Raw genomic sequence first — 130,989 nt, 5'->3', positions numbered from 1 at the left:
TGGTGAGAGTGAACCTCCTGTGGAGAAGGACCAAGTGGAAGAATGGTGGGGGAGAAATGAATGTGACAAGCTGTAGAAATCACAATGTAAGTGGTTAGAGATCCTTGTGGATAATGAGAGGTAAGAAAACTGCAGAAATGTGCTTCTCCTGTAGAGAATGACAACATATGCTGTTGGGGGTTGTTTTCTTGTGCAGGCTGGCAGGAGTTCATGCCAGCTGATGCATTCTCATCTGAGGATTTGACAGACCAGCGTGGCCCTCTGAAATGAGCCATCTTTCTGCTTGACTGCAGTCCTTTGGGGTCTGACTTCCTGAGGGCAAACCACTGGCCTACGCAGAAACTTGCATCACCTGTGGCCTCTTTGATAGCTTCCTTGATAGGAGCTGCATATCTGGGATCCTTGTGGGACTTCATCAAAGCATGACCCACATCCTGGACTTCCAGATGAAGAGAGTTCAGAGAAACTCTTGTGTTCCACATGAAATGTAATAGCCAGGATCAGAGGAAGAGAGAAAAGGGGATCTGTTTTGCTTTTACTTCTTAAATAAACTTAGCTAGCACCTCTAGGGAAGGGGACATTTATTGGTGCAACTGGTTGTACATCTTGGAGGTTTGTAGAAAGTTATATTGGTGATCTCACTTCTGAAAAGAAGCAGATGAGGGATTATGGAACTGATTCTTACTGGTCTGCATCTCATGTAGGTACTCACTTATTGACTATGCCTACCAAGTATCCTCATTTCTTGGCAACAGGGTGGTGATATTCCTCCTCTTGTTTCCCTACCAGAAACTGAATTTTTGCTTTCTAAACAGTCTCTGAATCTATCCTCAGTTTTGACCACTGAAGGCATAAGCCTCTGCTTTCATCCTTGACAGGGCCTACACAGCTCTGGATTTAAGCCAGGAAATTCTGCATGTCCATACTCAAAACCATACAGTATTGCTTGGTACTTTAATTATCTGCTGCTGTAGATTGTGCCTGCAGACCTCTGGAGTTCAGATTCAATCATCTGCAGAAGATGGCTTAAAGGGTATCTTAGAGAAGCAGGTGCCCTGTGGTGCTTCTGTGTAAAGTAGAAAGACATCACAGATGGCTTTGGGAGGGAGGAACCAGATCAGTTTAACTTGAAAACTCTTTAGTGAGTGAAAACTTCATCTCAATGCAAGGAAAATATGCTGAAAGCTGAGGAGTTTAGAAGGTAAATGGATTTTAGCAGTTGTGCTGAAAACGCTTGTGTCTCAGGGCTGGGGAGTGGGCAAGGTCTGCTGGTGTTAACTTCCCAAGGCAGAAAAACTGAAGTCCTACCCCTGCTGGGCTCTGCAGAGATTTTGGGGAGAGAGGAGCAAGAGCAGGAGGGCCCTGTGTACCAACCAGCAGTGAAAGAGGGAGAGGAACTTCTGTTTAACAGTGTGCTGGAGCAAATGGCTCAGGTTTTCCCAGAGCAGCACTAAACTGTTACCAGTGCTTGGTTAGCAGCATCTGGGAATGACAAGTTATTCAGCCTTGCAATCTTGTACCACAATGGGTGTCCTGTGAACAAAATATCTCACTGCACTGCATAGCAAGAGAGACCTCTCCAACACCAGCTCTTGGAGGGCGGGATGGTTGTTATGCCACACCCACACTTTACATGATAATGCTTCTATAAGCTTCTGCAGACTCTCATTTTTAACAAGCAAAACTCCTAGTAGCTAGCTCCTCTGAGTGTTTTGGAAGTTGAATGGGGGTCATGTCTTGTGTTGGGAGCAGATGCAGATTACCCTTATTTTGTTCTCAAAGGGTATATTTGTTTCATGTGACACTGCACAGTCATCTCCTCCACGCACACTTGGCAATTGCTGACTATTCTCTGCATTTCATGTGGGGCAGTTTGGTGCAGCATGACCATTCCCCTGGGCTCCAGAAGCAGCAGAGCTGTCAGGAAGGCTGTAGGCAGCACACTGGCTGCCCTGGGCACTGCCCTGTGTGGATGTTGCTTCTGTTGCAAAGCTCACCTGACTCTGTGCACCTTCACTGTCTCAGTACTGGAGGCACCAGTAGAGCTGGCACAGAGGTAGCTCCTGTGACTTTGCCACAGAGCAGCTGCGTCTGTAGCACCTTTAGCAATGGTAGCACTGGACAGGGATTTAGACTCTGTCTAAAAAGTCATAGGCTTTTTCAATTAAACTATTGCTCACTCCTCTACACTGACATCTTGGTGAGTTGTCAGCAAAGCCTGCAGGTCTCCCATAGTCAATAAGTGCACTTGCAAGTCTGAAAAGGAGATGAATCTTTCCTGGGACAGTCTACAAAACAGTGCAACATGTTCCCCTGCAAGCTAGAGATTGTGGTAGCTTTCAAAAAAACAAATCCCAAGAACAAGTTACATATCATCCAAACTATAGCAGCAACATAGTAGGATGTATGTTCTTGGGGGGAAAAAAGCTACTAAAGCAAAGCACTCTGCTGCATGTGCTTGGGGGAAAGGGGATGGGGGTGGGGAGGAGGAGGAGCAGAGATTGGAACAAACAGCATGTGACAGACCTTAGCTGTGTTTTCTAACGCCAGGCTGGAAGATGCTCAGAAGATAAACTGAGTGTAGGAACCTAGACAGAGCAGTGCTGAAGAGATTTCCATGGATCACTGTGCTTTGGTTACTAGGGCATTGAGCAGATTGCTTCAATGCTTTTAAGAATTTAATCAAGTGTATAACAGTTGATCCAACACTGAAAGTTAAATGAAATTTCTCAAGAGTGTCTTTGTCATCTTGGATGGACATGGAGAGGATCTGGGTCAAGGGCATCAGGTGTACAAAGCATGCCTCCAAGCACTATCTCAGGATCAGCAATGTGGTTTGCTCTCTGGCAATGTTTCCCAAAACGAAGCACTCACCTATGCTCTATTTAAATGAGGTTTAAGTGTGGTAAAAAAGGAAAAAGTGGAGAGGAGAAAACTTACTTGGGAAGACTATGGTGAGCAGATGTCTAAAATGAAAGGGGAGGGAAGAAGAGAGGAGGCACAATAGCTATAAGATATAAGGTGGCTACTCATGATGCAAAAGTGTTTTTTTAGGTTTCTCTCAATGTGCTTCTAAGACCTATTGATTCATCATCATAAGGATGGGTGATTTAAAGCAGTGAACTACTGGCTATGAAACTATTTACCCTAGAGTCTTCATCAAAAATTTAGCTTGTCCATATTTCTTTAGTCAGAAAAACTCAACTTGTTCTTTCTGGTTTTTTTTATCTCATGATATTACAGGGGTTTTGATAATCTGACATAGACTAGATGTGGTAGGAGAAATGGGAATGACATAGAGGTACTCTCTGTGGATGATAGAGATACAGTAAGAAAGTGCTGAACTTGTGCAAACTATCCCATGAAGAATTAGTGGGGAAATAGAACTTAGAAGGTACCTCTTAAAATTTATTTTAAGGAAACTATAAGCAGCTTTTTGGGTTAAAACTTTCCATGCTGATATCTTTGGGACAAATCCTCCTGGGAATTTTTCTCATTTTCAAGAGACAGGCTTGAGAGTTCAGAGGATACAAGTATTTGCAATGTGGAAAACATTCTGGCAACCTATTCTAGGAGAAAATGTTTTTAAATTATTTGTCTTGCATCAGAGTCATTCCATAATGAAGCAAATCTGTGCTTTTATACTTGCCATACAATGAACATGGCAAAAAGAGATGTTTAGATATATGCTGGAAAATACAAGTGTGATGCACAACTGCTTAGTGCTCTGAGCTCTCACACTGTCACAGTGCCATCCCTCCTGTGGCACTGCTTCAGTCTGGATGTCTACAGTCTTCTTGTGGCTGACTGAGACACAGTAATGACCAGCTTAATCTTACATATATCCCATGATTCCAGATTGTTTTCTCAGCTTAATAGTCAATATCCATGTGGAAAAATATCAGTACTTTTGCTCCAGCTCATGCTTTTGCAGAAGGCTGTACCAATGTGGCAGCCTGACTCCTTCAATTCAGTGGAGTTTAATTGTTGCTGAGATACAGCAACCAATACCAGGCTTCAAGTGGGCATCACTGTGTGGATTATGGAGTCCCCTCTTTGACTCCAACAATAATTACTGGTGATTTTGTAATAAAGCTCCCTTGGTACTATTATGTGAATGAGCTGTGGTATTAAAATTGCAGCACTCATCAGAATGATGATAAAAACTTCCATATGCTTGTCCCAATTTGTTAGCACCTGAGTAAGATGGAATAAAATTTCTTCTTGTCAACTGCTGAGTCCCTGCAAGACCAATCCCTGTATTTGCTGTTGTAGTAAAAAGCAGTCCTGTTTGTTTTCAGGTCAAGCTAAAAGTAATTCTTTTGGTAATGACATGAAGCTATCAAAATAACCCAATTCAAGGTAGTCAGAAGCTTGGGAACCACCTTTAGACTAAAGCAGACTGAGAAATCATATAAGGGTTAAGATAACCACAGAATATGATCTACAAGGTGTTCTAATCAGGTTTTCATGACCTTTTTCTTTAAGACAACTTTATCATTAATGTAAACATAAAAGTGTTACTCCTTGGCTTTTCCTTCTTGCTTTTCTTGTTTATTTCTTAAATATAATAGACAAGGTGTTGCAATTTCTCTCCTATTTCAAATAATTTCTCACTTTCTTCTGCTCTAGTTTTAAAATCCTGAGGATAAGCCTTCCCTGAAGACTCTGGTTTTCCAATTTTCAATAATTCCAAGTTCACCCAGAGTAAGCTTATTCCCCTCCTTATGCCTTTATTGCTCTTCCTTTGGGTTCTGCTACTGCACATGTGGCTGTTTCGCTTTGATTGCTTTCCATTTTCTCCTCTGCCTACAGGAAATTTCATATAGCAGCCACCCAGCTATTCATCCCTCTTTGACCCTTGCTCTGCTACAGTTTGGAGTCTCAATGTCTTCTCTCCACCACTGTCTCTCTGAAACCTAAATCCAAATCACAGCATATCAAGTAACCTGTAAATAAAGAACTGTGTACTCTTTTTCTCTTGCAGTCCCTCAGATCTTAAATATCCACTAGGATGGATTCTTATTGATCCTCTTGATTTTGTGCTGTTTTGCTGTTGAGATCTTTCTGAGAAGTTTCCTTTGGCTTGCTCCTGTCACCATTTCTAAGCTGGACCCCAACACCTCCTTGGCCAACCTCACACAGGGGCTTTTTGCAAAGTGGGGTCCTCCACCTCCAGGGATGGCACTTCCAGCCTCAGGCTGCTGCCGGGTGCCTTGGGAAGCAAAGCCTCCCTCGCTCAGTGGCTCCAAAGTCCCTTGGTGTCTCTGGGAATAGGACTAATAAGGATATTTTTCTATATTTCCAAATCAAAAACATCGATTCACTAAAAAAGACCCATCTTTTAATGGAAATTTGCTTTTCCTCGAATTCTTGTCACTACCAGAATACAAAAACAGGGCAGCAAATAGCTACTGATTAGGTTTTCCCTGGAGAAAGAGAAACAGGTTCAAAGCTCTTGTCAGCATAGGATGTGGTAAGGTTGTGAATCCAGGTATATGGTGTCTCAGGTAAGTTCCTGAGTCACTGAATTATTACAAAATAGAAATTTTATGCGTTTACCAAGCATTTTCCTCTTTTCTTCATTCTTTGGGGATTTATATAATAAAATAGTGGAATCATTTTTCCATAAAACTCTATTAACCTTATGCTTAGTTTCTGTTTTTGAACTGTACATTTGATTTGTCATGTGGAGGTTTGCTTAGGGAGGTCTTGGCTGGCACTTGTTAAATCTGTTTGCAGATTACTAAATCCTATTGCATAAGAGGACATTTGTGTAGCCAGGGGCCATGCAAATACCTAGATAAGTGCTCATGTGGGTAAATTTCTTCTAATAGCTTTTTCTTTATGTGAAAATAATAGTTGTTTTCCTGCCAGAGAAAAGTATTGCAATAAACCTAAAATACAAAAACATGAATAATTGGAAGTACTTCTATCAATTAAAAATACTTCTAAAGAGAAATGGAAAGCACTTAATAATATTTACATGTGATGTTTGGCATTCATTCTTTAGGTGTTGATACAAGATTCCAGCAAGAACAGATAACTATGAGGAAGGCAGTTTATTCTACTGATGCATGCCTGGCTATCTGCTGAGCTTTCTTAGGAAAGTGAGATGTTCGGAGCTGGGGGTATTCCTTCCATAAACTAAAACTGAAAAAGTTTTTTCCTGTTTTTAACCCTGAATAAGTGAGCAGAAAAATAATGAGTGATAAGCAGATGTTCCTCTTAGGATACTATACAAACTTGCAGAGCTGAGCAGGCAAGAATGAAAACCATCACAGTGGAAAACAAAAAGAAAATGGACAGCTAAAAATTAAGTGTGATATAGTCTTGAAAATGAAATATTTTTCTACATTTTCTCTTGCTATGACTGCACCATACGTCTACCTCATTCCTTATTATATGTGTTAGGAAGAAAAGGGAGCATAAACTAAAACAACCTAAAATGCATGCTTTGCCAAAGTAATTAAATTGCATTTCACTGCTGTGATGCCTCCCTAGACTCTGCCTTTTGCTTCCTGTAAACGCTTGGTTTTTTCCCTATGTGATCTCACAATCCTCCACTGCACCAATCCATTACTGCTTCTGCAGCCACATATAGTCCCAGACTTTTGAATTTACTCTCACTTGAACCTGATGCACATAATAATCATGCCTCTCTCACTGAGGTGTAACACACAGCTGACAGCTGGGTAAGCCCCTCAAAGAAGGCCTTGGGCACTGCAACATGAATTCTTGGCTGAAGCTTTCAGGTACAAAAGTATTGCAAATAAATAACTACATGTTATCGTGGTGATCTGTGTTTGTTTTAGAAGTCAGCCTTTTCAATAAGTGAAGCATAAAATTACAGATGTAAACTTGTTCTCATGGATTTGTGCTGATGATCTCTGTTGCTTATTGTTCTCATGTAGTTGTTTGGCCATGTGCAAAAGGATGAGAGGAAAGGATTTGTCCTTCAGTAAGGGGAGCAATTGCCTTCCAGTGCACAAAGGACAGTCATTGCAACAATCTCAAAATCATAATAATGCAGGCAAGCAAGCAAGCAACAGGGCTGTGTTTTCATGATACCCCCTGAACTCTAGTTACTCAGGGTTTACTCTGCCTTCTACCTGTGATGGTTTATTGGTGCTCACTGGTGCATCTATTTACTGCTGGCAACAAAAACATGGAAGAGGATTTGGGTCAGAAGATGCAGCAGTTGCAATAAAATTACCAACAGATTATTCAACAGGTGTCTCATCTCTGTAGGATTATTGAGTTGTGGTCAAACCCCTGCTAGTTCTACAGGTTGGAGAGAGAATAGGGTCTGAATCAGCTGCTAAAAGCATCTTCTTTGTTTTCCAAAGTCAGGATAATTACCACTCATCGCAATTTAATTTGCAGTAAAAAAGCCCTAGTACTGCATAACAGCACCAACACCATTTCTTTTCAGGTGACTGATAAATTCTCTTGGACTCCAAACTTCTTTTTTAATTTTAGGCAGCTTTTGATTTTCCAAAAGTCTTCTTATAGCCTTACATTTGAACAAATTGATACAAATAGACTTCATTAAAGTAGCAGGGTAAATTTCAGACAAACCAATAAATTTTGGAATGTAGTTAAATCAGCATCTTGATTCTGAAAGGACAGCTTTCAAGGATAAGGGATTTTATACAATCCTTGATAAATAATGTTTCTACCAATAAAACTTGGGTTGTGAAAACAATTCTTTACTTCCATTTTCTCCAGTTATTAAAAAATAACCTTTTGTGTGGGAAAGGTGTCAATGATATTTGAATAACTCTTCTACTGTTGGTTATCCAAATATTTAATCCTCATTTAACTCCACACATGTCATTGGCAGTGGAGGAATACCCACTGTCCTGAAGATCCATGAGGCTGAAATAGGTTCTACAACTAAGACCACTTAAAGGATAACTCAAATTTACATTCATAAATTGCACATGGATGTGTGTTTTTTCTCTAACTGATGCAGTTTTGCGTATAATTGAGCCTATGAAGCATCAACAAAAACCTCCTCAAAGCTGTGCTTCTAGAAAAAGGATCAGGGAGTGGCTTGCAATTAGAGCTGCCTAAATTAGCAGGTGCTTTTTGATTAGTGGCTAAGCTGGAATGTTTAAGAAAAATGTTGGGTTGAGACTAAGTGAAATTCTCTTGGATTTGTTTTCCCAAGAATATAAGGAAAAGATCTTATCTGGGACTGTTTCACTTGGCTCAAAAGCAGAAAGCTTGCTTTGTTTTAGCATCTGCTTGGCAAATTTCAAAACAAATGTCAGCTAAATGTCAAAGTATTTTGATTTTCCCAGTTTTTTCCTCTTTGGTCACCATTACATTCTAAATCTGAACTGAATTAATGAGTGCTTTCTCTACCTATTTCCTCTTCCCAAGGAATTTTTCAACAAAATATTTACTGAAGTGTACTTTTAACTTCAACTTCAGTTGCAGAACTTCAGCCAGAAGTAGGTCTTGTGGCCCCTGAAAACGTTGGGCATTGAAGTCTTTGTCCAAAGAATGATGGGCTCCTTTTCTGCCTGTTAAGAGCCTGGTCCATGTGAGATTCCAATTTCCATAGATGGGGCTGGCATTTCTGTTCCCAGAGCTGGTGTTGCTGTCTGGGGTCCTGTTGCACCAGGCATTGCCCTGGTCCAATGGATAGAGTTGGTCCCTGCTGCAGAGAAGTGGAATTACCTCTCCAAGCATGCAGATGGTGATGTCGAGGGAGATGAGCAGCCAGGGCCCCGGGATGGGGGGCAGCAACCACTGCATGGGGGGCAATGGCAGTGACATCCAGGTGCCAAACTGCTGGCAGCTCTGTGTTGCTGCCAGAGACTTGAAGGCAGGATTCAAAAGGGAAGGAGAAGTTCCCTGTAAACATTGGCAAAACCTTCTCTTCTCAAGCCTGAAGGGCAGAATGGCAGGGATAGAAATGCCTGCTGGAAACTAGAGGGCAGCAAAGGCTGAAAGTGCTGTTCTGCTAAGGGCCACACAGCACATCTCCCTGCCCTCTCTACACTCTGTGCCCATTGCTATAGCAGATCAAGCCATTCTGTTGTGTAGGAAAACTGAACAAGAGCTGCAGGTTAAATAAAGAAAAATAAATATAAAAATAGTTGTGTGCAATGTTAGTGCTGACTGTGGTACAGAACCACCTTTACAGTGTCTGTGGGGGCCTGGAAGATGGGAGATGCCAAAAATTCAAACCATCTCCTTCCTACCAGTATGTTAGGATGACTGCCCAAAGAGATGCCAGACAACTAAACCAGATTCTTTTGTGCTTTGAATATGCCTCCATTCTGGATCTGAGGGGCAGCAGGATGAAGCACATTGAGCCCTATTCTAGGTTTTATGCACTGATTCTGGCTGGAGATAAGGTCCAGGTACCCAGTTCAGGTCAAATGTTGGTTTCTTGAAATTTTTCATGCACAGGAATCCAAGTTGTAGTTTCTTCCAGTGTTTCTACTGTGGCACAGTAGTGTCTGGTATTCCATGTAACTGTGTGCCTTAGTCCCCAGATTGCACATCTGTGCAACCCTTGAAGTAGTCCCTGCTCGCTTGCTTTGTGCTTCCTAAAGCACCCTTCTTGCAGTGCTTTGGGATGACAGAGATGTATGTGTGTGTAAGAGTTCATGCATATGTAGTTCTTAGTGATGAAAAGGGTTTTTGCTTTAATTAGTGCTAACGTTTAACAATAAGGCTTTATGCATTTATTGGTGTGGCTGCCAAATTTGTAAACTGAATGATTCAATAATTCTTCTTTTATTTTGATAATTACTGTGAAACAAGATGATGTGAGAAAACTACAGACTTTTTCAATGTTGAATTGTAGATGTGGAATATTTGACTTAATAGATTCATTCAAATACTTCACTTTTAGCCTTGCCCATTCAGGAGGAAGGTTAAAATCACAACTTGGGTTGGCACAGAATTTTAGTCAAGAACAACATGAATTATATTATCACATCAGAATATTTTAGCACTTATTAAAAAAATGGGTAAGGCAGAAAGAAGAAGGTTTTGAACAGATTTTCTATTCTATGAAGCCCAAAATGAAAAGCCTTCCATGTGGGTTTCTTGTATGTTTAGATTTATCCTATAAAATTCTAAATGCACTCAATATTATATGAAAGGACCCTCAGCAGTGGATCACCACTGATGTTAAAGGGAGGGTGAACACTGAGCTGCCATATGGAACTGTTGCAAAGCAACATGGAGAGAGTCAAAGAAAATCACTTCACTGTCCTGGGTAAGTTAAACCGACTGCACCATCTGATGTGTCCTTAGGTTACCTGCTACCTGCTCACAGCATTTCCAGTCGCATGCTGAGCTGGGATCTGGTCTGCCTCTGAGTCTGTCCTGCTCCCACAGTCTTCCTGATCCACCAAACCCAAAACATAGCTTCTTCCTTCAGTTTTGACCCCCCTCACCTTTGCTTAATTAGATTGAAAGCACCTGAAATGCAAGTTTGTCCAAGCACTCGGGATGGTGCCAAACTGCATAATTTCTTTTAAAACTGAGGACTCTGAGCAAGCAGCTTTGAAACTCATTGCCTACAGTTCCAAACCCCTAGTAAAAAATTTCATCTCTTGCTAGACCAGCCCTTAACTTCACAGCTCCTTAATTTTATGAAATAGTTCCTGGCTCCTCTTATTCAAGAATTGAGTTATGATTACCAACCAATCTATTTTCCTTTCCTTTCTACTTAGCAATAGGAAACAAAATTGAAGTTTCTTTGCCCCTGGTGTGACACAAGGGAGTTCCAAGGCTGAGGATAACACAGGATGCATTCTCTGCTGTAGGTAGCAGGAAAAAAAAGATGTCTTTTTAGATTATTAGTGAGTTTTATGACCTGAAAGAAAAATAAGAGATGCCCTGAAATTGTTGACTATAAGGACAAGGGGAGGGTGTTTTTTTCTTCTGCTGTGTAGTTAGGAGAAGGAAACATGGCAACTCACGACTATCATGAATACTTATTTCAGAAAAGGATGCAAGAACTATAGTCCAATTTCAGTAGATGTTATCAGCTTCTCTTTGTGACCACAGTAGTGTCTGGTGGTATACATCCTTCTTCCCACGCAGGAAAGACAGATGACTAGTATCATGAAGGTCAGCCTGATTATTCACCACTGTTTTTCCTCTAGAGAGCTACAGAAGAAAGGTTCTTTGGAGACCAGTTTGTAACAACATCCCATAACGAGGTCTCCTAGACACTTGCTGCCCTGCTTAATAGAAAGGCACTTTGTTTCATGGCTCTGGCTGTGAAAGAGGAGACAAAAATTGTGAAGGAACACGCAAAACATGTTCCCCAAACTTAACCATTAACATGCTTATGTAAAATGGAAATACCATGTTATCATTACCAACCAAATGCATCAAGTTTTACTTAATTTGTGGCCTGACCTTGTAACACCACAATAATTAAAATGTACTATCATCATTAGAAGAAAGGAAAGGTTTGTTGTACAAAAGACTAATTAGATTACTTATACCCACACTGTTAAGAGCTTTTGAAATCAAACCAATAACTATGTATAATTCATGAGACTTAGTTTTCTTCCATGTGTAATTACTAATCCAGAAACCCACCACAAAATGAATTGTGATTTACCTTTGAGGACTCTGTAGCTTCTCAGCTATGGATTAAAGGAATAAATTACACCTTAAGAGTTTAAAAAAACAAAACCCAACTATCTGAGACAGAAAGGATCACAGTCAATCTAGACCATTCGTCCTCCACAAAGTGGGAGAGACTACATTCTTAAGCCCTAGTGATGATATATTTACTACTGCTTACACTCTCCCTCTGTTTTGCTTTCCTCTTGGAAACCCCTGGTGATGGATATCCTATGGGGTGTCTACAAAACCTGCTGCAGAAATTTACTAAAAGGATGATTTCTGCCCCCTTGGGCTGTAAGCCGCCTGTTCATCTGGAGTGTTTTGAGATACATAAATCCTTTTCCATCTAGTATGCTCCCAGCATATTGATCAGACATAGCCTTGATGATGTTACCAGCACTCTGTAAAACAGCCCACACAGTATGGGTCTATTTAGCTGGGAAAAAAAATAATCAAACCCAAATAGCAGAACCATGTAATTGAGGTACATCTTAACAAAAACACCAAAGCCATTACCTTAGACTGTTTCCTGTTGAGACTGTGGAAGGTTTCTCTCATGATTTTAATTGCATAATTATAAAATTTGACTCAGCTATTAAGTTTTATGGCAGCTTAATCTGACAAAGCTAACAAAAAGACAGGGCTCATACATTGAGTTTTCAGTGATCTCAGAGAAGTAAATCACATGGAGGATGCTTATTCAGTCGTGTAACTCCGTATCAGTTTTTGCCTCCTGGGAATGAAATGAAGGAATCCTAGGGATGCCAAAAGTAACTAATAATACATTTTCTGATGACCAAAAGAAGACCAAAGAAGCTCTGGGACAGATCTAATGCAGCTACAGTGCTTTAAGGCAATTGATTTATGTCAGTCTATGTTAGTGGGGGATTTAATCCTCCATGTTCAGATGACATCACTTTGGAAAAGCACTTGTAAGAAAGTGTTAATTTTCTCCCTTTCCTCCTAATTAATATTAATTTAATATTAATTATTAATTAATATTAATAATATTATTATTATTAATAATAATACTGTTATTATTTAAACAGTAATAATGAAATGGCAATGTTAGCTGGCTTACCCCACAACACACCCCCCCACCTCAGAATTCAAAGTGCATAAGGTCTGCCTCTAAACTAATGCTGTGGTAGATACATAGCTCTGGTACTTGCCTATTCCATAGCCTGGCTACAGAATATGTTCCTATAGAAATGCTCCTGCCCTCCTGGCCACTGTTGTAACAAGTGCTAATTGGGATTGGCCTGATACAGAGCACTGCAGCAGGGAGCTCAGAGCTTGGGGAGTCTTTATGTTGTAGAGGAAAATAAGACAATGAAATTATTATCTTTTCAGATTAATGCAATATGCTGTACAGCTTCACAAATCTGACTGTGTCTTTGAACACTAAGGCAGGCTCTGGGTCTACTGCACAGGGAAACCCACACTATACATCCTAGAGGGTAATTACTAGTCTACTCAGGACCACGGAAAGAAAAGGGTAGGATACTGAGATACATTACTGTCTTTGCCACTGCAGTGGAAGAAAGATGTGTCGGAGAGTTTTTAAAGATGCAATTACTCTGTGGTTAAGTGCAAAGTGGTTCTATTGTTGCCCAGAACTCTTAAGGAGGAAAAGAACTCACTGCTGTTGATTTCCTCAGTGTATGTCCTACTTACGGAGGCTGTGTGCTAGGGGGTCGGGATTTGAGCCAGTGTTTGGCAACTCCAGAAATCAAAGACTTAGCACTCAACTCATTTGCAAGTACCGTATAATGAGCTTTGAGAATTCCTCTTTAGTCTGAGTTTGCTCTCAGAAGGAGTTCTGTAGCCTATGTATATTAGGGCAGCATAAATGACAGATGAGTCAAAGCCTCTTTTAGTCTCTTCTCTTTTGAACCTGTAGAAGAATTATCTGACTTGACTGCCTGTGCTCTCCTGAAATTAATTAGAGCTTTACTTCCACTACTTTTAGTCTCAGTGAAAGTTTTGTTTCCTACTCATCATGACAACAGTGAAAAACTTCTGAAACAATATTTATCAGCAAACTCAGCACTTTCAGGTTCCCCCAAAAAAATTCAAAGGTGAGAGTTTAGATGTTTTTCCCCACTGTTTTCAGATTCTAGCAAGGTAACTAAAATCTTGAAGCTGGCAGAAAATTCTGTCAAGAACTTGGATTCAGCATCATTGCATGAAAAGGGGACATGTCATCTAAGCTAAAGACTACAAAACCAAGCCAGATCACAACTGAAGTAGGCTTCAAGGCTCTCTGTGAATCTTCTAACTGCATGGAATAAGAGACACTGTTTTGTTCTCATTTGCCTTATTTTGAAAAATTTATTTTTAATTTTGAGATGCATTTCCCACTTTAGTTCTGAAAAATATCTGATGTTGCCCTAGCTACTCTTGAAGTCAGCTGAAGCTTCAAGTCACGAAATGACCATAAACCAAGCTCACCAGAGTGATCAGTTGTGATGGAAAAGAAAGGAGAATGGTCCTACTAGGGAATAAAGTGACTCTCTGGGACTTAGAAAAAATGGTTTGGTAGCAGACTTCTAGTGTGATCTGAACACCTCACTTCTCCAGTGCTTCAGTTACCCTTCCTCTACAGAGAGGCTATTTCCTTACACAGCAGGAAATTATCTAAGATACCTGGCACATAAATGACTTTATGAATGCTGACTCTTGCAACTGACTCAGGCCACCCTTCTCTCCAGTGTAACTGGCACTGCAGGTCTCTGGAGTCGTAACGTTTTCTGGCGTTACTTTGGAATCATGACCACAACTGCCAGACTTGAAATTTTAGTAAGGAGCAACAGTGTGACTGTGTCTATGAGCTTACAGAGAGGTTCTGGCACTGCAGCTGAGTCACATTTTGATAGTGCTGCAGATGGCAGTGGGACATGTTCTGGATATGGGACATCTCCAGAAGTTATGCTGTTCTCCTGAAAAGCAGTGAAGTTACAGCTCTTGCTGTGGTAAGAAATACTTTCTTGCAGTTCCACTTTAGGACTTGCAGTGGATTGTATGACTGACACCAGCCAAAAAAAGTCCCTTCCTGAAATCTCCTCCAAAAGGAAAAGCAGGAACTCTGCTATGGGCAAGGGCTGTCTGAAAGGTGAGGAGGAAAACCAAACCTGAACTAGATGACTGGGACAGTAAAATCCAGTCTGCTTCTTGCTGTGTTGTTATTTAGGGTTATAGTGGGGGAAATCACACAAACAAGAGCCTCTCATGTCCAATTTCTTTAACAATTGACAAAGCAAAGACAAATGCAGGCTGTCTAAAGATGTGCTGTTCGAAATGCTAAATATCAGCTGTTCTCTTGCAGTATTTTTGATAAAGACAGCTAAATAAGAGTAGGGAGAAGTGCAAGGCTGTTTTAACTATCTTTTTATATGTATATGTTTGTATATATGTATTTATTTCAGTTTTTATGTATATAATTGTGTATGTACAACTTTTGAGACTACCTTTGGACTTTAAATTGGACATGCCTTTTTTAGATTTGAATTTGTTCACTGGGTAGATCTTTGCAAAGTGAGCAAACTGCACTGTAATTAAAGAATACATTGGTCCTGCCTGAAAATCTCAGCTTTTGGTGAAAGCAGCAGGAATTAATATTGTTGTCTTACCTGCTCTGACTCTGGTTTAAAATACAATAAATAGCTGACTGAAACATTGATTTATTACAATTAGAAGCTGGGTTCTGCTGTCCCAAAATACAGGTGCATACCGGACCAGTTTTGATGATAAACCCCTGCTAGTAATCACATTAGCATGAACTAGAGTATCCACTGCTAAAATGCTTATTATAAGATCTACAGAAATCTTGCTTTGCATGGCTATTATCTCTCTTGCCCAACATCCTCTTAGCTCCATTACTGTAAGCAATATAAACTATACCTTCTTCCGCATGTTTCTCAAAATGTATCTTGTTGTGAAGGCAGAATCAAGAGGAGCACTTGATGCAGATCATACTGTGAGTTCTGCTGCTGTATAATGAAGAAGGAAAAATTGGTAAAGGAAGGATTTGAATTCTGCCTTCTTATGGCTAAATGAAAAGAGGAAATTGGGGGGGGGGGGAAATTTTCCAGAGTGGGATCTTGAGATAGAAATAAGCCCTTTGTACTAGGAAGTGTTCAAAATATAAATTATAAATAAAGAAGCCTTTTTCTATTTTTAAAAGGTGTATGGATTTGTATCCTGCCATCACGAAGGGGACCCAACTGCCAAATCTGAATGTTTCATTGTAGGATAATGGTAGACAACTATTTGTACGTGAACTTGAGATAAAGCCACAAGGGAGGTGATGAGGAGGTGATAAAGGTAGCATTTCTCTCTCAAGCATATTTTCTTCTAGTAAGAAAATAATATGAGTTCTGAGCAGATATATTTAATATCTAATCTTAGGGAAAAGAAGGGCGATTTCTAATTAGTGCTCATCTGATTCCCCAGAGCTGCCAATGACAAAGAACTTTGCTTCATTTAGATCCCAACAAAATCTTTCCACTTCTCACCAGCAAAGATGTGATTCTTATCATCAACCTCTAGTAAATTCTGGGTTTGTACTACCACATTTTTCATTTTACAAACTGGTACTTGCTGTAAAAATAGAAATAATAACTGAAATAATAATGCTGATGCTTGTACTGGATCTAGCATACAAAAAGTAGCAGTTCAGGAGATGGAGACAATTGGCAGACTGCCATTTAGACATGAGAAAACAATTCAAAAGTGATAAGAAATTTACAAATGCTCTGTATATGAGAGCAGTAAAGTTCTTGCCTGCATTAATGCCTTGTTATTTCCAGGTTACTCAATGTCCTGCGTGTGTGTGTGTATGTGTGCGTAGTTTGAAAAATGCATATGTTCAGCTGAATGAAAAAGCTTGGATTTTAAACCATAGCATAATTGCCAGAGGTGGATGGAGCTTCTTGGTGACAGGGAGGGACTGAAACAATTTCAGCTGCTCAGGTTTCAGAATTGTCTGGTTATTTCTGGGCTGCTGTGTAACTGATGCAAAACACAGATAATGAGCTGGGGCAAAGATAGTAAAGGCTATTAGTAGATCAGTCCTGAATGTGCATTTATTTCTGCTCTCAGCAACTGTAGCAGTTGCTGCTGCTTGCTGGGGATTTTGATTCCCTGGGAGAGGAGGCTATCAGAAAAACAACCTTGCAACAACTAGTACAGCTTGTCTCCTAAAAAGACAAAGCATGATTGTTGTGAGAAAGGCTACCTCTGTAATGAGCACTTACATTACCCTGGAACTTGGCACTTCTCTAACAGTTCTCTGTACACAAACTTCCCAACCAACTCTTTATGTGTATGTGGACAGTTAATAAGAAAAATTGTGCTGTTACCCCACATCAGGAAAATACAAGACTCCAAGTATATTCGTTAGAGGAGGTCTGTATTGCTTGTGCAAGAGTGCTCCATTAAACACAAGAAATACTAAAATCTTGACTTGATTTAACCACCATATATTGCAAGCAGCAAACTTTAAGAGAATTATGCATCTGCACCTGCTGCCAGGAAGTGTGCATGGTCTCTGCCAGCCTCTGCATTGGCATTTCCCTCCACAGCGGGAGCCAAGAAGGAGATGAAGAAATAGGGGGGGAAACTGAGCAAGAACTACAACTGGGAAGAAAGACAAAAGAAAGGATGGGAGGTGTGTGTAAATCTGGGAGAGGACTAGAAGTGTTGCTGTCAGGCCATCATTACAGATCTTAATTTAGGGCAAATGGGCTTTCCTGATGCCATACAACCCAGTCCCCTATCACCTGTGTAAATGTTTCTATAACAACATAAAGTTGTCTTGTGGAAGAGATGCCTGTTTAGACTATTCATCAGAAATATATTTCTTTTAAAATATGGTCAAATTGTTGGTTCATCAATATAGCCAGGGTGCTACAATTTCTGTGTCATTCATAGGATAAAGCTACTAGGAGAGAACCTCATCCATGACTTGTTTCTGCTTCATTGCAGAACATCCTCCAGGTTTGGTAACTTGTTATGACTAACAACTTTTTGAAAACACTGAAAATAGCTCACGGGGGGAGGGAAAAGGAAGGGAATCAAAGGAGACAATTTTCCAGAGCAGAGCTTCTGCAGAACCAAGGAGGTGTTTTCTGAAAGTTTTCTTTGATCCTGTTTTTAGTGAAAAATACTGTGAAAAGAAAACTGTATAGCTTACAGGACACACAAAAAAAAAATCTTTAAAGGGATTAGATCCTCGTTCTCCTACTTATCTGAGCAGAGACTGGTACCTGACTTGTCTGTGAAAAAAAACTTAGAAAACAAGATGGACGTGTATTGATGTCTTTTTGCTTCTACAATGAGAAATGCCATTCACTAGATAAAATTTCTTTAGTGCACTATATTGCTTTATTGATATTAGGATGATGAAGCGTGTCCTTTGGCAGTAGTTTAGTGAAGCTCAGTTGTATTTACTGTAAGAAAAAGGGAACCTATTGAGGTAAATGAAAGCCATTAAAATGTTTTTAATCTGTTAACAATATTAGCCTCAGTTTCCTTTTATGTGTGTAGATTTGCTGTGGATACAAGTAGGAAGTGCTTTTTAGGTATTGTCAACATATTGTTTAAATTGTTCTTTTTCTTCTTTGTAACTTTCTTTTTGTGGGGCTAGGAATTCTTCGCCTGGTTTTCTAAGGAAACAAGGCTTATGCAGTCATGTGATTTGGATGTGGTCTTGCATCTGTGTGTCATGCTGTGGCAGCTTTTTAACTCATTAGTAAACTTTAACCAAATTAGAGTGCAGCAGAAGTCTCCAAGCAATTTATATTCTTATATATTAATGAAAGTCAAAAGTCCATTACAAAGGGGAGAGAGAGAGAAGCTTTAAGAGTGGGAACTCTTTTACAAGGGAAAGTACCTCTACTAAGGACAAGAAACAAAAGATTCCACATGGAGAACTATGTTATGAGTATCCTAAATCCAGATAAAACTTCCTTTAAAATTTACACCCAGTTTGCTACCAATGGACTCAGTTCCCACACAAAATCCATAGCAAACCAGGTTCAGTAAATTCCTCTCCTCACAGAATCGTTCGTTTTGTGCATGTGACCTTGGCCAAGGGTAAGTTAGGTCCAAATGCTGCCTGTACCTTACTAACCTCGTTTATTTAGGCAGATCTGGACCAGACATGAAGAAATAATTATAAAAATGCTGCATTTTGTGATTCATTAAGCTTTCAGTTGGCACTTCATGACACAATAAATAGAAATGCACAAAAAGCATTTCTAGGGCCCTTTATTAATTGCTCTGTTTCTGGGAAATCTGTTTGGAAAGTGGCCTGTTAGCACTGCCTCCTCCCCTCTCCTGCAACAGCACGCAGCTTTTTCACCTCTAATGAAGTTTAATCAACACAAAAAAAAAAAAAAGTGGTAGGCATTCCAGGTCACAGGCATTGTGGTGACTCAAACACTGAGTGCTTCTGACAGAACAGAATGCACTTTGCAAATCTTCCATTGTTCTTGGATGAACAAAGGTAGAAATATGGACTCCTTGCTGCATTCACTGCAGCAGTTTTGTCTTGTTGGGGGTTATTTGTGTCTTCATTTTTGCATAAGTGAAACTGTGAATGAAATCATCCTTTTGGCACGTTACTGTTGTTTGAATTCTCATTCTGTTGTTCAGCACTTCAGTACTTCTGAAGAAAATTAACCATAGTGATCCATCAGTTATTTTGTGTTGGGCTACTAGGTTTTGTTTTCCTGAGATGTTAAATGTATTTTTGTTACATAAATCAAGTCAAAGAAAAGATGTTGTTTCTTATAAAGCATTATTTAATGTCTTACAGTGTTACAAAGCTGATAATTGTGAAGTTTTCCTATTATTTTCTATACACAAAAATTAAGAGTTTCTACTATTACTTCCTTGCTGAGGAAGAATCTTAGAAGGGAAAACTGAGAACACGTTCAATTTCATAGTTACAATGTTTTATACCTGAAACAAAGCTACTGTTCTCACCTACTGCTGTAAGAAAGCTCACACACAGAAAATGTTTTCCTTTCATGTTGCTCACTTCCCAGGTTCAGTACTGATGGGAGGTAAGAATATTCAGCTAAGAGTCACTTGGGTTTTTCTGATTTTCTTTAGCAGGTGATGACTCTCTAAAGATCTGTCACCTTTCCTTGCTTCACTAAAATCTCTGGGCAGGGATGATAGCTGAGCTGAGACTGCTTTTTGTTCTGTGTACAGTTACCTTGTGTTCACAAAGGACTGGCGATGTCGCAACTTGCATCCCTTCAACAGTATTTCTGGTGTGCTAAAAGTAAATAAGGTAAACCCCTGAAGCAAGGTGCTTTTCAGAGGTGCACTATTAGCTTTGCTACCAGCTGCAGACAACAACCAGGATTCAATGGCAAGTAACAATCTGAAAGCTTCTTGACTATGTTGCAATAGGATTACTTCATCAGTGTTGTATTATTTCCACCCCCTTCCATGAGGACAGCTTTCTATTTTTTGCTGTTAGGGAAACCACACTGCCTGGAAAGATATCTATATTAAGATGACATATTATATGCAGTTGGGAAATAGATTTGCATTTGATTGGCTTATTCTTAGAAGATTAGTCTTAGAGACTAACCATATACAAAAGTATTTCTTCAAATGTCATTTCTTATGTTTAATGTACAACTTGAAAAGGAAGGCTCCGCTAAGAGCTGTCTTCAAAGATGCTTAAAAACTTTCACAGGGATTGAATACAGGCCTGGCCACCAAATGCTCTTATAAAACTAAGTACTGTGTGTAAAAGGATGCTCTTGTCTTCTGTATCTCTTTACCTTCTATTCTGCTTACAACAATGTCTCCTGCCTGGGCTCAGAAAAGCTGGCTGTCCATGGGAATATTAGTGCAACAGAAAGGAGAACAACTGGAAAAAAACAGTAAGTTCTCCTGCAATCTCTGTGTTGAACAGAGAAATATATCATTATTGATTCAATCTGCTGTGATTTTTTTTTTTCTTTTTGTATCTTAAAAAATTTCTTACTAACTTCTTGGAGAACATGGAACATGAAGTACTCTGTTGAGGTTAGTGGGATATTTGCATTATTAACCCCTCCTCTCACAATATCTGGAACACATGTCATAGTAGTTTACAAAGGATTCTACTGGAAATCCAAAAGTGTTTTAAAAATACAATAATACTGCTCTACATAAAGTCACAGATCTCTGAAAATCTGGCTGCAGAATGAACCATCACATTGCTATAAAGCTGAATAGCTTTAAATACAAAATGCTGAATTCCCAAAAGCTGCTAGCAGTAGCCTTTCTGTTTTATGCACTATTAAACTGGTGTGCAACAGGCTGTCACTGAACATTTGTTCCACATTTTGCTGAATGAAGAATGAATGCAAGGCATCTAACGTACCTCCCCTGTGGAGAGCAAAGATGAACAAATCGGGAGCTGCTGCAGGGATGGAAAAGCAGAGGTGTGGAATACCAGCAGTGTGTGTCAGTGATGCTTATTTGGAGATTGTGAGAGAAGGAAGCAAGATGCTGGAGCTTAGTGAAATTGTTGGAGCTATTATATAACCCATTAAAAAAACCCCAAAACACCCAACCAACCAAAAACAACAAAACCCAAAAAAACCCCAACTCTAAGGTGTTAGCTATATGGCCTATTAATGCTAATAGGCAAAGAAGAGTCCTCACTTGGTGTTTCTCTTACAACTGGAAACAGTTTGGTGGTGGATGGATGTTCCCAGAAGATAAATCATCTGTAACAAATATTAGGAGTTACTTTTGGCTTCAAGAGTCTGGCTAAGCATAAAGAACATATGAACAGCATTACCTAATCCCACTAACTGTGAAGTTAATTAATTTAACCTTTATAATTTAACCTTCAGTCTAGGACTTGCATCAAATCTGTTGCATGAAGGAATGTGGCCTCTTGCTAACAATTCATCAGCCTTCATACCCCTAGCTCTACTTACCTAGGAATGCAGTGGTAAAGCTGTTGAGGGAAGGTGGTTGAAATTTTCTGAAAAGAAAGATGGCATTAAAGTAAGCATTCTGTCAGGAGGGATTAAACTTGGGCTGATTAAATGTGCCTAAAATCTGCACTGGAGACAGAACTCTTCTATCCACCAGGCAGACTTAGCATAGCTAATGCCAGTGCAAGTGTATCCTGTCACACCACGTGCTTCTTTCTTCACCTCACCGAGCTAGACAGCTGTGATAGTGCAACAAGGACACACCTAGCTCCAGTTGTCATTCTTTGGTGGCTTTGCAGTCCAAACAACCTCCTGAATCAAAGTGATAATAAACAGAAGATCAGCACTTGTTTTTACAAGACAAAAGGTGTATTTTTCATTCAAAGTCTCCTGGTTTCTCCTAGCTCCTGGTGCAGCAGGGACTACACTGAAGGTACCTGTACATCACTGAGGGGCTCATCCATGCAGAGAGAAGAAGAGGGGCTCCATCTAATGGTTTAAGAACTCCTGTTCTAGATGAAATAAATAAGTGGGGCCTCAGGCCAGCCTTACTCAGGTTTCTGAGGCTTTAGAGATATTGAAACATCAAGTGATAAGCAGTCGGATTTCACTAGAGACTTCCACTGGTCAGGGTGTTCTCTTATTTAGACAGATATTCTATTTCATTATTTATTTCACCAAATACTGTGACTCATTTTTAAGCCTGGTACTTGACAACTGAAAGAATTAATTTCGAATGGCAACTAACATTTGCTTGCATCGTGGAGGATTTTCATTTTGAATGAAGGCACAGCTAGTTATGTCTGAGCTTTTGAGACCCAAAGTTCTAACTGCTGCAGCAAAATAAAACTTACTCAACTCTATCTGTGAAAGCAAATCTTAAAATATTAGTAAAACTATTTGAAACTGAAAATAGCAACACTCAAATATCCATGTGCTTTGATATTTGGTAAAAAAAAAAAGTCATTTTATTGTTTGTATTTCTGCATATATGTAGATACAGTTGATGAAGCTTCACCTGTGTGTCAGCTACTAATCCAGGTCTGACCAGCTTGTTTGGTGTGGTGGGAACAGGATTATGAAAATTATTTAGTTCTATGTAGGAAATAAAATTGGTCAGATGTTTCCTATCTTAACTCTAATATATGAGGGCTTTTTAATTAAGTTTTCAAGGTATTTGCTAACTTCTATTTTAGGAAATACATAGATATAACATAGTGTTTTAAAGAAAGAAAGCCTTCTGTGAAACATGATTTATACTTGACTGGTGCCACTGGTACCCTCTCTTCTTGCCTTTCCTAGATGAGATGCCTTCTTGAATCACAGCACTGCAATAGAGAAATAAGATTGTAAATAAGGACATCATCCTAGCCAGACAGAACCTACCCATGTCTCACTTGGGTGGTTCACCAGCTGGTTTGTGCATCCGTGTTTTTATTTACTCTTCCACAATGTCTATATCTAAGCAATTATGAAGGCTTCTCTTTCCCTCTGGTTGGCCTACATAAGTCTCTCTAGTGCATTTAATTGGTATATTTAAAATTAGTGACTTCTATCAGTAACTAAGGATATGTGGGGCTGGATGGATTGTAGCAGAGAAAATCTAAACACTGAGGGAGGAAGAATCAAATTGCAGTAGTTATGATCATCCAGCCTGGCAAGCCATTTAATGTCATTGGCATATTTCATCCACATGACCTTGTGGGCAACAGATGGAAAAAAAGTGGCATTGATTTTCTTGACTTGCCCCTCTGAAGTTTGTGAATGAAATCTCCTAAGAGTGTGCAAAAGCCTGGTGCTGCCACAGTACCTGCAGCTAACCCTCTGACGGGCTGAGGAGCTGCCAGTGCAGCTGAGAAATTATACAGGCAGCTGACATGCAACCTCTTTCTATGGCTTTTCTTTTTCCAGTCTTTGTTTCGTTGCGCTCTGCTGTTCTTTCTCATTTCATCTCCCTGGCTATGAATCAGCCTTTATTGAACATGCTATATACCAGAGAAAAAGTAACACCTTAAATTCAAAATTCAAATTAACTCTGTAGCAGTGCATATGGATCCTGAATTTGGCAGGAATTTAGATGAGATCTTGAAAGTTTCATTACATAAATTTGGGGGTGTAGAGTTTTTCAGTTTCGGCAATTCATCTTGTAGATTTTTCCTATTTATAGCTTTGGTTGTGTGAAAATAGATTCAGTGTTAAGCTTAGATGTCCACCTGCTTCCACTTGTCTCTAAGGATGCCTGTAAATTTGGTTGCCTAAAATTCTTCCTCAAAACTTTGAATTTTGGTTAAAAACACTAATATGCTTATCATCAGGTTACAGAAAACCTAGTTTGAACTTTTAACCAGCATTATAGGAAATTGTTTGGTTAATACTAAATTTCTGAAGGCTAGATCTAGCTGGAATTCAACTGGGTGTTTGAAGGAAATAAGATCTATAGAGCCACAGTTTGTCCATCTGCTGGATTCCCATTCCTAAAGATGTTTCAGTTTACAGACAAGGTCCAGCTATATCTGACAGATAGAGACTTGGAAAACATGAAGCTCCTGAAAGAGTTCTATGTAATTTACAGTGAGGGGATTAAACCCGTCTGCTGTATCTGTTGGTACTGGGGTATTTAGGCCCTCTAAATATACATCTCTGTACACACACACAGTTCAAGGCCATATGCCACATACTTCCCTTTATGTCCTAAAAGGTGAGTTGTTTGTTTTGGTTGTTGTTTGCTACCAGCCCTGCTGGGCTGTAAGAAAATGGATTTACCCCTTCTTTGTATTCAGCACAGGGTTTTGTCCCACTAAAGTTCTACTGCCTGCAACAACTGGAACATCATGCAACATCATTGCATTATCATCTGCTATTCTCCCTGTCTTTGATTGTGACTGCACATACCCGAAGTACCATTCACCGTCAATGTTTCTTTCTGGGTTTACATCACCACGAAAATTGAGCAGACAGGGGATCTTCAGCAGCTTGTTCATTCAAAAGTAGCCAATCAGAGGAGAGGAGTGGGCAGAGAGAGTGAATAAAAAGGTCTCACCCTGCATTTGATAAACAAAAATATCCTGGTAACTGTTCTGATTAGAAGTATAAAGAGAAGTCTGTCAAATTCTCCTTCCTTATCTCTTGGCTCCAAATCTTTTCTGTTTGCCAAGAAAATATGCTAGTACACTAACACCTGATAAGTAAATCATTCACTGACTCACTTTCAAAATATATATATGTTGCCTGATAATAATTTATGTTCTCAATAATAACTGTTCAGACTGCTCACGTGTGCTTTTACAGTAGTTTTACAAATCATTCAGGATTAAGAACTTCTGGATCACTGCTGTCTGAGGAGAAGTTTATAAAGAATGTTACTGTGTTTCAAGTGATGATGCCATCCAGTACTTGCAGAGGGAATAAAAAAATGTATAAAATATGTTAATGCTATGGGGCAGAAAAAATGCAGCACAGCACCTACAGGATGGACAAGGGATCAGACCCAGCCAGCACGGGTTTAGGAGGGGCAGGTCCTGTCTGACCAACTTGATCTCCTTTTATGATCAGGTGACTTGCCTGGTGGATGAGGGGAAGTCTGTGGATGTGTCTACCTGGACTTTAGCAAAGCCTTTGACACCGTGTCCCATGGCATACCCCTGGAAAAGCTGCAGCCCGCGGCTTGGACAGGGGCACTCTGTGCTGGGTTAGGAAATGGCTGGAGGGCTGGGCCCAGAGAGTGGTGGTGAATGGTGCTGAATCCAGTTGGCAGCCGGTCACTAGTGGTGTCCCCCAGGGATCAGTGTTGGGCCCAGTTCTGTTTAATGTCTTTATCGATGATTTAGAGGAGGGGATTGAGTCCATCATCAGCAAATTTGAAGATGACACTAAGCTGGGGGGGAGTGTCGATCTGCTGGAAGGCATGAGGGCTCTGCAGAGAGACCTGGACAGGCTGGAGAGTTGGGCTGATTCCAGTGGGATGAGGTTCAACAGGGCCAAGTGCCGGGTCCTCCACTTTGGCCACAACAACCCCCTGCAGTGCTACAGGCTGGGGACAGAGTGGCTGGAGAGCAGCCAGGCAGAAAGGGACCTGGGAGTTTGGATTGACAGGAAGCTGAACACGAGCCAGTAGTGTGCCCAGGTGGCCAAGAAGGCCAATGGCCTACTGGCCTGGATCAGGAACAGTGTGGCCAACAGGACCAGGGAAGTGATTCTTCCCCTGTACTCAGCGCTGGTGAGGCCACACCTGGAGTGCTGTGTCCAGTTCTGGGCCCCTCAGTTCGGGAGGGATATCGAGGTACTGGAGCAGGTCCAGGGAAGAGCAACAAGGCTGGCGAAGGGACTTGAGCACAAGTCCTATGAGGAGAGGCTGAGGGAGCTGGGGCTATTCAGCCTGGAGAAGAGGAGGCTCACTGTCTACAACTCCCTGAAAGGAGGTTGTAGCCAGGTGGGGCTTGGTCTCTTCTTCCAGGCAACTATCAGAAAGACAAGAGGGCATGCTCTTAAGCTGTGCTAGGGGAGGTTTAGGTTAGATATTAGGAAGAAATTCTTTACAGAGAGGGTAATCAGGCATTGGAATGGGCTGCCCAGGGAAGTGGTGGATTCTCCGTCCCTGGAGGTTTTTCAAGATGAGACTGGATGTGGCACTTAGTGCCATGGTCTAGTAACCACAGCAGTAGTGGATCAAGAGTTGAACTTGATGATCTCTGAGGTCCCTTCCAACCCAGCTGATTCTATGATTTTAAGGTTTATACTCTGCATTTTAGAAAAATAGATTTTTTTTTAAAATACAATACAGTGTGTGCTGTGTCCTTAGTATTTGGTAGTGAACAGGTTGATCCTTAAAGATTAGAAAAGCTCCCTCTCATATAGGAACTTTTCAATCTATTTGTGCTCTATCCTGTGGGAAGAGCACAGATAGATGCTTTTTAAAGAAATTCAAGGAAGATCTCTGATCTGTGGGATGGATTTGTCACACAAATCTTTCTTTTTCCTCTTATCCTCGTACTGTTGCATCTTATTGTAAAGGAAAACTCCAGTATCCACAGCTCTAGTTATCTACATCAAGACCTCAACTACTCTGCCCTAAATACATAAATGCCTTAAAAATTGTGCGTTCAACAAGGTCCACAGACTAGACTGAAAATAAATACTGTATAAGCAGAAATTTTTTTTCCTCTCTACCTTTTAAAAATATTTATTCCTACATTCTAGTTGATATACAAATGAAAACTTAAAAATATATTTGCCCTTTAAGTACTAATATGTTCAGATGCCCCAGTGAGGATTGTGACAAAACATACCAGATGAAACCCTTGTGACTTTAAGGATTCTGAATTCTAATTTAGAAATTGGTGTAATACAAGAACCTGACTGGTTGGAATTTATCTTACTGTTCAAATTGCCAGCAAGACCCATTGCATGTATTTTAGTAGCAACTCTAGAAATTTAAAAAACCTGATTTCTAGGGATCTTAGGAAAGAAAAAAGTGTCATTCTACTTTTACTTCAACTATGGACCTATGGCTTAAATCAACACTATCAAAAGAAAACAAAGACACAATGCAGGAAATATTTTTCTTTAGGATAATCTGTAAATGCTTATATAGCAGGGAATAATACACATGATCTGAATTTAGGTATCTAGATTCACCTCCTCCTTTTGAGCAGTTACTTCTCTCCATTGCCTTGTGAGTTGTTTTGTACACCATGGGCTACAAAAGGGAAGTGAAGGAGACCAGTTATGTCCCCGTCTGTAAATGAAGAGGAAAAGTGTTCCTGGAGACCTTGCTCTTCCATCCTCCTTTCCTTCATTCATTCATTCCATTTGGCAGTGTAAAGGTGATTGTCTAATGTGGTCTCTGGGCTGTGAAAAGATTGACTCCTTTCAGTAATTATGCTCTGAGTGTCTTGATAAGGGAATGTCTCCTCACTGAAAGGAGGGAGACTTTCTCAGAAAGAGTTGCTGTGATTACTGAGCACAGGTATCGGTCTTGTCCTGCCATCCCACTCAAATAAAGCATCAATAGTTAGTCTGTTAAAATCTACTCTCATGATTCTCTATGAGAAGAACTCCCCAATGTGAAATAATAAGGTCATTACCAGGAGACCACCTCTATATGCCCTTCTCCATTTTTTGGGAAGATTGCCCACAATCATAGACAGGTATTTTATCCTGCCTGTAAAATGACACCTTGTAATAGTCTCTTATATGATGTAATTATACCTTAGTTCAAATTCCATAAAATGATGAAATTCAAACTACTGCTGGGAAACACCTTTCTCTGACATTATAACTGAAATGCTTTATAATAATACTAAGCTATAGATCACAGTCAAGTTAAAAAAGAAGTAGTGAAATGGAAGCAAGTAAAGAAAGTTTCTGGAATGGTGCAACTGGAGATATCAATTGCCTTAAAGCTCTAGAGAAGGTCTGTGGAGACTCCTGCTGCCTTTGCAGAATGTCCTGTTGAGGGTCTAGCCCTGATGTTGCTGCAGCTGTGCTTATGATCTGCTCCAGAACTGGAGATATTTGTCTATAATGAACCAATAAATGATATTAAATGAGCCATTTACCCAGGGATCTCAACAGCTGTGTCCTGAGGAGAAAGTAAACTCAGATTTTCTTGAGGTAGGCTCTCTATCAACTTTATAACTAGGCAGATATTCCAGCTGATGGAAGATAGAGAGATCGTCTGGTAACTACTCCTCCTGCTGGAGCTGAAGCCAGGCTGAGCACGTGTTTTACAGCTCTTCCCCTCTGCAACTGAAAGAAAACTCTCTCAGTCTAGTCCAAAGGCAAGAGAGCACTTGTTTTCTGCTGTGTAATTCATATGTCAGGGTGTTTCAGTATTTATAGAATAAGAATAAAGGAGTGCTCAAGTTGAAAATATCCACCAAAAAAGCAGAAATCACAGTTTAATCTCACTGATGGTATAAGATCCTCTGGAATTATAGTAACACTAATCTGTGCTCAGTAAAACCCAAAGGTGCCTTTAGCTGACCAGTAAACAATTGATAACCTTGCTTAGAGAGCAAATTAGTTACACAAATGAAACTGATATGCTTGAAATGCAAAATCATAGTGTAAAATAGTATTTTAAATAGCATCATGATTCTAAATAGGGAGTTAGGATTGGTGATACTCTCTTATGAAATGCAAGTAGTCATGGAGTGCTCTAGTACTCTGCTAAACAAGACAGCTTAGTAGTCAAATTCTGGATGAAAAGGAGAGAGGGATTCATCACTCTCTGGCAAGAAGTCCTAGCTCATAAGAAAGCTGCATAATTAATGCTAGATATTTTAGAGCCATGATTTGCAATTTCTATGTAATCTTTGGAAAAGAGAAAATGTACCCTGGCAATATTCCTGAGGAAGCAGGGAGGGCACCCACTGAGACTTATGTATATTAAGTCAGAAATTAGAGCCAGGGATCTGAAAGATCCTTGATATACTGAAAGGTTATGGCTTGTCCTTCATTGGAAATTATGTGAGCTTATTTGAGAATAAGCAGAAACACACAGAATCTGCTAAGGAATTGAAGGTTAACTTACAACCCTAAATGTAGCAATTGCTGAGAACCAAATTAAACACTTTGATTTTGCTTATTTTTGAGTTTAAAAAAGTTTCCCAACCATATATTTTACAGTTGAGAGTGACATTCATGCCAGTTCTTCAAAGATGCATTATCAGAAGAGGAGCTCCAGATGTGGCTGTTACTCTAATCACAGTTAACTGACATCTTATAAAAGCCATCATCTTAAGGAAACACCTACATGTTACAAAGCTTGGGATCAAGAAGAGAGCCCCAGGAAGTAGCTCAAGGCTTCTCACTCTACTAGAAATAAAATCAGCAGAGGAAGTGAAAGAAATATAATTAGAGAACCGAGCCTTGAACCAGACAAACCCTTTTGTCCTGTATGCAAAGTCTACTGGGAAAGTGCAAAGTTGTTTACACTAAAAATTCAGCACCATCTAAGATATAAAATAAAACTGGAATCTGTAGTTCAGGTTTTCACAGGCACTTAATGGACTTAGACCTTTGTGTCTTACATTTCAACAAATAAAATGAGTACTGCCAGCTCTTGTGCTTTGATTATTAGTCTCCCACTATTTGGTGTCTCCTGGGAGACAAGAAAACATGTGAGAAGATAAACTTTCATCTAAATTTATGGTTACATATATATGTACTTACGTACATATGTGACCCTCTTGGCTGTGAAGAAAACCTTGAAAAGGGAAATCTGAATCCATAATTAGGTAGACAGAGAACATTTGGTGAAAGAACTGTCAGTACTGAGTCATTTTTCACATTGTTTTTATTGTGTGCCTTCCTTGTTGTCTTAGTAAACAAAATTAATCTGCTCTGAGCTCTGTCCTGCCAACGTTTAGACGTTAGTGGTAGCTACATTTCCTACTTGTAACAATAACTTGAACATCTTTACTTCTGGTATGGTTTCTTCTGTGACTTCAATGTAGGCACCAGTTGTTCCTCACTGGCAGGTGTCTCTCTAGTGGTTACAATTTGATACTATTTTGCCTCCCAGAAACGGAGGATGCTCTCAGAAGCTTTAATGCAGGGCTCATCTTCCAGTAAAATCACTGAGTGCTCAAGTACTTTCATGTACAAGAAAAAATTTTTTTTCTCTTTCTGACTTTTTTTTCAGATAAACAAACACCTCAGTGAGAACTACTGTCTCTCTCTGGAATTGTTTTTTTCATGACTCAGACCTTCTCTACTTTCTGCAAATGAAAATTTATAGTCAGAAGTTTTCCTTACCAAATCCCCCAAAAAACAAATAAAATCAAATAAAACCAAACAAAACACCCCAAGACTTTTAATGATAGAACCCAGGTAAAAGAATTCAGATGTGTCTCAGCTTTCAATGAGCTTGATGTAATAGCTTGAAGTATGGACAGTCTGGTTTATTTTCAGTGAAGATTCTTTTAATCTCTAAAAATATTCTGTGCATTGTGTGACCCCCATTGAGTATAAACTCAAAGGAGTTAAATGCATTGCTCTGATGTAACAAATCTGGCTGAGTATCACAAACACAGTTATAACTAACAGCTGACCTGACTGTCAAGATCAACACTAGTCTGACCAGCAAAACCTCAGAATATCTACTTACTGACAGGGCCCACCGATGTCTAAATAAATGTGATGCTGTGACCTGATTGAGATGATGCTAAAGCATCTTAAATTCAAATATCCTGGTAACTCCTCCCAGGAAGTGACTAAAAGGGAAAAAGTTCTAAGTAAGCAGGAACAAGAGAACTCTTCCCTAGATGTTTTTTTTTAATGCAATGCTAGTTGGATCATGGATAGATTAAAATGAGTCCTTCAAAACCACTCTACTGCTTTCCATCTAAGAATGAAAGTTGACGTCATGAAAGGTGCTTACTTGCACGTGAATATTCAGCTCAAAGTCAGCATCACCAGTGCTGACTGCTGGTCAACTGCTCTACTGGCTTGCAGGAGAATGGTTCTGGCCAGGGGCCTTATCCCAAACTTCGTGCAAAAGGCAACATGAAACAGTTTCTAGGGACTATTGGTTCTGTTACTGGTAGTGAGTTGAGTGATTTACTATTAAATGCCAGGAAAACTTGATTGAGAAGCTTACTCATCTGAAAATGAGTCAGGGAAATTCCTATGGTGCGTACTGAGAGTGTAAACTGGGGATTCCTACTGGAAAGAGCTCTCATGGCATGTATTTTGATATTACATTTATTGCCATTGCCGACCGTGGGATGAGAGTAAGAGGAACATTAAGGGTGCTTAATTAGATTTAATGAATACATGACTAATGTCACGCAACCGTGTTCTCATTAATTCCTTGGTTAAAACTGTTTCTTTAGCTGGAAATTACCAAGGATGAGTCACAATCAGCCCAGCAGAAATAAACGAAGGAGCAAAGACCCATCGCTGCGATGCCCTTTTGCTTACAGGAGTAGGGGTAGTGAGATGCTTCTGTGTAGCCGCTGTCCACGGACACCAACCCTCTCTGCCGGGGGGTGCCCGCGTACTGCCTAAACTTTGAAGTTTTCTGGATGCGAAGAGCATAGAGCAGAGAGCATGTGAAGGAGAAGGGTCTGACCGGCGATGTCGTGTGTGTCGTGTGCTCCCGTCACCAGCTTCCTCCGCTGGTGGGGCCGCACCTGCCCGGGGAGGGGCGGGGACGGGCTGCGGCCGCTCCCGTTACCCGGCGAGGGCCGGAGGGAGCACATCGCCCTCCCCGGGAGGGAAGGGCAGAGACCCCGCGGGGCAGCTCCTCCTCCGCGGGCGCTACCCCTGGCAGGGGCGGCGGCGAGGGGCTGCCAGAGACCCCCCGCGGTTACGGAACGAGCGCCTCCGGGGGCAGCTCCGCCGGTGCCCGCCAGTCCCGCCCCCGCCCGGCCGGAGGGCGGCGGACAGAGCGGAGCGCCCGCGGGCACGAACCGGGCACCGGCTCTGCCGCCTCAGCGGGCACGCGCAGGGCGCATGCGCCTCCCGGGCCCGCCGGCGCGCCGGGCATGCGCGGGGGTGGCGGCCGGGCAGCGTCTGGGGGCGGGCGGGCGCGGGCGCTGGTGGAGCCCGCGGGGCACCGGCCCCGAGCCCCGCGGGGGCTCCGCCGGCGGCCGAGCGGCTGCCGGGGCCGCCGGGGCGGCAGCGCCCGAGCCGGGCTGTGCCCCAGTTTGTGTCCAATCAGAGAGTGCAGCGCCTGACACCGGGCGGGCGGCAACGCGTAAACAAGCCCCGGGAACTCCTCCGCCCCCCGCGCTCCCCTCCGCGCCGCTCCCCGCGCCGCCCCGCAGCCGCCCCCGCCCGCCGACAAGTCCGGCGAGGCGCGTTCCCGCCGCTCCGCCGCCCTCCCCTCCCCCGCCCGCCCGCCCAGCCGGCGCCGCCCGCGCTGCCACACGCACCCACTCCCGCACACGCCCGCGGGTGCCCGCGGCCTCTGCAGGGGAAGGTAAGGGGCCGCCGGGGGCCGCCGGGCGGGCGGCGGCGAGGTGCGGGTGCGTGCGGGGGGATCATGTGTCATAACAAGTTGTTGAACGTGACATTGCTCTTGAACCGCGGCGGCGGCGGGCGCGGGGCCGCCGCCGAGTAACTTTCTCCCGCGATTCGGCGCTGAGCAGGGAGCCGGCCGGGCAGGGCTGAGCCGGCGGGGCCGGGACCGCGCTCGGGAGGGGCCGGTGCCGTTCGTGGTGCTCGTGGCTGCCCGGGGGGGACGGCGGGGTGACGGGCGAGGGCTCTGCTGCGGGAGCCGCTGCCGCCCCGGCGAGGATTTTTCTAGCAAGGCGGCTGGGTGGGCAGTGAGCGAAGAGCGGGTGCCGGTCCGGAGCATCTCCTCCCGCGGGTGATTATCCCCGCGGATGCTCCGTGGCGGTTTTGGCTCGCTTCCGGCGTGATTAGCTCGGCTTATTATGTAAGATGTCACCGAAGGAGGAGAGGCACAAGCCCTCGGTGTGGCGGAGCGGGGGACGCGCCGGTCCCGCCGCGCCTTCCCCGCTCCAGGTACCGGAGCAGAAGGAGCAGCCCCGGCCCGGAGCGGGCGGGAGGGAGGGATGGGGAGCTCCCCTCCCTTCGCAGCCCGCCGCTGGAATACGGCTGCTCGTTTTACACGTGGGTTGGGTGTGTTCCCCAAACCTTGCCTTTGAGTAGGAACGTAACCTGCTCTGGTTCCTCTCCCATGTTTGACTGCTTCTTTTCTCTTCCAAAATGAAAAATAAACATTCGAGCATAAAAAAAAGTTAAAGAACTTGATTTTTTGCTTTCTTTATGTGCGTGTTTAGTATGTTAACATGATCTGGAGACGATTGAATGAATCATCAGTTCCATGGAATAAAAGCAAGTGAATCATCTCGCATACACACGCACAAAACTGAGAGGGAGCGTAGTTGTTACCGTAGACAGTGAAAGGTTAGTGTCGGTTTCTGATGTGCAATGGGATGGCAGGAATATAGACAGTACTCAGAAACCCAGCAGGTTTCCTGGGGCTAGTTTGTGAACTGTGAAAGTTTTACAACATTCAGTTGCAGTTCTTCTGGCTCAGTAGTTGGATGGTAACCTCTTTCAGTTATCAACTTGCCACCCATTATTTTACCCAAATTCTCAGAAGGGGAGTGTAAGTGGTAAGAGTTTAGTAGCTGTGTTGTTCGAAGTGTATTAGTTTAAAGTAAAATTTAAATGAAAATACAAAAAAAAAATGGTATCACGCTATGTCCATACCCCGAAGCCAGAGACAGATCCCAGATGCTTTTAATCTGTGTTTTATTTTACTTAGTTTTATTAAGCACAAATAGTCTCAAAGTAAAAATATATGAATAGGTATTTTTAAAAACTAAAGCCAATTTATTTAATAAACACATTGGAGTTGTACCTAGATAGACTTCTGTTCCTGATCTTCTTGCCTGTTGCTCTTTTAAATGGGATTGAGGCAGAATCCTATATATAGTTGTTCTTTCAACTCTAACTTGCTTCCAAAGTGGAATTTCCATCCTCCACGTTTTCTTGACACATCTATGTCTCCTAGAGGTATAGAAGGCGTAATATGAATTTTACAAGATTAGGTCCTCTTTTTTTCTCAGCATACCTGCCACTGGCAAGAAATGAAGTCACTGTTTATAGTGGGGAGGTAGAGCTTTACGCATACAACCACTTGGTTTTACAGTATAGAAGTATGTGAAGATCTTTATATGTCTTGCTGGTGAACCACTCTGTTTCCTGTGGCATCAGGTGTCCTTTATCTTGCTGCCTATGTTTTGTACCTCCAGTCATTCTCCAAACGAGAATGGAAGACTAAATCAGTCCTGGGAAGGGTCGGTTTGGGTATTTGTCGCTGTTGGGGAGAAAGGACATGTTAACATTTTTGATGTCTAGATCTGTGCACCAGCACTTCATAGTTTAACTACAGGATTGGAGAAGCTAAGTTTGGGAAAACTCTGTTACTTCAGGGTTCATTGTGTGGTTTTAACACATCAGTATCAGAAGCTTCTGAAGTTAACCAAGACTGCACAAGAAAGTGAATGCACTGTAATAGAGAATCTCTTAGGTACGTTGGGTGGTCAGGTTAACAAGCAGGAAAAATACTGTTTTATTTGTGCATTTAATTCGACAGCCAAATAGCATTCATCCTTTTTTATTGAATTTCCTTACAAAAAAGATAAAACATACAGTGTGTGTGGTGTTCTATGTCCCAGACCTCAGCTGAAAGTAGTAAAGGAAATATGAAAGTGGACTCACCACTCTGCGCCAGCTGTTTTTTCCTGCTGTATGTACACTCTAGGATTCAAAGAAGAAGTGAAAAATTCTAGGTTTCACTTTTAAGCCTGCAGAATGTGCAAAATAAAGTGTATTGACATAGACTAAGGCTAAGATAATAGTTGGTCCTGTGCAGCTCCATTTTTAGGATTGATAAGTGTGTTACTCTAGGATGCACAGCAGAACTTTGCGAACTGTGGAGGGGAATGCTGATAAAAGTGAATTGTCTGAACTTTATATCTTGATTTTTGCTGTGTTGGGGATACATAGGCTTTGTTCTTAGTGTGATCAATTTATGTGTATTAAATTTTACACTGCCTTTTTTAAGAAAATATATTAAGTTATAATCTTTTGTGCTTTGAAAGACTGGTCTCAACAGCATCTTCATATGCTCTTCCAGCTATCTCAACTAGAAATGAATGGTTAACATCCCAATAGGAAAACAAAACAACATAGTTCCTTTTTGCAATTTGGTTTAAAGACCCTTTCTAGACAAATGCAGCAGTCCCAAGCAAGGTTTCAAACTACTCCTGTAGAAAGACATACTGCTGGTGTTGAAAGAGGGAATCCTTTCTTCAGCTATTGAAAACTTTGCACCAAGTGCACAGTGGCTTGGGGTTGTTTGTTCCCCAAATCCTCAGTTAAAAACATTTGTTGTGGTTGTCTGGGAAGAAGTTTAATTTCTATTACTAGTCTTGATATCTAAAATACCAAGAAATAGTTGGAAAAAGTTGATACTATATCACTCAGAGTTGTAGCTAATCTGTTTTTGAATGATGCTGAGCAGGGCCTTAGATATTTCTTACAGTGAAGCTTATTTTCCTGATTATTGTGTTTTTATCTTTAATTTTTTCCAGTAGATGTAGTGCCATGAAAAGTAACAGCTTGACAGACTTTGAGACTGAAGCCCATAATAAGCAGAGCAGGTGTAGCACTGGCAGCAGCTCCCCTGGGCTGTGACAGGACTGTGTATATGTAGCTGTGCCCCTGTGGGAAATATCAGTGTTACTGTCTCTATCTTGATTATTGCTTATAAAATAAAAATTGTTCACAAGTATAGGATGCTTCTGGAATGAAAGATACATAGTATTACTTGAGCGCTGTGGTCTTGACAGCTGTCACAAGTAGTTCTTACATGTGAAACAAATAATTTTGACTGGTTACCTAAAGCTGAAACCATTTATCCGATTAGTAATAGTTAAATTCATGCACATCTCAGCAGCTTTCTTAACAGCAGACCAAACTGTTCATTTGCTACTGTGCTTTGGTCATCTCTTTCCTGTTAGGGAATAATTTTCTTCCTTTGTTTGCCATCAGTTTGTATATGTTTTGAGATCTGGCTGGAATTAAAAAACTAGCCTGCTAATTTACCTTAATAATCCTACCCTAATAAAAGACCTGACTAGGAAAAGACAAGAAGAGATACTTTCTCAGAAGAGGTTTAAGGTGAGAGTAAGTTATTGGGAGGATCTTCACTTCCTTGAGATACTGTTGTGTTCCTGACTGCTGCGTCGCAGAGAGCTTCAAGTTGTTGCAATCTGTAATGGTTCAGGAACTGCCTTCCCACTAATCTTCAGTGGCAGTTGAGTTTGCACTCATTGTTTTAAAGAGTGCAGCACAGGAACATGGAGCAATGACTGCTAAAGAACCAGGTATCTGCACTGCAGACAGGGTGCCTTTGATGGCCTTTGTGCACAGCTTCAGTATCGGTTCTTCCACAAGCAGGAAGACCACTTTGTAGTCATACCATTTCCACTCCAAGGAAATTCTTATCAAAAAGAACCCTTCCCACACAAAAAATCACCAGTGGAGATGTACCAAGAAATAGTGGTCAGACCTAAAAGCTGTGATTTTTTCCCTGATTCTTTGGTAGGATTCTCATTCCATGCATATTATTGGTGGCAGTGTTACAGAATTACTTTCTGACAGCTGAATCAGTAAATACAATCTGATACCAGCAGGGAAGGCCCTAGTTTGTAATTCACATAAAATTGCTTGCATGCAGTTTGTTATTTCCATCTTCCGAACTCCACCCTACACGCTTGTTTCGCTCACCTGTTGTTACAGCTTAGTTTTTGTAATATGAGCTCTTGAGGAAACACTTTGCCATTAATTCTGTATTTGTAAAATCGCAGCACTTCAGTATTCTGGCTGATTTGGCTTCCAGTCTCTATGGAAATAAGTAATAAGTAATAGCTTTCATTTTAGATCTTTTTGCCTGAATCTTTACTGTGTTTCTATCCCAGTGCAAGGAAAAAACCAAAACAGTTCTTCTGAAGTTTTAATAGAATATTTATTCAAAGACCAACACTGAAAGTAACATATTACTCCAAGTAGACAACAGTACAAATGAAAGAGAATAGCCAATCTAAATTCACATTTTTGTGACTCATGTGAAGGTCCAAAGACAGAGACTATGAAAAGTAAGAGATCAGTTTTGTTTTAATATAGTTCAAATGGAAAAATCTCACAGGAATTCTCAAATGTGATGAACTTCTGTAAGGGACAGATTGGTTGTAATTTTCATAGTATCTCCTGATTTTTCTTTAAAAAAGATTATTTGTGATTTTCTTGTGTAGCCAAGGCACCCTATAGTAGTTTTGAGTAGAAGTTTATTCAGTCATGGACTTGGAATTACACAATTCTTTTTGTACCTGAGCTATCCTGGTTCTCTTCGGAGAGATGTGGAGTTAGAGACTGCTAACAGTGATTATTGTGCCTTTTGCAATCGGATATGTCTGTTATTGTGCCTTTTGCAATCGGATATGTCTGTCACGTATTGGCCTCATAAGCCACCAGCGTGCCTGCAGCAAATGTGGATAGAGCCTTCCCAAATCTTCGTTCGCGAAGCCTCGCCATGATGATGACAGTGATTATAGACAGATGAAACAGCTACCATTGACTTCTTCCACGAGGAGCCAAATGCTGTGATTATAACTTGATGCAGAGAGGCAATTTATCTTCACTTGTAATTACAGAGGTGATTTCACATTGGCACTGTATCACCGTATAGGAAATACATTGATTTTCCATGTGGCGTTACATAATTTCACGTTAATTTCTCTTTGCAGTGGTCTTTGAAACTATTAATGTTCATGGACTGCTTTTTCAGGTCTCGTATACTTGTTCTGTAGCAGTTTCAGACAATACTAATGAATTCCATTTTATCAAACAAAACAAGAAAGTACCTAACTTAGTTTGTAACAGCTGTGAACTACTAGTTGTATGATCATATTATGATTTTATGACTTTTTATGAGACAGTAACTTATATTTCGCAGTGGCTACAGCTGACAAACTAATTTGCGGAAGTAGAATAGCCAAGATTTCTCTTTAGAACTACAAAATAAAACATGTTAATATGCATTAACACTTACATTTTTAAAAATCATAGAATCATATAATGAAGTATTTTAATACGCATTCATACAGATAGTGTGGGTGTATGAGAACACATTTGGATTGATTCTTATGTTGTCATCTCCTGTAGACATCTCATTTTTGTTTTCAGTAATTTTAAAATGGGGGTAATCTATGTAAATAAGAGCTTTTTTAAAAAAAAACCCAAATAATAGAAGACAAGAACGTAGGGTTTAACAGGTGTATTCTGCCCCAGTTGTTTAGTAGCTTTTACTGAGTACCCTGACCCCTGAAAAAGTTCCTGTTAGGGAACGGTTTCAATTTCCAGTCTTGGCATTCTCCTAATCCCTACATTTTTCCTAGTCTGTGAATTTGTGATGCAGATTGAAATTACTGGTATGGTCATAATTGCAATTTTAGCTTTGTCTGTCCAGGGATAGTGCTGCTGGCCTTGATCAATAGCAGGACTTGATTCATAAAAGCAGCTCTCCAAGGCTTAACAATGAGCCTCCCTGGTAGTTGCTGACATAATAATACAAGGTAAAACTGATGACGTGACGTGTAACAAGATAACTAACTTCCCGAATCTGAAATTACATAGAAGACAGAAAATTCCTTTTAATAGCAGAAGATTTTGCATTGTGCTTCCTAGTTCTGGTTCTTTCTTTTAACAATGCTGGTAGAATATTATTGGTTTGCTAATTGGAAGGTCTGTTTATTAGATTATTCCAACATGTGGTCCAAGTCCCCAAAAGAGAAATTACCACTTTTCTTTTAGATGCAAAATACACCAGGATTATCTATTTACTTAACTTCCTTAGATATAATTTTTCAGATTACTTTTTGCGTTATATTATGTCTATTAAAATCTTTGTGTACAAACAAAGCACAGTAAAGTGAGGGAATCCAAAATTTAAATATTCTGAAGATAAATTTCAGTGCTAGTTACTACTGATCAGATCTGACAGACGCAGAAATTCTCTCTGCCACAAAAAAAAGCAGTTGATCTTGAGATAAAAGTCTTGAGTGATTCTTAGAGAAGTGTCACCACTGATTAAAGCAACTGTAATTACATTTATTTCCTTCCTCAAGAAGAATGGAATATGTAAGAAACCAGGCTCTTGATTAATTTCATAATGAAAACACAGTTCTTTTTTCAGATGAAAGATCATTTCTTAAATAGCCAATGTGTGGATTGAATGAAGTTAAAGATGTTTCTTTCTTTCATGGTTTTATAAAATTGTTGTTTACTTTTTTGAAGAATCATCAGTACTAGCTGCAGAGACAAAAGATCCTTTATATGATATAAATGATATTTTGAGTAAGTATTCTTGGTGGATTCTGGCTGTAGAATTTCCCTGCATACAAAGTGATTTTGAAGAGCTGCTTAATCAGACCAATATTTTTCAGCTTTCCATCTTAACTCTTTTGATATATCATAGATAAAGTAAATTTTCATCCCAAATACATATTTACCAAACGTACAAGTGTTTGGTTTTTTTCTGGTGTAGATGGTGATCACAGAATGCAAATGAATTTATTTGAAATAATGTAATAAGTGACAGTTGGTGCCTCACACAGGCCAGTGTTTAAAATCTACTATGGATGTGTAACTTTTGTGTATTAATTGCTAAAAACTTTGAACATAAATTTACATGGGATTGGCCTATAATTCAAAATTACCATTAATTGCAGAGGAGCTTTTCCAGTTAATTTATTGTAAAGCTGGATGAAACCAGGGACAGACTTGTAGCATAGGAGCTTTTCTACAACATCTGGCTTCTCAAGGTATAATAGCTCTTATTGCATCTAATACAGTAGGGAAAACCACACAAACTATTGAGCATACGAGCCCTGCCTCAGGTTTTGAACAATAGCAGCAAACTGTGAACTAGGGGTGCAGTTTCAGAAGACATCTACAGCCACTGCTATGGAATGAGGGAAGTGCTGCTACTATGTCTTATGCTGTGTGAGCCCTGGCAGTCATTAAACCCCCAAATAAATTAGGTTTAACTAAACCAGCAGGAAACTACTAAAAAATAAGTTTTCTGCTGGTCTAGTGTATTACATGGACTTACAGATGAATCCGCAAGCTCCAGAGCTTCCCTTTTTTTTTGGTACAACTGGTCCATTAGATCAGCTCTGCTGTTCAGCTAGTGGTAGATTTAGGACAAATTTGGAATAGTTGCTGTGAGTTTAATTTAATTATGGCAATTAAGTAGCTAATCTGAGGAAAAGTGTGATTATCACCTGTAAAACAAAGGGGATATTAGTATGGCCAGAAATTGTGAGATAGTGCTTCATCATGGGCAGATGGAAAATGGATCGTTACCACCAGAACACTGAAGACTTTAGCTGGAGTGTCACCATGCAGTAGAGACAGTATCTCCAGTTAAGTCTGTTCTTTTTAATATCTAGAAGAACTGTGAATACTCATTTCCATGTTTGACTTGATGATCGGAAGTATGAAGTGAGAGATTCATTCTGGCACTAGAAGTCTTGCTAATATGTGTGTAATTGTCAGAACAGCATAAATAGAACAGTTTACATTAAGAAAAGAGTTCTTAAATACTTATTTAAGGTAATCTCTGATCTTACTTTCTTGGATACTTACTAGACTGCTACACTAACAGTGAGTTTGGGTCACTTGCTGGAGCAAGTTTGATGTTCTCTGGTTCTGGACTATTTGGTATGAGCTCTGTGTCTGACTTCTTCCTTGGCAGTGGAGAACCCTCCCTGCTCCCCTCCTCAAGCTGTCCTATAACTAGATTTCTCAAGCACCTCTGATATATAAACATTTTCTAAGATCTGCTGAACATTGGACTTTTGGATTTACAATTTCCATCTTTTGGTGTGTATAGGGAGGGTAATATGTGATAACACTGACAAGCAATGTGCTGACTGAAATTTCCTGTATTTCCTACAAGTGACGACAGCTACTTACCATGTCATTTTTACTGTATGTTTTCAAAGGCAGTGTCTTGGGTCCCATGAATCCAAGGTAGTATTCATAAAAATGCATATAATTTAGAACTTCAGCTTTTTCTGATGAAAACTACTGTAACTTAAGTTTCAGTTTATCCATTTGACTTCATGCCAGTGTTGACCATGAAACAGAGGAAAGCCTAACCAAAAGTACTTCTTGTACTTACCATAGTTAAGTTACCACAGACTGTTCTAATATAGCTAAAGATATGTAGCTAAAGATGTTTAGGCTGTATTCCTGCTCTAGAGTAAAGACAGTGGAGCAGATCTTTGCAGCATGCCAGTTTGAAGTGCCTTAGTTAGGAGATCTGTGCAGGAGTGAACTGCATTGCAATTACCTGCATCAGACATTACTGGGCTTAATGACTAAGAGTGTTCTTCAAAGTTGTTTTCCTATAAGCAAATAGATGCTAAATATTTTCATTGGGGGGGGCTGGAGTTGCTGTCTATGTCAACATATGTTGCAGTCTTTTGGTTTTTGGGTCTTCTGCTTTTCTCTGCAAAACTTCTGAGTTAGCAAGGTTTCATATTCAGGGGGTTATTTTTTCACTATCTCTTTTTTTTTTTTTTCCCATGTTCTTGCTTATCTCACAAACACAAGGAACTGATCGAAACTCCAGGTAGAAGATAAATTTTGGAATAAGAAGAAACTTGTGTACACTGAAAAGAAATCACAGAAGGATTGTTGAGAAGAGTCTAGAATACAAGTTCCGGTATGAAATTCTAAATATTTTCCTTGGAATTCAGGTCACTGTCTGCTCTGGAAGACAAGCCTCACTTAGCATAGAGTATAGCATGTAAAATAGTCACACTGTGTCTGTGCTGACCAGGCAATGATTACTTCTAACTGGAAAAACTAAGTTTAAATGGGTTCAAACTAACATAGCTCCTACTCTGTTGTACGTGGTATGCACTAAAATATATTTCATGCTTTAACCAAATATGTGTCTTATATGTAAGATAACTTTTTATTGTATGAAAACTAGCCATAAAGTAAGGTCAGCTTTCTAATGCCTGATTTTTTGCCACTGTTAAAAATGTTTTGAGTATGTTTTTTTTTTCTTTCTTAAGATGCAGAAAGAAAAACCATTTGTAAATACTATTGAGATGCATTCTTCAATCTCCACAATATAAAATCACAAGGCAATTCATTTTCTTAACACTGAAGAGGTTGAAATATTACACACATTTCAATAACATTGTATCAGTATTCACCTAGAGAGTACCTTGCTCTACTTCTGACTTTGTATTTCCACTGAAAGCACTTGCAAACATTCCTGCTAATTTAAGGGCCCACAGTTTGAATCCTGTGCAGGTATTCTAAACTTAACCCTGTGAATTTGCACAAAGCCAGAGAAAAGGTCTTTCATTGAAAATCAGATGGGTAAAGCAGAAAACATTAAATGCTTTTTTTCACTCCTGTAGCACTAAAATTGTGAGGGTTTGTTTTGTTTTGTTTTGTTTTTTTACTATTAAGTATTTCCAGAATTATGTTATGTAGAAACTTGTCAGGCCAAAAACAGGTATAGTTGCATTACAAGTTGACTGACTGGAATCAGTCACCTAATCCTAGGGAAATGGCTTGATTATTTTTAATCTTATGTGGATGGACTAACTGGTACAATTTTAAAAGCTTTCTCTTCGTAAGGACAAGACAGAAGATGGGAAGGTCTCCATGCATGTTTTCTAGGCCCTCATCCTATGTGCTGTTATATAAAACCATCTGAAATTCAAGCTATGATCTGACTGCTAAGTGCCAACTTCAGTTTGTGTAAAGTGCTGCTGCTAGAAGTTAGTTCTATGTTCAGGGTGACCATAAGAAAGGAGAGAGAACAGGGAGAGGAGAAACTCATTATAAAATTAGTTTAGCAAGATGACACAAAACCTTGAATAAGGACCAGTGCATCAGTAGAAATTAAATGGAGATATAATGGGGCAGTTTTCTTAAAGTAATATAATCATGATTTTCCTACAATAGACACTTGATTCAAATGTTAGGCTAGAGTCAGCTTAATTGTGAATCAAAAAAGCATCACAAAGGAGATGGAAGCCAAAGAATGCATGGGGGGGCTAGACATTCATATCCTATGAACTCTTCTCTCACTTAAAACTGCAGAAATAAGTCTGCAGTGTTTAATTGTTTCTCAGGGAAACAGCAGAAAAAAAACCAGAGAACAAATGGGAGCAATTCTAAAATTGATATATTTCATATAAATGTAATTAAGCTCCTTGATATTAGATGAATTCAAATAGAAATCTCATACACTTCTATGGGCATATTCTAGATCTAAGATCTGCGATAATAAAATAGAAGAATAGGATAAATAGCAAAAGAGAAATCACTATGTAGAAACTATTTGTAGGTTCTATTTACAGAGTGCCTTATTCTTCCATCACAAAGCACAGACTTCTAAAGGAGTTTTGAAGGGTCATGGTATAATCAGTTGCCAGTGTCAAGAGGAGACAAAAGAATGAAGGTAGTCTTAGATGAATGGGCAAGGGGAATATCAAGCAGTTGTTGAATTACATTTATTCAGTGATTGTTAATGCTGTGATCACCACTCATACTGAACTTGATTCTGGCAATTGCACTTCAAGAAGGATGCAGAAAACTTGAAAAGGGTATATAGAAGCCCTAAAAGAATGATATAGTGCTTGGGACACATGCTTTATCATGAAAGACTGGGGGCACAGCTTAGTAAAAGTAAAGCTAAGGTGGCACTTCCAGACAGTAGTCAAGCCATCTCTTAATATTTGCTCTGGTAAACTACATGGAAACATTTGAGATAAAGTAAGTGATATTCAAAACCAGATTATTCAGTCTTGCTGATTAAAAGAAAACCAAATTACTGTAGCTTAGCAAATGAGGTAATAAAAAACAGACTAATTCAGATTACTATTAAGGATTTATATTTTTTTTAATAGTTGGAACTACTGATAGTTGTAGATTACTCAGCACTAGAAAATTAAGAAGGATGATTTAGTCAAAATATTCTGTTGAACTTCATGATAAAATTAATATATGTATATATAAATTGTAAATTATTTTTTTATCTTCCCTTGTTGTGGGTAGTATTGAAAAAGTATGTGGAAAATAAAGCAATAGTTATCCCTGTAGCTCTGTAGAAGCCCTTGGATATAAGAGAGAGCTATGTACTGTATTTTCATAACATGCTGGTCTCAAAGTAGGTTAGACATCTGCTTGGCCATTTAGTTTTCTGTAAAAATACTGTTCCCTATTTGTTCTGTATTAAACCCTTCTCCATTTATATTTTTATGTTATTTAAAAATAAATTTAGAAAAGATGTGTTGTTTTAACAATTAATAAAAACAAACTAGCTAAGGTGCAGAATGGTCTAAGATCAGCATTTCAGAAGAGTTCTTTCAGAAAGAAGAAAGTCAGATTTGAGTGAATGTCTCATATTGATTTTTCAAATAATAATGTTAGAGAAAATAAATACTGTGTGGAACTGTATGCTCAGCTTCCCCAAAGTAACACAAGGGTGTTTGTTGTTTAAATAGAACTAACAGATGCTTAGGAATCTTAAGAAGCCAGGATTCCTATCTTTCAGGCTTCTCTTCATTGTGGCAGATTTTTTTCATACCACTGATAGAAAATAAATATTTTGTTATGATTGATAAACATACTTGTTAATAACTACATGCTTTAAGCCATTTTTGTACTGTATTTCAGTGGTATGCAAGACAGAGCTTTGCTTTAGTTGTACAGTAATCTTTAAGTCCCTTTAGGAGATTCTCAGTTTGCTCTAAGAAGTAGATTATACTAGTTCTGCAGTTCTTCAGTATTCATAGTATTTTTTATATGTGACATGAGGCAGTGTTTATTTTAAGAGTCCAAAGCCACAGGTTCAAATCCCCTTAAAGTCAATAGGGAAAATTGCTTGCAATGACTTCTGACTTATATAGCCTGAACGTTTTGATTTCTATTTTACCCATAAAATTTATATATGAAAATCTACTGCTAGGTGAGGTTTTTATTTTTTGTGTAATACGGCATTTTAGTACTCAGTGAGAGGACATTAAGAATATTCAGTAATACAAATGGTGCCTTACTATGAATGCAGTAAAAGTAACAAGTATCAGTGAAATGACACCCAAAATTACTAGCATTTGAATCTAGTATATTCCCAGTCTAAAAAAATATTCAATAACTTGATATAAATAACTGTTTGTTATGAGATCATGCCGTTAATCTCTGTGGCTCCTTACGATGTATTTATTGCCATATAAATGAAACATCTTCCAGCAGTGCAGTAAACAATGTGCCTAATATCTGTAACTTGCTTTTCATATGCATACTCTCCCCAGGGAAAGAAGCATGTGCAGTACATAGTCATGTTTTGGTAGAATTTTTGGGTTTATTTTGGGGCAAGTGTGTTGAAAGCATTTGTGTTGACAAAATATAATCAATATATAGTTTTCCACAAAATTATTCTGTTTATGCTGATTGACCCATAGGCAAACTAGAGACTGAGTTGGATATTGCCTGGGTAAATACTTCATTTGACACCCAGCCCACTCCTGCATTCTTTCCATCACTCAGAGATGTTGGTCATGTCATACAATGTGCATCTGCATCTGGCCGTGGAGAAATGGGACAGCATACACCTGGTTGTAAAACAAGTACAGGCTTAGTCATGTCACAAGTGTGCATAAACCCTCAATACCTACTCATACATTTCTGGACAGCACAACAGAAAGGTGGGAAATTACTAATTTTGTTGGTTATGTTATTTCTGTGAGTTAAGCCCAATAGGTAGTTAAGCACCACGAGCTGCTCACTCACTCACCCCTAATCCCCTATGGAATGAGGGAAGAGTAAAAGTAAGAAAACTTGGGGGTTGAGATTAAAAAAAAGTTCAAAAGTTTATAAAGCAAAGGATAAATGAAAGATGAGAGAAAGAAAAAGAAACAAAACAAGTGAGGCAAAGGCAATCACTTTCCACCTCCCAAAGGCAGACTGATGCACAGCCAGTTGCCAAGCAAAAGGTAGCTAACTTCCCTAAACCCCCCTTTCTCCCTTATTATGGCTGACTGGTGTTCTATGGCATGGAGTCTCTCTTTGATTAGTTCAGATTAGTTCTCTTTGGTTGTGTCCTCTCCCAGCCTATTGCACACCCCCCAATCTTCATTGTGGTAGGTAGTAAGAATGAGAGAAGGCCTTGATGCTGTGCAAACACTGCTCAGCAGTATCTAGAACATCAGTGTGCTATCAGCATTGTTTGGGTCAGATACCTACAAGACAGCACATTGTGAGCTGCTGTGAAGAAAGCTAACTCTGTCCTAGCCAGGCCCAATACAGTTATTTAGCAGGATGAGCTTGAAAGCATTTGAGACTTAAGCTATAAAAAGCTATAGAGAGAATCTGAATAACAAAGTATTTTTCAGGAAGAAAGAATACAGTATTTATTTTGTAAATAACCTTGGTGCTTTTGAACACATTTCATAGGTCTCATGGTGGGGGAGATGATAAGTATTTCTAAGACTGGGAAGGAAATCCACACACAAATGATATTCAAGGTACATATTTGTGTGTCCCACTGAAGTTACTCAAGACTTGAAAGAATTGAAAAATAAGAATTTATGTTTTTCTTGGACACAAATTTGTACTTAGGTCTATTTCATTCCTTTTACTGCAGAAAACAGACTACTTATACAGTTGTGTGCATTACATAATGCTCAACTTTCTCAAACTAGAGTATCAGTTTTCTTCTGCAGGAGCTTTTTGGATGTTTTGCCTAAATGTCTTATGTTTCTGCCTACTCCTGTTTAACATAATGCATTCCTTTTTTAGAGAAATGAGATCTGAAGGATCATACTTGGCATTAGTCTCTAGTGAAACTGAAATTTTTACTGGAATCTACTCAGAGTTTTGCAGGTTTACTTGCAGTGCTGTTTTGGGAATAGAGAGAAAAGAAGTTGCTGTTATTTTCATTGACATAGAGTCTGTCGAGATGTAAGCAGTTCAGCATTCCTGAAGTAGTTTTCTTTCCGTAACAATGTTTGAATATTGTGTGAAAACTTAAGTCTTTCCTCATGTCTGCTCGCATGTCATTAGTGAAGTGAGCCACTGTCTCCACTGTGAAGTGTTTGCTTGAGGGCTTATGAAGTATGGAAGTACTTTAGAGAGAGTAGAAGGTACTTAAAGTATCTAACCGTCCTGGGCTTGGGATATGTGAAATTTGGAGATGTCATATGAGCAGTTTCTGCCTGTGCAGTGGTTATCACAACATAATGTAACAAAAAACCCTTGGAATTATCATGCAGTCTTTGTGGCTTCAGGACTGAGATGTGTAACAGGCCAGTAGACCAGAGGACTGCTTCAGTTCTTAGTATTGTCCACAGGCTTCCAGCACATTTTGTGTTTTTGTTTCAGTGACTGTTAATATTAACTGCTACTTTGTAAATGAGCATAACTGGGCATTTTTATTTCCTTTTTAATAAGTAATGTATAGCTGTAAAACACTATATCAGTACTAGATGTGTATTAACCAACAATCTCTTCATCACAGCAGAGGTAAAAGGACATTTAATTACATCATAGAGACATAAAAATGACTTGTTTCAGAAAGTCATGGCAGTATTGTGTTGGATTAGGCTCTGTAAACAGCAGTATTCAAATTCATGAGATGTTTGTTAATATGAAAAAGAAAGATGAGTTGATGGGTCTGATTCTTTGTCATCTTAAGCAGTCATTTGCTGTTGCTTAAAAGCAAATGCAAAAATGCAATTAAAACAAAATATTCTGTTTCAGTCGCAAGTGTATAAAATTATATATCTATAAATACACAGACACATACTATATAAGGTATGAAATTCGGAAGAATTCAGCTTTTTATCTTCAAATATTTTAGCTTGCAAAATGTTATACTTACCTCCATATGCTGAAAATTTGAGACTTGACTTTTAATTTGTTACCAGTCCTGTTCTAAAACTAACTGCAGATATCTTGATTATTTTCTGTAGCTGGTATCAATAGCACCATGAGGCAAAATGTAGCTTAAGTGTTTACTATGGCTATTTTTTTTAAATAAAATCTCTCACCTCAGAGATTAGGTGTCTGGCTTAAATGCATGTCAAATGATCTTTCAAATGAAGAGGAATGTTGTGATTAACACATTGTATTGGAATTCAAGAGTCGGAGGTTTAATTCTTAGGCACTCATGTCTTCCTGCGTGGCTGACATCAGAAGTCTATTAGGAAACAGCTAGAAATATTTTACTCTTTATGTAAAACAGGCTCAGTAATGCATGCATTTCTTCACACAGACTTTTTAGACCAGATGGACTCTCAAAGGGTATGTTTCCACTGCAGCTGAAGGTGTATTAGCTGAATTGATATATTTGCAGTAAGTGTAATCTAACCAGCTTTGTTAAATACCAATAAAACCAGTGTTGGGTGTTTCAGTAAATGGGACCCAGCTTGCCCTGGACCCTTGTGTGATGAGGTTTGCTGATATATGTGTTCACTTCCATTATTAATGGGGTTAGCTAGATTAAAGAGTAGATCTCCTTTACCCTTTCAAAAAAATTGTTTTATTTTGATCAGCTTTTGTCTTCTTTACTAAATCTCACACTCAGCCTTCAGATTTTCTTCCAATTTGTTGTCCTGTAGAGACAAGCATTTTCCATCCTCTGTCGTCCCTTGGCCCTCCCTGCCCCAAAATACACAGATTCTCTCTTTACGCACAGAAGGCCAGAAAGCAGCACGCCTCTGTGGCTGCTCAACAAAGCTCTTTTACTGGGGAATACTAGTTGACAGTTGCCTCAGAATTCCCAAGTTTTATGATTTCCATGGTACTTTCAGAAAAGCAAAAGTTAGACATAATTAAAGCTTGAATCAGTACAGTTTTGCCCAGATTTCCCTCGGGCTGGATGGTGATAATACATAGCCCAGACCCTAAATCTGGCTACCTCTCATCCTGAATGACCTCTAACAGAGAGCCTGTTTCCTGCATGAGTTACCCACTCCTGAAATGACATTCTCCTCTATGACAATTGGACTATAGTGTTCAAAAGCCAAGTGGTAAACAGAATATGAAACTTATTTGATTGAGTAGAGTGTTATACCTTGGAAGGACATTTTCTGCAGTTTGAGATTGTTGAGATTTCCTCTTCATGAAGGATTTATCTGTTACATAAATAACATGGAATAACACCTCCACCCCAAAACTGTACTATTCTGAAAACAAAATTATTTTTCTTGAAGCTAACAGGTAAATTTGTTCATCAGGTTTTGAGTTAAAATCTGATGCCTCTAAGAAATGTAACACACCAAAGAAGCAGGGGAATGCAGAAAGGAAACAAGAAATAGAAAAACTTGAATGAAGGGAAAGAAGAAGGAAGTTGGGACATGCAAAGCAGCTATTAACCTAGTTTAACAGGACTGTCTATTTTGCTGTTATGCACTATTCCAGGAAGTTATAATGGTAAGTCTGTCCTTAAATTATTTAACAATAGCTTCTTCATGATTTAAATTTTTTAGACATCATGAAACAAATGGGAATGGACACAAAGCTGCAGTGTAATATGATATCTATCTGTAATGATTTTTAGGAAAACCCAGTAGCTTTTGTTTAGTTTACATTATGGTGCTCACCACAGTGGATCCCATAGGATAATGTAGACAAGGATGTCACAGAGCTAGTGCATGCTTGGGGGTATCCCTAGTAACCATGCTGCACACTCAGGAGGGGCCAGTGTCATGGCTGTGAGACAAGACCCCAGAACTCACCATTGCATACACCTGATACGGTTCAGACTCAACAGGAATGACTAACACTTGCTGTTCATAGGTAGCCTAGAACAGCAGGTAGTGACCATATTCCAGACCTATTCAGTAATTCTGGGTAGCATGTCACAGAATCCCAGCATCATCTGCTTTTGAGCCTGTCAGTCCTCAACATGAACTTGGGCAGAGTGTTGCATCATCTGAAAAATTGCTGAGTGTGCACTCTGTGCCATCACCAGGTCATTAATGATGATGTTACACAGTACTGGCCCCATTCTCAACTCAGGAGGTACTCCAGTAGTGACTTACCTCCAGCTGGACTGTGTGTTGCTGATCATAACCTTTCTGGCACTTGAGTCAGTTTTCAGTCCACCTCGTTGCCTGTTTGTCTATTCCAGCCCCTCTGTTCAAAGCAGGGTCAACTAGACCAGTTGTGAAGGATGGAGACTCTGCAGCCTCACTAAGCAAATAATTCTAGCATTTTTTCACGCTCACAGTAGATTTTTTTTTTCCTTATGTTTAAATGGGATTTCCCATGTTTCAGTTTGTGTACACTGCTTCTTGTCCTGTTACTGGACAGTATTGAGCAGTCTCTTGCTCTGTCTTATTTGCTTCCACTGTCAGGTATTTATACACATTGCTAAGAACCCCACTGAGCAAGGCCCTAAGAAACCTCAATTCTTTCAGCCTCTTCTCATATGATGGATGCTCCGATCCCTTAATCATCTTAATGACTGTTCAAGCCCTTGGTATGATAAAATCGTAAACAGAGGGGAAAATATTATGTGGTACAGTAGTAGGTACCTTCCACTTTTTATGGCCAATATTTGCATCTTGTCTGACTAAAGTTACTGTGTTCTGTGGCTTTGAAAAAGAGACACCAAAGAAGTAGGAATCTTCAGCATTTTTGTCTATGCTAAATAAATTACTTACAGTATTCTTGTAAGTAGTTACAAGTTCATTGTTCTTTGGGCACTAAGTGCCATTTACATTGGCTCCTGTTTACATCAGTGACAGTAGTTTGGACAATAATATCATTGAAAGGTCATGTACATAGTGAAGATATTTGCTCTAAAATTAGTAATATTGACTTAGTACTTACTAAGTAAAAACTGCATTTCTAAAGATTAAGACAGGTCTTCCTAGACCCTAGACAAACTATGGAGCTACTTTTTCTTTCATCATTCATTACTGGATGTAATCTATCTACAGCAAAACAGCATACTTTCTGTTTCTCTTCTTTATAACAGCCTTTGTTATGTGGTTTTGTTAGCACCATGTTAATTGTACCAAAAATTTTACTTCTCAGGAATATTATTGAGTCTCTCTACTGAAATTAATTAGTTTGTCCTTATTGATTGAAGTATAGTAACATAAAATAGATTATTAGGAAGCTGTTTCAGTACCTCAACTTAAGACTTTTCATCTGTTCTTGTTCACCAATATATAAAGAAAAAGGAGGGGAGAGGGTATTGCTTCACTGGTACAAATGTGGAGACCAACAGGTGCAGTGAAGAAAATTGTACAATACATGTTAAATATATCAGATAAAACTGTAAGTTGGCAGTATATGTTTGAAGATATTTTTTTTTTATGTATTTTGTTACAATGGTTTCTCTCATGATTTTGTTAAGTTGCTGCTTAATGGAAGACATAGCCCCCAAATACATATTTTAGCTCCTGACTGATGGAGGGTTTGGATGGCACCAGTGTTTCTGACAAGTTTAAAAGACATGGGATAAAACACTAGACAGCATTCCAGGCTTCTCAGCAGGAAACATTTAAATCTCCTTAATTTTATTCCTACTGATCTGTGGCAACTGAGGTCTTGTATTTAAATGTGAATTGTTAAATAGACAGCATGGTGATGATAGGAGCAGACTGTGTGTTACATGTATCAACAAGTTCTCGTAAGCCAAATACCATGTCAAAATTTCATATTTCCATCTATGCATTTGTGATAAAGAGAAATAATTTTAAGAGTATTATGCCTTTTATTCTTTAAAGTCTACCAGGGGTATTAGATTAGGGAATTGAGTGAGATTTGCCATGTAAATTGATAGGTGAAACCTTCTAGCTTTAATCCTCTAGAACCTATACTTAATACAGTACCGAAGAAAATAGTCCCATCTAAAAAAACTCAGTAAAATGCATACAGATTATTGCAATTTTGAAAGTCAGAAATGGTGTACCTTTAGCATAGTTTATAATTTACTTTAGGAAAACATTCTTGAAATGTTTTTAACAGGGAGCTCGGTTCATTACAAAACGTGAAAAATTTTGAAAGTAAAAGGGCTTAGTGTTGGTTTGGGGGTTTTTTTTAAGTGTGTTGATACAGTGAAAAGAAAAGGCAGCTGGCTAACTGAAGCTGAGGTGTTATATCTGATAAATCTCATGGAGTCTCTTAGTGTTTGACAGTGACTGTAGGATTTGAAACTCTTGCAATGCAGATTAGAAATAGCAGCGAGGTATGAAACAATAGTAAAGAATGATGCTGATTTTATACTTCTCTGTCCAGTGCCTAAAAACAGGGAGTCCAAATTGCCATAGCCTACTCAGCTAAAAGCCATGTGATCTCATTAGCACCGTGCTGAACCCAGACTTCCCAGCATTACAAAAGGAAGCTCAAGATGCAGGGATGGTAAACACAGTCTCATGTTTTTTGGTTGATTTTGTGCTCAGTCTGATTAAATGCACATAAACCGAGAATATGCTGTTTACATGCAGGCAGAGTCTGAAGGCCATGGCTTTGTAATTGCAAAAAATCAAAAAAACCCCCCTCAAACTTATTTTTCATACTTGAGAATTGTTTTATACATCTTTTCTTCAGAAAACTCAGTGATGATAACAGCAGAGACAGGCACCATTTATGCAAAGTTTTCTGATTTACTGAAGTCATGGGACTACGGTTGGGAAAACCAACACTGTCAACTTCCTAAGGTAGTGGCACTGCAGTACTGGCATATAAGCAAAGTTATGGTCTGAGCAGTGATTGCTCACTTGAGAATAGCTTCTGGCTAGAATCCTGAGCTTCTCTCTCCCCCAAAATAGCATATTATTCATGTGAAGAATCAACTAAAAGTATCAGGTTTGCTTATTCTTTTTCCATTAGTATGGTGGATAAAAATGATTAGTATTTCAAGGTAATGCTTTCAGTGAAGTTATTTGGAGTGACTCTCATTTGTTAATGTGAACTGTTACAAATATCAAAAATATATAAAAAATGCTATTTTTCTTTATTCTTATGGAATGATTTTTATCTAACTCAGTAGGCCAAATTCCACAATGACTACGGTCATATGATTGGATGGATTGGATCACATGGAACATGTTGCTGCACAGACCTTTAGATATACACTAAATTGCTGTCAAAAAAGATGTGAGGAGGATGTGAAGCTCGCTATCTTGGTCTGCACCCTATTTTCTCTTAGTTTATCCAGAAGAAACATTCTCTATTTTACAAGTTAAAAACTAAATTCACAAGTATCTCTGTTAAGTTTTGTCCAATGAAGCTACTGTTTTAATGGGCTGACAAAGTGACGGTTCCCATGAATGAGTCTTCCCGTGCGGCGTAAATGAAATGGAGTCCATCCAACATTGTGTTATTAAGCTAAAGGTTTTATTCTTGAGAGAGCTGGAAACAGAACTTCTGTTGAAAATCTATTGAAGTAGAGTAGTTAATTCCCTAAGATGTTGTGAATGTCATTAATTTGTCATGTAAAAGATGAGGCAATTTGGTTGCTACTTTTCTATTTCCTTTCAAGCCTCTTTGTTTGCTGGTTCTGCCGTCATAACAGGCATGAGTAGATTTGTTGAGGATTGCTTTTGCAGAGCTTATTGAAGTTTTAAATTTGTTTTGACTTAAGATCTAGTAGCAAGTCTTGTTTTTAATTTGCAGTGCAAGTTGATTGCATAATTGTGAAGCTGTTTGACATGTGTGATACAATTTGATTTGCATTCCTGCCAGTTTTCAACTGTAAGAAACAAAATCTGTTAGTAACAATTTTAGCGGGAGTCATTGGAGGGTTCTTACAGTTTGTTTTCATTGTTTTCATTTGTCTTTCAATTTCAAGGAAATTGAAAGATGACATTCATAAAACTATTTGAACACTTCAGGTTATTGTTTAGCTGTGCTGTATATGTTGATGTAAGGGGCTTTGATGATTTCAGGGGAAAAAAGAGTGGAAAAATACATAATATAATAGATTTCTTATATATATATAAGATGCAATATAGAATGGGAGAGGCTATATATTACTGACAGAAACAAGGATTTTAAAACAAGAGTGATAGAACTGTAGCAAATAGCCAGTGGGATGTCTTGTGGAAAAGCATAGACTTCATTGAGACTCAATTAGAAAACTTTAAACCTATGTTCATACTAGTATAGAGATACTTTTTCCCTGGAAGGATATCTATATAGAATTGGCAAAGTGTTTACACTATGACCTGCAGATCCTAGAAATCTATGGAGGAGACATAGTCTTGCCCATGCAGATAACAGCTATATTCAGGCTGGCCTGGGCATGTTACCCCACTGGAGTTTTTCTGATAATGTGGCTCCACTTGTCACTGACTGGATTATTTTTTCTATTGTGTAGTAGCAGGGAGACTTGAAGTAGCATTAATTCCAGAGCAGATTTTCTCTGTAAAAGCCACAGAATAAGAGGTGATACTATTGCAGAGAGCAGAGTAAAAGGGAACTGAACTGAACTAGCAGAAACATATAATCAGATAGCCATAGGTAAAGAAGTTAAGAAGTATTAGAGATTATACAGTAATAGAAATGGCAACACTGGTGTGATTTCTGTGAATTCAGAGACAGTCTAACATACTCTGCAGTAGAAGTGAGAGACCAAAACTTTTTTGGCCAGGGACCAAAAAAGTAATCCTGAAAGTGCAGATGTTTTTGATGGATGGAGAACAGCTGATTAAGAACCAAGGCAATTGTTTCAAGTGATGCCTCTTCTTTAAGATGTTACCAAAATACGTGACCATTACTTGCTCTGTTTATACAGAATTGCTAGATTGTGTACTTATACAGAATTGCTAGAAATTTATATAAAACATAGGACTGTAAAAGACTACTTTGGTCATTCCCTGTGGTTCCCCACAATCACAGGCAACTCTGAAATAATGCCTCCTCCATTGCAGCCTACAGAACATACCACGAACCACAGAACACTTTTTTCAATACCCTATAAAAAGCTAAAGGAGATGTAGCTCAGCAGACCAAAGTGCATGGAAGTTACAGTGTGCCATGAAGCAAAACCAAGACACGTTGAGGATACCACCAGTATTTAATTGCCCAGAGTTCCTAACTCCATCACAGATCACTGTTTTTTTAACCAAGCACATGGGCAAATGGAGGCATCCTGATTTCACATCTTGTAAGCCTCCTGCTGTTATCACTCCCTGTGAGCAATCTCTGATGGTTCAAAAGCAAACCCCTCCTTACCTGATCACCAAAAATCATTCCCTATGAAGAAAAGAAAAAAATATAAATTGTTGTGGCACAATACAAGCCTCTATACCATAGTAGAGATTTTTGCCTCTAAAGACAAAGTGATGGCAGTGAGGTCATTCTCGTGACCCATGAACAATCAGCTGGGCTACATGGCAGCCTATACTATATCTGTACTATGCTTTAAAAAAAAGCCAAACTAGAAAGCAACAGCTTATCACGGTTCACACGATTGGATACTTGAGTAACTGAATAGACAATAGGTCACTTAATATTTTAGAAGTTAGAAGTGTGTCTCACTTTCTCTGGGAAGCTTCTGGAAATGTTTGTGTCTGATGCATGCAATCCTGCCTATTAAGACTATTCTTCAAAAGAAAAATACAGAACAGTGACAAAATAATCAAAGAAACACTAGGAAAATACTTTTTAAAAGTATGGTCATCGCGCTTAAATCTACAGCTACTTTCAGCTGAGTAGTTTGAATTCTGCTGTAATGGGTTGGTGTTTTTAAATTGGCAATACCACTGAGGATTGTAACTACAGTTCTTAAATTTGTTATTTGCAGGGAGGTATGTCAAGCTGGTCACAAGATCTTCACTCAGTATGTTTAATGGTCACCTAATATGTTCTAAACCAGATATTTTTTCACTTCAACCTCTGCATACAAGTGTCTAAAGTTAAATTGTCTTCTTCATGCTTGTGGCAATTTCTAGGCAATTTTATTTCAAAGTTATGATTTTTTTTCCTTGCAGTGACAGTCTCCCTCTCCTGCTGCTATGACCTTGTTTCTCACTTGTTTTTTGTGTTTCCCTAGCTGGGAAGAGACAGCATGTGTCATGGTTGACCAGTATTTTAGTGTGCCAAGGAAATATTTGACAATACAGATCTGCTCATCTTTCCCTTGCTAGAGTAACTTATTTGATTGTTTCTTCTTTACTAGCAGCCAATTATTGTGAAATCTGTAGGAACTTTAAGATTTCTCTTTTTAAAATTTGCTTGAAATTAGTTCAACAAAGTTGGAACATTTTGTGACACAATTTTACCTTACTCTTGAAGTGTATCTTGAAAGAATTTGTCTTGTTTATGTATTTGCCAATGGCGTAATAATACAGATGTTGGCATTTTGCAACCTGCTTTTCTACTTTACTTTAGGCTATAAAAGAAGAGTAAGCATAAAGAAATGCTATATATATCCCAGAAGTGCTATTATGTGCTAATATATGGCATCTTACAGAGAGCTCAGCAGGGATGAAGAAAAACCCTCATGGTAGAAATGCAAAACCTCTGCTGATAATTTTCATGAGTAAGTGATAGGGATAAGAATAGCCTAATTCCTATCGTTTCCTATCAAATAAAAGGCAGTCTTCACACTGAGCATAGTATCATTGTTTATATGATACACAATGTAACTACTCTTTGCCTAAAAAGAGCGAAGAACTAAACCTAAAGAAATGGACCTAAAGAAATAAACCCACAATGAGGATTGCCAAGGGTTGAGACAGGTTGCCCAGAGAGGCTATAGAATTGCCATCCTTGGATATATACAGTCTTTCTTTAGATGAAGCCCTGAGCAATCTGAATTAACCTTCATGTTAGACCTGATTTGAGCAGAGGCATTGGACAAGATGCCAATTAGTGTATGGTTCTATTCTAGATAATGTTCTACTTGATTGGGAATTTCACTGGAAATAAGAGATCTCAAAGTGGTTATATGTCATCTCTTCTTCACACCTGAGTAACTATGCAGTAAATTCAAGTAAGTTGCCTGCAGTTCACGGGTGGTTGATTTTCCTCTCTGTTCAGCACTGATGAGGTGACGCATGGAGTGCTATGGCCAGTTTGGGGCTTCTCAGAACAAGAAAGATGTGAAGTGAGTCCAGCCCAGGGCCATAAAGATGGGTAAGGGACTGGAGTGTTGTTCATTTGAGGAGAGGCTGAGAATTTGGGGACTGCTCAGCTGGGAAGAAAAAGGCTTGAGGGGATCTTATCAGCATGTATAAATACTCAGTGGGAGAGAATGTAGATAAGGAAGTCAAACTGCTCTCAGAGGTGTCCACTGACAGGACAAAAGGTAATGGGCACAAACTGAAACACATGAAATTCCATCTGATAACAAGAAAACTGGTGGTTTTTTTTACTGTGAAAGTGATCAAAATGGGAACAGATTGCCCAGAGAATGGGTACAACCCCATCTGTGAAGATAATCAAAACCCCACTGGATACAGTCCTAGACAACCTGCTTTAGCTGACCCTGCTTGAGCAGACAGGTTGAATTAGATGATCTCAGGAGATGACTTCCAACCTAAACAATTCGGTGAAGTTTTCAAGTTTTTCAAAGTTGTAGAATGGCATTTTCATCAAATGTCTAGAGGCTCAGCTCCCTCTAAATATCATTCAGATTGCTACATAATTTCTATTAAGAGAAGCAGGGATTTGTTTTCCATTAATTTCCTAGTTCAGATGTGTCCCCGTAATTCTTCATCTACAAAATACAAGTAACTCTTAGGATAACTGGAGGGTAGTTGGAGACTTACCTAGAAACAGACTCCAGTGTAGCTCTGTAGGGATGTAGCATTGTACTAATGTAGATCTACTTGCAGAATTAGAATTATTCACTCATTTCAAATGTTACTGAGAATTTGAATATTGACCAGTGTTTATTTTCTCTCTGGAATTTATTTGGGAACTGATGTCGAACATTGGTATTTTTCAAAAATGTTGGAACTGCTTTAATGAAATGCTTGGAGTTCACATATTCTTGTGTGTCCTGGCTGTTCCTTTAAAAAGATACATTTAATTCTTATTAAATGTAAATAATTACTCTGTTACACATGTAAATAATTACATTCACATGAGGATGATCCAGTAGTTCTTGAGGGATTTCAAGAAACTACTTCTCAATGTTGATAATGCTTAGAAAGCAGTCTTTATTTTCTACTTGTTAGACAAGATCATATATGTAAAAAAGGACTTGGTTTAAAAAAAAAAGTAAGCATTGTGTTAGGGGGCACTCTGGGAACTGCTGAGTACAAGTCAGTTGATGAGAAAGTCAAAAGTTTGAGAAACACAGAAAAATGAGAGCAGCTGTATTTTCATCACTCAGTTGAGGACTATAATCACCCTCTCTGTCATACCATGTTTCCTGTCACCAATACATGATATATATTTACTTTTCTGAGCTAAGTTCATTTTCTTGATTCTGTTTCTTTCATAATATGAAAATGACTGCCTTGTTTGATTCCTCTGTTACCTTTTAACTGCTATAAGTAGATCAAAATTCTCATATCACTTATATGGACCTGTATTTTTAAATAAACCTGTTGTATGAAATGCTAGGAGTTAACTACCTTTGAAATTATAATTAATTCATAAGCATTTATTAAAATAATTTTCTTCCTTATGATATAAAGTGAGAGTAAGTATTTAAGGATCTAGTTTCCTCTGATAATGAAATGAGAGCTCCTTTGCTGCTTCTTGTTTGCTCTTTATGTTGTGGTCTTGAAAGGTGCTGAAAGCCTCAACTTTCATCACCTTCAGTCAGCATCTCATAAATACACTTAGTAGCAGCAGGACTGAGTGGAGAGATCAGGCAAAATTTATTGTCTACACTGTCACCTGGCATGGGACTGGTTGCCCTTAAAAGAACTTCAGTATGGCTTGTGGGAACCTGTACCGGTCACGTATGTTTGCAAGTACTACAATAATCACAACTGCTGTGTGATTATTCCTGTGTGGGCTACACAGTATAATAAATGACATAACTGAGTTTTTGATGTGCTTGAATCGAACAGTGTGCATCCATTACTGGGTAAACGTGAGCCTAGCTGACTAATTTGTTTAGAAAATGTTGGGTTCTTTTTTTTCAAGTGAGACACTTAAAGTATGATTTGAAATCCCACTTAGAAACCAGTTTATTTTTAAAACAAGTCTTACCAGATGCAGTCATTTTGAAACAGCCAGGAAAGCATCAGCAGTTGCTTGTTTTAAATGCATGTATGTAAGTTTAATAATGCTGTATCATACTTAGCCTACATTCGAGCAGGGCCACTCTCACACTCATTCTGAAAAATGTCAACTTCTGCTAAACTGACAGAATGTGACTAATTAAAATATTCCCATGAGATGTATATAGTCTATGTTGTCTATTTCTCTGCTTCATGTTTAGTTTACAGTTCTGTGTTCTTTAACCTTTGGGTCATCAGTGTGTACTTTATGGTATAATAATGCAAACAACAGTTAACAAGAGAAGGCCAAAACCATCAAAACACAACTCTTTGTTAAACTGTTACTGTATCCTGGGACGCATTAGGCACAGCATCACCAGCTGGTCAAGGGAGGTGATTGTCCTGCTGTGCTCTGCTCTGCACTGGGGCAGTCTCACCTTGAGTGCAGGGGGGCAGTTTTGGGCACCACAATATCAGAAAGATATTAAACTATTAGAGAGTGTCCAAGGGAGGGCAACAAAGATGGTGAAGGGCCTTGAGGGGAAGCCGTATGAGGAGCGGCTGAGGGCACTTGGTCTTGGTCCAGTTTCAGCCTGGAGGAGACTGAGGGGAGACCTCATCACAGTGTACAGCTTCCTCGTGAGGGGATGCAGAGGGGTAGGCACTGATCTGTTCTCTGTGGTGACCAGTGACAGGACTTGAGGAAATGACATGAAGCTGTCAGGGGAGGTTTAGGTTGGATATTAGGAAAAGGTTCTTCACCCAGAGGGTGGTTGGGCACTGGAACAGGCTCCCCAGGGAAGTGGTCACAGCACCAAGCCTGACGGAGTTCGAGAAGTGTTTGGACAACAATCTCGGGCACATGGTGGGATTCTTGGAGTGTCCTGTGCAGGGCCAGGAGTTGGACTTGATGATCCTTGGGGGTCCCTTCCAGCTCAGCATAATTTGTGATTCTACGCTGCTTCAAAAGATTTTTAGCTTTAGAAACTTCTGTTCACATTGTGAAGAAATAAGCTTATACAAGATAAATATTTTAGCAGCAAAAATTATGTATGTCCTGTTGAATTACTCTATGTCTAGTTGATCATGTATTCATCATTGCACTGTAACTTTAATGGTAACAGTTTTTAATGCACCTGACTGAGACTGCCAGTTGATTTGATGCACATGGAGATCTCTTGGATGGTAAATATTCCAGAGGTAAGAATGGATGGCAGGAGCAGGCCAAAATTATTAAAGCCTTCTCCTGTTGCAGCACTTACCAAAGGATGAAAGGGAGAGTGCATTGGAGGGCCAATGCAAAGTGAGTATTTATCTAAAAATGTAGAATGGAAAAGCAAATACCTAGCACAGTCACAGGTAAAGTGGTGGCATTGCAGATGATATAGAAAATGCCTCCTTAGGTTTTTGTCATTATTGTTAAAAGCAGCGAAGAAGAAATTTTCCAGAAATAGTGCAATTGAAAAATGAAGGCCACTTTAGTTTTCTGGATAATTACTTGGTAATAATATGGCACATTTCTTAGAACAGGGGAGCAAAAAGCAGATGCCCTGAACCGTGGAGACAGCTTTCACTCGTGCTTAGCCGTTCTCTGGCTAGTTGGTCCCGGTTCGAGGAAAACACATGTATGTTCACAGGATTTGGGTAACTTAGTCCAGTGTTTATCGTTTCCATTCGCGGGCTGGAGAAATGAGTTTAACTTTCCCTCTTCCAGGGCAGAAGCTGAAGTTATTTTGAAGAAGCGGTGGCGGGGCCGCAGCGGGGCCCGGGAGGCGGGCTGGGCTCCGCTCCTGCTCTCACCTCGCCCGGCAGCGCCGCCGCCCCGCTCCCCCCGCTCCCCTCTGGAGCTCCCCCGGCGCAGGGCTCCGGCCGCCGCCGCCCGGAGGGCGCTGCGGGGCTCGGCCGGGGAGCAGCGCCTGCGCGCCCGTCCCGCCCGCCCCGGGACCGGCCGCGGCAGCCGGCGGGGAGGAGGGAGCGCCCGGAGCGGGGGGAGGCGCGCCGCCTTTCTCTTTCTCTTTCGCCGGGCGCCCGCCCGAGGCCGCGGGGCTGCGCCAGGTACGGCAGGGGCCGCGGGAGGCGCCGCAGGTGCGGCAGGGGAGGGACGGGAGCCGGGCGAGCGGGGGCACAGCCGGGGCGCCGCCGCCCTCTCCGGCCGCGGCTCCCGCGGGGCGGCGGGGGGGTGCTCCCCGCGGGGCCGCCGAGGCCTGCGGGCCCGGAGCGCCGGGCGGGGTGCGTAGGGAGGGCGGCGGGGCCGGCCCCGGCCCCTGCACCTGTCACCGGCCCCGCGGCTCGTCCGGAGCCTGGCGGGGCGGGGGCGCGGCCTCGGAGCTCGGCTGCCGGGCTGCTGTTATGTAAATAACGGCCCGGTGCCCCCGCCAAGTTCATGGCGACACTGCTCCTCCAGGGCATCGCCGCTGTCCGGCCAGGTTTACACAGCTCTCTCTTTGCACGTGTGTTACAGGTAGGAAAATGACTCGCCTGGCACGGGAGCAGGAGTTATGAGCCATGTCCCCGTGAGACCGGCGGAATTAAGAGCAAATGCCTGGAGAAGTCCAGTTGCACAGAGCAGTGCTACAGCTCTTGTGAACTGCGGGTATCGACGCCTCTCAGACTCGCTTCTCTGGCCCCGAGCACTCTGCCAGTAATTCCTGCCCCACGAATGGCTACTCAGAGGAAGCACTTGGTGAAAGATTTCAATCCTCATATCACCTGCTATATCTGTAAAGGCTATCTCATCAAGCCAACTACAGTAACCGAGTGCCTCCATACCTGTAAGTAGTACTTTGCAAAATATTCCCTTCTTCATAAGTGATGGTTGCTTGAAGTGTTAATGTGTTTATTATGACCACTGTGCTGGTTTTTGTTCACTGAATTTTTACATGAAATCCTCTGAATGAATTCAGTCTCAGCTGGGGTTTCCTAAACACTGGTCTCCAGTCTGGGTCATCTTGAACTGTGTGCAGTACTGTGCTCCACAGTACAAATACACGGAGCTCCTGGAACAGGTGCAGTGGAGAGCTACTAAGTTGATCAAGGGTCTGGAGACTCTCCCTTATGAGGAAAGGCTGAGGGATTTGAGCCTGTTCAGCCTTGAGAAGAGGAGACTGAGAGGGGACCTCATTAATATGTATAAATATCTAAAGGGTGGGTGTCAAGAGGATGGAACCACGCTCTTCTCAGTGATGCCAAGCAAAAGGACAAGAGGCAATGGGCAGAAACTGATGAACAGGAAGTCCTACCTGAACGTGAGTGACCTGCCTGTACTATGCGAGTGACCATGCACTGGAACAGATCACCCAGAGAGGTTGTGGAGTCTCCCTCTTTGGAGATATTCAAGAACCCTCTGGATGCAATCCTGTGCCATATGCTCTAGGATGACCCTGCTTGAGCAGGGAGGTTGGACCAGATGACCCACTGTGGCCCCTTCCAATGTGACCAGTTCTGTGAAAATATGTCAGCTCTGCTGAATGCCTTGTAAAGATACCTCTTTTCTTTCTCCTAAGCTAGTGGTGATTGTGCTGGCTCTAACACCAAACTTGTATCACTGTGGCCTGGCTGATCACAGGTGAGATCATTAGTCAGGTCAGGTGTGCTATTCTGATAATATAACTGTGCTCTTGAAACTTAAGCTAATGTATCTGTTGACAGTGTGCATGATGGATACACAGGTTTGGTCAGTACTGGCACACAACTCTCTGTAATGTGTTCCATGGCAAAATGCAGTGAAGTACTTGAAAGTTGGCAAAATATTTATTTAGGGAGTAGATTTCTTTCAATAAAACTGTTTCAGAAAAAATATTCAGCTTGTCTTAGGCTCCTAATATATCTAAAACATTGGCGTGTATGAATTATATTAAGCATATGAATGGTCCTGTCAAACTCAGTCACCTTACTTCCACACTTGATTTTTTTTACATGTATTCCTGAATAGACAGTAGTTTGATTGGACTTTCTTGAGAATTTGATGCCTTTCCAAATAAGATTTGAACTCTTGTAAAAGAAGAGTAAAGGGAACTATATGTGTGTGGTAGATTTCCCATTTTCAAACCTTTAATATCAGTTAAAAGCCTTGTCTTGGAATTTCCTGTCATTTCTGTGCAGTGTTGTTCTTGCAATTGTTATTGTTGTCTTGCAGTTGTTACTGTCTTCACTGTTAATTTTTACACTATGATGTTATGTCCCCACTATATTACGCACATATAAAATTAAAACAAGCCATTGTGCAGCAGGAAAACTGTGGCATAGTTGCCATCACAGAACCATGATGGGATAACTCACACAACTGGAGGGCTGCAATGGATGCCTATAAACTCTTCAGAAGGGATAGGCAAAGAAGGAGAACTAGTGGGGTAGCACTCTAAGTTAGGGAATGTTTTGGGTGTTTAAAACTTAGTGCTGGTGGTAATAGAGTTGAGTGTTTAAGAATTGGGGGGAAGGCCAACAAGGCAGTATCATTGTGGGAGTCTGTTATAGATCACCCAACCAGGATGAAGAGGCAGATGAAACATTCTGTAAGCAGCTGAGGGAAGTCTCACAGTTTCTAGCACTTGTTCTGGTGGATGACTTTGACTTAGCAATGTCTACTGGAAGTACACTACAGCAGAGAGAAGACAGTCCAGGTGTTCCTGAAGAGTGTGGAGGGTAACTTCCTGACAGAGCTCACAGGAGTGAGGCCCTGATGGACCTGCTGTTAGTGGACATAGAAGGACTGGTGGGTGGAGGCTGTCTTTGAGCACAGGAATCACAAAGGGTAGTCTTCAATTCTTGGAGGAGTAAGAATGTTGTTTAGCACAACTGTTCCTCGGACTTCTGGGGGTCCGACTTTGGAGCCTGGTTGACAGTCCTTTGGGAGGCAGTCCTGAAGGGCAAAGGAGTCCAGGAAAGCTGTACATGCTTTAAGGAGGAAATCCTAGAGACACAGGAGCAGGCTATCCCTATGTCCAAAAGATGAGCTGTCAGGGAAGATGACCAGCTTGGCTGTACAGAAAGTCTTGTCTGGAACTCAGTAAAAAAAAAAGGAGAGTTTATTAGTTTGGAAGAAGGGACAGTCAACTCAGGAGGACTGCAAGGATGTCATGAAGTTATGCAGAGAGAAAATTAGAAGGGCCAAAGCCCAACAGAACTTAATCTGGTTACTGCCATAAAAGAGAATTAAAAATGTGTCTGTAAGTCTATACATTAGCAACAAAAGGAGGTCTAAGGAGAATCTCCATCCTTTATTGGATACAGATGGAAAATAGTGACAAAGAATCAGGAAAAGACTGAGGTACTTAATAGAGGTAAATTAATAGAGGCAGGTAAATGTATTATTAAATTCTTTCCCTTTAAAGAAACTGGAAAAATTCTGGTATTAGCTAATTTTTTTTAAGATTGAAGTTTAATGAACAGTAGTAACTTTTAAAAGGTAGGGGTGAGAGGGAAACAGTTACTTCAGAAATCAGCTCAGATTTGAAAAAATGTTTTTATTCTGTATGTTTTTGTTTAGATAATTTATTTGTTTATTTATTTTCACTCCCATTACAAAACAATAATGGCAGGAGTGTTTTCAGTGGCATCTCTTTCTTTTGTTTACCTGTAGATTGAGAGCTCTTTACTGAGACAGCTCTGTTACTGCCTAGTCCCCACATTAGAGGACGTGAATTTTACTGAGCTGCCATAGAGTTGCACAGGTCTCCTCCCCAAAAAGCTGCCACGTGTTTGGGTCATTAAGTAGAACTGGAGGAAAGCAGGTGATGTTTCCTTAAAGCAAAGTTTAGTTGCCAAAGTACAAAGCTTACAGAGATGGAAGGGAAAATTAAATTAAACAAGTGGTGACATGAAAGTCTTATGTCTGCAGAGGAAAAGGTGACTCTGTGTGGCAGAATTCAGGATATCACAAAATACAATGATTTTAACTATCCTTTGATATTTTTTTTGTACTATTAGTTGCCATAAGTCAAAACATTGTTGCACAAATGATCAAAATCTGCAGATATTAATGGTTGAAGAAGCAGCATAAATTCATTAGGTACTGGGAGTACAATGTATTACTCTGGAAAGATGAAAAGCATGTATTGACATAGGTATTCTCCAGTGATCATAGGGGATCTGTTGTGATCAGTAGCAACCAAAGCAGTTAGGAGTTCATTCGCACATTCTGTGTGGTTGAAAAATGTTAGGTAGTAGAGTTCTGCTCTGACAAATGAGTGCCTTTTTAATAAGGCATGTTTCTGATGGGTTTTTTGGAAATGTTGGACAGATAACTCCACCATTTACTGGGAAACATAAGTGCAACTTGGGCATCAGAAATACAAACTTCCCTATGCTGTGACCAAAATGGTTATGTTGCTGCAAAATAATTACTTATTCTGCAAATTCAGTACTTAATTTCTTTTTTACTACTTCCAACAGAATGATTTTCTCTTATGGGCTGAGACCTTTTTTTCTAGTCTGTTACACAGTTGTCAAGGATGTTTAAGAACTACTTATTGAAGCAGGCTGGGTGTGAGCTAAAGGCCGTTCCCATCATTTGTTGTTTAGTACAGTGTGCGCTTACAAAACTTGGAAAATAAACTTTTCTCAGGAACCTTCTTTACTGTCCTAAAAAAATATCAGACTGTTTACACAATCATAGAAGTGCTGGTTGAAAGGGACATCAGGAGGCTGCCTAGGCCAACATGCATGAGACAAGTTCATTGCCAGCACTGTACCAGGTCAAGCCATGGCTCTGTATAGTTGACATATGGCTTTTCAAGCATGAAGTCTCTACAGCCTCTCTCAATAGCCTTTTCCAGTGCTTCAGTCTTTACCTAGTTTTACTGAATGTCCTACCAAATGTCGATGTGGGACCATTGCTCCTTGTGATACTTGCCACTCCCAAGAAGACAGGGCTCCGTCACTCCTGTAACTGCTGTTCAAGTGGTACAGGCTGTTATTAGATCACCTGATAGTGTATAATATAATTAACTTTTGGCAAATTTGTACTGCCTATTCTTGATTACATTTTTGTCCCTCATGTTGTTGGAAATTGATTCCAGGGGCCATGATGTAATCTGCCATCTTTTCAGGGAGCTAGGGGAGACTGTTGAACTGTATTTACCTGGGTCATCCTTCCCCTCTTTAACAAAGGTGGGTTTAACACAATACCCTTTTCCAGTCACTGGGCACCTTTCATAATCACCATGATTATGGTGATAAGGTTTCATCTTAGTAAATCCTATCTGACCTGTAGATTTGAATATGTCAGGTTTTCTCAGTGGGCCCAAACCTGCTGCTCCTTGTCTGTTGATCATCCCTCTCCTTCCCAAATCGTGCATGGAGATCAGGCTCTGTCTGCGAAGACCAAGGCAAAAAGGTACTGAGGACTTCAAACCTTTCTGTATAACCTATTCCTAAGTTGTTTCCTTCATTCATTAACAGGCAAACATTTTGTCTAAATTTCCTTCAGCTACTAGCATACTTACACAATTCCATTATGTCTCTCACTAGTTTTAGCTATGGCTGGGCCTTGGCTTTCCTACTTTTGTCCCTAAGTGCCAGAGTAGTGATTTTATATCTTTTTGTTTCCTATCCTTGCCTCCACTTCTAATATGCTCTACTTTTGCATATTAATTATTGTGCACCACACATTTAGTGTGCACTAAGCAGTTCTTTAGACAAAATTCCCTGTACAACAGACTGGTTAGTGTAGCGACTGGGACACGGACACCCTTGCTGGTCAGCAAGAGAGTCGTTTATTATTTATTTCAAGCCTCTATTTATAGAGGAACTAGTTTCATTTCTGGTCTGTGAGCTAAGCGTCTTCAACCTATCAACAAGCAATACTTGGCCCTATAAAATTACAGTATGCATATTTCTACCTATTAACAACTAATGTCCATCTTCACACCTGTCAGCTTTCAACATGCTTTCTTCTTTTCTTCAATCATCCTCTTGTTCTGGATCACTCAACCTTTGGCTCCATGCACACTGTAGGCACTTCCTCCCACCTTCTGCCACATTCTCTTCCATTCTGGCAATGTCCACTGCTTCCTTAACCCTTTGTATGCTTGCTCTGGTCACGATCCTCCACAGATTAGCTCTTGAGGTCTAAATAAATTTTCTTTAAAAAAAGCCAGCCAGCTCTCCTAAGTTTCTTTCTAATGATAGTCTCCTTGGGAGATCTGACAAGCAGTTGCTTAAACAACTTGAAGTGCCATCTCCTGGAGTTCAGAATCCTAACTCTGCTGATTAACTGTGTATCATTCCTCAAGATCCGGAACTGAATCCTCCTGAGTTGCTTGCCTCACCTCAGGGCAAGCTGCTGTCTGTGTTCCTCACCAGTTTTTCCCTGTTTATGAAAAGCAGATCAAGTGGTGCATTACTCCTAGTTGGTCACTCTAGTATTTACCTTAAGAAATTATCAACTAAGGCAGTCTAGGAACTTTCAGAAATGACTTTCCATGCAGGAAAATTACCAGATGTGTAATTTTCAGTATCAAACGAATAGTCCTGAAACTGGGTTTTTCAGATTTTGCTAGAAACCTGTGCTCTCACTAGGAGATCACAAAAAACTTTACTGCAGCAAAAACTCACCTTCAGACAAGCAAGCTGAGCTGCTTTCAGACTCCTTCTCCTGTGAAAGCTTTAGTCAATGATGTGTAGCATAGCAGGTTATTTTAAAATAGAAATTTTCAACACAAAAAGTCTTTCTTGGTCATCATGTACTGAAATTATGGTATTCCCTTTCAACAGAAGGGAGTCCAGTTTGTATGTGTCTGGTAATTGTAATTAAGAGTGGAGTGGTCTCACGTGTAGTTTCTGAAAAGGGTGGTTAAGTATATTGAAGTTTGTGTCCTGTTTTTATGCAGACACTTTCTCTAAATGTAAGTGCTTGTAAAGAAGGTTTAAGGTAGCTAATTGAATTCTTCATTATACATACCAAATGGCTTCTGTGCCTACACTGAGATGGGTTTGATGTTCCAGTAGCTGTGTGTATCTTGTGCCGCTCCTTTGCTCAATGGATCAGAGAGTAATTAACTTTGAGAGAGAAGATCCATGGAAGAACTCAAAGGATGGGTTCTGACGAAGAATTTGTCCCACAGTTAACTAATTAAACTTTCTCTTGTAGAATGTTTTATTCAAAAATGCAATATGAAGTTTTATTTAGGTACCTCGTTAACCAACATTTAAACAGTAACCTGGGAGGAGTCTTCCCATTGAACTATATGTGAATTTGCATAAGATATGTACTTTTTTGTTTCCCTAAGATGACATACAGCACAGTCCTGACACTTGTATCTGTATTTTTCATCTAATTACAAAGGTCTGAAAGAATGTGTGAACCAGATATCTCTGTATTGGAAAACGTAGCATTGTCTGTTATGGTTGCCAGCCAATTAGCATATGTCACACAAGTACTTTTATCAGCTGTAGAAAATCATCGTATGTGAGTTTAACTTTTATTGTGTCTCATCTGAAATGTTATAGTACAACTGTGAAATTCAGGTTCTCATTTCTCTGGCCTGTGTACCATATATCAAAATTCTGCAAACTGTGTACATTTTGGTTAAGCAATTTCTTTTCTCCTGTTTGCTGCCACACCATGACCTACAGTAAAGCAAATGATACTGTGTCATTTTGTTAATCTGTACTGGAAGTGTAAAAGGTTTTTGGTTTGGTGTTTGTTTTTTCCCCGAGGAAGTGAATTAAATATATTTGTAATTTAATTGTGGTTAAAGATTCCCTTTTTCCCTATTCTTAGACTTCATCCAATACTTAGACTTCATCCCGTTTTCTGAAAGTGCCAAGTGATAGACTTTGAAAAATGTTCAGTGATCTATATATTGAGAGTAACAGAGGACACTTATACCTATCATATCTGAAAATACTGGTTCATGATCCCTATAGGACTATCATTTATCAGTTCATTACACTTGCGTGCTAGAATTTATATGTATTTTTTACCTTTACATTGCTATTGGTGAATCACATTTAGTTTTGATGGGCAAGTCCTCATAGCACTATAGGTCTCCATGAGAAAAAGTGAAAGTTGTTTTAGATTACTGCAGTATTGATTTACAGTTTCAAGATTTTTTTCATGGCATTGAGCTGGCTGTACAAACACTTGATCCAGATCTGTGTGTTTGTTGGCATAGGGAATACATCCATATAGGACTGGAATAAGATTCTTGGTTCCTTATGATGTTTTTTCTGTACATATTTTACTCAGAGATCTTTCTTACACTGGAGTTTAAGCTCTTCATTAATCATTAAGTCCTTTCCTGGACAGTGCATGGCTTCCAAGGGTGTCACCTTCTTTCAAGTAAAGGTATAAAGACAGCACATAAATATATTCAGACTGAGTAATTCAGTTCCTTTCTATAGATAGGTTTATATTATAAATATTTCTTAAAGTTACATTATTGTGAATATTAGCATGCTCTGTGTTTAGCAGTGGTTAGTGGTTGGGAGGTTTTATGATTTTAAATGTGTGTTAGTTATCTATCCCATGGCATAAAGTTGTTGTGAATAGTAATCATTTCAGATTTCTTCTAGGTGTAAATGAAAGCCATAGCTCAGATAGGCCCTTTTTCTCTTTAGTTTGAAAACAAACAAAAAAACCCTACCAAGATAAAGATAATTAAAATATCTTTACAAGACAAATGAATTAGTCCTTTTCAAATCAGTTAGAACAGTGTCATCAGAGACTTCAAGAACTTCTCTGATGTGAATGGAACAGAGATCCTAAGAACAAGTGAAAGAATTAAATTCTCTTAAAAGAATTTCAGACATACTTTCTTAAAATGCAGGGAAATGCTTTCTGAAGGAGACTAATTCTGATTGTTTATGGAAAAAAATCACTCAGGTATCGACCCTTTGTAAGTCTTTTGAAGAATTTTTGTGCTAATTCTCCAAGAGTCTCAGTCGCAAAAAAAAAAAAATCTAATACAATCGTAGAATGGTTTGGGTTGGAAGGGACCCTTACTTAGTTCCAACCCCCCTGCCGTGGGCAGGGACACCCTCCACTAATTCAAGTTGCTCAGAGCCTCATCCAGCCTGGCCATTTTCCAGATAAGAGAAGCTTATGAGTCCCAAAATTAATATTGACCAGTACTAGTTACATTTGTACCTTTTTTGCCACTTCGTTTGTTCTTTATCAATCATTTTAAGTTGGTGTCAGGTTAGAAAGACTCCATAGAGGTGCTGCTGTTTATACCAGACAGGAGGCTTACAAAAAAAAGAAAAATAAATTAAAGACTAGCTCCTTCCTTTATTATAGCAGTTAGCAGAAGAGGAACTTCATTTCCATTGAAAAAGAGCTAAGAGAATGAGGATTGATGTTCTTGGAGAAGTGATTTTTGTATATATTTTGCTGTCTGTGCCTCTTCCCTATTGTATCACTGTGTGTATGTATCTGGGGTTTGATTAGTGAAGGAACAGAATGATGCCTTCAGTTGCTCCCTGTACTTTGTATTTCAGGTAGGTGACAGAAGGAATGATAGTTCAGCTGGTTGTGGGAGCTGGGATGGCTGAGGAGCTACTGATCAACTTAAAGAATTCCACCTTGTGATGTTTGCCCTTGGGTTGTACAAGTGCAAACACTACATCTTAAGAAAAGCTTTGAGCTGAGAATCTTCATATCTTTTCAATTTCAAGGATAGTTTCTGTTATTTTCAGTCCTAGAGGAGATTCTCAGTCGTATTAATGAGGAGATGTTATAGAAATCTAAACTACATGCATTTCAAAAGTTAAGATTTGTGCTCTGATTTCAGCATGTTCTTAAATGCTCTCTTGGGCTTGCATGGGGGCTTCTACATGGGTGATGAAATTCTCTCTATTATGTAAGTGTAGTGGCAAAATGTTTACTTTTAGGAGTATTAGTTAGAAAAAGTATGTATAAAAATGAAGAAATGTTGTTGTTGGTACAATCACATTTGCTGCTCTGTACTAGACTTCTTACCCTAGGGAATGTTAGGGAATGAATGTGCTAAAATCGATTAAGTCTAGTAATTCAACAAATTATAAAAGATCTGTGATATAAGAAGAGTTCTGTGTTTGCAGGTTCTTGCATCTGTATGCCAGCGCTAAATACCTCACAACTTCAGGTTAAGCAAAAACTAACTCATGTCCTGAGTTCTGAGTGCTGCTCTCATGGCATCAGTGTTCTCAGCTCTTTTGGAGACACCGTGTGCAGAGGACAGTGCTGTGCCCAGCTTAAAGGGCTTGTCTGGCAGGGCTCGTGGGCTTCCTGAGCTCGTTTTACCAGGTCACCAGAAATCTACCCTGCATCCAGCCAGCCCTGCATCCAGCCAGCCTTGCTAGAACCATTTAGCGTAGGGAGAGTGCTGAGAGCCTGCCAGAGAGCTCTGAAGTCTATTGTCCCATGTAAAGTGGAAAGTTCATTGTAATTTCAACCAGAGCTGTGAAGTTAATGTCCTTAAGTTAGTGTTCTAAAGCAGCTGGAAAAAAAACCTATGTAGAGGTCTAATGTGTGTGCATTACCAGCATTATCTGATTTGACATTACTCTTTTGAGCATACTAAAGCAAAGACAAAAGCAGGCTTTGCTTGTTAGGTGACATTTGTTAAAGGAATTTTGAGATTCCTTAAAGTTGTCTTATAATTCAGATTTACCAGCTTGTTTAGAGATGTTTATGCTTCTTTAGGTAATTGCTGAAAGAAATTACAGTGTTTCAGCAGAAAGCATATTGCAATCACAGCAGTCCATTTATTTTTTCAGTCCATTTACTGATGAATTTGCAGTTGTCATTTCAGTGTAGGTGAAGTAATAATAAACAGAGGATAGAGTTTATCTCCATGCAGAATGTTGCAATGCAGTAATAGTAGCAGGCATATTTGTTCTCATCAGCTTGGCTTCCATTTTCTTATTAATAGCATTAAAATCTACAGTTTGCAATTAATCATTTGGAAGCAACAGTAGTGTAGCACCTTGCTTAATTTAATTTCAGTTTATTGGGGTTTAAGTTCACATTGTTCTTGGTTTGGGTTTGTTTATACTTGCCATGATCATGATCCTGAGTTTTCATTATAAGATTCAAGTATTAAATGTTTACTGTAAGTTCTGTCATTGTTTTTGAAAACGCTGTGTCAAAAGGGAAACACTTTGAACCTTTGTACAACTTCTGTGAACTTTTCTTTTGCAAGAAGTATTTACAGCAGTATTTTCAGTTGCAAGCAAAACATTGGAACAAAAATGATGTGCATAAGTCATTTTCAGATCAGCTGAAGTGATGGTTGGCTCTGCTGTGCTCGAGCTCCCCAGCACACATTTTGTCAGAACCTGCTCTTTAAGGGCTACATGGTACGGACTTTGCATTTTATGATGTTGGGAGAATTATAAGTAGTAAAAATATCACATACTTTAAAGCAGTGCTTGTCTAACCTGTGCTGCTGAACTTGGTGTCTCAGTGGAACAGAACTGTGGCTTTGAGGAACAAGAAGTGGAGAAAATGTATTGTAATTATTTACTTTGAGATAATACTCTTTTATTTCTGATGCATGTAGTAGCTATTATTTAGATCTTGTCTAAGTTGATTTTTTCTGTCTTCCTTTTTTTTTCTCTGTCTCTCAGTTTGTAAGACTTGTATTGTTCAACACTTTGAAGACAGCAATGACTGTCCCAGGTGTGGCAACCAAGTGCATGAGACCAATCCACTAGAAATGTTAAGGTAAGATGCTATTTCACAGCATTTGCTAAAATGGAAAAACAAAAAATTAAAAAAAATCCTAGCATCTTTATCCTACAAGGAAATTCATTGTTTTGCTTATTTGTATAAAGCATATATTAACTGTTCTGAGCCATATAGGTTGTCATTTTTCTCAGCTCCCACTAAATTGTAAATTGATTTTTTTCAGATATAATAAAAGGAGGAAAGGTAAGGGAAAGGCACTGAAAGACTGGGTATATTTTACAAGTTAAAATAAACATTTTAATACCTTTATTAAACAAATAAATGAAGCTGATACCTGTTATTCTTTACGTGGAATGAAGTTAAATTCTAGAGTTTCTTTTTTCAAGTTATTTAGGGCATTCCAATCTGCATGGCAAATTTTTTCTTCTTAGAGCTATATAGAAAATGAATCATACAAATAACAATGTTTTTCAGGGCATAGATCTGCCAATCTGAATTGAAATCTGCTGTGAGATTAATGAAAAGACACTAATGAAAAAAAGTTTTGACACTAAAAATACCCTTTTTTGAGAGTTTGTATTTTTATATCACAGTAACACACCTTTTTAAAAACAGTTATTTTTCTTGAAATTTTGGATTCTCTTTTAGTGATGTTATGTTGAAACAAAGGTGATAGACATCCCATAAGTATAAGATGGGTAAATCAAGAAATATCATCATAAGTGGAAGAACTTCATGTTTAACTCCAGTGATGAAGGCACTCCCTGCCCTCTCTCCCAACAATCTCCCCACCCCATCCCACCCCACCCCACGGTATTCTTATTTTGTAATACTGTTGTGACTTTAGGTAGAACTATTCTTACCTCAGTGTTAAAATATACATTTACATCTGGCATTTACTAGGGTTGGTATCACTTCCTGATGTCATTGTGTTGCTACAATGTGTCATATATTGCTTTGATTTATGACTCACATGATGCACAACCATTCCTGTGCTTCAGTTATATACCAAGAGGAGAGGTGACTGAGATTAAATTCAGCAACTCTGAAGGCTGTTAGTGGCCTTAGTCTTTATTATCTGAATGTTTTTGGAAGAGTTGGGCTAAGAGGGTTTGTGTAGTAGAAAATACTTTTCTGATCTCCCGTGAGTGTCTGAGGTGCTGTGTGAGCCATAATAGAAGATGCTGTGGGCTACTAATGAGCTGAAAACAAAAGCATTTTAGAAATATTTTTATTCTGATGGGACCACTTCATAGGAGATGAAAAATGCATTTTCTGAAACATTTTAGTAAACGAATACTGTCCTTTGAGAGGGAAATTATAGATGGGTGAGAAAAGTTAAAGTGCAAGCCAGAAATGTGGAAAGAGCTATTTTCTGTGCAATTATTTCCTGAAATTCCTTTTAGAGTCATTTGGTCTGTTTGCCAACAAACTGCATATAGTTAGTAGTTTCCTGGTTATATTTTATGAAACAGCTTTAAACATTTGCTAAACAAATAATCAGAAGAGCACGTGAACAGCGTAATAGAATGATCTTTTTTTGAAAGTTGCCGGCGTAACTTAATGCATGTCTTATGCTCTGACCATGGAGACCGGCCCCATCATTGCTAAAGAATGCAGTCATTTTCTGAGAAATAGAATTGAACACTAGATAGTAGTTTTAACTTGAGATCTTTCAGATAAACTTTACAAAACTACTTATAAACTCAATTCTGAGTAACTTCATAACTATGTGAGTTTTTTACATGTATCTCTTAGCTGGCAGCAATTAGGATCTTTTGAAACTATGATTAAGCCTGAAATTTAACACTGAGTTGTAAAATGAAAATGTAGGAAGTGTTAAATTCTAGAATTGCCTTTACTGATTTAGCAGAATTCTGCATCATCAGTACTCAATAGGACTGTGTTGACTATACCATGCAGACAGGCTTCTTTTTCTCTTGGTAGCATGCTTCTGTGCATGCAAGTTTTCCTGAATTATAGTCTTAGAAATATTTTGGTTCATGTTTGCCAATAATTATCAAGAGAGTATTGATCTTATAACTCATTCAATATTATAGAAGAGGTGAAAAAAGAAACTCTACAAAGCTGACACAAGTGCTTGGTTCTTCTGTCTGTATGTTGTTGTTTGGAGGTTGGAAGATGTGGGAGTGGAAACAGTTGTGTCTAAAATATCAGTGTTCTTGTTACAGCATTAGCAGAGAGTATATTAAATAACTGAGACCAACTTTGTCAAGTAGTTTCGTTTTGGAATAGGTTTGATGCAAGTCACAAAAATACAAATCTTTATGTTAGAGTGCTCATAGGTGTGGATAATAGCAACACTGTAAGATGCATCTGAAATTGAGAATCTTTTATGATTTATTTTTTTCCCTATAGTTTTTAGTTTTCATGCACTTAAAGATCAGACAGGATTTTTTTTTTCTGCCCTTTTTAAAAATATTGATTAGTATTTACTCTCTGTAAGGAGAAAACAGCTTTTTTGTTTCATTTTTTGGAAGAAAATGAAGTCATTAACTGGAGTGGGAAGCTGATTCTTGCTGCTAGCATTGTAAATCTGCAAAGTATGCTGGGTTTTTTTGCTATTTTAGCATTACCAGTGACTTTTGTTTTGGACTGTTGAAGACAAATTAGAAAGTGCTAAGTGGGAACTTTCAAAAAGAAATGTAGAAAACCCAGCATGTATTATATCATACTGAGGAACAGTCGGATTTTTAATTAAGGTAGCAATGTTCTCTTTTGAAGTTGTCATTTAGTTTCTCTTAATCAGTACGTTATGAAGATTGGAGCTTTCTTAGTATGTGAAATGAATTCCATTTCTAAGACAGGTTCCCAAGTTCCCAGTGCTCTTCTGTGGGAGCTTCATAGAAAGCAGTGCCATCTAGTTATATTAGGTACTGACAGAGGAGGCTACAAAATACACCATTTGGAAAGGTAGATCTGTTTTGCCCTCTGTCAGAAGTTAAGCACTCAAGACATCCCATGATTTTTGTTTCCTTCTTATCCATGAGAAAGTGGTGTGCTCAAAGTAGCTCTCTGTGCTACTTTGTTTTAGTGGAGGTATGTTTCACCTGATGATTTTTCCTTTTTTTTTTCCCTGTAAGAAGAAGCAATTAAAAAACGGATTATGGTTGTAGCTTAAACATGAATATTCTTATGGTATGATTATATCCATTGACGGATACCACAGGGAACTAGTCTCAGAACGTGACTTTTGGGTAATAGGTCTAATTGTAAACTTTGAATTACAAATTCTGTAAATTACTTTGAAGTACAAATTCTGTAAAGAAGAAAACCTTCAATACTCATATATGTATTATCAGAAGATAGTTGTTATCCATTAAAATGGATTGTAGGCATTGCTAAATTTCAAGGTACTTAATTTCTCTGGCCATATTACTTTGTATTTTGTTTTGTCCTGGGTTTTTGTTTAGGCTGTGGGCAGTGGTAGTTTCTGTTCACAAGAAATGAGACAGAGAGCAAAGAAGAGAAAGAAAAAGGAAACAGAATGAAATACAGAGGAAGCTGAAGAATAAGAGAGACAGGGAGAGGAAGCAGAACTAGAAAGCAGATGATAAATTAAAGGGATAGGAGAGTAGGTTAAATTCGGAGAAAAGGCAAGAAAAGTATTTTAGCTTGAGCAGCAAAGGTAACTTCACTGTGTCCAGTGGAAGGGACTGTAATAACTAGTTTTGGCACTGATATCTGGGTATCAAAGGACATGCCTGTGCTGTGTTCTGTCTTCTGATATACAAACTCATGGCAGATTTCAATAGTTCAAATTAATTACGGGTACTGAGAACTGTCAAGTCAGAGCAGCGAGGATGCTCTGTGGTCTTCTTTATCCTGCCGAGATCGGTTTGTCTGTCGTGTAGTGAGCAGGGAATAGCTTGTTCAGATTTTCGTTACAGGCTTATTACCAAAGCACTTGAACACTTAATATGATAATGTAGTTTATAATTTTCATGCTTACTATTCATGAGCTGGACCTTAAAATTGGATACTACTTTTCCAGTCTGTCCCTTTTAGTAACATGAATGTTTGCATGTAATACAAATTCAAACAATAAAAATTTTAGGGTAAAGTATTTTTTCCTCATTTGTTTCATTGTTGTTCTTATACATTGAAAAATAAATTCCTTAAAATAAATCCCTTTAAGAGGTGATTAAGATAAACCTTGATGCATGTTGCCTCTCAAGCTAAAGTCAGTTGGCTTTGACAGGATTTATTATTTACCAGAAAAATGCAACTCTTTTTATTATTCAAAAGTTTTTGTTATTTAAACACTAAAAATACTTAAAATGCTAGTTTCCGTTTAATGTGAAATGTATTTTTTCCCTCTGAAAGGCTGGATAACACCTTAGAGGAAATTATATTTAAGTTGGTGCCTGGACTTCGAGAACGTAAGTTTCTCACTTGGTTTTGGGTACCTGCTTGGGTTGATGGAGGGAATATGGCTATTTCTGATTACATACCTGTATTATTGATTAAAAAATTCACATTACTGTTCTTTGGTATTAACTAGAGGAACTGCAGCGAGAGATCGAATTTTGGAAGAAAAACAAACCTCAAGAAAATGGACAAGGTGATGATTTCTTCTCTTTCTCATCTCTGTGTTAAGTTACATTGTTCATTAAGACCTGTTTGTTCACTTACACAAGTACCTTGTTTTTACTGAATTCATGGTACTACAGAAGCTTGTAGCAAATCTGTGTAAGTGTAGTGTGGGCCCTCATGTACTGCTGCTTATCTATTAACCAGTTGTTTTACAAACACTGACTGTTTTACCATTATTTTTGTTTGCATTTCCCTATGCTCTCACTTGAAACACTCATAATTTCCCAGTTAAATTCTTAATTTTCTTAATACGGCAAGATACAGATTTTTTTTTTTACAGAGTTTTTACAGATTACTTTCTGTTACTGAATGTGACCATCTGTTAAGTAGGAGGTTGTCAAGAATTACTTACGACAAGTAGTGAAACAGCTTTCCACACATGCTAAACAATTGTTTTATATAGATTCCACAATATTGTTGTTGTTTTGTTTTTTTTTTGTAATTGACCCATGAAGTTTGAAAGCTCAGTATTGAGGTACTAAGTGAGGACTACATCCAACTGTTTTAATGCCCCTTTAACTTGACAAGTTTTTGATATCACAGCCTATTTGATTTGATTTTGAAGAATTTTTGAAAGGCTCTGCTAAGTTAAAGAAATAGCTCTTTTCAGTAAAGGATAACTGTCAAGTAAACATCTTGTAATACTCTTCTGCACTCACTTGTTTATATCTTCCTTTCAACTTCATAACATATAATTTTCTTTCTCACTAGTTTTGATGATTTGCATTTGGCATCCATTGTAAGGGACAAGGTTATTTTCTCTGTTATATAATTAAATAAAGAACTGAAGAACAGTTTAGATGAAATTAGATTTGTTTACTACATCATACTATGTAGTGTATATCTGTTCAGTTTTAAAAATACTTAGAAAATATTTATATGAATTATAGACATTTCTGACTGTTTAGGAAATTATTTTATGCTATATACATAAAGAGAAAGAATTAGCACATCATTTACAAATTTGTAGAATGTAACTTACTTTTAACCTACTTATTCTTCTGGTTCTTACCTTACTCCCATAATTTAATGGTAAACCTAATGGAGACGAGTTACTCAGTGTAGTGAGAGCTTGGATTGTTTTGTGAAGGACACTTAGGCTCTAACTCAAAATATACTTTTGAGTAGCTACATATGTATCCAGCTCCATTAGTGACTGTATTCTTGGGCTATAGAAATTTGTCTCTACAAACCATTTAAAAGTCATGACAACTCATTAAGACAAATTATGAGCATTTAAGTTATTTTCTGCCATAAACAAGCATTTAGAATCTTGCCCGAGAATGAATTATTTGCTGAGAATAGTTTCAGTAAGAAGAGACTGTTTCAGTTGTCAATGCTGTGCCCTGCAATCACGTTGTCAGTCTAGTTTAAGAGTCTGTCAGTTATGTCCTGTACCAGTACCACAGGTCACAGCACAGTTCCCAACCTTAACACCTAAGATGTGTAAAAAAATACCAGGACTTAGTTTTCACACCTCAGAAGGGGGGAAAAAATCAAACAACAAAGCATATCTCAGGCATTGGTGGTGTCAATAGAAGAGTAGTTACCAGAAAAAATTGAAAGATGATGAAACATACGGTGGTACAGAGAAAAAAATATTCATTAGTCCTCTCCAGCCTGAACTGGGGAAGGAAGAGGGCAAACAGCTTTACAGTAACTCACTCTCTAGCGATTAGTTTTATGGTCAGTATCTGAGAAAAGCACAGAAAGTAGACAATATCCAAGGTTTGAAAGAAAGATGAGAAGAAAAAAGAGACACCAGTTTACTCCTTAGAGAAAGAGGGGAGGAGGTGAACGAAGTTTTGGTTTGGTTTTCCTTTCCTGCTCTTGGCTTGATGCTTTTTGACTTGGAGAACAATGAGTCCATTCTAGTGAGATTAAATTTATTTATTTTTTTAACTTCTATCATATTGAATAACATGCCAGTAATGGACCATCACATTGATTTCTGGAGGTTGCCTGTACAAACATCATTAATTCTAATATCTACAAGGATTTTTCAGAAAATATTCTGGTGCCATTTACAGGGGGGAACATTTGAATTTCCTATCAGGATACCTTGGAAGATGTGACCTTTTTGCATGTGCACCTCTTTCTGGAATTATTTTATGATGGGAAATTTGCTGTTTTCCCTAGTTCTGTAGTTGGTTTGTTTTTCAAGGCTTTTCAAGCTGCGTAACTAAACTTTCCTCCATTATTCAGCATTGGTAACTGTTGAAAGTTTTGGATGTACTTGCTGAAGGATCTGTGAATCATAGGCAGACTCCTCAGATAAGTGATTGTGATGAGTAGACTGCACCTGCTGGATTAAGAATTTGCTTCCTGGACTTTCACAAACAAAGAGAAAAAAGTCTGTAGGTTGATACTGAAAATTCTGTTCATAGGAAGATGATAATAACAAAATGTATATATGATACACAATCAACTGAATGTGTCAATAGCTAATAGGGGACTTAGGGACAAATATAATTACAAAATACTTAAAAATTGTAAGAAAGAAAAGTAATGAATGTAGCTTAAAACTCACCTTGAATATTTAAACTGAGCAAAGGGAACTAATTACTGTGTCAAGAAACTTAGTCATGGCTTGGTATTTATTAAAGCTTTATGTTCTGTTTTCTCACCTGAACTCTTCTAAATTACTTAAGAAGTATGGTAAGTGTAGCAAAGCAGCAGAATTCAATCTGAAAGTTTTTCAAAAAGATGCATAGGCAGCTTATTCAACTTACTTGTGATAATGTTTTATTCCAACAGAGAACAGCCTTTTTTAAATCTAAATAAATAAGTTAGGGATATGGAAAAAACAAATGTATACAATAGGATTATTGTATACTGTATTACAAATCTGTAAAAGTTACCCCATTTTATGGTTATTATTTACATACACTGCAGCCTTATCTAGATGTACTTGCTGGTCTCAGCATTCAAGTGTTCAACTTTGCTAAACCTTTGAAAATTGTAGAAGATGGTACCTTTTCCAAAGGGGTAGAATTTTAAACCAGGGGTCCATAGAACATGTTAACAGCATCAGTGAAAAGAGATAACACATTAAGTGTGATTTTGTAGGATATATGTGCTCTGCTAAAAAATACTGGGACCTTTCGTTTTTTCTTATTTTTTATTTTTAAAGTGGAATAAGTAAGTATATGGCTATTTAGTTGTAAAATCCATCTTACAATGATATTACTTAGATAGCATCAAAAGTGGATGAAAGTTAAGCTTTATCTTCCCTTACTTTACTTCATGATAATGTTTCAGGAACTTTTCTCCACTGGATTATTGTGGCAGACAGTTTATGAATTGATTACCCATGTGTACTTTGATATACAAGTGTTTGGATTCGTTATTCCACTGTTTATTTACAAACATCGTTTTTTGTCACTGAACTGCCACAACATAGGGTAGGATTGCGTATTTGAGTGTTCCTGATGGAACCCTGCAGTTGCAGGGTTTTTAATTACTGGACACATCAGAAGTAGACAGCCATTATAGTCCATCAGACTAGTTATTTTCTGTTCCATAGAAATCCATTGTTTGCATATTGCATTAAAATTTCAATGGTAAAAATTTGTTTTCAGAGATCTTTTAATTGGTCAATTTAAGAATGCACTGCATTAAAATTGTATAAAGTTAATTTGAAGAAAAAATATGCTCGTGAATATGTATTTCCTTAAATATGTGACTTTTAATTATTTTACACTTAATTTGATCTTCATATTTTACAGATGAAAGTCCAAAAGCTGATAAACCCAAAGTAGATGAGGAGTGTGATGAAAATGAAGAAGATAAAGACTATCACAGGAGTGACCCACAGATTGCTATCTGCCTTGACTGTTTGCGCAACAATGGGCAGTCAGGAGATAATGTAGTCAAAGTGAGTAGTAAACAATCTGTGCTGTTGTTATTGATGGCAGAATAGCATCTTATAGGAACCAAATAATTTTATAGCCATTAACAATAAACCTTACTGTGGTGACTTCCACACTTATTTAGTCATTCTGTATGAGGCATTTCAATGCATCTTGGAATTTTTTAAAAAACAGAGTTCCATACAGAAATTCATCTGTGACTGTGGAGGTTTTTTTGTGTATGGATTATAGTTTTGTAGTCTACAACCTTGATGGTATATAACTGCATTACACAACAGATTACAGCATACCACAGAGGTATGTAAAGCTAGCTGTAGGTGAGCTGCCTCATACTTTCAGGATTACTGTCTTAACATGCCAGCATGAACTTGCTTTTCAGATATGTTGTGCACTGAATGACTGGGATCCAGATCTTCCGAGCTGTAAACCTGATTCTGACACAGATGTGTTGTCTGTGGCCTTGGGCAGGTCACCTCCATCTGCAAACTGTGTAGAGTAATACCTGCCAACTGCTGTTGTAAGAATTAGGGATATTTAGTTGCTGTTCCTGAAGAGTTTTACTTTATGATATTGAGTCTGAAAGAAAGTCTTTAAAAATCCCCTTAGATTTTAATAATATTTTATTAAAATACAAATACAAGAATTTTTAAAAAATATAAAGAATTTTTCTAATAAAATTACTTATATTTTCTGTGTGATATGTTACATGTATAATTTTGGAAGTTCGTAACACAGTAAGAAAATTTTGATTCATCAGGAAAACATACCTATATGTTATCACTCTGTTTATGCTATATACAGTGAGAAATCTGTGTCTCCATCACCATGTGAGAGTCTCAGGTTTCCAGTCTTCCTGTTGAATCAAAACCATTAGGCTCTGGATCACAGAATCTATGGTAATAGATCATGTCTCAGATTCGTAGCTTCTCTGTATTTTACCTAGATTATTTCAGAATGTCTTTACTTCCTTTTTCTCTCAAGGACTGAAAAAATTCAAAGAAATGCAACATTTGTTTAAACCCGAGTGTTACTAATGCAAACACGTAGATTATTTAAGTTCTTCTGGGGCTTTTTGTGGTTTTATGGTAGTTGGGCTTTGGTTTTTATCTTTCCTCCCTTTGGTATCTTTTAGACATTTTTTTAGAACCAAAGATGGGTCAAATGAACTTGTTTGTTATCTTTTAAATTTTGCCAAAAAATGGAACCTATGGTACCATTATAGATTAGAAGAGGGTGCACTAAAATTGATTACTGGTTGAAAAAATTATCAGTTACAGCTGTTCTTGCACTAATGATTGCTCTTGTTTTCCAGAATTTCTAACATGGTTTTCCTGATTTTTTGCTGTTGCTTTAGGGTTTAATGAAGAAATTTATCCGCTGTTCTACTCGAGTGACTGTGGGAACTATCAAAAAGTTTCTCAGCTTAAAATTAAAACTTCCAAGTTCTTATGAGGTACATTTGAAAGAAAAATGCTTTTATTTTTATTTCCCTGCAGCATAATACATTCCTTCGAAATTTAATCATATTTGAACCTGCTTCCCCTCTTTCCAAGGATACAGGAATTTAGACTGAAGGACAGACTGTTTCTTCAACCAGTTCTCTTACTGGAGCCAATGACTCCATGAACTGCAGCCTCCCAGCTTTGGTCAGGGATGGGGCTGAGTTAGGTTAGGTGCATATGTGTATTGCTACGCCCAGGAGTTTGTCACAGTGTCAGGACATGCTGACCAGCCTTTTTGTGTCATTTGGCTTTGTTATTTTATCTGTCTGGCACCTTAAAGGCTTGTGTTACAAAGAATCTGTTTGCCTCAAAATGCTTTTTTTCATCTAAAAACCAGAAAAACATTATAGCTCTAGTAATCAAAATATTGTCAAACATTTTCAGTGGTGCGTAGCCGTAAGGTGCTATAATACAGTTTAAACTAAACATTTTTCATAACAAGATGATTATTTTTCTCTGTCTTTTGCTTTCAGTTAATGAATGTTTGTATACTTGGAAGTGCTTTTTATTTTTAATTTATAGTTATTTTTAAACTAATTTTTTTTAACTATATTTTTTATATGACAATTACATACTTCTGGTTTGTATCTTTGAGTTTGAAAGAGCATTGGCATAGTAAGGTGGTCTTCAAAATACAGCAAAAATCTTTTTCTTCAAACAGATACTGTGTAGTATTGCTAAATATAGGGAATGTTTGTCTACTAGTGATTTCCTACCTCGTTGGCAGACTTCCTTCTGTTCACACTTCAGATGAAAACACGAAAGTGAAAAAAATAAAGTTGAATGGTAGTGTACAAAATAGCATATTGTCAGCATGTTGTATTCATCCAGGTTTGATATATACGTGTCTGATGGAATTGTTGTATAATGATAGAAATTGAGGGATTAACTCTGAGATGCACTTAGGAGTTCATTTAGATATTAAAATTTTGCATCCCTTTGTCTTACTGTTTGTTCTCTTACATTTTAAGCTGGATGTACTATGCAACGGAGAAATTATGGGGAAGGATCATACTATGGAATTCATCTATATGACAAGATGGAGGCTAAGAGGCGAAAACGTAAATACTGTTACATTATAAATAAATGATGTTTTGGTATATTTATTATAGATGGTATACATGCTTTCAGCGCTTGGTCCAAGAATATATTCTATGACCCTTCAAAAAACCCTTACTTAAAAATGCCTTTCACATGTTTTCTGGATTTCTTATGTAAAACTCTGTGAGGGAAACCCTGCAGCACATGTATTGTGTAGATTCTGAAACTTCAGAATAGCAGATATACAATGTTCATATGCAGGTTCTGCTCTAAGTTTTAAGTCAAGTGTCTGAAAACCCAAGTGCTTGTTTTTTTCCTGCAAATGTGCTTTTGGTGACCTTTTGAGTTACAATAGTTGGCGAATCTGCATCCAGCAGATCCAGTAAGAACCTGCTTTATTCAGTCAGTAGACTGAAAGTGACTCTGGAAAATTATTGGTGAGATCTAATTGTTTTATTACTGTTTCTGTTAATACTACACACATTTTTTTTAGATGTGCTATTTAACACTGACATCCAGATAACAGCCAAATGAGTTTTCCTTGCCGCGTGTGTATATTTTTGAATTGCAATATTTAACCTTTTTACAGACTTTTTTTCAGGTCTGATCCTCAGTTTGGTTTAGTAGCCCTTATATTGCCTTGTGTATTTAATTTTTTTGGTTAGAAGTCATATCGCCTTTGTTTCCCTTTCTTTTATGTGCGACTGTGGATTGTTCTTCAGTCTTTTTTGCTTTGTAGTATATACAGGGTTGTTGTCTGTCATTACTAGTGGAGGCTAAATTGGAGTGCAGCTAAGATTAAGCATTTAACATATCTTAATGTAATGGTCTGTAGAAGATTCCAAACTTGCTGTATTCTTTTTTTTTGTTTTAAGCACCCTAGTGCTCAGAATAAAAAGCACTGGGGCACGGACAGAGAAGACAGAGAATTAAACACACTGTGGAGTTAACAATTCACAAGTTTCTCAAAGTTTTACCTTAATCTGAAGCGGTGGGGGGGAGGATAGATTTTGGTAGGAATTAGAGAAGTTAGTGTATATAAGCAAGTATTCATGAAATTTGAAAGTAATAGTCCACTGAAATTTGATCATTACTGAAACCACAATATTGCATGAATAAGGGAGCTTTAAGTAGTATTTTTTCCAATACTGTCTTGAAACCAGTGGGTGTTTTTTTGGCTTGCCATTTTGTATTTTTGTTAGCATTGGCAGTACTATTAGAAAGTGTTGAGACAAAAACTAATGATAATGGAATTTTTTCATGACATTTCATCCTGCAGCACCTGCCTACAAATGGACTTTTGGCAGATGTATTGTATTGGAAGCAACAATAGCTATCATTTTGACAAAAAAGACATTTGTACTGGTGAAATTTTTTCAAAAATCTCAGAACTATAGCTTTTAACATTAAGTGAATGTGAGAGTTGACAACTCTCGATTAAGTTTGTAAGTTGCGTTTACATACGCACAGTATGTGTTCATCTTTTATGTAGTTTTAAATCGCTCCCCTGAAGTCAGAGATGACTAAAACCTGTAAAAATTAAACTGTGCTGGTAATAAATCCAGTAATATATAGGCTTCTATGATTTTTTTTTCCTTAATGAAGTTGCAATGGTAATTAATTAACAACATCTTCTTCTGAATGAAGATCAAATAAGTCTGTTATATACATCTCTGGTACTATTGACCATGAGCTTTTACTGGCATACCTATGGACCTTACATGAGGTAGACAAGTAAAGGGAAAATGTCCATTTATTCATTAGAGAAGTCTTTCCTGGTTTTAAATAAGTTAATTATGAGCTTTAAATTTGAAAATTAAAAAAAAAATGAATTCACTAAATGGTAAATGTGTATGTCCAGCTGTGAATGCCTCTTATCTGATCAGAAAATCATCTCCTTCGCAGTTTCGGTGTCAGAACTGCTCATCTTCGCAAGTCTGCTCACAGGATGGCACTTTTTATCAGGTAAGAGGCACTCACGACTGTACATATTACAGTCATTAAGGTCCTGTCAGCACTTCAATTGTAATTCAATTTGTGGAGTTTTTATAATTCCTCACTAAGAAGTGCTAAAACTCTGTGAGCGAGGCCTGAGCATTTTCATTCCCTCAGTGCAAGCTTTATTGAATGAATAAACACAGTCCATTCAAAAGGTTTAGGAGTTTCTTTTACTTTACATTAGGCTGTTTTGGGTTTTTTTAAAGGAGAGATACCCTTGTGTAGGGTGACATTCTTATCAGTCTCAAAGGATTTTCTACCTCTTCCTATCTCATCCTTCTAACTAAACAGCGTTGGGCAGTCACTGACAAGGAATCAGAACTGAAGAATGTGAATCAAAGGAGACAACATTGGTTTCATCTCTTTATGGAAATTCATATGTCCTTTTTAATGGAGTAAAGAAATGTTAGATTTTTGTAAACTATATTTCTTTCACATATTTTAAAATTAGAAATGGAATAATGCCTTAATCTCTAGGCTATATAACAAAACAAAACCTACAGAACCTGCAAACTGAAGCTGATTTCTAAGTTTCATTGACCAATCTGGTTCATACCTATTTGAAATGATATTTCAGTTTCCTCATTGAAAATTTTTATTTGAACTTCATTCTAATTACTTTGCAAGTTTGAAATAATATTTTTGCATGAGTAAAAAATTAAAGCAAGTGATAGAGGGTCACTGCCCACTACCAATGGGAGCAACCTACTAAACTCATGTTTACTTCAGTAATTAGAATTGTTCCAGCATAGTGCATTTTATTTGTACAGTTTTGGAATTTTGTTTGCAAAGACACTGAGCCTCACTGGTTTACTTGGCAATTCAGTGAGGTGACTGCTCTGTCTCTGCCTGTGTGCATTTCCAATATGATTTGCGTACTTCTAGAGACAATTTATATAATCAAGGTGAAAACCGTGTAAAATAGCATTTAAATAATATGGTAGTCATATCCTGTGCAAATAAAAAAATAATCAAAGACAAGTAGTTTATGGTACTACAGATAAAAGTTTGTTAATTGCACATGCAGACCTACACATGGTGCTCCCTGTCTTCTCTCCTAAATACTCCTGATACTGTTAATACCTCTTGGTTTAGGTTGTGATTTCTCTACACTCCAGTTTGTAAATCCCCTGCAAATGTGATCACATTTATTTCTCGTGATCATTTCACTCCCATGGCCTGGAAAGTTTATTAACCCATATAGGTCTCTGAAGCTATATCTCTGTTTCTTCATCTCTGTTGCATTTGAATGCAGCAAAATATTTCTGGTTTCATTGATAGCTTCTGTAATAATTCTGTGTACTTCCAAATTTGCAATTAAAAAAACTTTAAATTAGCTTTATTCTTCTGTTCTGTGGCAGAGAGGTATTTAAGCCCATACAGCTGCTGAGCCAATGAGATTTTCCAGGGTTTTATGCTATAGAAAACATCCAGTACCCTATTGAAGTTAAGACGAAAACTTTAGACTTAAATGAAATGCTGACAGGCTGAAAAAATAAGACATTTAGTAAGACGACACTTTGAGCAACAAGTGCCCAGGTGTTCTACAGCCCTTTTGGGAAACCCACCCAGTGTTGCCTTTTGTTTTGCAACAGTTTTGTCCAATTCAGGGATCCAAGAAATAGTTTATTTGCTTTTTTTTTTTTTTAGTAGAAACTAATAAAAACGTATCACTAGATCTGAGATTAAGGAGTTTGGATTTGGGGGAAAACTTAGCCATCTTCTCTCAGAAAATCAGCTGACACCAATTTGACATCTTTTTTTTTTATAGTATAGCTATGGAACCTCTGTAAATATAAAAATTCAAACAAAGTACATCACCTGTAAATATACTTCAGTTTAGAAAGTAAAAAATTTCAAGATTGATTTTTATCAAGCACAGCAACACAGAAGTAAGAGTTGTTTGAGCACTCCAAGTATATATGTAATAACATATAAATATTGAAATATATGAAAGCAGATAGAGAAATTTTGTATCAATGACAAATAGCTAATAGATTTGAGGTACGGGTATGTATTTAACTGTTGTATGGAATCGTTTCATATAAATAAAACTGTCATATATTTGTGTCTTAGGGATAAGCTTTGGCTATTCTTAAGGCAGTTTTTAATTGCATTTTCTTTATGAATTATGTCTTCATGCTTTCTCTGTTTTTGTTGTTGTTTTCCCCTTGCTTTTGTTTTCAGTCTTACCCCATGGTACTTCAGTATCGACCTAGAATTGACTTCGGTTAGACCAAAGGGCCAGATCCCACTGAGATGAATCCTGCACTATTTGTTTACCCATCGACAGATTGCACAATGAATGGATGTGCCTGGATTGGGGGGACACAGCCAGATTTTCAGCATGCAAATAAGGACATTGTCTTTCTTAAAAGTGTCAGTTGCATCTCTGTTGTTTCTATTAGAGCAAGCCAAGTGCCATTCTGCTACTGAAATGTGCATAAGATATTCGTGTATCTTAAGGGTGTGCTGCAAATCATAGCCAAAATCATGAAGTGTACAGTCAAGATTCAAAAACTATGGAATATTTTTGCTTGCGTGTTAGAAAATTTTTCTGGTCCTAATATTGATTACATTAGCAAAATGGCAGAGTGCTCATTCCATGTGGTGTTGCAGTTTCACACACTTACTATTTTACTGAATATTGTTGTTTAAATCATAGAGTACTGTAAAAATAACTAAGGATTATACCTTGACAATATTTTGTATAGAAAATATATTTAGAAATGTGGTGGTTGGGCCACTACCTTTTTCTTGATAAGGTTCTCATGGGTCCAGGTATAGCTCACTCATGAGTGTGCAACAGTCCTTTTGCAGTGAATGAAGATTAATTACACTTAACAAGAGGTGTAGAACATGATAATTCAAAATAGTAATTTTAAATCTTCTAAATAGATTCTACTAATATTGCTTAAAAGCATTGCAGCCTTTGTGATTGCACTTTTCTATGGTTTCCCTGAAGATTGGAATTTGGGATACTACCTATTTTTGGAAAATGGCTTCTGGTCAGATTACGTTTCTTCTAATTAAGCTTCCACAAAAATGAAGCTAAAATAATATAAATGTCTATGGAACAAATAAATTTCACTACAAAATTACAAGCAAGGCAAAATTTTACATAATTATTACCTCTGATAATAAGCATTTCCTTTTAAGATTGGATGGAGGTCTATAGTATGCGAAAACAAAAATAATATATAGCTTTAATTACATATTGTACCTCTTGCAACTATCTGGAGTTTAGAATTCATTACAGAAATTTTCATTAGTTAAAGTCACATCATAAAACTATTTCCATAAAATTAGAGGTAATGCAATACTGAAGATAAGCAGTCTGACCAATATAATTGTTCAGGTCATCTTTTTTCCTAAGACCTGGTAGTGCTGGATAAAAAGTGATTGTTGCCTTAGATATTGTAAGCATAATGGTTCTAGTATGGAAATTTTATTGGGTTTTTTGGTAATGTTGCAGGGAGAATAGCAATGTGTATGTTTTCTGTAGTCTTCCATTGTCTTTACTCTGCTTAATAGTTAGTTGAGTTTTTCTCTTCAGGTTCTCTGGAGATACTTATAGTTCAGTAACTTTATGTAATTTCTACTTAATAGATGCCTGCTAGTGTTGTAGATAGCTATTTACTTTCTTTATGCCTTTTGCATACAGCAAAAAGGAACCAAATTAATTTTTCAGAAGCTACTGTAGAGTGAACTGGTCGTCCTTAGACAAAGTGAAAATTCTTTCTTGGGATCAAATATAAAAGATGGATGCAAGGCTGTAAATCTTTTGTTAGTGTATGTCCCTGTACATTAGTAAGTTCTGTAGGAGAAATAAGCATGTTGTGGATTAAATCTAGCCCCTTTAATGTTGTTAGGGGTTCTAACATTGATGACTTTAGGACCATCATACATAGGCGGGTTGAATTCTAGCACTGCACGCCAAAGCCCATATGACAACGCAGAAATAAAGATGCTGTCGGTAGCAGTCTGTTTAGGAAACCTGCTATTGCAGGTCAAGTTTGCACATATTGTGCAGGTGCCAGTGGGACTGGGGAAGCGAAATGTTAAGGAAGCTTCTGCCCCTTTCTGCAGGCAGTGTGCTGGCTGATACAGGCACATGTTCATGGGAAGGGGTGCATGTACTGGCTGCAGGGAGCAGTCATCTTTTTGCCCACCTAGTCTGTGATGTGCTACTTGACAGAAAGAAGATTTTCCATGAAGGCAGGGCCCTTCTCTGCAGAGCCTGTGGGGAAAAATAGATTCTTTCTGTATATAGAGGTCCTCCTCATGGAGCAGCTTGGAAAAGCAAAGCATGCATTCTGATTGCAAATCATTTTTCTCTTTAGTATACATAGTTGTTTTGTACAGTTGAAATAGGATATTATTTGTAAATATTTACATGCACATAGAAATGACACCTTACAGTTTTTATATATTTCCCCTGTTTTTATACCAGAATTTTCACTGTAGATTCACTTGACATAAAACACCTGTTTCAGTTTATCACAAAGCTAATGGTAGGATGCTTAAGCATAATTTCTGCTTGGTTCAGGGCACAGTTTTTTTCTCAGCAATTGAGCTTGCTGTTTTGACAGATTTGAACAGACTTGTTTTAAAAAGACAAGAATGCATCATTTTTAATCCATCCACCTAACAGGACCCCTGTAATAGCACTGTTTTGTGTTGGCTTTGGAAAGGCACCTAATAGAAGCTTTCTTTGACTGTTTGATAACTTTCTGTATTCATAATTCAGAGAACCATGAATTCTCTCAATCAGAATTGGACATTGGTTTAACTCATGGTATTTTCTTGATGCAAGTTAAAACTAGATTACAGAAGACAAATCTTCATTTTAAGCATGGAAAATACTGACAGATCTGAACCAACGTTCCCAGCTAAGAATGGTGGCATTAAATGCATATGAGCTAACCACCTACACTTTATGCATTTCTGATTTGATGGCACAGTGCCCGAGTGCTGCTGCAGTTTAATAGTTTTTATAACAGTGAAGTGCCAGTGAAATACATATCTTAACTGGGCAGCTTGTATAGCACAGGCATTGCCTTCCTTACAGGAAATTTCTCTCCCATATAGTACATACGTGCCATGTGTCTACAGATATGCATATTTAATTAATTTGTGCCAATTAAGACTATCTGAGCACCACAGGAATATGAGAATGCATGTGCAGGTTCCTGTGTGCCAAAGATGGGGTAAAGTGAAATGAGTACCTAAGCATTCCCTTCAGACTGCACCATATGCCATTCTAGAGCAGATGCCTGGATAGAGTCACACTTTCTGAGCATTCCATGACAAAGTGTCACCACTGCATGCTTGTAAAGCATAGGAATATAAAGTGTTGCTGCCACTGTGTTTTTATGGCTTTCCCATATCAGAAATATCTAGCTGCAGAGGGATAAGACCTAAAAAATTCCACACTGCTACCTAACCTTGCTGTCTCTTATTTAGCACATTTGGTGCTGCTTTGTTTTTCCCTTAAACTGAAAAACTCATTAATGAAAGTCATAAGCAACTTTTTGTTCAGCGTAGCTGATTGCTGCATTTATCTAGTAACAAGCTGTAAGCTAGAATTTACAGACAAGGTCCTATAACATCTCAAACAATATGGAATTAGATGATTAATCCAGAAATGTATCTTCCATCATGCATTACTACACTGCCGGTAGCTAAAGGCCTAGTCCTATAAACTTTTTTTTTTCCTTTTAAATACCAAATAAGATTACTACAATAACTTAAGTGACTCATCACTATAGTAGGTACTGCTCACTTGAAACCTTCTGGGATTTGGGTCCGAGGAGTATGCAATGCTGTAAGTATATTGTGCATACTCAGCTAGCTTGCAGTTATTATGCAAAAAAAATTATAAAAGTATTATTTTTACTGTACTAAAAATGTTATATAAAACAAAGTGCCTGATTATTAATGCAGAATACCTTTTCAGCCCATTATTTGCATTTGACAGGGTAATATTTGCTTCTGTATTTTATCTATGGTCTCAGTGTTTTCAGCAAGAATATTTCATAAACATGCTGTATTGAGAAGCTTTCAGGAGAGAAAAAGCATAAAAAGAAATGTGTCGTTTTAGATAAATTAAACCCTATCTCAGTAGAAATTATATGAAAAAAATACTTTTATATTGAAAATATTCCATTTTCTGCATAAGGGACACTTGAATCTGGATCTTGGTCTGTTTTCCTCTATAGGTTCCAGCAATATGACTTGACTTTTCTGTTATTGTAAACAGTTCTAGTGCAGCTACAGGAGAAAAGAGATTGATCCATTTCATTTAGATAGAAGCTAGGCTCTTATTCTCTGCTGCAGACAAAGTAATGGTCCAGAGTTTCATCTCATCTCTCCCATGTATAACTGTTACACATGACCTTGGGAGAGACATAAACAGTTTTTCCTTTTCTGCTGCTTTCTCAAATAAAAAAATAGGCCAGGGTTTAGTCCTTTAATTGAACCAATTACTGAGCTTTATTATTTGTGGGGGGGGTTTATGTTTTCATGTAACTGAAGACAAGAAGAGGCATTCACACCTCAGGAAAAAAAAACATTTTTGAGAGGAGTTGCAACAAAAGGAATAGCATCCAGCTCAGCCAGATACTGTGTCTGATAGAAATACTAGAGAACAGATAGCTGTTCAAAGCCAATCCTAAATCTCAAAATAAACAGATTGAGCCTTGTGTATAGAGGGGCTACATAAAATACTGGTCAATTACATGCACTGGTCGAACTTATTTTTATCCTGGAAAAGTGCCAAGGCGTTAAGACTTACATGCCTATCCAGGAGCTTAGTCCAGTTTCTTCACTTAATCTGGCAGGTTGAAGGCATCTCTTTACTTCCTATGAAAATGCATATGTCATGCAGCATATTGGCCTCTCATTTTACTTCATGCTTTGTTATCTTATTATTTCTCTCAGTTAAAATGTCTAAGCAGGCACCTTCTGTCCTCTAATTCTAGGTCATTACACATCTTTTGCCCTTTCTCATACCCCACCCCATTTCATACCCCACAAGTAAAAACTTTGAGGAATTATAAAGGCGAAATCGCACATGAGGTGTCAGCTCACTGGTTTCATTCATCAGGCAGCTCTCACGGATTTCAGCAGAGTTTTCACAGTTCTGCATTTTGAATCCTGTATAGCCAGTTTGAACAAGGTCATACTTCCACAAGGGGTTGAGCTAAAGACACTTGTTTGAGTAAGGATTGCAGTCTGCCGGAGTGTGCTCCAGGATGAATTCCAAGACATGAGGGGATTGATTCACCCTAAAGGAAATGTGAAAAGCTTGCAACTGCACATTTACTGCTAATTTTGTGCCATAGGGATTGTCTGACCTTCAGACCTCAGCTGAAACATCCATTGTAGGAATGTCCTCCAACAGATGATCTTGTAATGTTAATATATTTTTCTTCAAAAGCAGACTTACCTGTTGATTGTCTAACTACTGTCTACACTGTTTGTAGAGCAAATTAAAGCATTAGATTCCAGAATAGGAATTTGATTAATTAATGAATTCCTGACAGATTCTTCCATCCAAGGTATGTGCCATAAATCTTTTGAATTCAGGTAGCTTGCTACTACAGTTGAACAAGGCCATGGTTTCGTTCTCTAGTGAGCAGTTTAGGTCTGTATGGTTCTGGAGTGTGGCAGTGAAACGGAGGAGCTCTGTAGGTGGGTAGAAATGTCTAGGCCATCTTTTGCACTTGCAGAAGGAGACCACGTTCTATAAGCTCAGAATAGAGGAGAATTGTGGAATGAAAGATGTCTACAAGTGGAAGTTTTTGCCATTACATTAATTTTAACCAAAGAGAGGCATTGGTTTGACTCTGCTTGTTTTTCTGAACCATTATGCATACTTTTCTTTGAAGTTCATACTAGAACTTCTATGTGTATTTTTAGGAAATGCTTCTAACATGGTTGACAGTTGACAGGATGAGGTGAACAGAAGTAGCTACTGTGCATTTTCCTTTTTTCTTGTGATAGTGAGTGGAAAGCAATGTAAGAGTTGAGGGAAGGTTGCTATACAACACACAAAATCACTGCAACAGTATAACATTTTGCTGCTAGTTAACATACTGAGGTTTTTATTACAAGTGAAGTTGTAGTGAAGATATTTATTATCAAAGCGCAAGGCCCATATTTTATGATAGTATTCTACTCCTAAAATTCAGTTTTGTATTAATATTGAGTATGGTAGGTATTGTTCCTGTCGTCTCCTGAATATTGATGCAGTAAAATGAAACATGTTCCCTTTTTACTGAAAAATACCACATTCTAATACTAATCAATTTAAAGTTAGTCTTTGTTGTCAGATATTTAGCTTGTTCAGAAAAATCAAGTTTTTTTTTAAAATAAACTACTTCTATGAATAATCTGGTTGCCTAATAGTTTTAGGGGACCCATTTAATACCAAAGGTAAAGCCACTCAGAAACTGACTTGGAATATGGCATCGACACTTTCCTGGAGTGCAGTGGTCAAGAGGTACACCTGGAATCAATCAAGCAGAACTGAACCAGTGGTAGCTGTCTGTGTCACCAAGCTGAAGGGTTAGGCACACCTAGCAGTTTCCAGCGCAAAATAGAAAAAGAAAAACACAACAGGAATAGCATCAAGGTTAACAGACATAGAGTAGCTCTTTGAGTCCTAGCTCATGTTCCCAGAGAAAAGCACAAAGGCTTGCATTACTGATGTGTCTGCTATACCTGGCCTGTGAACTAACAAAAACTTCAGTGTGCTGTCAATCCTGTAAACCTTCCAAAGCACAAAATAGTCACCAAGCTACTTTTGGGGTTTCTAGTTGTATTTCAGTGATATTTTGGAGGGTCGAAAGGACAGACTTGGAGGATAATGTGAGAAGATATTAAGTATGTTTTACAGATTTTTATAGCTATTTTTTTAGCAAATGGTATTGCTGTCCTTGATGTGAGACCATGGATTACCAAGAAGTGCTAATACTTGTGCAGTATAAAGCAGAGAGAATAAAGAAATCCAAATATCTTGATTTCCAGGATAGTGATTAGCTAAACTGGAAAGTAATCGGTCAATTTAATTATTTAGCTGGCTGAAAGATTTCATTCTAAATACTTACTGATCGTAGTTTTTTTCTCAAATACAAGCTTCTTAGCATAAACATGAAGCAATGCATCATTTTTTCCCTTATTGCAGACTTAACTATTGAAAGAAAAATATTTTGCATTTTTTTAAATTAATGTAAAGCCTGAATTGTTGGATGTTCCAGGCTACTGAATAGATGATATAGAGTTATCCTCAATGGATTTTTTGGGGGTGGGGGCTTAAGTGTCCTTATATAAGCTGTGATCCAAGTTATGATAAGAAAGGAGCCTATGGTGAGCAGTAATAATGTTCTAATGCTTCCTTGCATTTGATCAGTAGTTACCAGTTTTTAATAAGCAGCCCTCACAGTACTTAGGAGCTCATAGAACATATTGTGATCTTATGTTGCTAATTTGTTTTAAAATATAAAATGTTTTAAGCTTTTTGTCAAAAGTGATAACATCATATTACAAATAAACCTTTTTGTGGTTGTAAAATTTAGCTTATAAATCATTCAAATTGAAGTGAAAAAAACACAGGTCATTGTTAATGACAGTCTATCCTACTATTAAGAATATATGTATTTTTGTAAAGGAAAAGCACTTGTAGATATTTAATCAGTCCAATATCTATCTATGTTAATGTTTTGAAAAAAAAAAAAAAAAGAAAACAAAATGCTGCTTAGAGAATCACTTACATATTTTTATTTTTTGTGCTCAAATGCATTTTCTGTTGATTTATGGAATCTTGTTTATTCTGTGTGAAGCTGTATAGTTAGTACAGCTGGGCTAAATGCATTTCTCACCTTAATCAACTGTATCTGACTATGATATTATATTTTGTGTCTGAGCAGAAAGCTAATTGCAGAACTTAGGCTGGTGGTGCTGTTTTTCATCTTCGATATTAGCTTCATCCTGCCTTATAACTTTTCTACTTCATAATAGGTATTAAAAATGCTACCCATTTTTTGTGATGTATATGTTTTAATGGACATTTCAGGGTATATTTGGTTATTTAGTTGAATATACTGTGCTTACAAACATTTTTATAAAAAGATGACAGAATTTTACTTACAGCATTTAAAAAACACTCTCCTGGATGAAAAAGAGTGCAAGATTAGTCGAGTTTAATACTTTCCTACAGAGGAAACTACTGCTGGGTGCATTCCTGAAACATAATTGCATCACAAAAGTTTCTGAGAATTTAACGTTTTTAAAATTTAGAATAATTAATTTCTTGTAATATTTTGCAGCTCTTTGAAACCTCACTTTTAACTATATTTTGATTCATCATAATACATTAACACAGCTTCAGGGGAAAAAAACAGTAAAGCAAAGAATTTTATTAAAGTACAGTAAGGAGTGGCAACCATATTTGTTTGTAGTTATTAGTGTACAATCCAAAATCTATTTACTTATTTCAGTGGAATTCTACAGGGATATACTCTGTGGGCTAACTCTGTGTGGCTCAGTTCAGCTTGACCTCAATGGAGTGGTTTTCTTCAATTGTCCTTGTAGCTAAGACTTGAAATGACCCAGACTTCCCACTTTCTCACTTGATTTCCTTTCATGGGTGGCTAGTATTGTTTAAATTTATTCTTATATTAACCACCCAGGTAAAAAAGTTTTGCAACACTGAGTGTGTACACTAGCAGTAGAACTCATTGTTAGGAACTCAGCTGACTAAATACTTGTGTCCTTTTCAAACTGGGGGAGAAATTCACTTGGAGTATGAACATTTGAAATGGCATTCTCTTATTTGTATGCATGCTACACAAAGATTTGCAGTTGATCAGCATTTGATGTGTTTGTTTTATTATATGAACACTGTCTGTTTTTATAATTTTTGTTAAGAGCTAATTTCTGTATTAATTCATTAGGGTTGACATCTCAGGGTCCACGAAGTAGCAGTTGAAAAACTTAAATCCATTTGATCTGAGTGCAATAGCAATATTGCAGGCTTGTATCTTTTGAAGAACCAAATATGTTGTGTTTTGAAGTATTTTAAAAAGCACTGTAAATTTCACCCAGTTCTACCAAAGGAATGTGGGGGGGTGTTTAGTCTTAGAAGCTGAGTGTGGCCCTGGAAAAAATTATAAGACACCTGTAACTGTCGGCACTAGTGAGCAGTTTTACAATTAGGTAAGGGAAGTGCTGGTACTTAGGGGTTTTTTGGCAAAACCTCGTGGTCGTGCCTCTTGATGTAGAGCAAAGCGTGCCTGTGCAAAGCTGCATCGACATTTGTAAGCAAGAGTTATTTTCAAAAAACAGCTCATGCAAACCCTGTAAATGGGCCTTTAGAACTTTGTGTGTCAATTTATCTGGTATGTAATGATATTTCTAATAATGAACTACCTGTGTGGCTCAGTACTGGTGATGTTGCGTTGAGTGCTTCGTGCTAATGTCAAGAAGGTTTTACAGCACCTTTATAATGGCTGATAACAAATGACAATTTGGCCTGACCCGTATGCTGCAAGATGCCTCTAGCCCAGTTGGATTAATTTTGTGAAAAATCTAGATGAGCAAGAAGTATAACTAATCTGCTTACTAGCACTGAATTGCTCCTTTCTCAAAGCAATAAATATATTCATGTTGTAACATCTGTTGTGCAGCCTACAATACGAGTTGTTTTGTTGCATTGTTTCTATATAATTTATTTTGTGCAATAAAAAATCTCTGGTTTTATCTGACTCGTCTCTAGTTTGTAGTAATATTTGAATTTAAACATTTATTAGCTTTGTTTCTTAATCATGCAAGCATATTATCAACTCAGAAATGCAGAGTATAAAGCAGAATGCAGTAATATTATGCATTATAGAAAAGTCAGAGGGGACTCATGGCCTGATTTTGTTCTAGTTAATGTCATAGAGTGTTACCATTAATTTTCACAGGTGCAGAGACTGCCTCACACTAAAGCTAACTGGATTTTGCACCCCATTTGTAAAATATAACCAGGTGGGTTACAGAATGTGACTCTGTGTTTGAGGCTCTGTTTTAAAAAAATAATCCCATAGAGCTTCTGCCACTTTTTTTAACCTAATTTCACTGCTTTTAATTTTTTTCCTTTTTGTTCCCTGCCTTTTTGATGTTTTTCTGGGTTGACATGGTTTCAGTAGTGTTTATTGTTCTATGCATTTACCTTCTGATTACCCTTTATTATGTTGTTGGGCTGTTTTTAACTCTAAGGTAGTGTAAAATGAATGTGCGTGCAAATTGGAAGCTAGAGGATATCTTACAAATGAGCTGTTATTCAAGGGAACTTGCACCTTTTGTCTGAGATGCTACTGTGAAACCTGCAGTACCACCAGATGAGCTTGGAGATGTGGTTCAGATTTAGAAATAATAGAAAGGACTGCTGATTAAACTAAAATGATCTGAGGCATCCTCTTGTAAAATCCTACGTGTTAGCAGCAGAAGATAATTGCTTGTGAGCACAAAAGGTGAAGGTGTATATAGTATATGGCACTATGTACATGTGATTAAATAAGAATTGTTCTTTAAGTTGCAGTTATCTGTTAACAGGCAAAGAGCAGCTGTGGCACCACTGGCTGCTGTATAACCTGTGCAGATGAAGCAGTGCAGCCTCATTGTCTTTCTTTTAACCTTTTTCATGTGGGATATTTGACCTCAGATTTGTCAAAGGTTATAGACTAATACTTTCCCATCTAAAAATGTTCTTTAAACTTAAGGTCACTCAGTGAAAAAACCCCCAAACTTTACATAATGCTTCTACATAATACTATTACATTCTTTTTGAAACAGAAATTGAATCATATCTAAGTGCAAAATTCTGCTCCTAAGTAGGAAGGAATGTTTCCTCAGGCAAGGTTTCTATTAAAAATGCTGGTGGTTAAATTATTTTAAATAATTACTTTGTTTCAAGTAGCTAAAAAGAGAATCATTGTGGGGGGAAAAAACCCATGCATAAAAATAGTAACAAATGCCTGATCAGTCATGAAACTGGATTATGTTTTATTGAAGGAGGAAGGTAGGGGGTGTACAAACAGGTATTTGCATCAGGGCATAGCATATGAATTTCCCTGTTAGAACTGTGATTCAGATTGCTTTCTACCCTGATTATTTTTTTCTGTTTTATTCTAGAGGAGAATATGCTATGTCATTATAGACAAGAGTAATGTTTTCCAAAAGAAAAGTGCTTTTGTAATTTAGGTTTCATTAAAGAAACAGAAATTTGCTGGCAGTATGTAATAGGAGCACCTCATTCCAGTGGCACACTTCCAACATCTTCATTTAGAAAGAAGACTGCTGCATTCATAATTCATAAAAGCGTTGGCGTCTATCCCATTAAACTCACACAGGAAAAGAAAACATTCTTATATGCAAAAACACTCTGTCTTTTCTAGACTATTTATAGGTGAAGTTCTGTCCTCTCCTGCAGTACACAAATAACTACAGTAAGTACATTTGTAGATGTAGATATACCAAAATACACATACACAACATGTATGTGTCAGTGCCCCTGAAGACTTCCAGTCCTGCTGCCAGTAGCCTCTACAGATTTTAATGTCCTACTACATCTCTGAAACTGGCAGAACTCGTTACTAGCCAGTATTTTTCCTTCAATAATTCTGTCAATGTCTTTTTCAAAGTAGTAGGATTTTATCTTGACTAGTTTCTAAAACGTGTTTCATTCCCATGCTCCTCCCTATAACCTGCTTAAAGTGATGTTGACACAGAGCGCTCTGTGTGCTCATGATGTCCTTATGCTGCACCCAACATCCAGAGTTCTGAAGATTGTAAAAAGTGAGCTCAGGAAATTTGCTGCTGCTCCTGTGCTTTGCTAGTTTATTATGTTGAGTTTGTAAAGCACCTTATTACTAATGAAGAATTCGTGGAGTGTATTTGAAGACATTAACAAGGAAAGAGAAAGAGATGTACTCCAAATGAGTATCCCCTTGGAAGCAAACAGCATCCAGAATAGCACCTCTGTATCTACTTTCTACAGTGTTGATTGCATTATAATGTTAAACAGGAATTCCACTGCCAACTTCTAGACCCTTTCTCCAAGTTTTCAACTCAGATTGTTATTCTCTGGTAATGAAAATTCCTGGAACAAGAGAAAAAAAAGACAGGATACTGCTGAATGGTACTGTAATTTGCAGCAGTCAGCCTACCCCTCTTTCCATGTTCTGCTGATTGCAAAATCTTTTTTCTTAGAGTGTAAATGTGCTTCCAGAGTGCCTTATAAATAAGTAAAGAACATTACTACTCTGCTTGAGGTAAGCAATATGCAACTTGTTTTTCATCTTTGGAAAAATTGCTGTTGAAAAGCTCTGGCTAATACTTTGAGAGGATGAATGTGCATGTTCAGAGCATTGTCCATGTGATTTGACTTTTTTTAATTTATTCAAAAACAAATAAATGTTTGCTCGTGAAAATTTTTGTTAATATATTAATAAATATGTAAATTGTGCTATAGCTTATTTAGAGAAGTGATACTATGAAAGATAAAATCTATGTTTTCAACCAAGGACTGCTATAATTCAATTTTCTATACTTGCTATAAAAACCACAAGGTATTATGTGACAGTATAATAACAGCATGAAACCAAACACATGGTATGTAGACACCTGATCAGATAAAGGCATGTGCTTAAAGAATACTCACATGTGTAACATGCAACATGTGTAGATAGGCTTTTAGTGCTCCTGTTGTGGAAATATGAAATGGCCTACTGATAGCATGCTCTCCGTTTGTTTTAGAGATTGTATTTAACACAAGAAAATCACTTGGAAAATAGATGCTTACCATCTATTCAAAGGAATCAAAGTGCTTTGTATGTTATGCATTTAAAACATACACATGCAGGAGTGACTTTGCCATGGCAACATGGCCATAGGTGAAAGTAGAGTAAAGCAACTTAGCACAAGAAAATAATTCAACTGCAAGATAAGTTTTCAAGGTAACAGTAATGTGAAATCAGAATTCACAGCTAAATCTGTTCAGGTTTGCCCCTGAATTTGGAGAAAAGTATCAGTAAAACGCTTTAAGTGATTGCACAGTGAGCTGCCTACCATCTGCATTCAGCCTCAAAACACTGATTTCTGCCTGCAGCTCCTGGCCAAGGCTGTTCTATGGCAAACAAATTCACAGGGTTAAAAAATTTCAGAGTAAAATGTTTTATCCCCATGAGCCTTAATATAGTCTCATTTCCCAACATGGGGAAACTAAAGTAATCACTGCTTAAAAAAAGCTGAAGAGAAGCTAAATTCTTCTAAGTTCCTTCTGATATCTTCTGGATTTTGAGAAGGAGGTGGATTGGGTAGGAGAGCCTTCTTGTCTTTCCAAGAGAGGGCTGTATACTAATTTTCTTTATTCTGATATCATCTATTGCTACTCACAGGAGGAGACTGGCTAAAACCAAAGTTGAACAGCCCATAAGAAAGTCAGTCTTCACCTCTGGTCATTCTCATCTGTCTCAATTGCACAACGGCAGGTGGGGACAAGAATTTCCAGAGATGCAGCATCACAGCACCATGTGGAGGAAATTGCTCAGCACACGAACACAAGGGAGTACCAGGCAGCACCCCACAGAGCAGTAATGAGCCAAGCAGCTGAGTACAAGGTTCCACTGGTGCACTTCTCAAGCTATTCATAGCTCTGTGCTATGAATGTGGAAACTGGCAGCAGATAGGCAGTGGCTGGCTGTTTTGAATCCCTGTACAAGCTCAGATCACTGTTAGCCAGACTACATGTACACCACACTTCATTGTATACAAGATGTTTGCCCATGGGATATATATAAAATACTGGATTTCAAAGTATGTTACCTTTCACCAATAAGCAATTTTAGTATCACTCACCTTAACTGCTGCCAAGCGTGACTCAGGTTAAAGTAGGAAGCCAGCAGATACAACTGTATCTTCTAAATGTCCTCACATTTTGCTACTAGGAACCATAGACTTAGTTCCAGCTACTGTTTGCAGTCTAATGTTAAGAGTTACCAAAGAGCTTGACCTTGGAAAATGGTAAAAGAGCATCCTAGAGCCTTACTACAGAATTGCAGGCAGAAGCTCTGGCAGAAGACGGGAGACTCGGTGTGGCCATCAGCTTGAGACTCTGACTATGAAACCCAGTGCAAGACTGAGCCTGTTGTTGCTAAACTCTGTGGGAGCATAGGTCATGGGGAAGGAAAAACACATGTTGTATAGCAGCTCTATCATCTGCTCTGCTTTTATTTGTCCACAAGGAATAAGAATATTTGAGAGTTGGTAGAAAGTACTGTGGTAAAGACTGCACAGTTGTGATTATAGATTAAAGATTTCTGTGAGAAAGTAAGTTCTAGACAGTGCTCCATAGTATTAATAGCTTCCAAGGAAAGATACCATGTCCCAAGACCAAAAGCATCATAAGTTGTGGCCTGCTGTTCAGAGAACTTATCCAAATGTAGTCCTCACAGAGACTGCTGATTATTTCCATTGACTCTGTAAGTCAAATGTGGTTTTTTCCACTTCAGTACAGGATCAATTAAAATCATCTCTAAAAGACTTCATATACAAGCACCTCTAGTACAACAAGGCACATACACATTTTTAATTTGAAGAGCCAAAGCTGGACTGAATTTCTTTCTCTTCATGCATCAGCAATATTTAGAAAAGGAGAAAAAAAATCCGTGTTTGGTGAGTTATGATCCACGAATGCTGCATTAAGAATGCTTGAAGTGTCACAGATTCCTTCCAAGCAGTGCCTTAGAGGCTCCAGTTGTGCTTCTACAAAATTCACATAGGGAGGTGGCAAGATTTTCTTTGACTTCCATAAATATGCGGCAAGACAACAACACCCAGATGCTGAAGTGATTTTGAGTAAGAATGGGGAGCAGCAACACAGCACAGAGCTGACTGCTGTCAGCAGAGCAGTGTGGATGTATGCAGGACCCAGTTTCCACAGTTGGACACAAAGCAAACACAGGCATCCATTCTTAGGAATGGGATGAAAAGTTCCTCCATGGTTCTCTAGAATCAGATAGACTGAGGCTTGTTTAGCTTTCACCCACACCCAGGTCTTTTGTTAAGGGTGTAATGCATATGGAGAGTTTGTGCTTTCTATTCAAAGAAAAATTACTTTTTGACAATTTTCCAAAAGCACGGCTTTTTTTTTTCCCCCCTAAATTTAATGGTAAAACCCAATCCTGGAAGGTCATAAGGCAAAGCTTCTCCTGTAGCAACTTCAGTGGCATGGAGTGACTGCAAATAGACAGCAGCAAGTGAAATTCTGTGAATGGAAAATGTCTTATTAAATAGAAAAAAAACTACAGAAGATTTAATAACTGAAATGTACATCAAAGTAAAAGCCAAGGAAATAAAAAAAAGAGCAGCAAAAAAAAGGGCTTGTTAATGGTTTTATAGATGTTATCCATGTTCATTAATATCTGATCTTTTTCCTGTACAAAGACAATAGTTGAGCCCTAAGCTATGAGCATAGAATTTACTGCTGTTAATGATCAGTCTAGAGCAACCTCTACCTGGGCCCATATGTGTCCAAGTCAGGATTTTGAACTGTAAATGATACCTTTACTGTGGTTAGGCAAAAAGTGAGCTTAAATGCAGGAGACAGCTGCTGTAGATCAGATGTGATAGCTGGGAGGAGGTGTAGAGAGTTATCTTAAGGTCTGGAAGCTCCATCTGTGTGCAGTCTGTCGTCAACCCTGATCTTTGGGAGCTTGGTGTTAGTTAAAACAGAGTGACTCCATAACCAAGGCAGGATGACACACCGAATTCCACTCTGCAGCTGTAGCTCTCTTATGTGGTAAACATATCTAGCAAAATCCTTAATATTCGGGATCTGTTCTGCAGGTGACACAGTTGGGCTCTTCTGATAGCATTTCTACTAGGTAGTTTAGTAGAAAAACAAAGGTAAATTGACCTGGTACTCTGCTGCCCAGCAATAAGCAGCAGAAAGAGTTATTCATATTCAGGAGCTGTTGGTAGGAATGTGCTGGACCTCCATGTTTTAAGCTCATATATGCGTGTCACAGATATTTGTTTAAATCACAGAAGGATTTTGCCCACCATCTTTCATTATCAATTCAGTTCAAGCAGCCAGTGGGCTTGTGAAGCCATCAGCTCTTGCCATTGATTTTGCCAGCAGCAGTGACTATTCTGCTTGCTCTTCACACCAGAAGTCCCATCCAAGAAGATGCACTGTGTTAACTTATTTCCATCCTTGCAGATTGGATCTCCTATCAAATCAGGTACTGATTTACCAGATCTTCTTACGGAAGATTTTCCTCTGTTCATTTATCATCTTTGTCCTTTTAACAGCAACAGCTCTGCTTGAAATTACAGTGGTTCATTTCTTTGCAACCAGCTCTCCCAGTGCCAGTCATGTCAGCAGGATGGAAATTGCTGCTAAAACAACAGCCACAGGTACGTGCAGTTGCTAAGATTTGAATGCAAAGCTGTACTCAATGACTCCTTCTTTATTAGCACAACATCAAAGCATGGGGCATCCTCCCCAGGTAGCTCCTACTCTGGAAAATTCCCATCTCACCTGCATGAGATGGTACAAACTCACAGGCAGGTTCCTGGGGCATCTGCAGCGTCCCCAGCCTTGCTCTGCCCTGTACCCTGGCTCATGAGGCAACATGATTTGCCCCCACCCCTTTCAGCTCAGAAGACCCCCCCCAGGAGATAAACTCTGGGAGATGAGCTAATTTTATCCCTTAACTGATGACACCTGTAACCTGCCGTGCCCATGGTAGTGAGACTCTTGATGCTGTGGAGACAGGAGGATTGCTTTAGGTATGTGAGTAGATCTGATCTATAAGTGCTTTAGTTGGCTGTGCTCAGTTAAGAATGCATTATATTAATCTAATATCCTTCTAAGTAGTAGGTAGATAGATCAGTTTCTCCTTTTCTATTCTCTTTTCTATCATTATTTATGGTGGTTTTCCCTTGACTTTAGTTTTATATCATAGGCTTACAATGGATAGTTCGAGTTCCTTCACATCTCTCTTACATTATGCTCTGCAGACTTCAAGGAGGAATCCTCTACGTTAATACCGCATTTCTGAGTAATTTCACAATGGATGTTTCACCCACGAAATCCTCTTCTCCATAACAATGCTCTTTTTTTTTCCCCTGAGCCTCCAGCCTCTGTGGACACCTGCTTCAGCTATTAACAAGCTGTCCAGGTATTATGGCTGAGAACACTTGTATTTTTTTTGGGTTTTTTTCTTAAACATTAAATTTAAATCTTCATTTTTCTATTTTCTTCCAAACTTTATCTAAGACCAGCTAACTCACTCATTAAATCCTGTGCCCCTTCTACCCAAGTGTGACTCCCATGAGAATTTAAACTGGGGCTAACTTCTGCACTGCCTTTGCCAACATGTTAGGATCAGGGAGATTGCACGTGGCAAGAATTTGGATAAGGTAAGACTCTTCTGGAGGGGAACCTAATTCTGAGCTTCCTCAGTTTAAGCCTGGACTTTCTGCATGAACCTCAGGTTCATGCAAAGCAGAGATTAGATCCCAAGGTCCCCTTTTTAGCATATGCAATATTGAACCTCATCTTTCTTGTTATAAACAGGAGTGCTGCTGTGTATTTTCTTCCTGTGATCAGTGCTATTGTCAGGTTTGCAAAAACATACCCTACTCAAGTAGTTTTGAGGGTCTCCCCACTGGCATCCATGCAGGGTTTCCTCATGCTCTCCAGGTGAGTCTCTTCTTTCTTTCCAGTGTGGACCTCCTCCTGGGATGAAACAAGGCAGTGGGACTAGTTCCTCTGTCCCACTGGGCCAGTTTTAGAACAGTGGTAATTTGTGCTGTGCACAGGGGACATCTAGTTAGGGTTAATGTCACCTTTGAATTCATTTCAACACAAACCCAGTATTTATAGTAGGAGTGGGTTGACTCTAAACGTAGCAAGAATGGATCAGAGTTCATCACTGCTCTTTATGAACCTTTCAATCAGCTGATTAAAGAATCAGAATACAGTTTTGCTCTTTGCACTGCTTCCTCGTATAGATAAAGTATCAATTTCAACCTTAGCTGCAAGAGGACATTGGCAAGAGATGTTTGGATCCAAGTAGGTTTCTGGCTTTGTTTTAGTCTGTTTCTGAACATCTGCTGAGGTGGGTGGCTGCTTCAGGGGGGAGGGAAAATTAACTTTATTGATTGAGTAATTTCCTTTATGAAGGATCTGAAGGGGATGGCTGCCTGCAGAAATAATATTTGTTAAATGGCCATATTTGGAAAATGAGTCATTGAGAAAATAGCATGCAAATCCCTCAGCTTATCTCCAGCAGGGAAAGAACAGAGACATGCTAAGAAAGGAATAAAGATGCTGACTTGGAGATGACAAACTAAAATGACCCTAACAGGAACTTTTTTTTAATTTTGAACTAAAAAATCCATTAGGAAAACGTTGGAGTTGGCCATTTCAAATGCTAAAACCTCTTCCTAATGAGAAAAATTTGCACAGAAATAATTGCCACCTGCAAAATATGTTTAAGTTTACAGGTGCCCATTAGTGCTGGGTATGTAGGTTTTGCAGCTCTATACTTTACCTAACTTCACCTACCTTTTCTAGAAAAAAAAAATACCTAAAGGAGAATGCAATGGTATATTTAAGGTATGAATAATAAAAGGGAAAAGAAACACCTTTGTGTTGTATGAACTACTAATATGCAAGCGTCGCAAGGCCCCAGAAAGTTAAAATATCTCACAGACAAATCCTTGGGTTTCAGGCAGCCAGGCAGCAGCCCATCTAATTAGCTACAGTTACTGTCTCTTTAGCAGCTTTGTCACTGCTGACCTTTCTCTTTTACTGTGAGTCTTTGTAAGAGGACATTTTCCATAGTCTTTTGTCCTGGCAGCTGACTCTTTAAACCCAGGAGCAGACTGAAGTAGTTTCTGCTTTCTACCGGTTCCTTCGTGGGTGTCTTGGGTCTCATTTTCTCTTGTGCTCCTGAAGAAATGCCGTGGCCTTGCTTGGCTTTATGTCGATGTGGGCTTGGAGTGCCTGCTGGGGAAGTGGTAAACTTGTTATCTGGAAATCTTGGGGAAAGAGCAGCAGCAAATTGATGCAAAGTTAAATTATTGCTTTTGTCCTTAGCCTTGAGACTGGAGTGGGCAGTGGTAGATGAAAAAACATGAAATCTGATATTTACTAAGTAAGCTTTTAAAACTCATTCATTAGCCTGGGAGGCTGCACATGGAACAGAATAGCTCTGCACTGATGCAACTAAAACGTTCCCTGCCAGAGCAGGGAACAGCTCAGCACTGGAGAGGAGCTACTCTGGGAGTGCTGTAGGAGCCACTGTGCTCAGGACTGCCTCATCCTGGGGAGTTCTGAGGGTATTAGCAGCTGGGAAATGCTTTGAGGCCTTGGCCTGGAAGGTATAGAAGGTTTACAACAGTGTTACTTGTTTTCACTAAATCCCTCCCCACCTTGCTGTGTGGTGTAGATGTTTCTAACATGGGTAAAACTCCTCTTTTGAAAAAACATGCAACAAGCAAAGCAAGCCCTCTGAGTATCTGGGGCTTTGCAAAGCAGATGCACAGTACTGGGAGTGACCAGAGGGTCTGGCTGTGCCCTGATGGCAGTACATGCCTTCCACTTCCCTCTTGATGGGCACTGCTTCACCTCACCTGTGCTCCTCTCCATGAAACTGTTGTACAATTGGGAGACAGTGGAATACAGCCTTTTAAAAATACTTTGATTTATCATTGTCTGATACCAACATTATTTTCATTCCCTGGTGATGCCAGCGAGAACATATACTGCAAATGATGATGATTTTTCAAAGATGTAAGTCCCTGTACCCAGCACTGGTGCTGTGTTCAGTTTTGGGCCCCTCACTACAAGAAAGACTTTGAGGTGCTGGAGTGTGTTCAGAGAAGGACAACAAAGCTGGTGAAGGCTCTAGAGCACAAGTCTTATGAAGAGCAGCTGAGAGAGCTGGGATTGTTTAGCCTGAAGAAATGGAGGCTCAGGGGAGAACCTTATTGCTCTCTGCAGTTTTCTGAAAGGAGGTTATGGCAAGGTGGGGATCAGCCTCTTCTCCCAATAAACTATTAATAGGACTCAAGTTGTACCTGGGGAGGTTTAGATTGGGTATTAGGAAACATTTCTCCATGGAAAGGATTGTCAAGCACTGGAACAGGCTGCCCAGGGAAGTGTTTGAGTCACTATCCCTGGAGGTATTTAAAAGAGGTGTAGTTGTGACACTCGAGACATGGTTTAGTGATGGACTTGGCAGAGTTAGGATAATGGCTGGACTTGATTGTAAAGGTCTTTTCCAACTTAAACGATTCTATAATTCTATGATTCCAAAGGTTATGACAGGGAACCAGTTGATCAGAGTGGTACTGAAATATTGTGCTACAAATATGACCAACAAAGGGAGGATTGCAAGATGTGAAACAAGCACAAAACAAGCTGTGAGACTATAATGAGGTGGGTGTGGGATGGCCTTTCGTAAGGTTATCAAGAAGACAAAACACTTTCAAAAAATACAGCTTCCTACAAGTCAGAAGGCACTAGCTCTGGCCAGGGAACATTTTGGCAGCTCTTTAAAAGATGATCCTTCTAAGAATAATATTTAAACCCTCTGTTTACAGTAAGGGTTGTTTTCTGGCCCTAGACTGCGGAGCATTTTTATCATTGTTCTGCTTGCTTAAACAAAGATGAAATATCACCCTCATGTCCCAGAGAAATATGAATTAAGTTATTTCCTTCTAACTGAAACTTTCTATATGTCTTAATTGGATGTACTCTAATTTGCCTTGTGAGGCTGGGGAAGAAGAACATTCTGTGCAGAAAATCCTGCCCAGTCCAAGTCATATAGGAGGTCTAATGAGCGGACTGCTGAGGTTGTTCCATCAGCTCCTTTGATCTGCCCCAGAGCCTCCATCAGCTTGCAGAAGAGAAAATAATTAAGCATTGCAATAAAAGTTTTCACAGTAATTACAGGTGGATGAAGATCTGCAGTACTGAATGTAATGGGATTCAATTGTTTAAATGGCTAATATGTTTATAAATTCCTAGTCTTCCACTGACTTTTTTTCCAGAGGCAACATATTCAGAATTCAAAGCAGTGTTGGTAGTGCCCTTTCATGCCAGCCACAGTACCCTGAACTGCACCCTTTCTGTTAGACTCTGTCTATATGTGAGGTAGTTCCTAAGACACTGGGTGTGTCTTAGGACAGTCAGACAAGTTCTGATCTCCGTATCAGTTTGCTTTGTGTTGGATTTGATGTAAAGGATCAAGCTGGTTGTAAATGTATGAAGAACAACATCAAACAACACTGGATTTGCTGCATTTTTTGTAGTAGATTTACTACAGCTCTGTATGGACTTCAATAGGAGCACAAATGACTACTTGTAGAATTCAACTGGTTCCACGGGGAAGAAAAAACCCAAGGCTTTAATGTCTTTCATCCTGCACTAGCATATTTGGGCTTACTCACAATAGGAAGACCAGCAATATGTAGTTTTTCTTAATCAAGTGCAGTGACTGACAAATTAATATATTCAGTGGTGAACGATTGAAATGGGGGGCTGAGGAGAAGGCCGAGCATATGACAGAGAAGAAGAGAACTAAAGGAGGATGGGTTTATTTGTCCTGGAGCAGAAAGGGCTGAGAGGACCCAGTTACATTCTCTGATATTAAAGGGTTGTTTGAGAGTTAAAAGATAATTTCAGTAAGAAGAAGCTTCATTAAGTTGTAAAATTCTCTGTAGGCAGAAGAACAGGGAGTGCCACTGAGGTTACACAGCACTGAGACTTAGCATATGCCTCTGTACTGGTAATGCTTGTTCACTGCTAGAAGCAAGCCTCACATATTCCCTTCTCAGACTATTTGGGGGTTTAAGTGTTCTTGCAATTTCCGAACATGTACTGTGTCCTTGGAGTTGCTGTCCTGACAGTGGCAGGGGGAAATAAAAAGTTTCAAGTTAGAAGCCCAAGTTTCATGGGAATTGTAAATGTCTCAATGAATTTCAGAGGATCTTTAAGCAAGCAAAATGAGAGACTGCTCCAATGTCTCTGTATAATCAATTGCAACGTTTATGACTCAGACTATGAAACATGCAGTGCTGAATTAGTCACTCTGGTCCAAGAAGAAAAATAAGACACCATCTCTTACTACATGTGAAATATTATTACAGGACAGTGGTGGTATGCTGAACTCTTAAAAATCCTCTTAGTATAAATTAACTGAAAGTAGCAAAACATAACAGGCATATCCAGTTTAATTTCATCAAGCTTTTCTGATTTTGTTTTTAAAATTGCTCTTTTCTTAAAGCACAGGAAAAGCTGAAGTGAAAATATGTGTATTTGTGTATTGGAATAGCATGGTGTAACATGATAACTGTTATTTCAGTTGCTTTTGATCTTTCCACATGAGACAGTAGGGCTTAAAGGTTGGGCAGGGTCAGAGTCTCTTTGGCCCCTGGGCCTTTGCTATGGATGCCTGAAGTAGTCTTCATTTGACACCTTCACAGTAGTCTAAAGCACTTAGCAAGTGATCTAAGTCCAGCTTATGAATATCTGTTGGCATTTTTTCAGGAAGATCATGCCCTGAGACAACCTTTTTGCAGTTTGACTAGCTCTGAGTAACCCTGACCTAACGCTAACTTGGTTTGAAAAGAAGCTGTAGGGGAAAATCACTTTTCAGCCGAAAGGTCTATTTTACCTGAACATTTTAGATTAGCATTCAGAAAGCCTGAAGAAACGGACATGGAAAGTCTGTATGCTCAGCAGGAAGTTGCCTGGATAATTACCTGTGTAAAATGTCCTACTACAAGTTTCAAGCTTCAGGGAAAAGCCTTCCTGCAGGAGCCCAGTCCTGGCTCTATCCTGAGGACACTTCCAAGGTCCATTCCTTCAAGGAGCATGGTATGGCTTACTGTATGTCTCAGATATGCACCTCTCCCATTGCAGTGGGTGGTTACTGTACTTTCAGAGAAAGCAGGGGCTTTACATTTGATTCCCTTCTCAATTGAGAGATTTCATATACATGTGTCCTATTTCCAAGGCAACCACTTATCCTGGAAGAACACCCTTCTCTCCTTTTGAATGTGTTCTGCCAAACCAAAATTAATTAAAAAGAGAGAAAGCGTGAATACAAAGACACAAAAAAGCTGCAGGACTATAGGCTACTGCTTTGGGCACTCATGAGGAAGAGGGGAATTGTGAGCCATGGTTCCTGCCCCCAGGATGAGTTGTGTTTGGCACTTGGACAGTAATGTATGCAAGCATTTCTGGCAGCAGACAGAGCAACCAGAACTCCCTGCTTGCGCTGGAGTGCCCTGAGCATGGTGAGTGCTTCCCTGACCAGTGTCATGGCTTCAGCTGGTGGGGTGGGGAGTGTTGTCTCAAGGAGGACGAAGCTGTCACCTAGTGACAAAGGCATCCTCCTCAGAAGCACAGCTTTCTTGCCCACAGGCAGAAGCAGCTAAACATCAAATTAATTAATTGAGAGGACCCCACCTTATCCTCTGTTCTACAAGAAGACAGAAGCTCCTGTGGCATCTGTCTGCTCTCTGAGACTTGGAAACCAACTGTCCATGGCTGAGTGTTTCCTGCCACCAGACTGAGCTAAAGCCCTGTTCTGGGTATAGAGCAGGTTGAAGCAGAGCAGGATGCTGAGCTACTCTGCTCTCCCTGAGCTGAGACAGTTCTGGATGTATAAAGTGGTGCAGCTCAGGGCACTTGGGTATTGGAGAGTGGAAAAAGTAGGCATCTGTAAAATTGAGTTTTCTCCAGTGCTAGGAGCCAACCAACCAAAGACAGTCTGGGATCAGACACTTGAGTCCTGAGTCCTGCATAAGTCCTTTTTGATGTTGCCTTGTATCCTTTTTAGTCTCTCTCTTTTTTTTCTTTTTTCTCTTTTTTTTTTTTATTTTTGTTACCCCAGGTGTGTTTGTCTGAACTGCCTCATTGCAAGGAGCCTAACAGGTCTCTGAAAGGAAGAGCACTTAAAGGGGTTACGTATTTTCAGTGCAAGTAAACATAAGAAATGCCCTCCAGTATATGGAAAAGCTGTTTTTAAACCTGCTTCCAGTTTCTCCATTTAATATGAAAGTTGTCTGTTCAAGAAGCTTGTGAGAACACTGCTGTTCATATTAGTGCTTAGTGATACTAAGTGATACTGCTTTAGGGCATGTGCAAGTTTGGCTGTATGGATGTTTTAGCCTAGATGTACTCAGCCAGGACATGTTACTGGAAGAGGGACCAGCACTGGCTCACTCCTGCTGCATTGGCAGGCATTCCCTGTCACTGATGTTTATTTTCTTTGCTGTTGGAGCAAGAGAGAGGAGGCTGAAATGAAAGTTAAGATAGGCAAGGAAAGAGTGAGGTGTAAAAATGTGAATCTCAGCATTCTAATCACAACCATGGTTAAAATTAGTGATAGGCAAAGATAAAATACACAGTATGCCTGAGGGACCTATCCACTGCTCCTGGATTGCTATCTGACAAGTTTAATTAACCACAACAATGTTGAAATACACACTCAGAAGGGTTGCTTGGGACTTGACTTGCCATTCCTTCCTTCATTAGTGACATGGAGAGAACAGAGAGAAACTTTAAGGAGTAAAAAAAGCAGTGAATGAAGGAACTGTTTCTCAATGAGAATGAAGTTCAGACTAGTAAACCTGCATTACAATGGATGCTGAATATGAGCGAGAACCCTCCCAACCACAGTCTGGACTTGGAGCATGCTTAGAGAACTCAAGCTGCATGGAGGAAGAGGAAAGAATTTTTCCTCTATGGCCAGCCCACTTAAAAATATATTAAAAAAAAAGAAAAAGCCTTTCCTGGTTCTAAGGAGACTTCTTTTCTTGTACTTCACTTTCTAGTGTCTTTCATTTTCTTTTGCCCAAGACTGGACACTTCCGAGTCACCAGGCTTTCTATGGATACCAGGACAAGAGCGTAAGCAGTGGAGTGATGATGGAGCATTTCTTCAGGGTAAGCAGAGTGAGGTTCCAAATTTGGATTACTAAATGAATAGCTTTCTCAGCTGTAGGTGCTTGGGTACATAGTGCTGAGTAACTACACTTAAATGCGTCATTATTGTTTGGTGTGTGCTGACAGATTCTGGTGCAGAGGAAAGAAATCCTTTATATAAAGGAGAAAAATGCAGAGGTGGCCATAAATGACAATTTCTGTTTCATGTGAAATGCTGATGTGTCAGCATTTGTTCTTGTCCTATCTCACAGAGAGGCAAGACAATAAAGTTTTTTGTTTTTTTTTTTTTTCACCTGTAGAAGATGTCAGTCATGTGGAAACTATTTTCTGGAAAGTTTCAGATGGGTTTCTATACTGACTACACTTAAAGTGAGTTGGCAGAGCACCCTGACAATGTTTCTCACATGTTTTGGTCTCTTTGTTGAGTTTACTGCAATCCCCCTCTCTGTTGCTCCAACAGAGACGGAGTGTTCCAAGGTCTATGAGTTCCACTTACTGGATCTGTCCACTTACTCCAATGTGGAAATTTGAAGTGGGAGCCATAACTCATGCAGGGAAGTTGCCCATTGTGGAAACCATATGACTAGCAACTTGAAACTATTAAGTAATTTTTAGTGAAATAGGAACCTTGTAAGTGAATTGTAGATCTCTAGTCAGACCGAGCGTCACTCCTGTCACAGGTAGAGTCTGACACGTGTGCTTTGTTGGCAGAGAAAAGTCATATCTGTAGGAGATGGCATGTCAAAATGGTCTATCACAATTTTCCTTGGCACTATGTGTATATATATTAGTTAGAAGGGCTTTTAGAAGTACCTTTCAAAATTTCAACTTCTTTTCTCCTTTATTAGCGTACAGGTGTACTTATGCTTGGTCTTCAGTTGCACTGTTTATTCACCCAAGAGCACCACAGCACATTCTCCTTCCCTCACCACACTTCCTTGCTCTCTTTCAAGCCACTGATAGCCCATTCAAGTAAAAAATCTGGAAGGAGGGTATGGAGGGGGCTTAGGAGACCAGTAGAGCCATACCTGACAATTGCAGGTGGTAAGAAAAGGTCACCACTTGCTTTAACTTTGCCGCTTTGCAAAAGTATGAAATGCCATCATGCCACCATGTTTTGGGTAAATGTTTAAAATTATTGAAAAAAAAGGAGTAATATGTAGTAGATTTAGCTTACTGTTCATTTTCATTTTAGTATATTGGGTATTTCTGATTGAATGAGAAAGGTCCACAATGCCAATAGACCAAAAAGAAATCTTGGCTCAAAAGGCACATCTTGCAGCACTTATCAAGCAAATCTCCTAATAATTCAGATGGAAATCTTGCTGCAGCAAGGATCATTTTTTGGCAACAAAATGTAAGAACTACAGCAAAACATGAGTAACTTTTACATGATGTACTTACTTTCTTCTTTGTAAATGACTTGTTTCTTATTTGTGCTTGTAATGCAAAATCTCCTCTTTCCTGCACAGCCACAGAGCCTGCTTTAAAACCCAAAAATTGTTATTGGCCTGTTTTAAGCTGCTTGTCTTGACGTCAGTAGGAAGATCTGGCTCTCCCTGAAACCCAGTAAAGTAGTGGATATGACTGTTATAAATATATCAAGAAATAAAGATATTTTTTCAAAACAAGTGAGCAGCAGCTCCTACCTCAGCAGACACCCTCTTGCCTCCACTTGGGCAATAGGCAGGAGCATGGCTGTTTGGTTAGATGCCCTTCTACTGAGCTGTTGCCTTCCATTCCAAAGCATATCTATTATTTCCAAATAGTCAGATCAAGTTAAATCTACACAAAGGAAGGTTCTGACAGTCAAACAAAGAAACAACATAATTTTACTACAGAGCCAAAAAAAAAAAATTGCTATAATTTTATATTCCCTGTGCAGAAAAAATACTTGCTATTCAGTCATGATGACTTTTATTTTCACTGGGATTTCATACTGAAGGAGACGCAGAGGGTAACCTGGGACACCGGTAAGTGGCTTTTCTTGTAACACAAGATTTTCATGCAGCACACATACAAGCAAAGCATTTGTGTGCAACTCGGCACAAACAATCCTTCAGAGATGATCACACTTTGTTATTGATGGAAAGATGACGCAGCTCCTGAGCCGTGCAGACGCAGCTCTCCCGAAGGTTTGCATTAGTTCATATAGAAGGCATTCAGACTATGTCACCAGCAGACAGCTCTGCCTTATTAGGATGAGGCAGTTTTCTTCAGAGCCTGCGCTTTCCTGGGTTGCTCAGAGCCTGATGAATGGGTGGATACCAATCTGACTCTCACCTTTTTTGTGCCAAACTGACTATCCTGTTTTAACATATACTAGAGCCCTTTCTTTAAGCTGTATGTTGACGTTTCTTTGAGTCTAAATATGCAGCTTTCTATCTTGGGAAGGCACAGACTGTGTTCGTCGCCATCTGTGGGTGAAAGCTATATTCTTCATATATTTAGGTCCACATCAAATCTTAAAAGATGTGTATGCCAGAGGGAGAATTTCTACCTGAACCTCTTCCCTTCTTAATCTGTCAGCAGTGATTTTTTCATATGGGAACTTCCTGGGGAGCTACTATAATATTATCAAGCAATTACTTTTAAGACTACTTGGACCAATCAGCACTGGGGCTTGAGTGGTGCTGCAAAACAAACGCAGATACAAAGCATTGGGCCCTGCAACTTTGGCATTAAGAACATGTCTGGTTTTTTACACCAATAAATTCTATAGTTTAAAAAGTTGCTGCAGCAGAAGAAACAACTTCAACAAAACTAATTCTGGTCACCCATTTCCCTAAAGAAACATAGCATACTACACATGCTTTTTTCAACATTGAACAGAGCCTGTGCTTTAGGCAAGTGAAGGTCTTGGTCTCCATTTGCAGACATTGAGGCTACATTTAAAATGTGTATCTGCAGGGCAGCTGGGCACTCACACCCCTCTGCAGGTCTGTGGGTGTAAGCGCTGCAGTCTGAACACGGGGCAGCTCAGCACAAAGTCAGATGGTTGGTTACTTAACAAAAATAGCATTGTTAAACTTTACTCTGATTTCCACCATTTGATGTAGTTTGACCCAAAATGTTCAGGCAAGAAAATATCCTGATCTTTGCCTCCAGCTTCAAATAGATGGTTTGCAGAAGCTGACAATTTGCTTTTGTTTGTTCTCTGCTCTAATTTTGCAAACAAAGCAGGACCTTTCGAATACTCAGAAAACAACTGACAGTATTGCTCCAGAATAGACTTAACGAGGTAACTTCTGCTTTTAGAAAAAGAAGTCAGACACATGACTACTTTGAACATTTTTTGAGATCACATTTTTTGGTAATGGCTCTTTCCAGTAATAAATGTAGATTTTTCACAGCACCCTCTCAGGAGCAGCTTTGGGGCCAGTGGTGAGGAGGCCAAGATTTGGAGCCCCATTGCGTTGAGTCCCATCCATTTTCTATAAATCACAAAATCCTGACAAGTTTCCCAAGTGGTTTAGAAATTATTTCTGTTTTCTAAATTCCTTAAATTTTATTACAGCCATAACTAAAAAAATATTAGAACAAAAAAAGAAAATTCCTCTCATTTCTTCTCTCGAGTGAGAAGTCCCAGTAACTGTTTTGGGGGAATCCATCATTGCTATAGCATTTCATTTATTTTTCTGCAATAAACTGTTAATTCCAGGAGGAAGATATTACCCTTCTAGACTCTCAGTCCAATAGGAGATTAATTTCTCCTAAGGGTTTATATCAGTTCTCTTATCTAGATTTCCCACTTACTTTATAGCTATTGTTTTTGTAAGTTTCCCAAGGGACATCCCACAACACTTCCTGCTCTAGGCTTTCACCAAAGCCAAAGTGGGCAGCAGTTACACCCATAACTTCTTAGATTCCTGAGAGAATGCATCATCTCCCCTTTTTTGGCTTGCTGTAACATGCTTAACTTTTATTGGCATTAGACCTTTTAACACTTTCTAAATTTATGCTACCAGATAGTTGAGTGGTATCTATTACGTTGCTCTCTGTTAAATATATCTGAGAATGCAGTGCCTCTTGCCTCACAGAGATTCTACTTTGTATCAAAGACATGTACTTTTAATTAATAAAAGCTGAAAGAAGGCCTCAAGCAGAGATGTTTTGTAAATCATTAAATTCTTATGTCTCAGTCTTCAGAAAAAAGGAATGTTTAGACTATTACACTTGTGCAGAGCATGACTACCTCTTCTCTCAAGGTTTATAGCTTTTGGCAAGGAAGGGGTGTGCAGGGGGGTGTGAAAAAAAAAGAAAATCAGAGGTGAAAAATAATGCTGACCTGGATAATGCATCATTTCTTTAAATATGTATGTTTTTATTAGCTACAAAAAGCTTATTTCTCCATTGTAAAATATTTGCAGTAGCAGCTTCATTACCATCACAGAATTCTACTTCTAGTTACATTTGTAACACTTACAAAGCTCTTTACAGCTGTTTTTACAATGATTTCTACTTAAGATAAGCTTGAAGACTGTATAAAGACCATTCCTAAAGACCATTCTTTGGCTGTTTATTATACCTGCTTCCCCATTCCTCTTTTCTAGGAATTTCTGTATAAAAGCAGTTTATTGTTTTTCAGTTCCTCATTGTGACCTTTCCCTTAACCCTGTAAGGGAGAAATGATATTTTTTTAATCCTTTGAAATGTTGATTAGAAAAATGTTTTGATTTGAGATAGTCTGTTCTTTTCAGAGCAAATATGAACTGTAGTTAGAAAACCAGAAGACATCTCAAACAGCTGCTGAAGTTTTAATGACTTAGAGTAGATCCACTATAAAGTGTCTTCTATCTGATACTTGCCTTCTTTGGCCTTGCCATGGAGCTGTGCATGAACTGCATCAGAGAAATTGCTTTATAAATTACATGTTTTGGGTGTTGTTTGGGTTGGTTGGTTGTATGGCTTTGCTGTAAATAGATTTGCATCTAGTCTTGTTTCCATTGGTTTTATTGAAAGTAATGGCTGCTAAAGTTGACTCCATTACAGTAATATAATTCCTGCCATAATGGAAGTCAAGCATTAGAAAATATAAAACTTAGAATCTAGGGGTCCCTGAATAATACAGAGATATCTAGCATAAGGTAGATTTGTTATCCTATCTGTTCATTTTTGTACTAAGCATCCAAGGTAACCTTATTGTCAGCTGGCAAATTAGCATTTTCCCTAAACAAAGGCTTTCAGATTTGGAAAGACCTCCAGAATCACCAGTTAAAAAAAATTTGATGGTGTTCATCTCTGACATGATTTCTGCACCTGGCTTCATACCTTTGCAAATTTAATGTCTGAGAGAAAGGGACAGATGTTCTGATAATAATAACTTTCTTACTGTATGAACACCGGAACTAACACCTTCCAGGTAAAAAGACAGATGTTTCTCTGCTTGCATTGCTGCAGTTCTTGGCATGGGGGTTGCTGTGATGGAGGGTGTCTGTCTCAGGAGCAGTTCCGCAGGTCTCCATCACTGCCTTATAACAGTTTGGTTACCATCTAGACTGTAATGCATATGTGGACTGGATCCAGCTGCCAAAAACCATCTAAGTCCTCTGTGGCTGCACAGTGACAGACAGCTGTTTTGTAAAGCCTGGGTGCACAAATGCATCTGATTTGTGATTTGGGCTGTGGGACTCTGCAGTTCAGCTCCCCACATGCCAGAGCCACTGGCACTGCCAGGGCTTGCTGTGAAGCCTTAATCAAGGGTTGTCCCCCCTAATCCTCTGCAGGTGGCTGATAAAGCCACTAGCCGGCTGGTGGCTTAGCCCAACACACTGCAAAGATGGGGACATGAAAGTAAAGACAGTCATGTCAGCCCTGTGGAGCTGCTGTGGTATGAGATACATGCCACCACTCCTGCTGCAAAGCCGGTGGATCTCTGCTCCAGTGCACATCTATCACAGGAATAAAGACATAGCAGCAATAGTGCTAGTGCTGGCTGCCAACCTGAGAAATCCACTGACTGCCGGGGCTCTGCTCACCTTTGGCTGCCTCTAGGATTATGAACTAGGCTGATGACAGAAGAAAATTTACAAGGCAATAGCTTTTAATTGCTGTCACCAATTAACAGTCACAAATACAGAGGCAGAGCAAAAATGCTTCTGTCATTCTTCAAAGAAACAAATGCCTCGTCCATTTCTTGGCCTTACAGTAAAAAAAGAATCTGTTACAAGGATTTATCTGAAATTTTCTGCTTGTCTGAGCAGGTAGCTGATATAAAAAGATCAACACTTTCTAACAACGCAGGGCAGGGCTGGCTTTCATTTTATAATGACAAGAAAACAATCTTTGGCTTTGTAAAATGAAATGAAACACAGAGAGAGGTGGGAATACTGGCTTTGCTAAGTCCTTCACTCAGTTTTTCCTCCATGCTTTCTGATCCCTCCTTAACTGATTATTTTGCTATTTAGCATGGTCATTTTGGTGGGTAGGACTAGAGGACTAATTGGATGGTATTTCACTCCCCCTACTGCATTTTTAAGACGCTTTGGAGAGTTTTCAGAACATACTTCGATCTCATGTAATTTAAACTGAATTTTCTCTAGTAAGATTTATGAAGTTCTCAATTTTAACTCTTCCTTTTTTCATACTGTTTAAAAGTGACATTAGAATCGGCACCAAACCCAAAAATAATCTGGGGTTTTCTGTAACATCAGACAGTTACTGGCCTGCACAAGGCAGCTGAAGACTTGTATGGCATCTGATGTAATTTTATCCCAAGTTCTGCTTGGAAAGTGAGGTCTTGCTATACCTCTGATGAATCTTGAAGTTCAGTACATGAAGTTAACCCCTCACCTGGCCATCTTTGTCTCTGTTGTGCTGGAAGGACAGGACTGATATAACTCCTTCAATGGGGCAATCCTTCATACTGTAAAGGTGGTAAATTTTGGTTGAAGTAAATAATGCTTGAACTGTGTCACTTCTGTACTTGGGGAGCTGCTGCCTGAGAATCTTAGCTGAGGCCAGAGTTCCTCTATCTTCTAAACTTGAGATTTTAAGTTCACATCTTTCTAACTCATTTAACTGTGAGCTACCAGTACTGGTGTCAGTTAGATAAGAAGGTTAATTTGTGCTATTGTTCCTATCTATTGTGATACTTCATTGGTTTTCTAGGCTGCATGACAGGAAGGGAGAGATTAGGTCTGTCTTTTTCATGCCTGTGTGTCAGCTATGCCAGGATAGCACTAACAGCACCAAAAATATTACTCCAATAATGTCTGCAAAACATTTTGTCCTCATTGCTTGGTTACGTTGGACTTGAAGTGAGCTTGAAGCAGAGCTTTGGGGCCTGAGTTTCATCTTCTTTTTGCTATAGGTGCTAGACAAAGATCTTGTATTGTGAGAGTGAAGAATTCCCTCTAATGATCTCTTCAGACATGTTACTACTTGCTGCATATTTCCTTCTAATGTCATAGCCCAGTACCGAATTAGTGTCACAGTTAACATGAATTTCCTTAACATGGGGAAGTGGGACAGGACATGAATATTATCTTTGAATTGCCCCTGGCTGGTTTTGCCAGCCATCTGTCCAAACTGTGGAACAACAATCACTTGTTTAGGCTGAATATGGTACTCTGGTTCAGATCTGTATTCTGTTCCTTGCTATGGGATCTAACTTGCCCCTCTCCGCTCTAACCAGTGTATCTATCCCAGCACAGAGCTCTCTCAAGACATATGGAGAGCTTAAATCACCTTTTATGGTGTGTCAGAAAGAGAAGGCTCTAGCTCTGAGAGAGACTTGCTCCAGAATGGCCAGCAGCCTTGTGCTTAAGGCTTATGCACCAGCAAGGCAGCAGACCCGGGGTGAATCAAGGGCTCTGCCTGAGAGGGAACAAGAACTTGGCCTGGACATCCCACGAGTGCCTTGAATGCCAGGCTGCTGTTCTTCAGAAGGTTTCTGTCTTTATTTATACCAAGCAGAGAAGCTTTTTCTTTCAAAGCTACACTGAAAAAAACCAACAAAAATACAGTATAGCTTTCTTTGGCAACTAGTACTTAAGAGCCTGGCAGTTTAAGTTCTCCTAATAACAGCTATGGGAAGTAGGGAAATTCTGTTTTGCCACATCAGGACATGAGAACAACCATACTGCAAGATAAAATAGCCCTGATAAAACAGAGCACTGACACAGCTCTTCTCCTAGTTAAACTAGGCAATGCTTCTCTTGGTTTCATACCCTGGGTGACACAGGCTATAGACAAACACGATAACCACTGAAATGTTTATACCTAGTCCCCTTCTGTGGTATGGCCCAGCTGGCTGTCAGACCTTCATAACTTCTACCCCAGCTTCTGTAACTGATGGAATCTGGATCTGCCCTCTCATCCCCAAATATGGATTCAGAAGTCAGGCTAGTATATACATTTTTAAAAGATACATCTCAAAATCTTCTAGTAAGGCAAGCTAAAAAGGCTACAATTTCTACAGGAAAAAATACATGATATATGTTTTTCAAAGGCCTAACTATAGTGAAGTGTAATAATTGCCAACATGTGTATCTTATTTTCAAACTGTAATCCAGCCAGTTTCAGTTAATAAACTGGATCGTGTATTTGTTTACAGTACTCTTTGTTTAAAAGAGAAATCCCATTTAAAATAATCTCATACACATGGAAGTCATTTTATTCATGCCTTATCAGTTGCTCATGAATTTTAGAATATTCTTTATTCCAGTTTCACTAGAGCAAGAATTATTTTAGTTCTGAATATGATTAAAGAAACATTACTGAAATATATTTGTTTGCTAAAGCACTGCAGATGAAGTGAGAATTATTTCTGTCCAGTACCAGATCTATCCTGGGGTTTCTGTTGGTGTACAACACTGATATACTTTTAGCCGGCCCAAATACTCTGCCACATGCCAGGTAAGACTTTGTAGCTGAGTGACCAATATCACCTTTTTTCCTCATTTATTCCAGTCGTTCTACAGTGAACACACATTTCAGGCATTCCAGACCTAAGTGCTGCTACCACACAGCACAGCCTTGCAAACGATATCTTTCAAACGCTGCTCTCCACATTGTCCAGGTTGCATCATTCCCATGCAAACTAAGCCAAATTAATGACTTTTTAAAGTCCCTGTTAGAAAAGAGTAGAAAGCACATACATAGGAGTTTCAAGGAGCAAGGACTTGTTTACAAAATCTGTGGTGAACTTAAAAGTCGCGTTCAATTGTTTTTAACAGCTGCAAAGCAGAATGTTCTCATTTCCAGTTCATTTAAGTTTTATGATGGATTTAGCCTAAAATATGATTGTATTAACAGAAAAAGGTAAATTGTGATGGATTTTCTGCTGGAATATATACTTTTTTATCATCATGCTTCAGTTTTCATGTGAGGAATCATTTTCGTTAATATCGGTTTTGAATTGATACATTTATATGCCCTATTTTCCTGTATTTTGCAATCCCCAAATAAGTATTTAACCATACAAAAAGACTTTTTAATATTTTTGCCTGTTTTTGTTCCCCTTACTTCCCCATTCCTAGCAAGCAGGTCAACTGTGAGATACCCATATTCCCTTTGAGTGGCATCTTGCTTCACAGATAACTTCCCTGACATCAGTGGTTGTACTTATTATGTCTGGCAGCAGCTATTGAACTGTGATTTACCAGCCCAGTGAGATTCTGGCAGTTCCAACAGGGTGACTAGCCTGACAGAAGTACAATTGTTCATACAGTTTATATGGTTACAAGCCCAACAGAAGTGGGATAAAATGGGGAAAAATTTGGGAAGGGAATCTAGGGTAAAAGCTTAATAGCTGTGAACATAGGTATCACAATCTGGCTTTTGATCATAAACCATTTTATCAAATGCTGTAGGACTGCTGCAAATATTTTGTGATGCGAAATAGAGAAGCAGTCCTTGGTGTTTGAAGATCACCTGTGCATGCCAGGATGCTTCATTCAAACAAACATTAAGTTTGCACCCCAATGGCCATCTGCAGATGCCATTTCAGCTCCATTGGAGAAATCGTGCCAATAGCTTGTATGAACAAATGGAAATTATTATCCCTTGGTTTTTTTCAGCTACAATGTAATAAGGGATTTTTCTTTATAAGACTTCATCCTACTTACACTATGTGTCCCCAAATCATCATACTTGTTTTGCTGTTTCAAAAGAACAACTTTACAATCTTATCCTTATGTTTGCTAAATGATACAATAAAAATTCAGTTCAAATGCAGAGCTAATTCTGCAACATTTCATTTAGTCTAGTTTATTGTTTCATCATGTTTATTAAATGTTTAAGAGGCCACAGACTTGTAATACTCGAAGAATGGAAGTTATTTAAGAGCCACATTTAAAACTAATAAACCTGTCAAACCCATGGGGTCTGAAAATAAACAGCAGGTTTGTTTGTGATGATAACTCTATCCTTACAGAAATCTGCACCTCATAAAATTGGAATTGAATTGTTAGTTTCATATGTCTGAATACTATGAATAAGGATGTTGTGTACCTGGATGACTGGCTGTGGGAACGGCTAAGGGCGTGCAAAGCCTTCTAGTTCTCCATCAGAAAACTCAGTGTGGAAAAGTCCATATGTAGGTATTAAGGGATAAGCCACCTCGAGTATTTAGAGCAGTGAAGTGCTGCACTTGTGAATACCAATTTTAGAAAGTCAAAATTGATGTAAGTCATCCAGCTCAGAGGTTGGAGGACAAACAGCAGAAGTCTGAAACTCTGATTCTTTCCTTCTTTGTGGTATTCCCCTACATTTGGGCTGCTCAGTGACACAGGGAGTAGGCTGGAGAAATTATTGCCCCACGCTCAGAGCGATCACTGCTCTTTGGCTGCAATGGTCTTGGTTTATGCAGCTCAGGCAGCACAGAGCAGCCACCCACCCTTAGTGCTCTCACCTGGAGGATTATACAAGCAAGGGACAGGCAGAATGCCACCGTGAGACCCTCTGCTAATGTCTTGTAGCCCAATTCCTTTTGTTATTCCAGTTCTTAATGTAAGGGTCCACTTGGATGCTCAGCCAGACTTCCAGAGTTAGGCAGAAGCCAGGACAGAGGCAGGTTCTGTGAATTGCAGCTAATGAGGGATGGGCTGCTGGAGGTTGGCTACGAGTAAAGGAAGAAGAGGGAATTTCAAAGGCTGAGATGAAGAGCCTGGACATTGCCTTACATGTGTTTTCCTCAGTGTACACAGTGCATGAAAGGACTGTGGCAAGAGCCTCTGAAAGTGTACCTGAAATGCTGACACCCCAGGCCACAGGCTGTACACAGGGTTGTCTTGACCTTGGCCAAGGTACATGGAAAAGATTTCCAGCTTCATACTGCAAGTCTTTCCATTTGATCAAATGACATAACTGTTGGGCTTGGAGGGTTATTTTATTACCTTTGGGCCCATCAGATTGTGATAGGAATATAGATGGAGGGTTGATTGGTTTGTTTGTGTTTTTTTACTGCAACAAGAGAAGTGAGGTCTAGTGGAAACTACTTACTCCAAAATGGAAACTTTCTTAACTCCAAGCATGGAGGTGTCTAAGCAGACCTTGCTTCCTTGCTCAGGAATGCATACTATTTCAGATTGACCTGGAGGGTTAAAGGGTACTTTGTTTATGAATGCTGCTTTGGGAATTTCCACTATAGAAATCAAAGGTAGTTTTGGCTTGAAGTAAAAGAAAACTAAGGATTAAATATTTGAAGTCTTGCTTCTTTTTTTACTAATGAGGCCATAACTGGTTAACTGAGGGGGTTCCAAACCCCACACCTTTTCAAACTGTGGGAGACACTAAAAAGTAAAAATGAGGAAATACCAGAAACAAGAACTTTAACTGTCAGATGAAATTAGTTTTATAGTGTTAATGCAGACGATATAGAAAAATGACAGGATTTGCCTTTAGTATAGGTCTTGTTGAAATAATTAGCACTAAAGAGATGAAACTTTGAAGATCAGAGTCCTGATATGCCATAAAATATTCATTTCTAGTAAGTCATTTAAATTAGAAGCATTGAAAAGAGAAATTATTCTAAGATTTCTCACAAAGTCTGTTGAACAGTTACATGGGAATAAGGAGGGAGAGTGGGGAAGGAAAAGTTGTTTTGGTTTTGTTTTCTTTTTTGACTCACAACCTGAAATGTGGCTTACTGCTATTACTGATGAATTCCTTGCTATTTCTCTCATGTAGTCATATGATGCTGACCAAAACTAGGAAGGAAATGTTTGAAGCCCCTTTTCCTGTATCAGCAATTTGTACTGTGGGATATAGAGTAATATCAATCAGCAAAACTGCCCGAGGTGTTGGTTAACACAGTTGTGGAAGATTTATAACCACCCAAAACATGAGAAATTCTTCTCAGTTGACTGACTTTATAGTAGTAAGATCTCAACAGAAAAAAAAAAAGCAGCATTTACTTTGGTAATGTTTGAAAAAATTCCCTTTGTACTACTGTGTTGTAACAGGCTGCCAGCCAATGTCATCCGCATCTGCTTGGTAGTAAAAAGATTTTCATCATTTCTTTTTACTAAAATGAAACATTATATATATATATTTCAAAAGCTTCCTGACATTTTAAATTAGATCACATACATTTAGTTCTACTTTGAAAAGGAAAACAAGGTTCACACCACTTATAGTTTGGCTTCACTTCCTGTCATTCAGTTCTCTCTTTTTTCAATAATCTTTCAGCACTATGCCAACCAGTCTTAAGCAGAATGCCTTAGATTAAATGGGCCCAAGTTTATACAGCAGAGAATAAAGGGCACAGTGCTACAACTCTGAAGGAAGCGCCATGAGTGGAGTTTCACCCACATACTGGGAGTCTGGAGCCTGACTTACCATGTGAGCTGAGCTCACATGAACCCTGAGTTCATCACGGTTAGTGCTTTGCCCACAAAACTAGAAACAAGCCAAGAGAACGGATAGTCATTGGAGACATTTGCAACATGAGCAAATGGAAAACTACTGAGGCAAGGACATCTTGTGTCCTTGACCTGTGTTTTCAGCTGTCCAGCTGTCTGTTACCATTAATAATTTTTACTTATTTGGATTGGGACTGTGTTATTCTTGGTACAAGACAAAGACCTAAGTGATTTTTTATTCTGCTTGAAATGCATTTTGCATGATCCATGGAGACTGGCAGCAGCCAGGGCTCTGCTTTATTCTCTTGATAAATCTATACCAGAGCCAGAGGTGCTGGATTTCTGGCTGCAGAGCACCACTGCAATGGTGAACTCTGGTAGGGCCAGATTCAGCCATAGGACAAACCCCTAAGGTTTAGGGGTCCCTCTTTAATCCAGAGATCACAACCTTGTAGAAAACCAAGAGGGTTCCACAATAGTTCATCAAACATGCATAAAACATAAGAAGAAATACTTTAAACTCACTAAATACCCATCAGTGTTAAGATGAATCTCCAGCTAGACTGTAAAAAGACTCTGAGCAAAGTCCTTCTATTTTTGCTAGAAAACAAGATGTTTTTACCCTCTCACACCTTCCCTGCATATCAAGTCTTCAGAAGGCTGAAGAGTAATAGTTTTATTTCCTTATTTCCATCCATTAGCACTCATTTATCATCTGTTGTATCACACACAGCTCTCTTTGGGCCTGCCTTTCTATTCCAGTTCTGTACAACATTCTGCACAACCGCTTTAGGGGCTCCAGAAACAGAGATGAATAATGTCTGTAGATAACTCTGCTAGCTTCTAAAGTGTAGCTCTTGGAAATGTGGATAAAAATCCAAATTCATATCATTTTACTTCACTTTTCCCCTTTCTTAGGGGCAGTAAAGTGAATTCTCTCCCTCCAGAGCTGTTGCAGCGCTGAGCCAGTTGCCCTCTCAGTAATGCTCCTGAAAAGAATGGGCACAAAGGGTGTCTTCTGGGGTGTCACTTCTCATGGTCATAATAAAAAACTGCCAGCCACTTCCTAAATGTAACATTTCTTAGGAAAATGTTACTCACAGCTCCGTGCAAAATTCTGCCAACTTGTTTTTGCAGAGTATGTCTTGTACACATGCATATTAAAGATCATGATTCTCCTGAATAGCCTTAAGTGCTCCATGAATAGTATAAAAGAAAAGAACAAGCAACTCCTTTAAAGCAACTCAGTGATCCCTTTGTCCTCGTATCATAGAGTCAAATAAAAATGTGACAAAACAAAAAATATTAAAAAAACCTTCATGGATGTCACGCAATACTTTACTAAAATTGGTATTTACAGCATAAACAAATGGAGAGCAACTCTTCTAAATTAATTATTAAAGTTACCTTTGTACAGGTTTTGGATTGTTAATTTTGGGAATGCATCTTTTAGATGCAATTATGAGGCACATCTGGTTTTATAGTAAATAAATGCCTACTGTGTGCAAATCTAACCCCGCTGGTGTTTGCATGGTATCATGTTCCACAAGACATGCAGTTCTGTGCGCTCAGCATCCCTCTTGCACATATCAGATGTTGTCAACATTTTGGCATGGAATTCACTCAGTGCCACCTTCTGGATTCACACTCATGGCCCCGAGGTGCCACATTGCTCCTGTGGGCAGACGGTTGCATCATCCTGCTCTTGCACCTGTTTTGGATGTATTTACTTTTCCTCTGCCTTTTCAGTGGATCCCGTATTGACATATATTGCTCAGACAGAAGAGGGAGATAGAGTGTTTTAGCAGTAATGTGAAGAGTATTTTACAACATGGGAGTATAAAAGCGCAAGTTTTAACGAGTATGACTGGAATTATTAAAATGCATAGCAGCAGAGAAGCAAAAGAACAAGTTATTTGTTTTTATTATAACTGGCAATTTACTAAGAAGCAGATTGTTGTTAATGAAACTACTCATATGGGTAAAATGGGCAGGAGTTGGCTTTATAGTTCTCTAAGGCTGAATTTAATCACTTTGTTATTTATCCAGAACATTTTGTTTATTACATTGTTGTCCTTCCCAAGTAACTTAGTGTATAAATTTCTCTGCTCCCCCTGTTCTGATTCTATGATTGTTAGAACCAGAATGTATCCATTTAAATAATTCAGCAGATGCTGCTGTCTCTAACCAGAATCTTAGATCTTGGGTACTTTTTCTAAAAAGTTTGTCGGAACAAGCCTTCTCTCCTGGATGCTCCCTTAAACCACAGTCATGGTGTGCCACCCAGAGTTGGGATAGCAGAGCCCGGGCACAGACTGGGTTTGGAGAGAGGATGATGTCAAGCATCCCCTCCATGTTTCCCTAGAGATGAATGACTTTAAATACAGCTTAAAAATAAATGCATCTTCCCATGACAAAACACAGGGAGGAAAACAATGTCTGCAGTAGCTACAGAGAGATGATGTGTAGCGGAAAATTGATGCCTAATATGGTGCAAATGATTACCTATGCATGTTTTATTTAGCTATGACTCACTTCTAAACAGATCATTTGTCATCCTGCAAGGGACAGAGGGGAGAGAGAGATAATGTCAAGCCAGCCCCAGTTTATCTTGCTGGCAAAGCAAAAAGGCTTACTTTAAAATGTCCAATGCAATGTTTTCCCTCTTCTGTGCTGACTTCAACTGGGACTGACATTCCATTTCCCCCTCTGTATGCGATAATACTCTGCATTTCCACATGCCCAACAGTATTTTTAGCACATATTGCAATTCCCTATATGGAAAGCAGCACCACGATGTTGTATCTCAGTCCAATGGTATCACTTCAGGCCATGAGCTGGTACTTAAGTCATACATCCTTAATTATATCAGATACATACTGGGACTGCATTCTTTGCCCTGGAAGGTTGCTGTGGCATGTCATGTGTCAAATCACACCACAAGCAAAAAATATTCACTGTACCTTTTTGGGGCAGTTCTTGCAAAATATAGCCTGCATGCACATTCCCCTTCTGTGCACATGAAGGCAGCCAGGCACCAGAAGTGAACTTGGGCTCTGAATCCCAGGGATGCCCAGTTTGCATCTCCCTCAGAGGTTGATTTAGTCGCCCTTTCCTGCACAGAAGCTGCATCAGTGTGGTGAGTTCCAGCCTTGGAGCTGGTGCTTGACTTTCAGGTACTGCCCTGAGCCACTTCTGAGCCTTGGTCCTGCTGCTGCTCCTCACCATAGAAATCTCTGGCATAAACCATGTTTCCTGAGACCTGGTGTTCATGGAGGCTGAAGAGACACAAAAAGCACCTGGCCTAGGTGTGCTCCTCTGGCCCGTTCCCTCCGACAGTTTGGCCTCAGGAAAGGTATGGAGCTGCTGCAGCTGCATACCACCTGGAGCACACACGGCAAGCACAGAGGTCACACTTGGAGCTCTGAACCAAATATCCTGGAGAACCACTTTGGCTGAACCAAGTATCCCAGAGAAGCTCTGAAAGTGAGTGCTGGCCCCATGGCCATTCTGTGCTCCACCTGCAGCTCTGCCCAGGCATCCTGAAACTTCTTTCAAAGTAGGATACAGTGTTAAAGAAACACCAGTTTATGCCCACACCAACAGCATGATGTATAAAGTCAAGAGCCTCCCATTCGTGCAGCTCCAAGAGGTGGTCTGGACAGACACCAGCACAAGCGTGGATTCTTCTGCTTGTATCTTTATAGGTTGTTTCATTTTTATGCCTAATAGGAAAAAAACGGAATCTCTAAATTCTTATATGTATTTTCAAAAGCAAAGGATTGGTAAAGAAGAATCCCTTGTGGGCTTGGGTTTTTAAATTTTTTTATTTGTAAAATTAGTTTAACATTTTGAAATTACTAAAGAAACCCCCGATTTGTACCACACTGAGGCTTAGGGGTTTTCTAACAAACATGATTTGGTTCAACCTCCATGTTTTCAGAATTAAGAAAGTGGACTCTGAGTTTCCTCTAAATAAGCTTTTAGAAAAATAATTCACGGAACACACAATGACCAGAAAACATTTGCTATTTCACAGGGACAGCTGTAGCAGCAGGGAAAGAGACTTCTGAGCTGGTTCCCATCAAATGATAATGTGAGATATGTGACCTTCCTAATAGAATACTGGAGCACTTGTTTGAAGGGTAAGGTCCTGCTGGCATATTTTCAAATCCTGACCATATATTAGTTCTCATCCACAGCTGTCTAAAGCCCAAATAAATTAGCTCAGGTTTTTCACATTGCTTCATTCTGACAGGAAAGACTAAAATGTTTGTATGTCAGGAGTACTGTAGGTGTGCAAATACTGGCTACTAAATAGAGCGTGATACGGTCTCATCTATTATTTTGAGGAATTTTAGAGGAGAAATTACCACTGAAGACCTCTAAAAAGAGGTATAGCTAATGATGTTGAAATTCTACCATTCCTCAGAGAAAATAAAATGAGTAAGTATTGAATATGTATAATGTATGAGCAAATGCTTCAAGCTTACAATCTCATGATTGGTCTTTATTCATATTTGTGTCTAGTTTGATTCAGTGGAATGAAAGGGTCTAAACTTAAAAATATTTTTCTGCAACCGTTGTGATTTTTTAAACAGATGGAGCATGCCTCCCCAGGAGGGGTAGAATAAGGGAGTCATGCACATTAACTTGTATTGGCACAAGTGCTTCTGCAGAGAGTAAATTGCTCACTGGAAAAAAATACAGCTATGAATTTGAAGATAATGTTAAATGAGTAAGTTCAGTTGAAACCTGATCACAGTCTTTGCAATCCGTAAGTTTTCTTAAAACTTTTAAAATTAACAAAAACCTACATATGAGACTTTTTAAATATATCAACATGCTTGCAAATAATTATATATTTCCTCCACTTGTTACAAATGTTACTTGTGCTGGAGACAGACCTCTGACTAGGCAGAACCTCCCTAGCTTTATCTTCCCCATCCTGTCTTTCAGGGTACTTACAAAAGAAAGAGGACAGGGTCTACGTCATGATTACATTGACCTGCCCTCTCCTGCAGCTGTTGGCAGGACATGCTGCAAGAAAACCGTGTTTTATAGTCTCCTAGTTTTGTTTTCTAGTCTACCAGAACTTAGGTTATGGCAGAAGGCATTTCTTTGGCTGTGCAAAATGGAACAAATGGGTTCACTTGTGGATAAATGTATTTGGATTGATTTATTTATGAGGGGCAGTTTGTTACTACTCAAATGGTGTTGT

The 130,989-nt window shown here is 38.9% G+C and overlaps 1 protein-coding gene across 3 annotated transcripts; it reads left to right on the top strand.

The window, feature by feature from the left end:
* Positions 1-32,424: 32,424 nt before the first annotated feature.
* On the top strand, positions 32,425-97,712 carry PCGF5 (polycomb group ring finger 5). 3 transcript variants are annotated; one of them, XM_017803997.1, is made up of 11 exons: positions 32,425-32,505; positions 41,745-41,856; positions 61,764-62,073; positions 72,854-72,950; positions 77,262-77,317; positions 77,440-77,499; positions 81,260-81,408; positions 82,758-82,856; positions 83,877-83,966; positions 85,852-85,911; positions 88,132-97,712. In XM_017803997.1, the coding sequence occupies exons 3-11, from the start codon at positions 61,962-61,964 to the stop codon at positions 88,177-88,179; spliced, it is 771 nt and encodes a 256-aa protein (XP_017659486.1). In that variant the 5' UTR covers positions 32,425-32,505; positions 41,745-41,856; positions 61,764-61,961; the 3' UTR covers positions 88,180-97,712. The 3 variants fall into 3 exon arrangements, with proteins under 3 accessions (XP_017659486.1, XP_017659489.1, XP_017659488.1); XM_017803999.1 differs by lacking the exons at positions 32,425-32,505; positions 41,745-41,856 and adding an exon at positions 61,252-61,357; XM_017804000.1 differs by lacking the exons at positions 32,425-32,505; positions 41,745-41,856; positions 85,852-85,911 and adding an exon at positions 61,232-61,357.
* The last annotated feature ends 33,277 nt before the right edge of the window (positions 97,713-130,989 follow it).

This window comes from Lepidothrix coronata, unplaced genomic scaffold (genome assembly GCF_001604755.1).
Source record: "Lepidothrix coronata isolate B3197 unplaced genomic scaffold, Lepidothrix_coronata-1.0 Scaffold8, whole genome shotgun sequence".
Lineage (NCBI taxonomy): Eukaryota > Metazoa > Chordata > Aves > Passeriformes > Pipridae > Lepidothrix > Lepidothrix coronata.
This window is presented reverse-complemented; position numbering and strand designations above follow the sequence as displayed.

Excerpts from the sequence above, each read along its gene's own strand:
- PCGF5 (XM_017803997.1), top strand. The coding sequence starts at position 61,962 with ATGGCTACTCAGAGGAAGCACTTGGTGAAAGATTTCAATCCTCATATC. Across the intron at positions 81,409-82,757 it reads CAGGAGATAATGTAGTCAAA|GGTTTAATGAAGAAATTTAT; the intron begins GTGAGTAGTAAA and ends CTGTTGCTTTAG. Across the intron at positions 82,857-83,876 it reads AACTTCCAAGTTCTTATGAG|CTGGATGTACTATGCAACGG; the intron begins GTACATTTGAAA and ends TTACATTTTAAG.